The sequence below is a fragment of the Salvelinus fontinalis genome, chromosome 20 (assembly GCF_029448725.1).
Source record: "Salvelinus fontinalis isolate EN_2023a chromosome 20, ASM2944872v1, whole genome shotgun sequence".
NCBI lineage: Eukaryota > Metazoa > Chordata > Actinopteri > Salmoniformes > Salmonidae > Salvelinus > Salvelinus fontinalis.
In genome coordinates this window covers 12700218-12844396 of record NC_074684.1, presented here as the reverse complement: position 1 = coordinate 12844396, position 144179 = coordinate 12700218, and the positions used below count along the sequence as shown (strand labels likewise).

The 144179-nt window shown below is 42.3% G+C and overlaps 5 protein-coding genes and 1 long non-coding RNA gene across 11 annotated transcripts; 3 read left to right on the top strand and 3 right to left on the bottom strand.

Annotated features, from left to right (window-relative positions):
• Positions 1-31263: 31263 nt before the first annotated feature.
• LOC129817103 (protein sel-1 homolog 1-like) lies at positions 31264-34106 on the top strand. Its single transcript, XM_055872053.1, has 5 exons — positions 31264-31276; positions 32961-33133; positions 33216-33344; positions 33603-33850; positions 34070-34106. Exons 1-5 carry the CDS (start codon positions 31264-31266, stop codon positions 34104-34106), a joined length of 600 nt encoding a protein of 199 aa, XP_055728028.1.
• Positions 34107-48157: 14051 nt separating this feature from the next.
• Positions 48158-69392, bottom strand: LOC129817320 (protein sel-1 homolog 1-like). 2 transcript variants are annotated; one of them, XM_055872434.1, is made up of 21 exons: positions 68875-69392; positions 68581-68624; positions 68076-68280; positions 67286-67453; positions 66465-66570; positions 64509-64671; positions 62773-62826; positions 62207-62266; positions 62006-62087; positions 60891-61045; positions 59967-60023; positions 59576-59644; positions 59343-59420; positions 58859-58921; positions 56600-56687; positions 55263-55411; positions 52679-52844; positions 51972-52046; positions 50735-50907; positions 50530-50658; positions 48158-50271 (listed from the first exon to the last, which is right to left on the bottom strand). In XM_055872434.1, the coding sequence occupies exons 1-21, from the start codon at positions 69047-69049 to the stop codon at positions 49972-49974; spliced, it is 2559 nt and encodes an 852-aa protein (XP_055728409.1). In that variant the 5' UTR covers positions 69050-69392; the 3' UTR covers positions 48158-49971. The 2 variants fall into 2 exon arrangements, with proteins under 2 accessions (XP_055728409.1, XP_055728408.1); XM_055872433.1 differs by having other exon boundaries at positions 51972-52049; positions 68875-69391.
• Positions 69393-77256: 7864 nt separating this feature from the next.
• Positions 77257-88413, bottom strand: ahsa1a (AHA1, activator of heat shock protein ATPase homolog 1a). Its single transcript, XM_055872432.1, has 9 exons — positions 87870-88413; positions 82977-83167; positions 81136-81218; positions 80821-80938; positions 80621-80712; positions 79998-80123; positions 78260-78361; positions 78112-78163; positions 77257-77719 (listed from the first exon to the last, which is right to left on the bottom strand). Exons 1-9 carry the CDS (start codon positions 87947-87949, stop codon positions 77547-77549), a joined length of 1017 nt encoding a protein of 338 aa, XP_055728407.1. The 5' UTR covers positions 87950-88413; the 3' UTR covers positions 77257-77546.
• LOC129817319 (uncharacterized) lies at positions 84232-86982 on the bottom strand. 3 transcript variants are annotated; one of them, XR_008753693.1, is made up of 3 exons: positions 85564-86982; positions 85280-85404; positions 84232-85126 (listed from the first exon to the last, which is right to left on the bottom strand). It is a non-coding gene; the product is annotated as an uncharacterized LOC129817319 (long non-coding RNA). The 3 variants fall into 3 exon arrangements; XR_008753695.1 differs by having other exon boundaries at positions 85280-85819; positions 86458-86982; XR_008753694.1 differs by having other exon boundaries at positions 85280-86982.
• Positions 87047-111852, top strand: vipas39 (VPS33B interacting protein, apical-basolateral polarity regulator, spe-39 homolog). 2 transcript variants are annotated; one of them, XM_055872431.1, is made up of 19 exons: positions 87047-87149; positions 95097-95189; positions 99739-99844; positions 100589-100729; positions 101050-101088; positions 101192-101256; positions 101401-101457; positions 101720-101812; positions 103253-103286; positions 103616-103718; positions 105353-105380; positions 105744-105817; positions 106232-106307; positions 106720-106854; positions 107377-107418; positions 107779-107955; positions 108319-108408; positions 108899-109003; positions 111269-111852. In XM_055872431.1, the coding sequence occupies exons 2-19, from the start codon at positions 95097-95099 to the stop codon at positions 111287-111289; spliced, it is 1479 nt and encodes a 492-aa protein (XP_055728406.1). In that variant the 5' UTR covers positions 87047-87149; the 3' UTR covers positions 111290-111852. The 2 variants fall into 2 exon arrangements, with proteins under 2 accessions (XP_055728406.1, XP_055728405.1); XM_055872430.1 differs by lacking the exon at positions 87047-87149 and adding an exon at positions 89005-89113.
• Positions 111853-118746: 6894 nt separating this feature from the next.
• LOC129817316 (probable G-protein coupled receptor 132) lies at positions 118747-141670 on the top strand. 2 transcript variants are annotated; one of them, XM_055872428.1, is made up of 2 exons: positions 118747-118925; positions 138964-141670. In XM_055872428.1, the coding sequence occupies exons 1-2, from the start codon at positions 118883-118885 to the stop codon at positions 140031-140033; spliced, it is 1113 nt and encodes a 370-aa protein (XP_055728403.1). In that variant the 5' UTR covers positions 118747-118882; the 3' UTR covers positions 140034-141670. The 2 variants fall into 2 exon arrangements, with proteins under 2 accessions (XP_055728403.1, XP_055728404.1); XM_055872429.1 differs by lacking the exon at positions 118747-118925 and adding an exon at positions 119140-119256.
• Positions 141671-144179: the final 2509 nt, after the last annotated feature.

Here is a 144179-nt window from a genome sequence, read left to right as displayed (position 1 = left end):
CCAGGACGGAGTGTGCCAGCCTTGCTCTCCAGACCTCCAGTACATCTCTACGGCCCAGGATATCCTGCGCCGGCTCTGCGCACTGTGTCTCCAGTGCGTCTGCACAGCCCAGTGCGACCTGTGCCTGCGCCCCGCATGTGCAGGGCCAAAGTCACCATCCAGCCAAGACGGGTGGTGCAGGCTCTTTGCTCGAGACCTCCAGTGCGCCTCCATGGACCAGTGTATCCGGTGCCTCGGCCAAGGACAAGACCTCCTGCATGTCTCCCCAGCCTGGTGAGTCCTGTGCCTGTGCTAAGCCCTAACCCTCCTGCATGTCTCCCCTGGTGAGTCCTGTGCCTTCTCCCAGAGCCAGGCCTCCAGTGATAATCCATGGCACGAAGCCTCCAGTGATGATCCATGGCACGAAGCCGCCAGTGGAGTTCCATGGCACGAAGCCTCCAGTGATGATCCATGGTAAGAAGCCCCCAGTGATGATCCATGGCACGAAACGTCCAGTGATGATCCATGGCACGAAGCCTCCAGTGATGATCCATGGCACGAAGCCTCTAGTGATGATCCATGGTAAGAAGCCTCCAGTGATGATCCATAGCACGAAGCCACCAGTGATGATCCATGGCACGAAGCCTCCAGTGAGGAGTTATGGCACGATGCCTCAAGCGACGCCCTTCAGTCCGGATCCTCCAGCGACGCCTTCTAGTCCGGAGCCTCCAGCGACGGGCTTCAGTCCGGAGCTGCCAGAGTCTCCCTCCTGTCCGGAGCAGCCAGAGTCTCCCTCGTGTCCGGAGCAGCCAGAGTCACCCTCCTGTCCGGGGCCCGCTGCGAGGGTCCTACAGTTCGGGGTCGGTGGCGAGGGTCCCCGCTCTAGAGGCGCCACTTAAGTGGGCCAAGCCAGAGGTGGAGCGGGGTCTACGTCTCGCACCAGAGCCGCCACCGAGGTGAAATGCCCACCCAGACCCTCCCCTATAGGTTCAGGTTTTGAGGCCGGAGTCTGCACCTTTGGGGGGGGGGTACTGTTACGCCCTGACCTTAGTTCCTTTGTTATGTCTCTATTTTGGTTTGGTCAGGGCGTGAGTTGGGGTGGGCATTCTATGTTTTGTTCTATGTTTTGTTCTAAACAGGACTGTTTCGTGTCATTCACTCTCTTTGTTGTTTTTTGTCATTCAGTGCTCAGTTTTTTTGATTAAATTTACTATGAACACTTACCACGCTGCGTGTTGGTCCGATGATTCCTATTCCTCATCATCAGACGAAGAGGAGGAGCGTTACAACCGGCCCATGTTCTGAATTCTGTCGCTGTACATCTCTGGAGTGTCAGGTAGCCTAGTGGTTAGAGCATTGGGCCAGAAACCGAAAAGTTGCTAGATCGAATCCCTGAGCCGACAAGGTAAAAATCTGTCTTTCTGCCCCTGGTAGGTGTCCCGTTCGTCATAATGATTGGACCAAGGCGCAGCGTGGTATGTTTCCATCCTTTTATTTAGAATAGAAAACTCAAAGGGAAAAAAAACTTTAAAAATGAACAAACGAAACGTGAAGCTAAATATAATGCTCACAGGCAACTATACATAGACAAGATCCCACAAAGCACAATGGGGAAATGGCTACCTAAATACGATCCCCAATCAGAGACAACGATAAACAGCTGCCTCTGATTGGGAACCACACCAGGCCAACATAGACATACAATTCCCCTAGATAACCCACCCTTGATCACACCCCAACCTGACCAACATAGAGAATAAACAGCTTTCTATGGTCAGGGCGTGACAGTAGGCCATCATTGTAAATAAGAATTTGTTCCTAACTGACTTGCCTAGTTAAAAAAAAAAAAAACATGTCAAAAGTGCTGAACAAATAGTATTGTAATACAAGTAATATTGACTACGTCTGTCCTAGCGAGCTCATTAATGTCTTAATCGAAATTACGGATTGCCTCTTATTTGCTTGTCATCCCCTTATGCCATAGTTTGTACATCTCAATTGTCAGTAGAAACCACATTTGTTTAAGTAAGTCATCCATACCAGCTATGTTTTTTTTAAAGGCAGTAAATGAGGCTGAATGAACTGTTTCGCTGCCTGACAAGGCCCCGCTGATAGCCAGGTGTGGCAGTGGTAAGGTGTTGGGACTGCTGTTGGGACTCTGCTGTTGGGACAGCTTTATGTAGGCCCTAACAGTTTGTTTACCCTAGTTTCGTCTCGTTCTCCGCACACGTACACATACAAGATCACGTTTTGTATATGCTTGTACAAGATAGTTTGACTATGTAAGGCTTCTATACTCCTTGTGTCATCGAGCTCTCAGCCTTACACCTCAGAGTGCATGACTGACCAGGTTCATTATTGCAATGAATGATTGTTTTAAGAAATAACAAAGCCTCTCTCACTTGGTCACAGTGGCGACTTTAGCATGTACAGTTGAAGTCGGAAGTTTACATACACCTTAGCCAAATACATTTAAACTCAGTTTTTCACAATTCCTGACATTTAATCCTAGTAAAAATTCCCTGTCTTAGGTCAGTTAGGATCACCACTTTATTTTAAGAATGTGAAATGTCAGAATATGGTAAAGCCTTAACCAGAGCATATGTCTGTGGGACTTATACTATCAACCCCATTTAATGACTTTTTTAGACAACTACATTTTAAGATGTTACCTTAATAAATATCTGTCAAAATGTGTTTTAAGTATACATTGCAGCCTTTTGGCTGACTAAATATTAGGCGATTTAACTTTATATCATTAGTATTATATTAGAACATCATAAAAGAGCATCATAATTATACAAGGAGCTGTTACAACAGCAGCAAAATAGCTTTAAATGCTTTGTCCAAATATGGTAGATACAACCAACAATATAATGGACGATCTGACCTGAGAGGTCCAGGACTTGACAAAAAGTCTGCATTTTCCTAGGGAAAGCTTGATGAGTTGAAAAAAGACTGCAGGAGCATCACAACACGAGAAAATACATCAACACTGTCTGTGAATCGATCAAACACAAGTATCTGGTTTCCCATATTATGTCTTTCGCTAATAAGCTACCTAGGAAATGGCATAAAATAGTCCATATGCAGTTTCAGAAATAAGGTTAATGAAATCAATAACTTGCTAACCTCATATAACATTCATATATTAGCCATCACTGACACTCCCTTAGATAATTAATTTGTCAACACAGCAGTTGCAAATCAGAGATATAACATCGATAGAAGAGACAGAAAGAAATAGGGTAGGTATCGCTGTATATGTTCATATAGGATATCACACCAAAGGTTGTTGAAGTGTTGTGGTTACAGGTTCATGTGCCACATCTAAAGCCTATTCTTTTGGGGGGCTGCTATCGGCCACCAAGTGCTAACTGTTAGCATCTGGATGATATGTGTTGAATGCTTGATAGTGTATGTGATGTTAACAGAGAGGTCTATTTTTTGGGTGACCTAAATATAGACTGATTTTCATCGAGTTTTCTGCTTAAGAAGAAGCTGCTTACTGTAACCGATGCCTGTCATCTGGTTCACGTTATTAATCAAGCTACCAGTGTGTTTACAAACAGTACAGGAACTATATCATCCACGTACATTGATTATCATTTTACAAATGCTGCAGAACTTTGTTCTAAAGATGTATCCCACCCATTGGATGTAGTAACCACAATATAATAGCTGTATCCAGAAAAGCCAAAGTCTCAAAGGCTGGACCTAAAATAGTGTATAAGAGATCACGCAAAACATTTTGTAGTGATTCCTATGCTGAAGATATAAAGAAGATTGATTGGTATAATGTGTGTACTGGGGAGCATACAGATGCTGCACTTCAAGCATTTATGAAATTGCTCCTTACAATTATTGATAAACATGCACCTATTAAGAAACTCACTGTAAGAACTGTTAAGTCTCCATGGATTGATGAAGAACTGAAAAAGGACATGGTGGAAAGATGAAGCAAAAGGAGTGGCTAATAAGTCTGGCTGCACATCTGATTGGCAAACTTACTGTAAATTGAGACATTATGTGATTAAACTAAGCAAAAATAATACGAAACTGTAACTAAGATAAAGCTGTGGAGAACTTTAAATGAAATGATTGGCCGAAAGACTAATGAAGATGCTCCCTCTACCTTGCCTCTGGACTTCCTCTCATCATTATTTGGTCATGAGAGGAAGCCCCTAATGGATTATTCAGGTTGTTCTCCTTGTGCCGCTACAAGTTTAGCAAGAACAACAGAAAACACAACATTTGCGTGTGGCAAAGAGGTACAGTGTTCGCAGCGTTTTGTTCAGAATATCAAATTAGGCATTCCAAATATAGTAATATGCAAAAACATGCTCCAATAGGTTCTTGTTAGGACCTAGGTCCTGCTTAGCACTACCTACCTCCTTGTTTATTCTGCCCACTGTGTGACAGCGATTCCCATTGTAAAAGGCCCATCTTTGCCATCTGCAGTTAGTTATAAGTGTCTTTCCTGGACAACATAGAAATATGTCACATAGAGCAGGACAACATAGAAATATGTCACATAGAGCAGGACAACATAGAAATGTGTCACATAGAACACATAGTTTATAGGACTTTGCATTGTGAATGACGGTTTGTTTGATCCATTCGGTGTACCTAAAATGTAAATGTTCCCGTGTTCGCACAGACTGCAGTCAGTCACGGTAAACACTGCATATGTCGGCTCAATCAGAAATTACCTATACATTTCAATCGCGATATAACGTGGATCTTCCGGGTTACAGATTGAATCTAGCCCATGGTCTGCGAATTTTGCTGGAATAAACTGAAAATAGAATTGACTAGTTATTATATATCTCAATGAACTAGATTCCATTGTCATTGTAGCCTATAATGGACTGATAAAGCAGGCTACTATCTTATTCTGCTATGATATTCAACAATGTTACAGACAGGCCAACCAACGTCAGACAGTAAAAACAAGGACATATAAGTAGTCTACACTATATAGATACAGGATATAATAAAGTGTATCATTTTAATTACACTTCATGGTACATCTAGTGGTCTGTAAAGTGCTAGTACATGAGGGAGAGAGAGTACAAAGATATATGGGGAATGGGTTATTAAAAGTTCTGGGTTTGCACTGCTATATTTTTTAGGCGTGTTGTCCTGATTGTTAGTGCTCTGTAAACATCTTCAGGAGAATACAAGTACCCTTCGTCTGAAGGGAGCTTGTTAAGAATGTGTGAGGATATGCATTTTTGACAGGATCAGACAAAATGAAAGTGACAAAAATTTAAATTTAACGAGTGGCTTGTACCACTGTGTCACATGTTCCATTAAACACATGGGCCATCCAATCCAGGTCATGTTCAGTAGTCTGGTAAAGTAGCACCACCCATAAAGTCGCCTACAAAATAAAATGAATCGGTTAAATCCAAACATATCCACAAAATAAAGTGAGCGTAGTGACTGTTTGCTCAAGGTGGCGTTGGTTCAATAGTGTTTATTACACCCCTGCACTAACTGCATAATCTGGGGAAAGGTTGTGATGAATGAATAGGGTCCAGCAGAGCAGTATCAGGCCATGGCGCTATTGTTGATTTATGGGCACCATAAAGAGGGCATTTGAATTAAGTAGGCCTCTAGTCTTAACCAGAGAGTGGTGAGAGAGAGAATAGGAAGAAGAGAGAAGGGGTAGGCAAAAAGCAAAGGGAATAAAAAGGAGGGACAGACAAACATATTTAATATATGTGCTCTCTGACACCTGGAGTTGCATGGGAAACGGTCCAGGAACAAAGGACAATGCCAAAGGACCAGTCAGTTCGTCCCCCCTCTGATGGGCTAAAATGTATCTCTGCTATAGTATCCAGAGGACTATAGAATGAGTGATAGAATAGTACTATATTATCCATGTCTGGTATCTATCTGAAACTAGGTCACTGAGGATAACTCTGATGCTATCTAAAGGGATGTATGATCTGCCACTCTGACATTGCTCGTACATGTATTTATATATTCTTAATTCCATTCCTTTACTTAGCTTTGTGTGTATTGGGCATGTGTTGTGAAATTGTTAGATATTACTTGTTAGATATTACTGAACTGTCGGAGCTAGAAACACAAGCATTTCGCTACACCCGCAATAGCATCTGCTAAACACGTGTATGTGACCAGTAAAATTTGATTTGATCTCTGTGGTTACTTGTGTCTGTATAGGGTGAACTCTGAATTACTATATGCAAAAAGGTTTTATGGTCCTCTCAGGAATGATGTCTTATTTACTTCGGTCTCATTCCCCAAACAAGCATTTCAATCACAGGAGGTTGGTGGCACCTTAATTGGGGAGAACAGGCTCATAGTAATGGCTGGAGCGGAATTGGTGGAATGGTATCAAATACATCAAACACATCGTTTCCATGTGCTTGATGCCATTCCATTCACTCCGCTCCAGCCATTATTATGAGCCGTCTTCCCCTCAGCAGCCTCCACTGATTTAAATGCTGTGACACCCCGTCGAGATTGGGCCTGGGAGTGTTTAGGATACTGTAAACTTGGTATTGTTTGATTGGTCAATGGTGGTTGGTTTTGGGTTGAAAGGTTATACCTTCATTTGTTATAAATGGAATGAAATGCCTTTGTTCTCTCTCTTATCCTGTATCCAGTCCATGGAGGAAGATCAATTATAATTATAATGATCAATTATCATTTCGTAGACTTCTAGGCCTCTGGCCTAATAAGCATCTCTTTGTTCATGCTTTGTCCTGTAAATTAAATCTATATACTTGAAATAATGCCTTGTAATGCTTGTTAATGCTTGTAACTGAATCTTTATGCATTGTATGTGAACCCATTAATTGTACAATGTTAATTAAATATCGGCCTTTGATATAGACCATTCTCAGAGAAATTCTTGCTAGTCTATATCAACTCATTGTCTAATGCTTGCGTGTATATTTTAATTATCTTTATGGAGTCAGATAAACATTTCAATAGGCTAACTGCTTGGTCTTATTACGAGTCACATGGGAGGTGTATATATAATATCGTATATACTGTATATACACATTTCAAATATTACTGCCAACTACACAGACTGACTCTAAACCCATTATGAGTTTAAATCTTATGTATTTCCTTGGTAAAGAAAAATGTAATAAAAAGTTGGGTCACTATCTGTATTCAGGCATTCTGTCCCACTGAATCTTAAGTCATTTGATTAGTCAAGAGCACACTCTGTTTTGATTATGGAAACATTTGGCATTCACCTCTTGCATCATTGGCCTTTTAAGTACTCTAATGCTCTAACGCACAGATTCATGCCCACCAGCCCATGGTTCAATGAGACAAAAGCTGCATCTCCTCTTTTGTGGACTCTGAAACAGATATCTCTTATTTACCTGGATGAGTTGCTAGGTGATAGGTCCCTGAAACTGAATTATCTTTGCCATGGCAGTGTTTGACAAAGTTTGATCCATTTTGTCAACTTGTGACCTGATTGGAAGGGGGGGGTCGGTGGAGGGGTTAGGGGCAGATTGAAAGGGATTATTTTCCATTTCATAACCCATGAATGGGACTCAAACAATATATGGATATCATGAGTTGGACAGGTAAATATTTGCGTTCCATCTCCATCATTCACAGAATAGGAGTAAATATTACAGTGCATATTATTACGACTATTTACAACGTTTGTGTTCCATCAAATGAGCAGGTGCTTTTAGTAAGCCTATGCTACTTACCGTCACATTGTTACTGAAGGTCTTTGTTTAGACAATGACTAGTTGTCATGTAAAAAAGCAAATTAATAGAAAGACATATAAATGGTAATAAATTATGTAATCTGATGCACCACTACACTTTTTAAAGTCACAATGTTTCACAGCTAAAATGTAATTTAATGGACACAGCTAATGGATAAGACTTACTTGTCCCAGATAGTCTCCTCCCTACATTGATATGAAAAATACTTAATTGAATTACCCTGAGCTTGGGAAAAATAAAATTGCAGTCATATTAGGATGAATAGTGGCTGGAGCGTCAATAGATAATGTTATGAAATGAATATATGACTATAAGTAGAGATCAAGCACAATGATGGAGCATCACAACTTTCACTTCCTCCTTGTGACCTCATCCTTGACTTTCAGATTGAAAGTTATTGCACAATTAAACACTGATTTAGACAGTTACAGAATATCCATTCATAATGAGACGTGGGGCTCTATTCAATCCGCATCACGGAAGTTCAGCTTTACAGTGTGATTGAAATTTAAAGGTGCAATACGCAGAAATCACTCCGCTATTTCCTGGTTGGAAGCATAGAAAGCATAGAAAGCATAGAAGCGTAGAAATAGCACACATATAACATATCTACAGCTTCTTAGACTTGCTGTCAATGAGAATGACAGATCTATAACTCACATTTCTATGTGCATTTGGTGGGGTCGCCCAAAAAGTTACATATTGCAGCTTTAAAGGTCATGTTCCTGCTTTAGCGGAGACTGCATTCACGGTAAACGCTGCATATGTAGGTTCAATCTGAAATTACCTTTACATTTCTGTCCCAGAATCTTTAAACTTCAGCTTTACAGATTGAATAGAGCCCTTACCTTAGATACATGATTCACGAAAGTTGTCTATTTTCAAATGATTGTACATCCAGAGCTCGTCACACTTTAGATTTCGACTGTTTCTCCACAGACTTCTCATTGTGTTATGAGATGGCACTGTCATAGGATTTATATACAACCATTTACATGTTGGTTATTTAGTAGCAGAAACTCTTATCCAGAGCAATTTACAATCAGTAGTCTGTAATACAACACACTGAGTATACTAGATTTACTACAACAATAAACAGGAGGTCAAAGGTCATTCTCCAATCTCCATGGCAAATCATCAAGAATCTGATGCATCCAAATCATCAAGAATGTTTTCATCCTGTTTAGTAAGTATAATCATCTTTTTCTTCGTTACTTAAAGGTACACTTAATTATATTATTTCAATAATGTTCCATATTACAATGGGAGGGGAAGTTGTCAAAAGTCCTTTATGAAGTGACAGCAGCTATTTTCAGAACAATCCCTTTTTATGTATGTATATTTTAATGTATTCTTGATGGCTGCTGTGTTAGGTAGGTACAATACACTATATAATTTGAAGGAAGAACAAAACTGATGAAACAACAACTTTTCTCCCGTCTTCTTTCAATCTTATAATGGATTTTAAATTTGCTTTAATGATTTTTAAAGCAGTTCCTGGCCTTGCACCTAAATATGTGCCTGGTCGATCCGTCAGATCCTCTGGCACTGATCTTTTAAAGGTCAGACTCAAAATGTTTGGTGAGGCTGTATTCAGCCACGATGGTGGTCCTGCCGTAGGACCTGAGGGCCTAGGTAACTGTAGCCATTTTTAAGAAATATCTTAAGATGCACCTTTTTAGCCATGCTTTACTTATGGTGCAATACTAAGTATGTTATGTTTGGTATGGTATGGTAACATCAGACAGATGGTTACATAAGGCAAAATTTAGTTTTTACCAGAAACTACTTTCTGTGCGTGGGACATCAGGCTGAGGCCTGTAATGCATTTTATGTTCTGAAGGAAGTAGATCTACCTAATTTTTTAAATAACTCATCTAACGCCCCCTTCTGGCTCAGCAGCCTGGTCTCAAAGACTAGACGTAGCATAGTAAATGTAAATACGGACACTCAAATTAATATGTTATGTTATGTATGGTATGGTAACATCAGACAGATGGTTACATAAGGCAAAATTGAAAGTAGGTTGGTTGGTCAGGGTGGATGGGTAGGTGTATAATGTAAATGTATAGCAACCCAAAGGTTGTGAGTTCAAATCTCATCACGCACAATTTTAACTAATTAGCAACTTTTCAATGACTTACTACTTTTTAGCTACTTTGCAACTACTTAGCATGTTAGCTAACCCTTACCCTAATCTTAACCCTTTTAGCTAACCCTTCCCCTAACCCTAACCTTAACCCTTTAACCTTACTCCTAAACTTAACCCTAACCCCTAACTCCTAACCCTAACTCCTAGACTTGCTAAAGTTAGCCAACTAGCTAACGTTTGCCACCTAGCAAGAATTTCTAACATATCATACATTTAGCAAATTCATAACATATTGTACGTTTTGCAAATTCGTAACATATAATGCAAATTGTAATTCGTAACATATCATAGGAAATAGGTGATGGACATCCGCAAATGAATACATACCATACGAAAGTAACATATCACACTAAATGGAGTGTCTCGGATCTACATACAGAATAATGCAAAATGCTCTGAGACCAGGTTGGGCTCAGTGGCAGTATTTTTAAGAGTGGAAAGGGGATAATGAAGTGCATTTTATATAGGCCTCCAACATACAGTATGCAAGTCCATACATCAATTACAAATATTTTGTACTATTTCGACCTCTTCACCGTTCCTGCTGCATGACTAAAATCTTTGATGAATTGGGTGCTCAGATTGTGAATCCTGTTACTCTTTCCACCTCTTTCACCAGAAAAGGACAATTTAATGAGACGCGAGAAATAGACGTACGGACATTCAGCAGTGTTTGCAGGCTCAAATTTCCTATTGCACAGCACTCCGAGAGCTCAATCGGAGTGCTTTCTTAGAACTAATAAAGGCAGTTTTGCGTCAGAGGTGGACCTGTGTTTGTCCTGTATCAAATGATTGTAAGGTTGTGTTTGCACAAAAACAGGGTTTACAATGAACACAATAACAAAGTCATTATTAAATCCACTGAAACACTGACACTGATGGCAATGACAGTTACGTAGAACCAACCAAGATAAATTGTCAAAAAGGTCAGTTACAAAGAAGACTATTAGGCCTAATAATCATGGCAAATATGAGACATACATCAACCTTTATTCATTTTACCAAATTAAATGTAGTATTTGTTATACTAATGTTACAGAAATGACCAATAAGACACTTTCCATGAGTTTAATTGCCAAACTGTTTATTGTCCTTTTAAAACAGATACACAAGGTTAAGTTTGAATATGTATGAATATGCCTCAGTCAGGAATTTAAAAAATAGCATTAATTAAATTCACTGTGCACGGTCAAAAGCAGTGACTGCAAACTGTCCTTCTGTAAAAGGCTTTTTGGGGGGGGGGGGACAAAAAGTGTTTCTCAGGTTACCGGTTGAAAAGCCAATTATCTCATGCCTATAGCCTATGGGAGACCTCCCAGTTTACATGTTCACCTAAATATGTTATTTTCAAAGCCAGCCCATTATACTCTCAATACAACTCAATGTTTATTATGCGGTTCTTGCCTTTCTAGTCTCAAGGAAACAGAAAATGCTAAAATAATTAGCCTCAGAGCAAACCCATTGAAACAACATGAGATGAGCTAAATTTAGCCATCACCTGGCCTTTTTGTTTGATGTGGATTGTTATTGTAGAAGGGGTTCACAATTAGATGAATGATGAACAGGCTCTGCCACAGCACAGGGGAAAATCACAATGCCTATTGACAGTCCCATCCCACTCTCAATGATAGATAGATAGATTTCTAAAGCAGCTTGTGTCATTCTGTGTGTAGTGGGCGTCACCAACACGCACATATTGCACTGACATATCGCGTCCACCTCCAATATCAGATTTCCATTGTTGGTCTTTTTGTCTTCTCAGTCACAGCCATAGAGATAGATAGAGAACTCATATTTGTATCTGTGCCATTATAGTGTCTGTGACAGCATGGGCATCTCCATTTTGAAGTAGTCAATTTTCTTCTTCATGATTAGCTGATTCCTCCTGATGACCCGGTTGGACATGACTCCAACAGGGTCACCAGGAGGGATCAGCCAGTTGTCTACATGAAAATGGTAGAAGACCTCAATGGCGCTGCCCATGCTTATAAGGCCTTTTGGCCACTAGAGGCCTCTATCATTCTCTATGGTCACAGAACACAGGGGTTGGTAGAGACCCAGGGTCAGTGGGCCCTCTTGTGTTCAATACTTGACAATGCAGGCATGGCAGCAACAAAGAAAACACCCACAGTCATTACAACTGCAACCGTAATATTGCCTATATTCACCCCACGTAGAGGTTTATTAGAGTATTATAGAGAGTGTTATAGAGAGGCTAAAGCAGTGATGGCCCAGGACAGAATACCAGCCAGGACCACAAGGTGAGACAGAAGAAGGGTTTCCCGCGTTGGAATAGCCGACCTGGGGACAACGGGTATGGTGGACTGGCCTCTTTTGGCAGGTCGGGTGTAGATGTAGGGGTGATCCTAAACATCAAAAACAGCTTTAGTCACGAAAGAAATTGGTCAACAATACATTTGAGGTCACTGATAAACAGCTTCTATCTCCAGGCCATCAGACTGTTAAACATTCATCACTAGCCGGCCTCCTCCCAGTAGCCAGCCCTGAACCTTAGACACTGTCACTAGCCGGCTACCACCCGGTACTCAACTCTGCACCTTACAGACTGCTGCCCTATGTACATATAGTCATTGAACACTTGTCACCTTAAAAATCTTTACATATTATTTTCCTCACTTTATACAGTGCATTCGAAGAGTATTCAAACCCCTTGACTTTTTCCACATTTTGTTGTGTTACAGCCGTATTCTAAAATGTATTAAATATACACAACCGTTCAAAAATGTGGGTTCACTTCGACACTTCCTTGTTTTTGAAAGAGTTGCAAAGAAAAAGCCATATTTCATACTGGCTAATAAAAAGCAAAGATTAAGAGGGGCAAAAGAACATAGTTGTGCACCGGGTCCTCCCACTCCTCTTTCTATTCTGGTTAGAGCCAGTTTGCGCTGTTCTGTGAAGGGAGTAGTACACAGCGTTGTATGAGATCTTCAGTTTCTTGGCAATTCTTCACATGGAATAGCATTCATTTCTCAGAACAAGAATAGATTGACAAGTTTCAGAAGAAAGTCCTTTGTTTTTGGCCATTTTGAGCCTGTAATCGAACACACAAATACTGATGCTCCAGATACTCAACTAGTCTAAAGAAGGCCAGTTTTATTGCTTCTTTAATCAGGACAACAGTTTGCAGCTGTGCGAACATAATTGCAAAAGGGTTTTCTAATGATCAATTAGCCTTTTAAAAATTATAAACTTGGATTAGCTAACACAATGTGCCATTGGAACACAGGAGTGATGGTTGCTGATAATGGGCCTCTGTATGCCTATGCAGATATTCCATTAAAATGCAGCCGTTTCCAGCTACAATAGTCATTTACAACATTAACAATGTCTACACTGTATATCTGATCAATTTGATGTTATTTTAATGTACAAAAAATTTGCTTTTTTTCCAAAAACAAGGACATTTCTAAGTGACCCCAAACTTTTGAACGGTAGTATACATATGTGATGAGTAAAGCAATATGTAAACATTATTAAAGTGGCCGGTGATTCCATGTGTATGTATATAGGGCAGCAGCCTCTAAGGTGCAGTGTTGAGTAACCGGGTGGTAGCCAGCTAGTGATTTGTGGTATAATGTCAGGCGGCAACATCTTTAAAGGGATGTTTCACCCAAATTACAAAAACATATTGGTTTCCTTGCCCTGTAAGCAGTCTATGGATATTAACAATGTCTACACTGTATTTCTGATAAATTGTATGTTATTTTAATGGACAAAAAAATAGCTTTTCTTTCAAAAACAAGTAAAATTCTAAGTGACCCCAATTTTTTTTACGGCAGTGTATATTTTTCTACACACAATACCCCATATGACAAAGCAAAAGTTTTGCAAAAGTATACAAAATAAAAAGCGTATTTATATAAGTGTTCAGATCCTTTGCTATGAGACACGAAATTGAGCTCAGCGCTGTTCTCTTGCAGTCATCTTTGCAGGACGGCCACTCCTAGGGAGAGTAGCAACAGCGCTGAACTTTCTCCATTTATAGACAATTTGTCTTACCGTGGACTGATGAACATCAAGGCTTTTAGAGATACTTTTGTAATCCTTTCCAGCGTTATGCAAGTCAACAATTATTAATCTTAGGTCTTCTGAGGTCTCTTTTGTTTGAGGCATGGTTCACATCAGGCAATGCTTCTTGTGAATAGCAAACTCGAATTTTGTGAGTTTTTTTTTTTATAGGGCAAGGCAGCTCTAACCAACATCTCCAATCTCATCTCATTGATTGGACTCCAGGTTAGCTGACGTCTAGGGCTTCACATACTTTTTCCAATCTACACTGTGAATGTTTAAATTATGTATTCAATATAGACAAGAAAAATACAACACTTTGTGTGTTATTAGTTTAAGCACACCATGTTTGTCTATTGTTGTGACTTAGAGGAAGATCAGATCAAATTTGATAACCAATTTATGCAGAAATCCAGGTAATTCCAAAGGGTTCACATACTTTTTCTTGACACTGTATATTTATATTCTCTGGTCTGGAAGCTAAATCCCTACAATTCTATCAATTTTGCCATGGGGTTTTGTACTGTGTATTTAAACGCTGTATTCTCGACATGTTCCTTCTATTATTTCTACTACTGAACATTTCAGTTACCCTGCTTATACACACTGGATTTGTGTATATACTGTATTCATTTATATACTGGATACCACACTCTAATATATCTACTATTGCACATAGTATATATTGTGTAAATGAATCTGGTGTATATACATATAGATTGCATTTGGCTTACTGTTACAGTGCTAGAGTATTTTGCATTATTATTTGTGTAGTTGTTTGACATTTCACTGCATTTTTAAGAGCTAGTAACATCTGCTAAACTGTGTAAGTGACCAATAAACTTTGATTTGAATTGTATCCTATTCCTACTTCCATTCCCTTATCATAATATAATATATAGTCTGTTATATATATATATATATATATACAGCTGAAGTCGGAAGTTTACATACACTTAGGTTGGAGTCATTAAAACTCGTTTTTCAACCTCTCCACGAATTTCTTGTTAACAAACTATAGTTTTGGCAAGTCGGTTAGGACATCTAATTTGTGCATGACACAAGTAATTTTTCCAACAATTGCTTACAGACAGATTATTTCACTTATAATTTACTGTATCACAATTCCAGTGGGTCAGAAGTTTACATACACTAAGTTGACTGTGCCTTTAAACAGCTTGGAAAATTCCAGAAAATGATATCATGGCTTTAGAAGCTTCTGATATTGACATCATTTGAGTCAATTGGAGGTGTACCTGTGGATGTATTTCAAGGCCTGCCTTCAAACTCAGTGCCTCTTTGCTTGACATCATGGAAAAATCAAAAGAAAACAGCCAAGACCTCAGAATTCTTTTTTGTAGACCTCCACAAGTCTGGTTCATCCTTGGGAGCAATTTCCAAATGCCTGAAGGTACCACGTTCATCTGTACAAACAATAATACGCAAGTATAAACATCATGGGACAACGCAGCCGTCATACCGCTCAGGATGCGTTCTGTCTCCTAGAGATGAACGTACTTTGGTGCGAAAAGTGCAAATCAATCCCAGAACAACAGCAAAGGACCTTGTGAAGATGCTGGAGGAAACAGGTATCTATATCCATAGTAAAACTAGTCCTATATCGACATAACCTGAAAGGCCGCTCAGAAAGGAAGAAGCCACTGCTCCAAAACAGCCAAAAAAAAGCCAGACTACGGTTTGCAACTGCACATGGGGACAAAGATCGTACTTTTTGGAGGAATGTCCTCTGGTCTGATGAAACAAAAATAGAACTGTTTGGCCATAATGACCATCGTTATGTTTGGAGGTTAAAGGGGGACGCTTGCAAGCCGAAGAACACCATCCCAACTGTGAAATACGGGGGTGGCAGCATCATGTTGTGGGGTTGTTTTGCTGCAGGAGGGACTGGTGCACTTCACAAAACTTTGTGGCCTGCTGGAGGTCATTTTGCAGGGCGCTGGCAGTGCACCTCCTTGCACAAAGGCGGAGGTAGCGGTCCTGCTGCTGGGTTGTTGCCCTCCTACGGCCTCCTCCACATCTCTTGATGTACTGGCCTGTCTCCTGGTAGCGCCTCCATGCTCTGGACACTACGCTGACAGACACAGCAAACCTTTTTGCCACAGCTCGCATTGATGTGCCATCCTGGATGAACTGCACTACCTGAGCCACTTGTGTGGGTTGTAGACTCCGTCTCATGCTACCACTAGAGTGAGAGCACCGCCAGCATTCAAAAGTGACCAAAACATCAGCCAGGAAGCATAGGAACTGAGAAGTGGTCTGTGGTCACCACCTGCAGAATCACTCCTTTTTTGGGGGTGTCTTGCTAATTGCCTATAATTTCCACCTTTTGTCTATTCCATTTGCACAACAGCATGTGAAATTTATTGTCAATCAGTGTTGCTTCCTAAGTGGACAGTTTGATTTCACAGAAGTGTGATTGACTTGGAGTTACATTGTGTTGTTTAAGTGTTCCCTTTATTTTTTTGAGCAGTGTATATATATATATATATATATATATATATATATATATATATATATATATATATATATAGTATCAAATACCAACAAAGGACACTCAGTCACAGCTCAGGTCTTACCATGGGTGGGCAGATGAGCTCGATGGGGTCAGAAAAGCTTGACACCATAAACTTCCCTCCCTCTGGCTGGAACTGGGGAAATTAGATAAGAAACATCTGATGGTGACATCGCCAATGTTTCAACTATTGTACCTTTCTGTTATTTCTTGTCATGCTCACTTCCAAATACTCCATGAACAATTACAACATTCCTCACATATGCAGTGTATAGAGTCACAATCAGCATGTATATAAAAGGGTGTTGGGATAATTCTGACCTTTCAAAAGAAAGGCTCACAAATCAACACAATTCAGAATCAGCTACTGTCCCTCTTCTTTGTTGATGTGTCATGGTTTTGGATAGTAGTATGTTTGACAACGGGATCGTGGCATCTTTCATTTTTAGACCTTTCCGGGAATGAAACATCTCGAGTAACCAGCCTTCACTCAGCCAAAGTGACATAATACCAGTCATTAGCAGCAGACTGAATGGAGAAATTGTATGAGCAATGCTCATGACCTTTGACCCTGCTAGCTAGATATTAGCATCTTGTTAGCATCCTGTTAGCATTATGTAGCGCTCACCATATTGTTCCACAGCCCCTTAGCTAGCTCCTCATGGCCCTTTATGGTGAAGTGAAAGCAGTCATGGGTGAAAAAGGTCATGTCGATCTTGCCATTCTGTTTGGGGAGACACAAACATCACAACAGTGACAGGTCATGAAATTATTCCCAACTATTCACACGTAAATGTCTCTGTGAATGTGTTACCATGCATGATTATCTCACATAGTCTTTTATATACAGTATCAGTCAAAAGTTTGGACACACCTACTCATTCCAGGGTTTTTCTTTATTTTGACTATTTTCTACTTGTAGAATAATAGTGAAGACATCAAAACTATGAAATAACATATATGGAAGTAACCAAAAAAGTGTTAAACAAATCAAAATATATTTTATATTTGAGATTCTTCAAAGTAGCCACCCTTTGCCTTGATGACAGCTTTGTACACTCTTGGCTTTCTCTCAACCAGCTTCGTGAGGTTGTCACCTGGAAAGCATTTCAGTTAACAGGTGTGCCTTGTTAAATGTTAATTTGTGGATTTTTTCCCCCTTCTTAATGCATTTGAGCAAATTAGTTGTGTTGTGACAAGGTAGGGGTGGTATACAGAAGATAGCTCTATTTGATAAAAGACCAAGTCCATATTATGGCAAGAACAGCTCAAATGAGCAAAGAGAAATTACAGTCCGTAATTTATTTAAGACATGAAGGTCAGTCAATGCAGAAAACTTCAAGAACTTGAACATTTCTTAAAGTGTAGTCGCAAAATGACAGCTTTGCACAGTTTGTGTCCAAACTATTAACTGATCATGTATATATAAACTATGTGAGATAATCATGCATAGCTTATACACATATATATATTGAAACAGGCTTGAAACAGCAAAAAGATTCCAGGTAAAAGTCAAGAGACTTTACCGGGAGGCGAGGAGGGTCTGCTTGTTTCATGAAGGGCTGGAGAACAACGGCGAAGTCCTCCCTGAAGAAGCTATCGCTGTGGAGGAGCTGCTCCAGCCGTTTCTGGAGAGTTAATGAGGTGTGTGTTAGTGTAGGGCTAGAACAGAAATACGCACACTGCTGTGAGGTCAGACATTGAAAAGACGTATTTTCCAGACTTTGAAAATACGTTTTTTTCCGGACATTCAAAATAAGTATTTTCCGGAAGTTGACATTGATAAAACTACATGTCAATGAAGAAATAATTATTTCACATTCCAAAATGTTAATTCAAATTTAAATAGGACTATGGAGCCAACTGAAGAATGCAGTACGGAATATTTATTATTGCTCCCATCTGTCACATGTATTTATGTTCGCTTTTTCAAAAGCTTAAGAACTGGCAGTGGTCAAGTTTAAAGTTTCCAGACCAACAGAAAGAAACAACAGAAGAACACTTCAACTGCATTAACAATCTCAGTAACGGTTTCAGAAACGTTTTTCAAGTTATGATTGTGATATGTGGTTGTTTATCTACCTTAGTAGAATGTCACTCTGGATAAGAGTGTCTGCTAAATGACAAATGTAAATGCAAAAATGAACACTGGGTATTATTTTAATGAACTCCGCTCTCCAAACAAGACCAGATTTGGTCAGTCCGAACCTTATCTGAAACAATCATAGACGTCTACTTGTCACAAGCTTGGACAGCAGAGCACAGTAGAGTACAGTAGAATGCAGTGTAGTACAGTACAGTAGGGTATAGTTAGGTACAATACTTTACATTATACTGTACTATACTCTACTGTACTGAACCATACTACTTTTCTTTACTGTCTTGTACTCTGCTTTGGTCTACTGTTTTGTACTATAGAATACTGTCCTGTACTATGCAGTCCAAACTTGTTTATGTTTGGACCAAATCTTAAACAACTATAGATGTCTGTTTGGGCCAAATCAAGTCTGGTCCATCCCAGACATCTGTAGATGGTGGAATTAAATTGGATCAGATTTGGTCCAGTCCGAATCGGACCAGAAATGAACGGCTGGGGACGTTGAAAACACATCTGTGAATGGGGTGGAAATCAAGGCCAGGGCAGACTAAGCAAATTTACACTACTTTTCAACTTCCATGGACGTCGGTCAGTGCCCTCGGGCTAGTTTTCAAATACTCAAAAAAATCTGTTAAAATACTTTTAACGAGTCTGCCTGGAGTGCCAGATAGGAGGGTTTTCCGGGTTTGGGTATTTTCTATTAGTTTATTAAGCCAGACAGGTTCAAACAGGCACAGATAAAGTACATTAATAGATTTGTTTTTGTTTTTGAAACCCAGGTCTGCCGACACTGATAGGTTTGTGTGCTGTAGGTGGCGGCATTAACCGCTACGCCACCCACCTGAAACTCTAGGTTGATCTCCACTAGCTCCTTCAGTTCAGGGGAACCAGCCCCGGGCTTGATCAGGCAGGAACAGAATGATCTGGAACAAATGATGGGTCAAGAATCAAGGTCATGTTCAACAGGCCCGAAATGTGGTACCTTCTAAACTTCTACCAATAAGAAACGCTGTGAAACATTTTGCTACGGTGTGTTCTAATGAGGACGACCCTAGGATCCAATTCAGTTACATAACAATTCAGGGCATCCTACGGATCTTTAAAATATTAACGTGGGGTTCCACATAAGCGACATCATCATACACAATAGAGCGAGTTAATCACACCAATATTTAAAATCTGCTACGATTGCCATTATTGGCTTGTCTTAATTTGTTCCCTCCTTAGAGGAACATAAACATTGGGAAGAGACAATAATAGCATCAGAAGTTGCCCTGCCGTAACCTGACAATGCCATATTGAAGAGTCTACCTTTGATGCTTATGGGGAGCCCCTAGAGCCCTCAAACTCAACTCTGGACCTCAAAGCCAGTCCCACTCTATTTATTTTTGTTGTTGCCCTCTAATCAGGGACTGATTTAGACCTGGGACACCAGGTGGGTGCAATTAATTATCAGGTAGAACAGAAAACCAGTAGTCTCCAGACCTCATAAGGAAAGAGTTGAATACCCTTGCCCTAGAAAATATTTTCAAGATGATGTAGGCGCAAGGGAAGAGTGACTGTGTTCATTATGGTTTACATTCCAAGGAGATTTGACAATTGGCTCAAGGAGGGGAGAGGCGAGAGGCTTGAGGGTGCTGAGGGTGTCCTAAATTTATACCGTAGTAGGCTGAGGGTGTCCTAAAATGTACACCGTAGTGCGTAGTGGTTGCATTCTAAGGTCAAAGGTAAAAGCCAGGTCACTCACCGTTGGAGCAGGCAGCCTGGGGTGGGCCTCTGGACCTGCCTCAAGGTTTCCATGGGCAGGATTTGAACTACATTCACAATCATACGGGGAACCTAGACCGCAACCATAGAATTAGAATCATTCTATTTCTATGACCGCAACAAAGAGAAATGCAAATGTTGCCATGTTAACACACACACTATAATTTATTACACAACGGGTGGGTCTAATCCTGAATGCTGAATGCTGGTTAAAACCACATTCCAGCCGGTTACAGAACAAAAAGACTGAACGACTGGGTCGCGTCTCTGGCAACAGAACAAATAGAACGAACGACCAGCCGGCTTGGGTAGCAACCCTAGATTTGTGTCGGCATAATTTCTTGTGGAAGGATGAAATAGTATCAATAAATTAATCGAAATAACGTTTTAAATGAAAATATGTCAATCGTTGTTTGAATATGTTGGTAACCTTTGTATGAAAGTGATAATTCCCTCGAAGCCAGTATTCGGAGGAGATAGTGGCATATATTGGCACGGATGTTGTTTGGCCCAAGACAAAGTCAAGGGCCTGCAAACTGTGCCAATATCTCCTCAAAACACCGACTTCGAGGGCATTATCAGTTATTAATAATTTTTTTGCCCTTTTTCTCCCCAATTTCGTGGTATCCAATTGGTAGTTACAGTCTTGTCCCATTGCTGCAACTCCCGTACGGACTCGGGAGAGGCGAAGGTCGAGAGCCGTGCGTCCTCCGCACCAATGTGTCAGAGGACACACTGTACACCTGGCGATCGTGTCAGCGTGCAATACGACCGGCCCGCCACAGGAGTCACTAGAGCATGATGGGACAAGGACATCTCTGCAGACCAAACCCTGCCCTAACCCGGACGACGCTGGGCCAATTGTGCACCGCCCCATGGGTCTCCCGGTTGCGGCCAGCGACATATTTTCATTAAAAATGTTATATTCTTATCCCTTGCTTGCTAGCTAGCCAACTACGACTTATTTACAGTCGCGTCAATAGTGCAGCCAGAATAACAAAGTAGCTGCATTTGCATTTGTTTAAGCTGTTTTCTAGTGACATTTATTTGGATAAATCCCTAACAATGAGCTAATGAGGCGCAATTGTACCTGGGACAGAAAATGTGCTCACTCATCAGGACACTGTTGTTCAGTGTCCTAGCCAAAAACACACTAACACAATCACTTCAACTGAAGCTGGAAAGACAGCAAATTAGCTGTGTTTCGTTTTTACCTTTTTTCAAATCATTTTTTATTGTATCCATAAAATAATGCCAGCTGATTCATGATTTCGATTGGCTGAGAAAAGCTGCCTGCCTGTCTGTCTCATCCTGACTCCCGACAGATTCATTACTATGGTACAGCAGGAGATGGAATTAGAATATTGTAACAATGTTGCAAATGTCGGAGTGAGATGACCGCAAGGTTTATACAAATCTCCGCTGTTGAAAACAGGGCTGTATCCAGGCACTCCGCGGTTATAGGAAGCTAGGACTGATGGTTTGGTTAGCTAAACTAGCAAGTTTGTTCGTTTAGCTAACAAGGCAACTAATGTAGTTATCTAGGAAACTTGCTAGCTACTTCAGTGGATGTTGAACAAATTTTTACCTGCAAATCAACACATTTCTAGCCGTACATGTGCTAAATTATAGCCATGGTATAAAACGGATAATGTACTTTCCAGAGAACGCATAGCCCCTCGTTGATTATCCCTTACCTATACTCTACCATTATGAGTGTTAAGTGTTGTAAATCATAATTTATAATGTAATAAAACAGTATTCTATGTATTTTCCCTATTTATTCAGGGAAGACCCATTGAGAAGTATACTTTAAAGGGGCAATCTGCAGTTGCTACGTCCAATTAATGATATGTACCCACTTATTCTTGAAGAATATAACTTATAAATGCCTCATGAGCTTGGTTCAACTGTCGTACCCCATCAGAACCCAAATTATGAGCTTGTTTTTCTCCAATGTTTATAAACAAAGTAAATGTAAACAAACACGATAGCCTTAAAACATCGTTAAAACTATCATTTGTATATCATAGATGGTCAGTACTGGCATCCATAGCTCTGTCTATGAATTTGAGAGTGATGGCATTTCTCCACCGTCATCCCTCATTTTTTTTTACCAAAACAGGGGCGGGGATTACGCTTTGTTTGTTGTTTCAACTGCCGATTGCCGCTTTAAGGGATTATAAAAAAAATATTCATAGATAATATTTGTGAGCTCTCCCGATGTTACCTCATTCATTAGCATTTCCAAGGAGTTCGTCATGTAGTGAATGTAATTGTCCACTGAGAAAAGAACCTGGGAAGGAGAGTGTTGAAACAAGCGCCGAAAGTGAACACCTTTGCTCTTTCTTTATGATATGCACATGAAGTTGCATAGCCTGCATATTATAATGACACAGACCTTATCCTTGCAGTAATCACAGATGTCATTCATGCCTATGAGAATGGTCAGTAGCTTCCAGTCCTCATCAAAGTTCAGGCCCTGGGTAAAGAAAGGGATGAAAGAGGGATACAGTAGTCAGTCAGTAGTTAATTTATCACTGTAATAAAATTGCTATTCAAATGAATAAAGAATTATTAGACATTGGTTTGAAAAGAGAGTTGCTGATCTCAAATGCAATCATAATCAAATCCCGGTTGGGTGCCAGTCTGTTTGTCTAGCTGTTTTATTTTGGCAAGATAATGATTCCCCAAAGGTTTGGTTTGGTATTGAAATGTATTTATTACCAATTTCACATGTGTTTATGGTATTTCCAAATGTAGTATTACCATAATCTTCACAACCAAATAGAACACCGATGAGATCGAGTGGTACACACTTCTAAACACCTGATGTCATTTTAGAGTTCTGCTCTTCTTTAGTAGGCTAAAGCAGAAACACACCGTCACCTATGCTACCATTTCTTTCAGTGATAAGGTCTAAATAGCACAAGTTGTTATCAGACGAGTTTGAATATAACAGGGTTTTTATCCTATACAGTATGTTGGAGACGTAGGGGGGTTCTTACCTTATAGTTTCTCAGTGTGTCGATGAGATGTCTGGTCTGCCCTGGTAGATTACTAAGGGACAGTTACGCAACATTACAATACACATCATAACACTGAGGCAAAAAGCACCAGCTACAGTCTGCTATTGGTACATTCATTTTGGGATTTTAAATTGATGAGAGCCATTGATTATTGCGGGAATGTAACTTATAAACACCGATGAGCTTAGTTCAACTGTCTTACCCCATCCGAACACCAAATAGAAGCTTGTTTTAACGTTGTTGTAAGCAAACACTGTATAGTTTCAAAACTAGGTAAACTATCATTTTGAACTCATGGTTGTCTGTCTTGGCATCCATAGCTCCAACTCGAGTTATGAGTATATAGTATATATGAGTTTAAGAGTGGTTACATATCTCCAGCCCCACCCCTCAGCTGTTAACCAAAACAAAGGGCCGAGTGGTCAGTTTGTTGTTGTTTTTTAAATCCCACACTGTAGCTTTAAGCCTGTTAAATGGGAAATATGTCTCCAATAGTATTAATGACGTGAATAAACATTTGCACATTTTATTGAATACCAGAAATACTGAATTTACAAGTGGCTGAATCAGAGAAAATGTGTTTGTTTGTAGAATGTGTTTGTTTTTGTTTTTTTAATTAGCAGCATTTTGATATTTCCTGAGTTGTGCATGCCATAAAAATCATACTGAGTGTGTTTTAAAATCATTTTGATTGTGATATTAGTGAAGGTCAAAACTGTGACACAATGTCCCATCTTAGCATGGAATAGGCAGATAATATTATCAGGAGGAACACTGGGAAATATGAGTCTTTCAGAACATTATCAGAGAAGGGTTAGTCAAGGCTAGTGTCACCATAGAGTTGGATAGAGAGCAACCCTGGACAGTGCCTTAATTCCAGTCACATCAGCAGGAAGGGTCAGCCAATTAATTATACTCCTGAGCAAACATTTCATAACTGCAGGTGGCTGTAAATCACCAACCTTGGCTTTATACCGGTTCAGACAATACACAATCCAGCACAACAGGTGGTGATATGCACCTTTTCAGTTTATTTACAAACTGACAATACACTCTTGTAAGTAGAAAAATAAGCAATTTACTACTTTAAAATGGAGATAGCCATCAATGTCTCTGTCCAAGCCGTCACAGAAGACACCATTGCAAGGATAGGAGGTGTGGCATCTTTCCATATCTAGGATTGTCACATTCATTACTTATTTTCAAAAGTCTAAATAAAAAACTTTAAAACGAACAACCCAAATTTAAGATTATTTTGAGCTGTTACAGAATGAAATAAACAATAAGTACACCGACAGAAATTAGTCATGAAACAAAATAAATGAGTGTAGCACAGGCAGCTACACATAATATCGTTGAAATCGTCAGATTGTGTATGTAACTCTGGCCTCATCGAGAAATGAGGTGTGACAACAACGTGATTTCGAGGTATGGCTACACGAGACTAGTGTAACTCAAATCTGCAGCCACTTAAAAGTTAGTTTAGATATGCTATGAGACATCAGACCACTGTGTTATACAAGCACTGTGCCAGTACCATGGCACAAACTAGCTTTTTAGTGCACGCAACTCTATGCATCACTTTCATTGGTTAAATCTCTGGCAGACAGAAAGTATATTTGCATATTTCACCATAGTGGTTTCTTACAAGGTGTTGTGTCCGGTCACGGCCAGGTTGAATCCTGTTTCGCTGAGGGGGGCTGAGGTTCCATGGACAGTCTTGGCTGGGGCAGCACCAAGCACATTGGGATTGAAAAGCCTTACGATATCTAGAGCACATGCAAAGGAGGGTTCACACAGGGAGAAAAAATCTAATATATATATATATATATATATATATATATATATATATATAAGTGAGTGCTGGCCTTTTTTATTTGATTGATTTTTGGTTCCAAGCACCCTTTCTATTGGGTTACACAAGAGGATTTAGAGCTGAGCACATTCTCTTCCTTTGTCTCCATCTCTGGGGTGAAGTTTCCCCTACATACAGATCTAGGATAAGCTTTCCCTCGCCAATTCTAACCTTAACCATTAGTGGGGGAAATGCAAAACTGACCCCAGATCAGCATCTAGGGGCAACTTCCCCCTACACCTTTACGCTCACACAGGTAGAACATGAAGGATGATAGTCACTGTGCATTCTATCGTCAAGGTAGATGTTGCCTCTAACCATAGATCAAGGATCTGCTATTACTTCAAACCTAACCATAACCAGGCAAAAACAATGCAAGATAAAGCCTGAGTGCCAGCATTGCTGTTCTATTACGCCCACTCCTTGTCACTCATTGCCATCTATGGCTTTACAATTATAGAAATGAAGTTGTCAAGGACACAAACAGATCTGGGACCAGGCTGTCCAAGATCAGTCTGGATAGAATTAATTTGTGCCAATGAATGACTAAAGTTCCTACAAAGCTCAAGGTGCTATTTGAGTCGAAAGGCACTTACTTGCCAGTGTAATGACATCTTGGTATGATCCATGGCCCCCGATGCTGCAAGGCACAAGACATTTTCCACTATAGTGTCATTAAGTTGTCATTCAAAAACAATTGCATTACTTCCAAATTATGACAACAATTGACTGATTATTATTAGACAGAGAACTATCATTCAGAATAACCAAATAACGGACAAGAAAACATACATTACTATGCAAAGTTGTCATCTTGATACAATTCTTATTCTCATCATTCTTGTCATATTCTCATCTAAAGACAATTCATTGGGTACCTCCATGACACGTGACGGAACTCGATAGGAATCCCAAGGACGTTGGTGGCATTGGCACCTATGGCGGTCTGAATAGAGAGGGCAAGACAGTCCATGTAGCAATTCATCAAACAATCAACCACAAGGTGAGTCATATGGTTATACCCATTAATAACACTTTCCTTTCAAGTGAGACAGTAACCACAAAACTGTTAATTGCAAACTACAGTATGTTAATCGAAACAGTAACTTCCAGTATGATACAGCCATGACCGCAATGAATGGTCAAAGATTATTCAACTATGACCTTGACATACAGTGCCTTCGGGAAGTAACCCTTATTCTAAAATGGATTAAGAAAAATCTGAAATCTACACACAATACCCAATAATGACAAAGCAAAAACAGGTTTTCGAATTTTTGGGAATTGCTTTAAAAATAAAAAACAGAAATACGTTATTTGCATAAGTATTCAGACCCTTCGCTATGAGACTCGAAATTGAGCCCAGGTGCATCCTGTTTCCATTGATCATCCTTGAGATGTTTCTACAATTTGATTGGAATCCACTTCTGGTAAATTAAATTGATTGGACATGGTCTGGAAAGGCACACACCTGTCTATATAAGGTCCCACAGTTGACAGTGCATGTCAGAGTAAAAACCAAGCCATGAGGTTGAAGGAATTGTCCGAAGAGCTCTGAGACAGGATTGTGTCGAGGCACAGATCTGGGGAAGGGTACCAAAAAAGGTCTCCAGCATTGAAGGTCCCCAAGAACACAGTGGCCTCCATCATTCTTAAATGGAAGAAGTTTGGAACCACCAAGACTCTTCCAAGAGTTGGCCACCCGGTCAAACTGAGCAATCGGGGGACAAGGGCCTTGGTCAGAGAGGTGACCAAGAACCCGATGGTCACTCTGACAGAGCTCTAGAGTTCCTCTGTGGAGAAGGGAGAACTTTCCAGAAGGACAACCACCAATTAGGCCTTTCTGGTAGAGCAGCACTCCACAAATTAGGCCTTTCTGGTAGAGCGGCCAGACGGAAGCCACTCCTCAGTAAAAGGGACATGACAGCCCGCTTGGAGTTTGCCAAAAGGCACCTTAAGACTCTTTGGCCTGAATGCCAAGCGTCACGTCTGGAGGAAACCTGGCACCATCCCTACGGTAAAGCATGCTGGTGGCAGCATCTTGCTGTGGGGATGTTTTTCAGCGACAGGGACTGGGAGGCTAGTCAGGATGGGGAAAAGATTAAAGGAACAAAGTACAGAGAGATCCTTGATGAAACCCTGCTCCAGAGAGCTCAGGATCTCAGACTGGGGAGAAGGTTCACCTTCCAACCACACAGCAATCCTAAGCACACAGCCAAGACAGTGCAGGAGTGGCTTTGGGACAAGTCTTTGAATATCCTTGAGTGGCCCAGCCAGAGCCCGGACTTAAACCCGATCTAACATCTCTTGAGATACCTGAAAATAGCTGTGCAGCAACACTCCCCATCCAACTTGACAGAGTTTGAGAGGATCTGCAGAGAAGATTGGAAGAAACTCCCCAAAAACGGGTGTGCCAAGCTTGTAGTGTCATACCCAAGAAGACTCGAGGCTGTAATCGCTGCCAAAGGTGCTTCAACAAAGTACTGAGTAAAGGGTCTAAATACTTATGTAAATGTGTTATCGTATTTTTTCATAAATTAGCAACAATTTTTATTTGTGTGTAGATTGAGGAGGGGAAAAAAAGATTAAATACATTTTAGAATAAGGCTGTAACGTAACAAAATGTGGAAAAAGTCAAGGAGTCTGATTATTTCCGAAGGCACTGTACGTGCCAAAGATTAGCAAATTCAGCTATTATGATTAAAGCAATCTGCCTGAACGATTAGAACATTCTGAGTTCAATGTTAATTTTTTTTCTCTCCCTGGCCTGAACAGAATTTCTAATGGCCCTGATCTGCAGTGGTTTAATGGTTTAAATGCATTGAGGTCTTGAGCCCACAACAGCTTTAAATGAATTGGTTAGTTGTATTAGGCCAGTCCAGTAAGTTCAGTTAAACTCATTACAGTAACTACTTTCCATATATTTCCATGCAGCGTTGAGTGAAACTGCTCCAATATGCTAGACATGGATTTCGTTTGCATTTACTAGTTTCAGTTTTGAAAAGGTGACATCAGTTGCTTTGAAGGGGAAATACGGGATTTGAAAAACAACAAAGCAGCCACCCCATCACTTGTTTTGGTAAACAGCTGAGGGATAGGGCTGGAGAAATGTAACCACTCTTAAATTCATAGACTGAGCTGTGGATGTGAGGACTGACCATCCATGATGTCAACATTATAGTTTTAAAGGCCCAGTACAGTCAAAAACGTGATTTGCCTGTATTTCATATACATTTCCAAACTATTAGGTTGGAATAATACTGTGAAATTGTGAAAATGATGATGATGTCCTTCTAGTGTAAGATAAAATAATGGTTTTGTTGAGATGGACTTTTTCTAAACATCTGCCAATAACAGCTAATTTTCAGTTGTCCCTTCCCCACTCAGACCACTCTCAGACAGTCCTAGCAACATTCTTGCTTGAGAAATTGGTCTTTGCTAAAATGTTTATTTTTTTATATATAGAGATTTTTTTATTACATTCAAAACCATCACAGTAGGGTACTGAATTGGTACCCAGAAATGATTTGATATAGAGATAAAAATGTCTGCATTGGACCTTTAACCGTGGTTTGAAGCTATACAACGTTTGTTTATAATTTAATTGTTTACAAAGAATGGAGCAAAATGAGCTTATATTTTGGGTTTTGATGGGGCACAACTGTTAAACTAAGCTCATGAAGCATTTGTAAATTATATTCTTAAAGAATCAATGGCTATTTATCATTAATCGCAAAGTCCAAAATTGGTTATACTAATCACGTCCCCCTTTAAGTAACACCCACAGCCCCAAAAACTCTGGTCAAGAGTCAAGTGTAAAGTGTTTGTGTTAAGACAAACTCAACGTTGAACTCACCGTCAGAGAATCCCCAAGGGCAGCAATGACTTTAATGTCCGCTGCCTTAACCAACTCAACTAAAGAGCAAGAAGAGAGACAAAGTCAAGAGAGAGGACACATTGGTGGATATTGAGAGAGAGAGAGATTTATAATGCTGACATTGCTGACCCAGGTGGCCTCCTACACTGTCTACATATCCTATTAGGTTGTAGAGGGCTAATATAAGAGGTGTGTCACTGTGCTTGCTTCCTTTCTTGTCCCTTACTGGGCTTGGACCGGGGACCATGCTTGACAAGCGGTCACGTCTTTGTTTATTACACTAGAAAAGCTAGCGATACAATAGCGTGATTCGATTTTCAAGCTAGCGATTTATAGGTGGGGAGGGAGGTTACGAATCCAAAACCATTACACTAACAACATTGATCCAATTGTTCAACTCCCACAAGGAAAACATACAACAGGGTTTCCCAACTGGCGGCCCGCGGATGATTTTATTTGGCCCCCCAAGTTTACTGTGCAAAAACAATAATAATAATAATAAATAAATATATTAAAATATTGGTTTACACAAAATACTAAAACTCCAGCAAATAACCTCCAAGTGATTCAAATTTTGGAATCTGTTCCAAAGTATTCCCAAGTATACATGCATAGAAGAGAGATATACAGTGCATTCGGAAAGTATTCAGACCGCTTGAATTTTTTCACATTTTGTTACGTTACAGCCTTATTCTAAAATGTATTAAATTGTTTTTGTCATCTCATCAATCTACACACAATACCCCATAATGACAAAACAAAAACAGTTTTTTATACATTTTTGCAAATGTATAAAAATACAAAGAAATTAAATATCACATTTACATAAGTATTCAGACCCTTTACTCAGTACTTTGTTGAAGCACCTTTGGCAGTGATTACATCCTTGAGTCTTCTTGGCACACCTGTATTTGGTCTGAATACTTTCCAAATGCACTATACGTGATCATATACAAATGCAAGCAAGGTTTGAAATTATTACGTTTTAGTCAAATATAATATCTGTTGGGCGTCTTGCAATCAATTTAGTCTACAAATTATTTGTAATTATGTTTCTGGGCCCCTGACCATCCACTCAATAAAATCTAGTTGATGATCTCTAACATACAGTATTTACTCAGAGAGAAGGCAGTTGAAGATGTCTCTGAGGACTGGTCTAGGATCTGTCCCCAAAACCCTGTTCCCGGGGCTGGACATTATGGTGCTGTATCCTAGCCTTGCAAAGCTGCCTGATTCCACAAGCTTACATTAATACCATGTCCGGGAAACCACACCTTTGAGTTAGAGAATAAGACTGGCCTGGGATCAGTTCACATATTGACTTTCTAAATCAACTCTAAAGGATGGTTCCATCTTACCTGATGAGGGGACAGTGGGCGAGCGACTCATGTCAGGACATTGGAAAGGAGAATGTGTGAAGTTCACCGGTCTGGTTTTCTCTGGAAACTCCTGAAACAAGAATGAGAGTGAAGGAGAGAAAAGAATAGATACACAGATAGAAGGTAGAACGCAGTAAATATGTCTGTACATATTTCTGATTATAATGGGGGAAACGATGGTCCCCTGGTACCAATACGAGTTGCAAGGGAACAAGAATCCACATCAGACCAGAAAGATGTTCCAACCTCTAAGATACAACTGTGTGTGTGTGCGTGTGCGTCAATTGCTATCAATACCGAACAAACAACTACAAACATTCAGATAACCTGACATGACACTGAATACTAACTTGAATAACAAACAACCAAGGTCATGTAGTCATAGCAGAATCAGTCAGTCATGTCATTAAAGAGATAGTTCACCCAAATTACAAAATTGGTTTCCCTAACCTGTAAGCAGTTTATTTACAAGTTATGACAGCAATCCATGCTTTGGTGTAGTTTCCCTGGCAGTGGCTGGCACTGTTTCCAAATGCTAATGTTTTAGCATGTGGCAAAATCCCATTCAAGTCATGGGACCAAAATGAGCATTTTTCACACATCATGTTCAAATCATGCTAATATCAGTCCCATGACTTAAATGGGATTTGTGGCACAAATGCTAAAATGTAAGCATGTGGAAACAGTGTCAAGGAAACAAACCAAAGCATGGATTGCTGTCATACCTTGTCCATTGACCATTTATAGGGCAAGGAAACCAATACGTCATTTTGTAATTTGGGTGAACTATCCCTTCAACTGTAGCATGATGAACTACACATACCAATGTGTAAGGGATGTACACACAGACCAATGAAGTATATCCTCAGGTAATTCAAGTCAGGTAACAAATGCTTAATAACATACTGTAGATCAATATCTAGCATAGGTCTCCTTGATGTGAGATGACATAACACCTTTATAAGCACTAAATAACCATTCAATCAAAATGCCATTGGTGAAAGAGAATTTAAACTTGTCACATTCATTGCTATGAATGTGTTATGACGGCCTTTACATTACCAAAGGATACGGAAGGCGTATACTGAAAATAAAAGCTCTGGGGTGAAGTTTCCCTGAGGTACAAATCTAGGATCAGCTTCCCCGCCCCCAATCCTAACCTTAACCATTAGTTACGTAAATGTAAAACTGCTCCAACATCAGCGTCTAGGGTCAACTTCACCCTACACCAAGCCTACACCAAGATGATAAAAGGGTCAAAGGGGATAGTACCTTGTGGAGAGCCTCCTGGCTGTAGTGTCGTATGCCTTCCTCATACTGCCACCACCACTTGTTGCCTTAGAAAGAGACAGTATCCATGAAGGGGTGTCTTCCCAGCAGGCAAAACTGGTTGGAATGATGTCATTACAACAACCAGAAACTGGTTGAAATGACATCATTATGATGTCATTACAACCAGTTTTGCCTGCTGAGTTTGTCCTGGTGCTTACATAACGCAGCCAATACAAAAGACCAAGAGAAACTGAAGTCAGGTTATGCGGAAAGCATATTTTTTCTGTTGTGATTACGATCTACTTCTGTAGTCTTCATTATCATCACTGCGAGCTGCCAAACTTTTATGTCTAACTTTTGAAACCAAAAATCCCTGATGTTCCTTTTTGAACAAGTCCTCCATTATCTAAACCAACATCGACCTACCCAAGCCAGGCCCCTCTTTCAGAAAAAACTGCTCGCCCCAACAATGTGGCCACAGTAACTGACATGTGTGTGGAATGTGTGTGGAATGTGTGTGTGTGTGTGTGTGTGTGTGTGTAAAATGTGAAATATGCACAGATAGGGACTCTTTGCAGGCCGTTCTCCTGCTGGTTCCAGCACTTACCTTTGGCAGAGGAGGCTAGCGCACAGGTTGCCACGGCAATCAAAAGCCACCCCATAGTGGCGTGTGGTGTGCGGGGACAGCACAATGTGATGCACGGCCAGAGTGCACGGCCATTATATGAGGCCAACCTTATCTCCCCCACCCAAAACAGCTGAGTGACAAAGTCCGGGCCCAGTTATACAGAAAGCATAAAGGATCGGTCATAGAGCTAGTAGCACAAGGGAACTGACCTCCACACACAGCCAATTAGCCATTATTATAGACAGGACCGGCTTTAGTCTTTTGGAGGCCCTTAGCGCAATTTGGTTGCGAGGCCCCCCCACCAAGTGGATACATTTTTTTTGTTGTACATTTCCTGCAATTCTACACATTTTTGCCATGGGGTGTAGAGAAAATGTTGCACTGTTAAAGCAAGCTTTCTGCAGTTCTACGCATTTTGCCATCGGGCGGAGAGACAATTTTGGAATTTTTTAACAAATGTCATGCAATTCTACTCATTTTGCCATGGGGCACAGAGACATTGTTGCAGTTTTAAAGCAAATGTCGTGCAATTCTACACATTTTCCAACATATCCCATTATATGCTACAACAAAGATCATGTTATATGATCCCATGACATTTGGTTTGAAAAACTGGGCCCAGGTTATACAGTGGCTAGGATAAAGCTGGGGGACTACCACTTCTATGGGTACGGTACTGACGTGGACTACGAGACCGCTGTCATCCACTATAGGCTGGCCTCGGAGCAGCAGCACAGCGCTCAGGCCATGTTTAACCTGGGTTACATGCATGAGAAAGGCCTGGGCATCAAACAGGTTGGCACACGCACATAAACAAACTCATTCATACACACATGCAACCCTATAAGTCTAACCCCTTACTTTCCCCCTCCTGTAGGATATCCACCTGGCCAAGCGTTTCTACGACATGGCTGCCGAGGCTAGTCTCGAAGCCCAGGTGCTCGTCTTCCTGGCTCTGTGTAAACTGCGCCTGGTCTACACCCTGCAATACCTGCACGACCTCAACGTGAGTGTACAGTACAGAGCACTTCCTGGATCCGGTGCCTCTGGGAGTTTCATTTCCCTGGTTGTTTCCATTTCAACTCATGGGGGCCAGGCTCAATGTTTGAGGCTAACTTAATTTATTACATTTGTACAGGATTCATGGGATTGTACTAAGTTTGTTCAATGTAGTCAATGCTCTCTCTCTCTCTTTCTGCTCCCTCTGACCTCCCCTCTCTTTCTCCCCTCCCACCCTGTATCATCCTCCCTCCACCTCCACCAGATGAGTGAGGTGGTCAGTCAGGTGGACCTGGACCAGCTCCTGGGCCCTGAGTGGGACCTCTACCTAATGACGGTAATCGCCCTGCTGCTAGGCACCGTCATCGCCTACCGCCAGAGACAACACCAGGCAATGCCCTCTCCTCCCCCAGCCAGGCCTCCTCAGGCGCAGGCCCAACCTGAGGCCCAGGCCCAAACTGAGGCCCAGGCCCAACCTGAGGCCCAGCCGCAGCAGTGGGAGATAGAGATGGAGTGGGAAGAGAGAAAGGGAAGGCGATATCCTGACCCATACCCTCTACCTCTTCTCTGGGGGGGGGGGGGGGGGTTGGTGGGGTGGGTAAAGGAAGACTAACGTCCCATCTTGGGCACCACCTTTTCCCTCATGACTCCGGCATGTTGACCACAGACTGTAGGCTACTGAACAGGCCAGACTCGCCCTACTTAACTCTCCGTCTCTGTCAATGCTCTCAGACCTCCCAAGTTGAAGAATGAAGAAAGGAATCTGTGAGGGGGGGAGTGGAGTGGAGCAGGTTGATGGACAAGGCCATGGAACAGAGGCTGTAGAAAAGACAATATAAACTCGAAACCTCTTAGTGTGTGACTCAGGGTACCGGCAGCATAATCACTTCTCAGAACTAGCCACGTGGAGCGATCGAGGCATCTTCTTAATTATCATCCAATCTGGGAATGAAACTGTCTTGTTTTGTGCACTCTAGTACACAAGGTACGATATAATAGGTTACACACTATTTCCTTGTCTGCAATGAAACATTGGCCCAGGTCGTCGAAAGACTACATTTGGCTAATGGGGATCCTAATAAATACCAAAACTCTTCACTGTACACTGAGTGTACAAAACATTAAGAACACCTACTCTTTCCATGACAGACTGACCAGGTTAAAGCTCTGATGCTTTATTGATGTCACTTGTTAAATCCACTTCAATCAGTGTAGATGACGGGGAGGAGACAGGTTAAAGAAGGTTTTTTGAGCCTTGAGACAACTGAGACAAGGATTGCGTATAATGTGCCATTCAGAGGGTAAATGGGCAAGACAAAAGATTTAAGTGCCATTCAACGGGGTATGGCAGTAGGTGCCAGGCGCACCGGTTTGTGTCAAGAAATGCAGCGCTGTTGGGTTTTTCACGCTCACAGTTTCCCGTGTGTATCAAGAATGGTCTACCACCAAAAGGACATCCAGCCAACTTGACACAACTCTGTGAAGCATTGTAGTCAACATGGGCCAGTATCCCTGTTGAACGCTTTCGACACCTTGTAGAGTCCATGTCCTGACGAATTTAAGCTGTTCGGAGGGCAAAGGGGGGAGTGCAACTCAATATTAGGAAGGTGTTCTTAATTATGTTTTGTACACTCAGTGTATGTTATGGTTATAGTGACTCTTAACTTGACTTTTCTGTCTTGGCTGACGTAGCACTATCATAATAATGACACTACAGGTTATAAACACTTTGGGAAGTTGATGACAACTGACTATACAGCTGTTACAGAAACCAATTTAGGAAAATGTGTTTGCTTTTGGTATTCTTTGGCCATCTGCTTAAGTGTAATGTCCAGGGCATTGGGTAATTATTTTTCAACAAGGAGTTTTCTATTCCTGATTTAAATTCCAATCCACTCCCTGAATTGAAAGAAGTGAAATAAATTGAGCCCCCAACCCTAGTAAGGACAATGGTAAAGTCAGCTGTTGCTCATGCTCATGATATTGCGGGGTAGACCTGAGGACATTGGTGTCAGGTAACTTATGTTTGGACAGTGTATAAGGAAGTTATTTACTTCCTTTCATATCAATAATATTTGAATTTAGTATACATTTTTGTTTCGGGTTAAACAGTTGGAAATGAAATTGACATACTGTACTTCTTAAACGTATGGACTGAACAATGATTCAACCCCCCAGACATATGTACATTACTTTATAATCAGGCATAAGTGGTCACGTAGGGCCCCTGGCCGCTATGGGCCCCCGACTGCAAGTTCAAAATTTGGTTGTGCATCAGCAGCTTTTCTCTTCTTTTGTCAGTCAGACAGTCACTCAACTAGCCATGTCAGCTAACAATTTTTAGATTGATAATTCAGTCAGGCCAGTTATCATGACCATGCACTTGCCTTGAATTTTGGAGATCATTAGGGTACAAGGAGGTAACTGCCCCTCCCCCCTATAATTCACCACAAGATGTCACCCAATTATTTCCCCAACATTTCCCTAGCTGCCACTGCTCTTGCTAAAAAAAAGTCCTCTGTTGTCACGATCGTTATATGGTGGAAGAGAGGAGGACCAAAGCGCAGCGTGGTTTGAATACATCTTCTATTTTTAATGAAGACAAAAACAAAGAACACTTTACAAACTACAAAAAACAACAAAAGTGACGCTATAATTCAAAATAGTGCTGACACTAAACACTACACATAGACATTGACAATAACCCACGAACTACCCAATGAATATGGCTGCCTAAATATGTTTCCCAATCAGAGACAACGATAGACAGCTGTCTCTAATTGAGAACCAATCTAAGCAACCATAGACATACATACACCTAGACTAGACACTGCCCCATAAACATACAAAAAACCCTATACAATACAAAACACATACATCCCCCATGTCACACCTGACCTAACTAAAATAATAAAGAAAACAAAGATAACTAAGGCCAGGGCGTGACATCTGTGTCATCACAACTTTTGGAGATATTTCAACAAAACGATTTTGTAGATATATTCCAATGAAGTTAGATCTATACAAGTAGAAAAGCCAAAATAAATAATCCACTTGTTAAGAGAGAGAGAAAAATATATACTTTTTTTGTAAAGTAGTAATATGTTGGATGAGTGTGTTGGGGGCAATATTTACACAATGACTAGCCCGGTTAGCGCTAGTTTATGCTAACTTTCTAGCTAACAACTTTACTAGCAGTAAATGCTAGCCAGCTAGCTAGTTAGCATAAGCTACCAGATCTTCTCAGGTAAAATACATGAAAAAAGATAACGTAACTTAATTGCACTTGCAAATGTTTCCACTAGTGACTGATAGCTTTACAGTTAATGCTACTTTATAGCCTTTTAGCTATTTTACACAGAATTTATGTTATATAGCTAGATAGCGAGCTACGTTTTTGAGTTTGAGCTTATTTACATTTTTGCAGGGACAGTGCACATTAATCAACGTTTCAATAGTGACGGATTTATCCAGCTTGGTAAAGTTCTACCGCAGTTCCTAGGCATGTTTTAAGAGAGAGTTTTTCAATTGGCATCTCTCCCCCTGTTTTCAGTCACAGGTGGGGACTGTATTAGGTGTGAGCTGTGTAGGAGGTGGGCTCATGAGTTGTGCTCCAATTTTACTGGGGATAGTTTTATTTGTGACCTATTTACAAATTAGATTTGTGCAATAACAGAGCACAAGAGTTGCCACAATGTTACACTGAATTAATTAGTTAAGTTATTGTCACGTTCCTGACCTATTTATGTTAGTTTGTTATGTGTGTTAGTTGGTCAGGACGTGAGGTTGGGTGGGCATTCTATGTTTTCTGTTTCTGTGTTGGTTTTGGGTTGCCTGGTATGGCTCTTAATTAGAGGCAGGTGTTTGGCGTTCCTCTAATTAAGAGTCATATTTAGGTAGGCGTTGTCACAGTGTTCGTTGTGGGTGATTGTCTTCCGTGTCTGTGTAATTGTTTGCACCATAAGGGACTGTTACGGTTTGTTCGGTTTGTGTAGTCTAATTGTCCTATTCGTGAGTTCTTCTTGTTTTATGTAAGTTCTTCGTATAGGTCTGTCTACACCGTTTTGTTGTTTTGTTAGTTTATACAAGTTCGTGTCTTTGTTAAATAAATATGTGTTCAAACTTCGCTGCGCCTTGGTTCCCTCAATACTCCTCCTCTTCCGAAGATGGAGAGGAGGAGGACCCCCGTTACAGAATCACCCACCAAATCTCCACAACCAAGCAGCGGAGTAAACGGAGTAAGGGACAGGAAAAGAAGGAGGAATGGACTTGGGACGATATATTGGACGGGAAAGGTTGCTACACATGGGAGATCCTGGCTGGTAGGGATCGCCTCCCATGGGAACAGCTGGAGGCACTGAGGAGAGCAGAGGCTACCGGAGAGAGGAACCGGAGTTATGAGGGAATGCGTCTTGCACGGAAGCCCAAAAAGCCCGTGAGTAACACCCAAAAATTTCTTGGGGGGGGGGTTAAGAGGTAGTGGGCCAAGGGCAGGTAGGAGACCTGCGCCCACTTCCCAGGCTTACCGTGGAGAGCGGGAGTACGGGCAGGCGCTGTGTTACGCAGTAGAGCACACGGTCTCTCCTGTACGAGTGCATAGCCCAGTGCGGGTTATTCCACCTCCCCGCACTGGTAGGGCTAGATTGGGCATTGAGCCAGGTGTCATGAGGCCGGCTCAACGCGTCTGGTCTCCAGTGCGTCTCCTGAGCCCTGTTCCTCCTCCTCGCACTCTCCCTGTAGTGCGTGTATCCAGTTCGGTGCCTCCAGTTCCGGCACCACGCACTAAGCCTCCTGTGCGTCTCCAGAGCCCTGTACACACTGTTTCTTCTCCCCCTACTAATCCTGATGTGCTTGTCCTCAGCCCGGTGTCACCAGTGCCGGTACCACGCACCAGGTATAGAGTGGGCTTTGAGAGTACAGTGTGCCCTGTCCCTGCTCCCCGCACTAGTATGAAGGTGCGTGTCCTTAGCCCGGTGCCTCCGGTTCCGGCACCACGCACCAGGTCTACAGTGCGCCTTATCCGGCCAGAGCCATCCGTCTCCCCAGCGCCATCTGAGCCATCCGTCTCCCCAGCGCCATCTGAGCCATCCGTCTCCCCAGCGCCATCTGAGCCATCCGTCTCCCCAGCGCCATCTGAGCCATCCGTCTCCCCAGCGCCATCTGAGCCATCCGTCTCCCCAGCGCCATCTGAGCCATCCGTCTCCCCAGCGCCGTCTGAGCCATCCGTCTCCCCAGCGCCGTCTGAGCCATCCGTCTCCCCAGCGCCGTCTGAGCCATCCGTCTCCCCAGCGCCATCTGAGCCATCCGTCTCCCCAGCGCCATCTGAGCCATCCGTCTCCCCAGCGCCGTCTGAGCCATCCGTCTCCCCAGCGCCGTCTGAGCCATCCGTCTCCCCAGCGCCGTCTGAGCCATCCGTCTCCCCAGCGCCGTCTGAGCCATCCGTCTCCCCAGCGCCGTCTGAGCCATCCGTCTCCCCAGCGCCGTCTGAGCCATCCGTCTGCAATGAGCCTGCAAAGCCGCCCGTCTGCCATGAGCCTGCAGAGCCGTCCGCCAGACAGGAGCCGCTAGAGCCGTCCGCCAGACAGGAGCCGCTAGAGCCGTCCGCCAGACAGGAGCCGCTAGAGCCGTCCGCCAGACAGGAGCCGCTAGAGCCGCCCGCCAGACAGGAGCCGCTAGAGCCGCCCGCCAGACAGGAGCCGCTAGAGCCGCCAGAGCCGCCCGCCAGACAGGATCCGCCAGAGCCGCCCGCCAGACAGGATCCGCCAGAGCCGCCCGCCAGACAGGATCCGCCAGAGCCGCCCGCCAGACAGGATCCGCCAGAGCCGCCCGCCAGACAGGATCCGCCAGAGCCGCCCGCCAGACAGGATCCGCCAGAGCCGCCCGCCAGACAGGATCCGCCAGAGCCGCCCGCCAGACAGGATCCGCCAGAGCCGCCCGCCAGACAGGATCCGCCAGAGCCGCCCGCCAGACAGGATCCGCCAGAGCCGCCCGCCAGACAGGATCCGCCAGAGCCGCCCGCCAGACAGGATCCGCCAGAGCCGCCCGCCAGACAGGATCCGCCAGAGCCGCCCGCCAGACAGGATCCGCCAGAGCCGCCCGCCAGACAGGATCCGCCAGAGCCGCCAACCAGACAGGATCTGCCAGAGCCGCCAACCAGACAGGATCTGCCAGAGCCGCCAACCAGACAGGATCGGCCAGAGCCGCCAACCAGACAGGATCGGCCAGAGCCGCCAGCGAGCCATGAGCGGCCAGAGCCGCCAGCGAGCCATGAGCGGCCAGAGCCGCCAGCGAGCCATGAGCGTCGAGAGCCGTCAGCCAGCCATGAGCGTCGAGAGCCGCCAGCGAGCCATGAGCGTCGAGAGCCGTCAGCCAGCCATGAGCGTCGAGAGCCGTCAGCCAGCCATGAGCGTCGTGAGCCGTCAGCCAGCCATGAGCGTCGAGAGCCGTCAGCCAGCCATGAGCGTCGAGAGCCGTCAGCCAGCCATGAGCGTCGAGAGCCGTCAGCCAGCCATGAGCGTCGAGAGCCGTCAGCCAGCCATGAGCGTCGAGAGCCGTCAGCCAGCCATGAGCGTCGAGAGCCGTCAGCCAGCCATGAGCGTCGAGAGCCGTCAGCCAGCCATGAGCGTCGAGAGCCGTCAGCCAGCCATGAGCGTCGAGAGCCGTCAGCCTGCCATGAGCGTCCAGATTTGTCAGTCAGCCAGGAGCTGCCCTTCAGCCAGAAATGGCTATATACCCAGAACTGCCCCTCAGTCCGGAGCTGTCTCTCTGTCCGGAGCTGCCTTTCAGTCCGGAGTTGCCCCTCTATTATGATCTCCCTCTCTATCTTGATCTACCTCTTTATTCTTATCTATCCCTCTGTCTTGATTTATCCCTCTGTCCCGGTGCTGTCCCTGTCATGGATGTTACAAAGAGGATTTTGTGGGGGTAAGATATGGGTGGACATTTTTAGGGGTAGATGGAGGTTGGGATTGACTATGGTGGGGTGGGGACCTCGCCCGGAGCCTGAGCCACCACCGTGGTCAGATGCCCACCCAGACCCTCCCCTAGACTTTGTGCTGGTGCGCCCGGAGTTCGCACCTTATGGGGGGGGTTATGTCACATTCCTGACCTATTTATGTTAGTTTGTTATGTGTGTTAGTTGGTCAGGACGTGAGGTTGGGTGGGCATTCTATGTTTTCTGTGTTGGTTTTGGGTTGCCTGGTATGGCTCTTAATTAGAGGCAGGTGTTTGGCGTTCCTCTAATTAAGAGTCATATTTAGGTAGGCGTTGTCACAGTGTTCGTTGTGGGTGATTGTCTTCCGTGTCTGTGTAATTGTTTGCACCATACGGGACTGTTACGGTTTGTTCGGTTTGTGTAGTCTAATTGTCCTATTCGTGCGTTCTTCTTGTTTTATGTAAGTTCGTCGTATAGGTCTGTCTACACCGTTTTGTTAGTTTATACAAGTTTGTGTCTTTGTTAAATAAATATGTGTTCAAACTTCGCTGCGCCTTGGTTCCCTCAATACTCCTCCTCTTCCGAAGATGGAGAGGAGGAGGACCGCCGTTACAGTTATGTGTTATAATTATTAAATGTTATATTCCAATGTCATTTAATGTTATCAGTTATATCACATTCCAATTAATATTATTTTATGAATTAAAAACAACTATCGAAAAGAAAGAACAAAGAAAATGAATGTGCAGGTGAGTTAAGAGGGACTTAAAAAGAGGGACACATCAAATCTCCCCATAGTGCAGATATTAATTGTGACATGTGCAACACCATTGCCCTCCCATATTTTATTGAAATAATTACAATTGCCCCAGTACTTTTTAAACACACTCCTTTTCTAAAAACAACATTTCATGAAACACCTATAAAAGTGTAAACTGTAGCCCTTTATTTCCATTTATAGTTTATTCGCCTAAGCATGACCTTCTATCCAAATACAATTATTTTCCCAAATGTTGCTTTTTTTGTGTCAGCAATTATATTTCACACTTAGATTGGAAATGTTGTTATATTCAAGTTTTGCCGCTCAATAAAATATTATTTACTCCTATGTCAAATCCGAAATTCTGCAACTGCAGCATACCTGTCAGATGTGTTGTTGCCTACCCTTACCACCTGGGGACGGCCCGTCAGGAAGTTCAGGATCCAGTTGCAGAGGGAGCTGTTTAGTCCCAGGGTCGTTAGCTTAGTGATGAGCTTTGTGGGCATTATGTTGTTGAATGGTGAGCTGTAGTCAATGAACAGCATTCTCACATAGGTGTTCATTTTGTCCAGGTGGGCAAGAGCAGTGTGGAGTGTGCTTGAGATTGCGTCATCTGTGGATCTGTTGGGGCGGTATGCGAATTGGAGTGGGTCTAGGGTTTCTGGCATGATGGTGCTGATGTGAGCCATGACCAGCCTTTCAAGTATTTCATGGCTACAGATGTGAGTGCTACGGAGGTGATAGTCATTTAGACAGGTAACCTTTGTGTTCTTGGGCACAGAGACTATGGTAGTCTGCTTGAAACATGTAGGTGTTACAGACTGGGAGAGGTTGAAAATGAAAACACTTGCCAGCTGGTCAGCACATGCTCTGAGTACACGTCCTGGTAATCCGGCTGGCATTCGACCTTGTGAAGGTTAACCTGTTTAAAGGTCTTACTCACATTGGCTACGAAGTGCGTGATCACACAGTGTTGCTTGCCTCAAAGCAAGCATAGAGGACATTTAGCTTGTCTGGTAGGCTCGCGTCACAGGGCAGCTTGCGGCTGGGTTTCCATTTGTAATCCGTGGTAGTTTGCAAACCCTGCCACATCCGACGAGCATCAGAGCTGGTATAGTAGGATTTGATTTTAGTCCTGTATTGACACTATGCCTGTCTGATGTTTTGTCAGAGGGCTTAGCGTGATTTCTTATAAGCGTCCGGATTAGTGTCCCGCTCATTTTGAGTGCTTTTGCCGGGACTAAGGTAATGGCCAGCAAGATGTTCTCCCTCCAGTTCCAATTTTTAAACAACATCTTGAGGAGCACGAAGGAGGGGAGCATAGCTCGAAATGGACTGACCCAAGCCTGCACTATATATGTGTTGTGGTCAGGGGAGGAAGTAGAGGTGAGTGAATGACACTTTCCATCATGTGTTTTCCATCCAGAGGTCATGTTATTAACACAAACCTGTACTGTTGTCGTATGTGTTTCATGAAATTAGTGCATCTACTATGTCAGCTCCATCCCACAGACACTCTACAGCCCGCAGCATATCTCACTCAACGCGCAGTCGCTCTCCCCCTGCCAGTAGGCCCTCTCCTCCAGCACCCAGTCGCCGTCCCCCTGAGGAAGAGTATGTTTTGGGGGGAATTTCTGTTACATTTAAATACAATACTAGGTTGGTCAGATGATAAATCACATTTACAATGTAGCATGTATTTTTGTGCCCTCTTTAGCGAGTTTAAAAATAGCATTTAACAGTCAGTTAGTCCTTGCATCCAGAGCTACGTAAATGGATTTGAGTGATACAATTTCTCAAAACCCAAGTTTTAGTACTATGTATGACGGGACTGGAGTTATTTAAAGTGATGATTAAGGATTGTTACTTTATAAATATACAAAACCAGTCATCTTGTTGACACAACTGTGATGCTTCTGTTTCAGACCAGACCTGAAGGATTGGCTGGTGGCCCTGAGGTCAAAAGTAGATTTCAACAAACCTGTCGGCAATGTTGTCAATGTGGTCAGGGCAATGGTGCTGGAAAGTGCTAAACGGACTTTCAACTGAAGATAAATGTTATTCTTGTGGACACGTGTGGAAAAGGCGAAGAAGCAATGGAGGCTGGTGGGCCGTCCCGTGAATTCGTCAGGCTTCTTATTAAAGTCATTCTGAATCCAATTTTTTTGTTGTACGAGAGGACCAGAAAAGCCTGGCACTTGACTCCATAGGTATGGTCATCATTTATTTTCATTTATACCCTGAAGACAGCTTGTCTGTCGAAATGTTGGACATAAATATTTTTGCATCTGAGCTCCTAGAGTGTGCGGCTCTCCTTTATTTTTTTAGGGGTGGGGCCATGTGCCTTCTCCGATCGACTCTTCTGCTAGTTATCAGGGAAGCTGACCCCACTGCGCACACTGGCAGAGGTGGATGATGAGGAGCTGCGTGGAATCTGTATGGGTATGTACGACGGTGCCCACTGCTGTTTGAAGTGTTGTACTAAAACACGCTCTTCATTTGGCAGCCTCTAACTCTATTGATGATGCATTGTGTGACAGCTGCCAAGCCCAGAAACGGCACCTTCAAGCTTAGCGTCAGTTTCATGTCAACATGGCCCAAGCAGTGGTGGGGCAGCAATGTTTGTATTCTGTTGATTTTGGATAGCAATTGGCTGTCAGTGGAGCACAATAAAATGACATTGCTGTCCTTGTATTGTAAAATGTCACACTTAACAGTGATTCTGCTTTGTTAACATGCAATATGATTGAGGTGACTAAGTTCCATTCAGAATCACATTTTGAATAACAAATTCCTAATTGTACTTCTCAATCACAGCTAAAACTGACTAAATGACTCAGTGGTGGATCATAGTGTAATCTCAGGTATTTGTGGAGAAATGTATTCTGCAATTTGTTTGTCATCTATGCTAATGATCACATTTGCTCTTTTAAAAAGGTTTAAAGAGGGTCTAATGACCCTTGGTGTCCTCGACACATTACAGTCCAGCACCGCCGCAATGAGAACTGAATGGTGGCTTTAAAACAGCCTTGTTTAAGACATGTATAGGCATTCATCTAGGTTGTTTAGTTGGAGCATTTAAAAGTAAAAATGGCTTAATTTATTATTTTTTATTTCTTAGGGAGAGATGCATTCATCAAGCCAGAGGAGGAGGGGGGAGAAACTATCCCTCTAACTCTTGAAGATGTACTGGTTTTTGCCACTGAGGCATCAAAGATCCCACCGTTTGGTTTTGATGACAAGTCAACCATCGAGTTCCTACACTCAACAGTGTTGCAGGAACAAAAAATGATCTTCCCAGAGGCCAACACATGTGCGTTAAAGTTGTGGCTCCCTGTGCATGCCACTTAGGAGGACTTTATGAAGTGGATGACCTACCTCCGGTATCCAACAGTCACCAACCTTTGGAAAGGCCTGAAAGAGGCACAGACAATCTGGGGAGTAGTTGCTGTGTGTCTTTCAATATCTGGACATGTTGTTCCAGAAACAGACAGCAGAGGGAGTTATTTGCTTGTATGTACATCTGTTGTTTTGTTGATAGGAAAAATAGTAGAGTGAATAATATGTGAACGCTTGGTCGAATAGAAACGTGAAGAAAAATGCCCTAAGGAACATAATATACACTGTGTACAAAACAAGGACACCTTCCTAATATTGAGTTGCACACCCCTTTGCCCTCAGAACAGCCAAAACAGCAACATCACAGACAGCAGAAGTCTTAGCATCGACCATTCAGTAATCACGCACCGAGAAGACACTTGTTTTCCTTATCTGTCTTGAAGATATGTTGTATCATGTGATTACGCTTTAACTGATTTGTGCCATTCTCAATGTCATTGTTGTGTCACTAAGATATCCTGGCATTTCCAACCAGTAGTGTGTGATCTTCTTTGAAATCTTAAAAAGAAACAGGATATAAAAAATGTATTTGTTATTCCACAAAGCAATATGGGGTATGTTCAACCCGGTATGTTCAACCCATCATTTTTCAATATTGAAGGAGTTCAGCACTGATTATGTCAGTGTGGTTATGTTGACCCATATACCTACACTGCAGACAATAATGTTTTTGCTTGGTCATTTGTCTGCTTGGAGGGGAATAGAGATGTCTGCCAAGTGAATGTTGTTAAAGTAAGAAATATTGATGCCGTTTATCTTTAAGGAAGGGAGTCGATCAGTTTATCACCAGCCTCCTGTCCCTACACCCTTTACAGAACTGTTATGTAACGGTCTTAAATTGTTGTGTTTAGTCCTTGTTATTGCTAGAAGGGATACATTTGAAGTTTACTGAGTTAGATCAAATGGTACAACGTTTATAATGTAAGTAAACCGCTTAGGAATTTATGTATGTCCACAGAAGTGATATTTCCTTTTGCCATAGCTCTTTGCCTTGGCTTTGTTGTTAAGCAGGACCATTTTTTTTTAGCTCTGTTGTATCTGTAAATATAGTACAGATACAAGTTGTGTTTGAGGAGTTATCAAAATTTGCAAAAGCTCAAAAGTTAGAACAAACATTGAAGTATTATTACAAAAGGTAACACATGTATGCAGTAAGATGTTTCCTTTGGTTTTTGTTCATACCACAAGTCACTTTTACAGGTGTAATTTTGTAAACATTATACTGTAATACAGTCCTTGTATTTGTACAGAAATACTCAAATTGCATGTTTTACAAGGGACATATAGTTGTGCTTGGAAGCCCTGTGAACAACCATGTAATGCCAGCATACTCAAAGTATTTCAACTAAAGTATGTCCGACCTCAGTTCTTATAAGCATAAGTATTCAAACATAAAGAGGGACGTTACAACAGTGAGGAATGATATTCAATGCACAAATGTGAACAGAGCTACATTTCTAGAACATAGCTGAGGAAAGCCAATTCTTTGTCAGATTGGTGCCAGAGCTGACATGTCCACTAATCCCAAACCAGGATCAATCTAATCCCAGAGAATGAGTTCACGCCATTGACAGAGCACTAAACACACTGACCCTCCTGAATTGTCACAGTACTGAACAAGGATGCTGTACTGTTATCTTTCCACTGTTTCTGCCCCCTGACCTCTAGTTACATTCTCTTCCTTCAGATTCCTTGTAGAGAGGAGGGAGGGAGAGGCAGCAGCTGGCAAATGTAATCCATTCCCATGTAATAAAGTGACCTTGGGGTCAGCGGTGCACTGAGGGTAGCTACGTGTTCTACTGAATGAATCACCCTCTACCCAGGTCACCACAACATTATCCACTGTATTGTGTTTTGTCACTTTACCTTTTTCACTTTGACAATCTATTGTATCTCTTTCACTCCAACTGATGTCTGATGAATTCCATGGCTCAAAATGGCATTACATATTACCCAGGTTGGCGCTACGCATTGGTGGTGAATGCGGAGAGTTTATGCTGCATGCGATGTAAAAGCCCTTTGAGCACCTGGTGAAAGACCACTATGTAAATCCAATCCATTATTGACTGAATGTTTAGGAAGTGTAACTCCAAGATGCACTACAACACCACCACTTGGCCTACCAGTATGTTGAGCTAAATTACAGAAAAGCATTTATTTGAATAATTCAGTTTTATTTAGTGGCTGTTATTAGAGCATGCTTCTTGAATGTTTTTTTTTACAGAAAATTGCTTCTTAGAGGAAACACTGTCTCAACCTTTTACTGATGATAACATTTCAAAATTGTGGATGTAGGCCTGTGTGACTGTCAGATTATTTAGGGCAGGGGTACTCAAGTATTTGACCCCGTTCTGGGTCCACGTGCAGTACTGACCTCGTTCTGGGTCCGCGCACCGTATTGACCCCGTTCTGGGTCCGGACCACGGTCCGCCAGTTGAGTATGGGGGTGATTTATGGTAGATCTTATTTAGTTTAGATGATTCAATTATTTTACTTATATTAAGGCCGTAAAATGCTCCGAGGCCCATTCATTGCCCTCTTTCACACATCCGAGTAATGCGCGAATGTAAAAAATGATGTAATCCAATACAAATGGATCTACTCCCTTCACAGCACAAATAAGTGCCTCATTGAATTATTTTCCAAACAAGGATAGACTGATTCCTCATCTCATAGAGCACCATTATTTTAATAGGAGCCTTGCTGGGGAGAGATAGTGGTGGAGTAGTTATTGTGATGGCCAAATACCGACCGGACACGTGCTATGATTACAACTTTTAATAACTGGCTAGAACAATTTAGCAAAATAAAAATTGTTAGCTGACATGGGTAATTGAGTGACTGACAAAATAAACTGCTGCTGCACAACCACATTTCGAACTTGCACCTCGTGTACTATTCTAACTTAACAGTAAGTTTGACATAACAGAATTCTCATGTCCAACAGCTGACTTTACCATTGTCCTTAAGAGGGTTTGGGTGGATTGGAACTCAATCAGGAATCTAAAAATCCTTGTTGGAAAAAAATGTATCTCACCAAATCTGGTCATGGTCATTACACTTAAGCAGATGGCTAAGGAATACCAAAAAACAAACATGTTCCTAAATTGGTTTCTGTAACAGCTGTATAGTCAGTTATCAACTGCCCAATGTGTTTATAACACGCTATGTCATTATGAAAGAAACGTCAAGAGTCACTATAACCATAACATACACTGAGTGTACAAAACATTAAGAACACCTTAATATTGACTTGCATTCCCCCTTTTGCCCTCAGAACAGCCTCAATTCGCTTGGACTACAAGGTGTCGAATGCATGCCACAGGGATGCTGGCTCATGTTGACAACAATGCTTCACAGAGTTGTGTCAAGTTGGCCGGATGTCTTTTCGGTGGTGGACCATTCTTGATACACACGGGAAACTGTTGAGCATCAAAAACCCAGCACCGTGACAGTTCTTGACACAAACCAGTATCTTGCCCATTCAACCTCTGAATAGCACAAATTCACAATCTGGCCGGTACTGGCAATCCTTCCGAGAACTGAGAAATATGTGTAAAACTTATTTGAAAATATAATAAATCAGATTTCACTTAACACTGTAGCTGACTACTGGAAATCCATAGAAATACTGGAAGAATTAAATCATTAAAGGGTTGTACTTCCTCTACTCTCCCCTTACAAATGAATGTAGAGTCTGGCCTTATTACTGATAACATTGATAGAATTAATTGAATCACCATTTTATTTCGGCAGGTTCTCTGTCTCTCACTGTGACAATGTACTGGATGTTAATGGGGGAATTTTACAGAATCATTTTGAAAAACGTCAGTCAGGGTTTTTCCTTTCGGCAATTGACAGACAATGAAGTCCTTGATGTGTTGTTGACATTAGACATGAAGAAATATACAAGGGCCCACTGTTTGGACCCAGGTCTGCTCAAGTGTGCAGCGTCCCCTCATTGTTGGCTCAATAACCCACATCTTTAATTTAACACTTATCAGGAAATCTTCCTAGTGTGGAAATCCGCTTATGTGACGCCACTACATAAGGGAGGTGATGGCTGTGATCTTGACAACTTAAAGCCTGAACCGAGGGAAGCAGAAGCTGGAGAAGCAACGACCTGCTCTATTGGTGAGGGGGTGAGGCCTATAGTCACACCCTGAGTGGAACCACGTATAACAAAGTCAAATAGTCGGAAAAAGTCACTGCTTTCTTCTAATGAGTCTGAACAAAAAGGCCTCCAACTCTCTTCCTGATTCAGTTCAACAAATCAAACAGTTAAAAAATGATAAAAAATTTAACACGATTCCACAAACTAAATTACTAGTAGATGTAACATATCTCAAGGATATTATCCGTATTAGGCTATATGGATAAAATATCAAGAATCAAACCTGAGACACAGAATCATGCGCTGCAATGAGGAAGGAAATGGGGTAGCTAGTGAAGGGGTAGCAAAGGATTCTCTATCCTTCATTCTGATGCTTGACCATAGCATAGCAGAGCTGAAATGACTGACAATAATATATTTCATGACTTGGTCCACTCAAACAAGTAAGTTGACCAAAGTTCAGCTACGTAGTGAAAGGTTTTGAACTGGACGTCAAATAAATGAGCAGGTTTATGTTTACTTCATTAGTTCAACACACGTGCTAACAAAGCATATTCGCTAACAAAATAAGATCCTGAAGAAAACGTCTGCATTGAAAGACAAACAATGCATGTTTGCTAAAGAAATATTTGCACACAAAAAGCTTTAACGCTTGCCAATCAAGCAAATGTGCTGACAAAAGCATGCTTGAAAAAGCTAGCTTGATAAAGAATCAATGTTTATGAACAGAACATGCTTACAAAATGTGTTCTTAACAAAACTTATTTGGGAAAACATTTTGCTAAAGACAAGGAGATGAAGATGACTTCACGTGCCCAGTTCTGATTGCTGCCACCTGACGAATATGTTGGTATTGCAAGGTTTGTGTAGCCATCTGGAATCTTATTTTGTAACCTTAAACTCATACGTAAAATCTGAAAAGGAAAATCTGAAAAAAATCTGGCCATTGTTTCCAAAGCTTAATCTCTACTAGAGTGCCCAAAACAAGACAGTTTCATTCCCAGATCGGACGATAATTAAGAAGATGCCTCGATTGCCCCGTGTGGCTAGTTCTGAGAAGTGATTCTGCTGCCGGTACCCTGAGTCACACACTAAGAGGTTGAGTCTATATTGTCTTTTCTACAGCCTCTGTTCCACGGCCTTGTCCATCAACCTGCTCCACTCTCCCTCTCACCGATTCCTTTCTTCATTCTTCAACTTGGGAGGTCTGAGAGCATTGACAGAGACGGAGAGTTAAGTAGGGCGAGTCTGGCCTGTTCAGTAGCCTACAGTCTGTGGTCAACATGCCGGAGTCAGGAGGGAAAAGGTGGTGCCCAAGATGGGAGCAAGTTAGTCTGCCTTTACCCACCAACCCTCCAGAGAAGAGGTAGAGGGTATGGGTCAGGATATCGCCTTCCCTTTCTCTCTTCCCACTCCATCTCTATCTCTCACTGCTGCGCCTCTTCGGCCTGGGGCTGGGCCTGGGCCTCAGGTTGGGCCTGGGCCTCAGGTTGGACCTGGGCCTCAGGTTGGACCTGGGCCTCAGGTTGGACCTGGGCCTCAGGTTGGACCTGCTCCTGAGCAGGCCTGGCTGGGGGAGGAGGGGGCTGCGGGGGCATTGCCTGGTGTTGTCTCTGGCGGTAGGCGATGACGGTGCCTAGCAGCAGGGCGATTACCGTCATTAGGTAGAGGTCCCACTCAGGGCCCAGGAGCTGGTCCAGGTCCACCTGACTGACCACCTCACTCATCTGGTGGAGGGGGAGGGAGGATGATACAGGGAGGGAGGGGAGAAAGAGAGGGGAGGTCAGAGGGAGCAGAAAGAGAGAGAGAGAGCATTGACTACATTGAACAAACATAGTACAATCCCATGAATCCTGTACAAATGTAATAAATTAAGTTAGCCTCAAACATTGAGCCTGGCCCCCATGAGTTGAAATGGAAACAACCAGGGAAATTAAACTCCCAGAGGCACCGGGTCCAGGAAGTGCTCTGTACTGTACACTCACGTTGAGGTCGTGCAGGTATTGCAGGGTGTAGACCAGGCCCAGTTTACACAGAGCCAGGAAGACGGGCACCTGGGCTTCGGGACTAGCCTCGGCAGCCATGTCGTAGAAACGCTTGGCCAGGTGGATATCCTACAGGAGGGGGAAAGTAAGGGGTTAGACTTATAGGGTTGCATGTGTGTATGAATGAGTTTGTTTATGTGCCCACCTGTTTGATGCCCAGGCCTTTCTCATGCATGTAACCCAAGTTAAACATGGCCTGAGCGCTGTGCTGCTGCTCCGAGGCCAGCCTATAGTGGATGACAGCGGTCTCGTAGTCCACGTCAGTACCGTACCCATAGAAGTGGTAGTCCCCCAGCTTTATCCTAGCCACTGTATAACCTGGGTAACAAAGTTGAACATACAGCACACACACAAGTCAGTACGGGAACTGTACACACATTAAGTACTTTAAAGTATTTTTACTTAGTACCAGTGGTGTAAAGTACTACTTAAGTAGTTTTTTGGGGTATGTGTACTATTTATATTTTTTGACAACTTTTACTGTACTACATTCCCAAAGAAAATATTGTACTTTTTACTCCATAAATTTCCCCTGACAACCCAAAGTACTCATTACATTTTGAATGCTTAGCAGAACAGGAAAATTGTGAAATTCACACACTTATCAAGAGAACACATGGTCATCCCTACTGCTTATGTTCTGGCAGACTCACTAAACACAAATGCATATTTTGTGAATCATGTCTGAGAGTTGGAGTGTGCACATGGCTATCCTTACATTTTTTTAAAGAAGAAAAGGGCACTCTCTATATTAAACCCTTTGCTTAATATAAGGAATTTGAAATTATTTATAATTTTACATTTGATACTGAAGCATATTTTACCAATTACATTTACTTTTGATACTTAAGTATATTTAAAACCAAATACCTTTAGACTTTTACTCAAGTAGTATTTTGGGTGACTGTCACTTGAGTAACTTTCTATTAAAAAGTTATCAATACTTTTACGCAAGTATGGCAATTGGGTACTTTTTCCACCACTGGTTAGTTAGTACCATAACCGTAGAAGTGCTAGTCCCCAAGCTTTATCCTAGCCACTGTATAAACCGGGCCCAGTTTTTCAAACCAAATATCATGGGCTCATATACCATGATCTTTGTTTTAGCATATAATGGGATCCTTCCTTTTTGTCTTAAAAATGCATCTAAATATGAGGGACCACATCTGAAGGGGAAGCAGAATTTAACACAACTCAGGATCATTTTGATCTGGATGAAATGTTTTGAAAAGCTTGGCCCTGGGCAACACAGTTGAAGATACAGTGTCCCCCAGCATCATCCAACTATCCTCCCCTACAATTACTGAAGGGTACAAAGACAAGATGGCTGCTCAGTACAGCAAAAATATGGAAGGGTGATTTATGAAGGAGGCTCAACCAACCCTGTGCTGCTGCTCTGGTCCAATGGAGGAGGGCTCGAGGGTATGTCTCGTTCTCGTTGAAGATCTGCGCCTCCTCTACTTAAAACGAAACACGCACGCACACGGTTCAAATAGAAAATGCTACCAAATGGTTTAATATCATCGTAAGTGCTTCTTAAACGCATTCACAAAGGTCATGTCTGTAAATAGATATCAGAAGAGCTGCACAAAGAAATGGATTGTTTTGGCATGGTGTAGCAATTTCTTCATATCTAAACAACCACAGGGGATTCATTGCCTTCCAGTGATTAGCGTTCGGAACACATTACAACAGATGGCGGGCCACAGACCGTCCCCAGGCCATATGCTTGGTTCACATGTTATAGGGTCACAGTGCTCTCTGGTGACAGAGGTTAAGTGGAAGCATTGGTGTCTTACCAATGTACATAGAAACACATTTTCTCCCGAAGCGTGTAGTTGTTCCCCTCCCTTCATTCATTCATTTAAAAAGGAAGGATCATGGCTCCCTTTTGCCCATGCTTACCGCAATCCAAATGCTTTTGAAGCCTTGCGGGGGAGTGAACTAGTGCACACTTCAGGGAGAAGGGGGAGAAACAGAACTGGGCTGAGGTTCCGAGATGGTTGCTGCTAAACAGTACGGAACTCAAAACAGTTCCCGTCAGCTATCTAGTGGACTCTTATGACAAATACTGTGTATTTGTTCTTACGCTGGTCCAGGATGAAGGCCACGTTGCTCTGCGCCACCTCGTAGCCCTGCTCGGCCAGCAGCAGGTACTGCACCAGCGCCCCGTCTATGTCGCCGTCCTTGAAGTTGCCGTAGGCTGCCATCAGCCTGTCCGACCAGCGCCCACGCTCACACACATTCTTGAAGAGCTGCCCGCAGACACAAATATGAAGACACAGACACATGCAGTTAGAAACACAGAGAGACAAGAACAAAAGGGGCTGTTAAGGCAATTCGAGGTAGAAATTGCCCATAATCACAGATCTAGGATCTGATTACACAACTCCTGATTTGAACTTTTACCATTGGGAGGATAAAAATGTACCCGAACCTGGTTGTGGATCAATGGCTAAGGAATGTGTAAGTAGGTTTTGGCTAGACAATGACACCGAGTAGTAAATGGCTAAATAATTAACTAATGGATGGCTGAATGGCGGCTAATGGAGGACAATAAATTGCTAAACAGGTGGCTAATTGGTTCATGCCTAGCTAGAAGACGGCTAACTGGTGATTAATGCATTGATCTAATGGATAAAGGTTAATAGATGGCTTATTTAAGCAATAAGGCCCGAGGGGGTGTGGTATATGGTCAATATACCACGGCTAAGGGCTGTTCTTAGGGACAATGCGGAGTGCCTGGATACAGCCCTTAGCTGTGGTATATTGGCAATATACCACAAACCCTGGGATGCCTTATTGCTATTATAAACTGGTTACCAATGTATTTAGAGCAGTAAAAACAATTGTTTTGTCATACCCATGGTATATGGTCTGATATACCATGGCTATCAGCATTCAGGGCTCGAAACACACAGTTTATAATGACGATTAATGCACAGCTAACAAAAAGCTAATAAACTGTGAAAGGCTAGCTAACGGCTAGCTCCAAGGTGGCTAGTGTAGCAGGGTTGCTTGATAATTAAAGGCTAATTAACTGAAGCGCTGGGCCTCTGAACTAGCTAGCTAATTGCTAATCCTACAGCTTTCCAATTATAGAGCGCTATCTAAATGACTAGTTAATGGCTAATGCTGTAGCTAGCCAATTACAGTGCATTCGGGAAGGATTCAGACCCCTTGACTTTTTCCACATTTTGTGGTTACAGCCTTATTCTAAAATTGATCAAATATTTTTTTCCTCAGTGTACAAATGTATTAAAAATAAAAAACAGAAATACCTTCTTTACATAAGTATTCAGACCCTTTCCTATAACACTCGAAATTGAGCTCAGGTGCATCCTGTTTCCATTGATCATCCTTGAGATGTTTCTACAACTTGATTGGAGTCCACCTGTGGCAAATTCAATTGATTGGACATGATTTGGAAAGGCACACACCTGTCTATATAAGGTCCAACGGTTGGCAGTGCGTGTCAGAGCAAAAACCAAGCCATGAGGTCGAAGGAATTGCCCGTAGAGCGCCGAGACAGGATTGTGTTGAGGCACAGATCTAGGGATGGGTACCAAAAAAATGTCTCCGGCATTTGGAGTGGCCTCCATCATTCTTAAATGGAAGAAGTTTGGAACCACCAAGACTCTTCCTACAGCTGGCCGCCTGGCCAAACTGAGCAATCGGGGGAGAAGGGCCTCGGTCAGGGAGGTGACAAAAAAACCTGATGGCCACTCTTACAGAGCTCGAGAGTTCCTCTGTGGAGATGGGAGAACCTTCCAGGAAAACAACCATCTCTGCAGCACTCTACCAATCAGGCCTTTATGGTGACGGAAGCCACTCCTCAGTAAAAGGCACATGACAGCCCCCTTGGAGTTTGCCAAAAGTCACCTAAACACTCTCAGACCGTGAGAAACAAGATTGAATGCCAAGCGTCACGTCTGGAGGAAACCTGGCACCATCCCTACGGTGAAGCATGGTGGTGGCAGCGTGGGGATATAAAAAAAATCAAATAAAAAGTTCAGCGGCAGGGACTGGGAGACTAGTCAGGATCAAGGAAACGATGAACGGAGCAAAGTACAGAGAGATCCTTGATGAAAAACTGCTCCAGAATGCTCAGGACCTCAGACTGGAGCGAAGGTTCACCTTCCAACAGGACAACAACCCTAAGCACACAGCCAAGACAATGCAGAAGTGGCTTCAGGACATGTCTCTGAATGTCCTTGAGTGGCCCACCCAGAGTCCATACTTGAAACCGATCTAACATCTCTGGAAGACCTGAAAATACCTGTACAGCAACGCTCCCCATCCAACCTGACAGAGCTTGAGAGGATCTGCAGAGAAGAATGGGAGAAACTCCCCAAATACAGTGGTGACAAGCTTAGTGTCATACCCAAGAAGAATCAAGGCTGTAATTGGTACCAAAGGTGCTTCAACAAAGTACTGAGTAACGAGTCTGAATACTTTTGTAAATGAAATATTTCTGTTTATCAAATTTGCCAAAATCTAAAGTCTAAAAAAATATTTTTGCTTTGTCATTATGGGGTATTGTAGCTTGATTAGGGGGGGAAAAACGATGTAAACAATTTTAGAATAAGGCAGTAATGTAAAAAGTCAAGGGGTCTGAATACTTTCTGAATGCACTGTATGTACAGCAGCTAGCTAATGGTTAGCTAGCTCACCTCCACGGCGGTGTGGCAGGAACGCAGCACGCCGGTGCCTGTGGCGTGCATCTGGGCCAGGTTGTAGAATGCCAGAATGTGCCCTGCCTGTGAGGCCAGATTGAAGAACTTGAAGGCCTGCTTGTAGTCACGCTTCACCCCGATGCCATCTGGGGAAGAAGAGGAATGGAGACAAAAGTGAGTGAGATACCCAACAAAGAAAAATGGTGTGCAAGAGAATAAAAATAGCATTTCTATAAAAAACATTATGGGGTGGCCAAGGGGGGACCAAAACCAGTCATGGGTGGCCATGAGAAATCAGCAAATTCTATCACAAATAGCATTGAAAATTGGCTTAAACTACGATGTATTTTATTTAATGGTCTAGGTGCCTACTTTGTTTCATGTTTAACAAAAGGCCGCCCACCAAATTTAAGCTCACAAATCAAATACAGGGCAAAATAAAACATGTCAAATGGGGGTATGTACTGGTTAAAAAAATGAAAGACTTTTAGCTGTTTAATGTTGTTACTGTATGTCTCAACTCTCATTAGAAAGGGAATGACACCCTGCTGACACAGGAGCAAGCGGTGAACAGTGGTATTGACGAGAAAGACACCCGTTTCAGTAGTCCCGTGTAGCTCAGTTGGTAGAGCATGGCACTTGCAGCGCCACGGTTGTGGGTTCGTTTCCCACGGGGGACTAGTATAAAAATGTATGCACTCACTACTACTGTAAGTCGCTCTGGATAAGAGCGTCTGCTAAATGACGTAAATGTAAATGTAGTGCGAGTTGCGGCTCATAATGGAGAATGCAGTCTTTCTTTTAGAAAATGACCTCGCAACTCAAGTAGACAATTGACAATGACTGCATATCAACAGCAATAATTTCTGTAATCAGCTGTTAACGATGACGTGCGGAGCACTTTATATCCGTAGAAAATCATTTGAAAAGGTGCATATCCCTTCTTACTAACTTTACAACATTGTTGCGTTAGATAGGTGTATTTGTTCAAATGTTTCCCCTTTATGATGATGATCAGGACCTGTTAGTGGTAGTTTTGTGGAGAGAAAAACAAGACATCATTTTCCAGTGAGGGAATTTGTTCTGAACCAGATTGACAGCGCTCTGACCCAATGAGAATGGGGTGTCACAAAGGGTGGCCAATCATATTTCTTGAGTGGCCGTTGACACCCCGCTGATAACACCCCTGCTGCGGAGAGTGCAGAGTTGGGAGCAGAATGTTGGTGGGCAACTAACATTGCACTTCCAGGAAACCTAGAGTGACAAGGCTGCTTTACACTATACAACAACAGAAAAAAAAAGACACACACACAGTCCCACATGCACGCACTCACTGTAGTACATGGTGCCCAGCTGAAGCTGTCCATCCACCCAGCCCTGCTCCGCTGCTTTCTGGAAGTACTTCAGTGCCAACTCGTAATTCTGGAGGATGGAGACACACACACAAAATTGTGTAAATCACACAGGAAATACCGACATACGGTGCATTCTGACCCCTTCACTTTTTCCACATTTTGTTACGTTACAGCCTTATTCGAAAATTGATTAAAATTGTACCCCCCTCAATCTATACACAACACCCCATAATGACAAAGCAAAAACAGGTTCAGAAATTTTAGCAAATGTATTAAAAAGAGGAAATATCACATTTACATAAGTACTCAGACCATTTACTCAGTACTTTGTTGAAGCACCTTTAGCAGCGATTACAGCCGAGTCTTCTTGGGTATGACGCTACAAGCTTGGCACACCTGTATTTGGGGATTTCTCCCATTCTTCTCTGCAGATCCTCTCAAGCTCTGTCAGGTTGGATGGGGAGCGTCGTTGCACAGCTATTTTCAGGTCTCTCCAGAGATGTTCGATCGGTTTCAAGTACGAGCTCTGGCTGTAGCCACTCCAGCGCTGTCTTGGCTGTGTGCTTACGGTCGTTGTCCTGTTGGAAGGTGAACCCTCACCTCAGTCTGAGGTCCTGGAACAGGTTTTCATCAAGGAGCTCGCTGTACTTTGCTCATCTTTTCCTCGATCCTGACTAGTCTCCCAGTGCCTGAAGAACATTCCCACAGCATGATGCTGCCACCACGCTTCGCCGTAGGGATGGTATTGGCCAGGTGATGAGCGGTGCCTGGTTTCTTCCAGACGTAACGCTTGGCATTTAGGCCAAAGAGTTCAATCTTGGTTTCATCAGCCCAGATAATCTTTTTTCTCTGGGCTAAAGGTCAGAGTCCTTTAGGTGCCTTTTCACAAACATGTGCCTCTTACTGAGGAGTGGCTTCCGTCTGGCCACTCTCCCATAAAGGCCTGATTGGTGGAGTGCTGCAGAGATGCTTGTCCTTCTGGAAGGTTCTCCCATCTCCACAGAGGAACTCTGGAGCTCTGTCAGTGCCCATTGGGTTCTTGGTCACCTTCCTGACCAAGGCCCTTCGCCACCAATTGCTCAGTTTGGCTGAGCGGCCAGCTCTAGGAAGAGTCTTGGTGGTTCCAAACGTCTTCCATGTAAGAATGATTGAGGCCAGTGTGTTCTTGTGGACCATCAATGCTGCAGATATCCCGTCTTGGCGCTCTACAAAAATTCCTTTGACCTCATGGCTTGGTTTTTGCTCTGACATTCACTGTCAACTGTGGGACCTTTTATAGACAGGCGTGTGCCTTTCCAAATCATGTCCAATTAATTGAATTTACCAGAAGTGGATTCCAATCAAGTTGTAGAAACATCTCAAGGATGATAAATGGAAACAGGATGCACCTGAGCTAAAATTTAAGTCTCATAGCAAAGAGTCTGAATACGTAGGTAAATAAGGTACGTTTTTTTTATACATTTGTAAAAAAATAAATAAAATAAAAAACGTTTCTGTTCTGTCATTATGGGGTAGTGTGTGTTAAAAAATGACATTTAATCCTTGTTAGAATAAGGCTGTAAGGTAACAAAATGTGGAAAAAGTGAAGGGGTCTGAATACTTTCCGAATGCACTGTAAACCTACAGTACAGGGCTGCTGGATTCTATTGCTTATGCCAATGTCTACAAAAGCTGAATTTAGGAATGTAACCACAGTGCAAAGCAGGGATAGGCAACTGGCGGATCGATCAATTCCACCATTATTGTATTCTATCCATGCTGGCTTTCGCAGGTTACCTGAGACATGAAAGATCGGTGGGAGGGCACACAGGCAGTCGCCAATTTATTAATACGCAATTTGACTAAATGGGCAAACCCTTCAACTACTCCATTTTATTTGTTTTTGGGTGTGACGTTATTACGTCCAGTTGTTTTTATCAACACAAGATAGTTAAATGGAAACGCACCCTAGCAGGCAATTGTCGCCTGGTCTAAATGTCTACAACAACAAAAACTAAAAATAATATTGTCCAAGTTCATGGAAACATAGCTACTGACAGCTAATATTTTTTTAAATTGGTTAAGTTAGTCTAGCGGCCAGCTCTCTAAACTTGAAGTAATCATAGTCGAATTACCAACCGGGGGCCCCGATTAATGTTGTTAGTCACTCTCACGCAGATAGCATATTAAAAACTGCAAACATTTGTCTCCACCCCATAGCAAAGTGTGTAGAATTGCAGAGGGAGAGCGGTCACTCACCACCGGCACACCTCTCCCGTACAGGTACGCCATGCCCAGCCCACTCTGCCCAACAGGGTTACCCTAGGGGACAAGAACAGCGAGTAACGACATCAAAGAGACAGAAACCATCCAAGACACAACAATAAGTATTGAAAATAATAGTGCACTCTTTAAAGAACCACATATATAAACCTGTTAAAATGTTACTATTAATATAACAGATTGATCCTGAAATAGCATGTGCATTGAAAATATATGTACAGTATAGGAATGTTTCTGTCCAACAGTTTGACCACTATAAGCAGTGGATTGTTATATTGGTAATTGTTACATTCAGTACAGGCACTGTGGGCTTTGTGCAAGATATCCATATGAGTGAATGGTTTGATAATAGTAAAAAGGAACCAAACAGAGCTATATAGAGATTATTATGGATGCCTAACAATCCATGGTTGGACCACAGATATAGAATGTCCATTCTAGTCAAGGTTTGGTTACTCACCAGGTCAGAGGCCTTCTTGAAGTACTGCAGGGCCGTCTCATTGTTCTGAGACAAGTACTCACTGCCCTCCGAGTACATCTGAAAGATAGTGAGAGAAAAAGAGAGTGAAGAGAACAAATGAAAACAGTGTAAGAGAAACCACTGAAAGGTAGCACAGCCACAGAGTAAGGGTAGAGTTACTTGTTTATTTCTCCACAGTGCTACAGGCCTATAAGATCATGTAATAATCTTACCTTCCCAAGGAAGGCCATGGCGTGCGTGTTCCCAGCATTCGCGGCCTGGTTGAAGTAATCGTAGGCCCGCTGTCGACAAAAAAAACATCTCCACACTAAATACAGGAGTGAGCATGACAGATGTAGGATCTTAATTTGAGCCAGTTTGCTACAGCATGAAAATAATCATGCAGCCACAGGAAATGTGAATTATAACTGTTTTTTAGGGTTGATACATTTTTTGTAAGGGAAAATCAAGTCTGAAATGTCTAAGTGGATATGACAAACTTCCGAAGTCTTTTTAAACTTCAAATACACTACAAGTTTTACATTTCCTGCACAGGGTGATCAAATTAAGATCCTACACCTGTAGTGTTTGAACAAGGTTGAAAATGGGTCAGGGAAAGGTTACCTGGTGGTTCTGCTCTACCCCCCGACCACCGTGCAGATGCAGCTGGCCCAGTCCCACCTGTTGGGAGCAAAGCATGGGGTCATAGCACGAAACGCCACGTCGGAATACCAAATGGCCCCCTAATCCCTACATAGTGTATCACTTTTGACCAGGGCCCAGCTTTTCAATCATTACCCGCTTACTCATTATCATGCTATATTCATGCAAGCACCAGAGAAACTTTAAAATTAGATAATTAGAATATTTCCATTAACTCCCACGAGGAACGGTATAATGCCTTGCTGCCAAATATACTCCTGGACTCATCATTTACGGAATTTTCCATTCTCCCTGACTGTCTAGCTCACATGTCAGACACAAGGCCCGCGGGCCATCTTGCTAGTGACATTTATATCATTGCGCAGTCTGGATTTGGGTTGTCAATTCATTTTGTCCCACTTCCATACAGCCCCCAGCACACTGTACTACAAGTCCCAGCAAGCTCTGCCAACATCCTGCGCACCAAATGGCAGTGCATTGCCACATACCACTCCTCCCAGACCCACCCACCTACAAGCCAGCCAGTACACGTTCATACTGTACGTTCATAAGTGGACATTATGAGGAACCATTTAAATGATTTTTTTAAAGGATGTCCAGTTTGGGTGGCATTTATATGCATGTTGTTTTTTCCCCAATATGGCCCGTGCTGCGATTGAATTCGACACCTCTGGCCTTTATTTTATATAGTTAGATCTTAAATATCACATTATAAAAAAATATATATATATTAGGTCCATTATCTTTTTCTACATACTTTATACTTAGTTTTAGTCATTCAAGTTGATCTGGAATGCCTTTTCCATCACAAAGAATCCTAAAGAATTTCCTATGCAGAAAAATAAAAAACCTCGTAAGAGCAGTGTGCCCCATCTGAACCCTAACCTGGGCCTGTACATCTCCCTTCTCAGCCAGGAACTGGTAGTACTGGATCAGGTCTTCCTCCAGCATGCCGCTGGTAGAGCCCGGGTTCTCCACCTCGTCCAGCAGACGCACCCTCTGCACCGCACTGCCCCCAGTCAGGGACACGTCACTGGCCACTGGAGGTAAAGGAGAGAAAGAATGAAAAACTCACTGCTCTTTGCGTAACACCTAAGGAAAGCCTCAGGACTCAAATCTTGCTCTCTGAATCAAAAAGTGACTTTTTTGAATGCAGCCTTTCCTTTTCGTTAGTCAGTTTGCAGCACCTACAATTTAGGGCTTTTCAAATGCAGGTCTTCTCAATTCAAAACACTAACCAGGTTTCCATCCAACCTTTTTATGCGAGTCAAGTACATGTCGGATAAAACATTTCACAACAGGCCTGATGGAAACAGCAAATTTGTCGACAAACTCTCCAAATGTTGACAGAATGCTTTAGACAAGATGGGATCTTTTTTGTGTCTGTAAAATGTATTATGCTAAGTAAACTTGGAGTCATGCGATGATATGCTGCGTGGTCCTCCCACTACGACTCTGGAAAGCATGTAGTTTATTAGTCTACAGAGGAAATAAAATTACGAGAAAGTCACAGGGTGGTGAAAGTGCACCGTGATGAGCTTGATGCTCCCAGACAATAAATAGGTTATTATTCTGGTGACATGATGATCAATGCTTGCCTGCCATTTGACAAAAATAATCTTGCTCTTTTTTTTATAATCTCATCATCTGCACTGTATCCATGAGCTGTTGGCTAGAGCACACGTGCCAAGACCATAGTGAGCACATTTGTTAAATTACACAACACTTTTGGTGGCAGAACCATCAGTAGAGTTGAAAATGCGATGGAAACCCATTGAACTTGTATTTGGTACATGGGAATTTAACCGCAACAGTATTTTTTTTAATGCACTACGTTTTATCCGCAACAAGGTTATATGATGAAAACAAACTGTTTTTATGCCGAATTTAGAATATTCACATGAAAGTCTGTCACCTATTGTATAGAAACCTAGCTACTGAGACAAACTCATCTGAGACAGTGAAAGACGTTCATTGGTTGAGAGGGGGTGGCCTCCTACCGTGATTGGCCACCAGTCTGTAATGCGTCAGTGCTGATTCGCAGCTCTGGGGTACGCCCACACCACCCCAGTATCGGTATCCCTAAAGAGAGAACAATAGCAAAGGACGGAAAGGTAAATCATTATTCAGTATATCCAGGAAGAACAAGAGACATTATAAGGCTTCTCTACTCAAAGGTACAAAGAGCAGAAGTAGCTCACCAGAATCATATGAGCCACCAGGTTCCCGCCCAAAGCCCCAAAGGTGTAGTAAACCAGCGCCTGAAACAGAGTTGGGGGGTTATGCTTTACATTCCAGGCTTAGCAGCCAACTTTGACATCATCTAGGAAATAGAGCTGGGACGATAAACCAAACATAATCAACACCAACCAAACTGACAACTTATCGTGGACTTTTTGCTGATATCGTTCATTACGATAAATAACCTATAGGGCCCTACTAGAGTAATGTGAAGTTTGAAATCAAGTAAGTTTGCTAATATCAGTGATTGTTAAACTGGACAATTGATAGCTAAAACATTTAAAGTAGTAATAGTTAAGGGTAATATTTTTATTTATTAAATAACTGTGGTGCACTGTAATGTTATAAACTCATGCTTCTACTTATTATAATTTAGTCAATTTATCGTAATATGGATGCGTGTCCATGTCGCCCTGCTCTACTACAAAAGCTACCTCTGAACAAACAGAGCTTTTGATCAGTATATAGGATACATAGAAAAAGGAGAGGTTTGGGGAGAGAAAGTGGAGAGGCTGGGTGTTGGTACCTTCGCTTGACTGGAGTTCACTCCTAACCCGGCAGCGTACAAGAAGCCAAGTGCCTATAGGATGTAAAAGGTGGAGCGTTAGGCTACCTACAACCACACAGAGATGCATGAACACGGATGAAATCTTATATGCTTTCAACAATTGTCCGTCAAAAGTTAAATTCAAGTCTGTCAACTTCTTTTAAGTGAGTTGCATACGTAAAAAGACTGTCATTGGGCTTTTTTTGACGGACAATCAACTCTGTTATTCATCATCCATCAACGAATGACTCCAATTGAAAAACAAGGTCAATCATATATTTTAACACAAAATCTACATGGCTGTAGCATTAATAAGCAGCTACAGAGGATGTGTAAATGTCCCAATAGAACTACAGTTGTAGGGATAGTGCGAAATTTGGGCAATTAAATGGTAGGAAGCATGAGATTTTACTCACCAAAGCAACAGTGTGGTCAAAGACTAAGTAACTTAGTTGTAGTCACAATCTGGTTACCTATAACTTTTTTATTTGTGTGTGTATATAACTTACTTCCAGATACGTTTAAACTACCCACAATGCACTAGTTCTCAACGTCATATGGTGAATCTACTCTGCATTAGCTAGCCATGCAGACCAATTGTTGGCAGTGGTGAGATACAATCGACCAAATCATGTGGTGGTGTGATGTAAACAACCAATCACACGTGCGGGCCGCAATGATCTAGCGTTACGCCATCTTATCCCGTAGACTTCCAGTCATTGTGCCAATGCTACTTAGCAATCGCCTGGAGACAACCTGAAACACCATTGTCTCAATGACCACGTTTACATGCAGACCAATATCCTGTTATTATTGTGATGTTTCCATTTTGTCAAACAAATCACTTTTTTTTTTTTAAGTAGGCTCCTTGCACAGTTCGATCCACCATAATTCCATAATATATTTTTCTCAGGCGCCGTACAGCCTACTTTCACCCTAATTTAGACACCTTATGATTTCCGACATTTGGTAGGCCATATTATATTTTCTGACATTTGTTAAGGCCATTTGTTTGTCAACTATAGTTAGATACCTGCAGCTTCTCTTCTGTCATAACTTGTTGCCCTAGAAGACTAAATAAAGTAGTGCTAACCAGAATGTCTTACATTGATAGAATGAATGCATTAGTAACCTATTTAACACAGCTAAACTTGCCTTTTTCTATTTAGGGACCAGGGAGAAAATACAATAACTCCAAAACAATGGAAAGCTGGGTTCTGTGCAAAATGTCCAAATGTCATCAGTTGACAGTTAAGGAAATGAAAAGCTGAGAAAACAATGAAACACGTTTCTGATAAGACTTCAGTTCATCTTGGGCGCAAATACTGTCTGCTTGCATAACAGTGTCAAAGAAAACACATTACACAGGCATTTCTCAAGTGATGCTGAATGGGAAGAAGGAAAAAAATTACATTTATCTTCTGTTGTATCATTTTACTGCAAGAAATGAATAATTCTGCAGGAGTTAATATTATATAACGCTACATGTGAGAGGTTATAGACCTAGTCAGTGTCCATATTTCAGTAACTATTCCCATTTAACCCATATGAACGTCAATTAGGAATATTCTGTTTATTCATGGATACTTGAACAGCTTATTCCAAATAAGACATTAAGCGGGACATGAGCTACAACCCGGAATATGATGCACATGTAAACGTGGTCAATGAGACTACCCTGGATCCATTAAGTTTAAATAGGAATGTACCATTACCATCTGAGCTTTGGGGGAGCCCTCCAGGGCCAGCTTCTCAAACAGCTCCTTGGCCTTGGGGATGTTCTGGGCCATGTAGTCCCCAAACAGCATGGCATAGGCCACCTTCTCCATGGCCTTGTGGTGGCCCTTGCCGGCAACCTTCAATAGCTTCTCATACAACCTGGTGAGGAATAAGATGAAGAATAGGAGGAAGGTTGAGTAAATAAAAAGGTGCTGTGGATGTACAGAGCCTTCAGAAAGTATTCACACCCCTTGACCTTTTCCACATTTTGTTGTATTACAGTCTGAAATTAAAATATATTAAATTGGCATTGTGTCACTGGACAGATAGACACAACAGCCCATAATGTTAAAAGAGGAATTATGTTTTTAGACATTAAAAATGAAAAGCTGAAATGTCAAGAGTCAATAACTATTCAACCCGTTTATGGCAATCCTAAATATATTGAACAAAGATATAAACTAAACATGTAAAAGGTTGGTCCCATGTTTCATTAGCTGAAGTAAGAAATCCCAGAAATGTTTCACATGCACAAAGGCATCAATTTGTTTACATCCCTGTTAGTGAGCATTTGTCCTTTTTCAAGATAAATCCATCCACCTGACATGTGTGGGATATCAAGAAGCTGATTAAACAGCATGATCATTACACAGGTGCACCTTGTGCTAGGGACAATAAAAGGACACTAAAATGTGCAGTTGTCACAACACAATGGCCATAGATGTCTCAAGTTTGGGGAGCGTGCAATTGGCATGCTGACTGCAGGGATGTCCACCAGAGCTGTTACCAGAGAAATTAATGTTCATTTCTCTATCATAAGCCGCCTCCATCGTCATTTTGGAGTATTTGGCAGTATGTCCAACCGGCCTCACAACCGCAGACCATGTGTTACCACGCTAGCCCAGGATCTCCAGATTCGGTTTCTTCACCATGCGGGATTGATGAAACTGGGTTTGCACAACTGAAGAGTTTCTGCAAAAACTGTCAGAAACCATCTCGGGGAAGGTCATCTGCACGCTTGTTGTCCTCACCAGGGTCTTGACCTGACTGCAGTTTGGCATTGTAACAACTTCCCCTTCAATGGCCACTGGCAAGCTGGAGAAGTGTACTCTTCACGGATTAATCCTTACTTCAACTGTGCCGGGTAGACAGCGTGTATGGTGTCGTGAGGGCGCGCTGTTTGCTGATGTCAACGTTGTAAACAGAGTGTACCATGGTGGCAGTGGGGTTATGGTATGGGCAGGCATAAGCTATGGACAACAAACACAGTTGCATTTTATTGATGGGAATTTGAATGCAAAGAGATACCGTGACGAAATCCTGAGGCCCATTGTCGTGCCATTCATCTGCCGCCATCACCTCATGTTTCAGCATGATAATGCACGGCCCCATTGTCGCTACGATCTGTACACAATTCCTGGAAGCTGAAAGTGTCCCAGTTCTTCCATGGCCTGCATACTCACCAGACATGTCACCCATTGAGCATGTTTGGGATGCTCTGGATTAACGTGTACGACAGCATGTTCCAGTTCCCGCCAATATCCAGAAACTTCGCATAGCCACTAAAGTGGGACAACATTCCCACAGGCCACAACCAACAGCCTGATCAACTCTTTGCGAAGGAGATGTGTCCTGTTGCATGAGGAAAATGGAGGTCACACCAGATGGTTCTGATCAACGGCCCCTACCTTTTAAATATTTTTTTTAGACAGATGCATATCTGTATTTGCAGTCACGTGAAATCCATAGATTAGGACCTAATGAAGACACTAACCTGCTACAAAAAAGTCATAGCTGTATTGAAGTGGGGTGTTTTTAGGGAATCTCTTAAGCAAGAGGAAGAACGATAAGAATGTGAGATTTCTAGAGTGTTCTTGCTGTCAGCAAGCGCACTTATGAACATTAAGGTGAACACTGTAGATGAGAGAATAAAGAGGAGAAGGAGAGCTCACTCTTTCTTCTGGCTCTTCCGGTTGGTTCCGTTGATCATGCGGAGGGCTGTCTGGTACTCCTTTTCGGTCTCCTCCGCTAGATGCCTCTGCTCCACCTGCTCCTCCGCTACAATATACAACACAACTAGAGTTGCAAAGGGAGGGTATATTTCTGGTAAGTTCCTAAGTTTACCAGTAAACTACCAGAATTTTGTGTAACTTTCAAGGTTTTTGGGGGAATTTTATCAAATGGAATCTAGTGGCCTTTTTGGGTACTTCAGATTATCACAAGTATCTTATTTCTGGCCCTCTGTGTGGTCTTATCACATGTAAAATATATAATAAAATTATTCTTAAAACAAATAGAATGGCAAAGCTGTAAAACATCCTAAATATACCATTGGTGTTGAATATAAGGGTTTCATTAAGAAATATCCCTTATATTTACACACTTATTTTACTATGTCAAAATGTCTTTGTAAATGTTTTGGCAACAAACTGGTGGCAGTTATGAAAAATGACAATAGCTGGAAGAGTTGCTTAATTGAATAGTGAATTGAAAATAATTATTATAATTATTAGTCATTTCCACTAGAAACTCAGACAATATGGACAGATATAAAAAAAAATGAACACACATGAATGCATTATTTTAAAAGTTATTCAACTATAAATCACCAAAGATTCTAGTAACTTTGGTAAATTGCAGGTAGTTTTGCAACCCTAAACACAAAGCAACTTTATTCATACGCCAAGGACAATTTGTTTCAGCCACATAAGTGGTGTGTCCATGTAATAATAATATCGTTTTTTAACACGTGTATGCTTTAAGGGAGACTTACTCTCACAGAAGCCCCATCTCTTGTCCCTGTCGTAGTCGTAGGTGGTGGCGCACCACAGGCGGTCGTCCCCCCGTCCATCGGTAGTACAGTCCATATACTCCTTCCCCAGGAAGAGGAAGGGGAAGAGACATGGCTTCCCGTTGGCTGTGCCGCCATTCACCACAGGAACTGCATCAACCAAAAATCACAGGTGGTAGGGGCAGGGTGGTATGTTTAAGCAAAAACATTAACAGGAAGCAGATGGATGGTGATTAACATGTATGTGGAAAACATCAACAAATTGAAGCTCAAATCTGTTTTAAGTTAAGCTAAAGATTGAACCATTCTGGTTAAATTATGAAATAAACCCTACAGTAGTGGCCAAATGGTGCATATACCCTTCACCAGAGTACTTTCAGAGATGTCACAGGTGCAAGCGTCTTTTAATTTCCCACGAGGGCCAACGGTTTCACTGAGCACAAGTTCAAAAAGACATTGCATTGGTGCCATGCTCAAGGCCAGGTGTCAGCATAGCTTAGTTTGTCCCAATTTCTCAATATTCTCAGTCAAGATATTGTCACTACAAACATGTTCCCAGTTCTAGAGGTATAAATGTGGGGTAGCTGAAATCTATGGAGTGAAACTTTCAGTGGATTGCAGACAGATCTCATAATTAATTATTACATAGATATGACACTTCATGTAACATTCCGCAATTATTTTATTAGTCAAGACAGACAGGTCATAGAAATCAAACTGCAATGGCCACTAGTGACACCTGGCCAATAAAGGCTATCTTACGGATCCTTACCCTCTTTAGGCCTTTCCTCGACGGGAGGAGGTTGAGTGGGCAAGTCCTCCTTCTCTTCCCCCTCCAGCTCACCTTCCTGGACCCCACCATCGAGTCTTCTCTCCCCCTCGGCCTGCGAGGCCTCCCTGGGGGAAGTCACCATTCCTGCTACAATCCTGGCGCCTACTGGGACCTCATCATCCTCAGAGTTGGGCTCATGGTAAGACTAGAAGGGGAAAACAAGCAATATGAGGGGATGGAGGGGTTACATGATGTAATAACTTCACTTATTATATTGTCATTAGCTGGAAGGTTAATGAATTTGAGTGAGATCAAGGCTATACACGTGTTTTCTTATGGTTGGTTCTTTGCAAAGCAAATCTGCTTTTGCCATTTATGATGCTAACCTATATTTTTGCTTGCATGATACCAAACAGCTTCTTATATAAACTTGGAAAACGATAGGTAGGCCTACTTCCACGTCTAAATGCAATAGAAATGGGGACAGCAGATTACAGCTAGCTACCTTCAATTCAGGAGCATGATCATTATTCCCCTCTGGCTCTTCATCTGCAGAAAGACAACACAGAAAATAGTAATTGATTAGGTATTGCGCATCAGCTGACAAACAATATTCATCCAAAGAACACGACTCCGTAGAATAAAGCACTTTCCTGTTGACAGTAATGATAACTAACGTTAGTGCCTCAGAAAATGACAAGCTTGCTAGCTAATGCTAGCCAGCACTTGCGTTACACAATCTGTCAAATAGTTTCAACGTTGACATCTACCTGGCTGACTTTTTTTGTTTTTTACTTACCAGCTGTTGTTCCGTGTGAGAAAACTATTAGGAGAATCACCATAGGCAAAATCATCCTCGTAGTATTTAATGACCCTTTAGATAACAAGCTAACGATTGCTAGCCAGCTAATTAACAAAATTAGCTCCGTGGCTAATGTTAAACATTCAAGTACAGGATTACTCTTCTCGTGCATACGCTGCTAACTAACTAACATTAGGACAAAATCCACGAAATGAGGACATAGCCCACTAAATAAATAATAATTGAAAGGAAGGTGCAGCTTTAAAAAAAAAACGAATGCTTTCTAACAGCTAGAGTTAACATGCTAGCTAAACAAAAGCTATAACGTTAACGCCGGTAGGCTTCGCTAAGCTTTGATATAAATATTTCGTCAGGTAGTTATAGGTACGTGTTCCTGGTCTTTGAAGCTTGTTAATAAATACCAACGATCAGCTGTACTTAGCTAATATCGTTCGCAGTTTAAGACAACAGCTAGCAACCCCTGACCCTTGAACACCACTTCCTAATCCCTCTGATAGACCAATCCTAGACCACGATGACTAACATTGACCAATCGTTGATGGTAGAGGACATGTCATCCAATCGGCTGTGCACACACACGTTTCTTGCTTGTACTGTAGACAGGTTCGTCCACGACAGCCGAAACGCCTTCTGACACATATCGGGATCTTCTCTAATGTAAATTTGTGTGGCAAGCAATACAATGTATTTGGGAGCCCCCAAATAGCAAATTTGAAGTACTACTAGCAAATAAGCACATTTTAGCATAATGGGTATAGTAAGCTACTGTTAACTGCCAAAATTAAGGAAACACTTAAGTAAATGAGGGATACAAAGTATATTGAAAGCAGGTGCTTTAATCCACAAAGGCGTGGTTCCTGGGTTAATTAAGCAATAAACATCCCATCATGCTTAGTGCCATTGCTGTACAACAGGATCTTGTTGCCATCTGATGCACATTCAGATGGCATAAATCAGCACTGCAGACCTCTCCCTGTCCTATGCCCTGCCTTGATTGTATTACTGTTGATGATATCTGGAAATGTGCATGTACACATTTGATAACACTAGAAGATTATTACCTAAAATGGATGAATTGAAAGTGTGGGTTCACAGCTCCAATCCAGATGTGTTGGTCATTACTGAGACATGGTTAAGGAAGAGTATTTTGAATACTGATGTTAACCTTTCTGGTTATAACCTTTTCGGGAAGACAGATCTTCCAAAGGTAGGGGAGTGGCAATCTTTAACAAGCAACACCTTCAGTGCTCGGTTGTCTCCACCAAGTTTGTCCCCAAACTATTTCATTTGCTGGTTTTAAGTATTAAACTTTCAAATAGCTATTTGTTGCCTGTTGCTAGGTGCTATCGTCCTCCATCAGGACCGGCCTGTACCCTACCTGCCCTAAGCTCTCTTCTGGCCCCTTACACTAAATCTGAATTTGTCCTGCTAGGTGACCTAAACTGGGACATGCTTAAACCACCTGACCAAGTCTTAAAGCAATGGGACTCCCTGAATCTTTCTCAGATTATTACCAATCCCACAAGGTATGACTCCGAACACCCAGAAAAGGCTACTCTTCTTGATGTTATCCTCTCAAATAATCCTGATAGGAATCGGTCTGGTGTTTTCTGTAATGACCTTAGTGATCACTGTTTCACAGCCTGTGTTCGTAATGGCTGTTCAGTAAAACGACCTGTCTTGATTTGTCATAGACGCTTGCTAAAAAAACTTTAATGAGCAAGCCTTCCTTCATGAACAGGCCTCTGTAAAATGGTATAGAATCAGCTTGATCCCCTCTGTCGGAGACGATTGGACCTTTTATGATATTTTCAGTGGTATTGCTAACAAACATGCCTCCATAAAGAAAATGAGAATTAAAAACAGATTCAGCCCCTGGTTCTACCAGGGTCTTGCAGAGTTACTCCACCTCAATAATTGCATTTGGCGAAAGGCTCGGCACACGCATACTCAGACTGACTGGCTCTCGTTCAGGCAAATGAGAAATAAGTGCACCCAGGCTATCCGGAAGGCCACATTTAGTTACTTTAAGGAGCAGTTCTTTCTCTGTGGTTCTAACCCAAAGAAGTTCTGGAAAACAGTTAAAGACCTGGGTAATAAACTCTCCTCCTCACAGCTGCCCATGTCCCTTAATGTTGATGATGTGGTTGTTACTGACAAGTAGCACGTGGCTGAACTTTTTATTCACCACTTCATTAAGTCAGGATTCTTATTTTTACTCAGCCATGCCTCCTTGCCCGTCCAACATTTCCTCAAATCCCACCCTTTCTAATGCGACTATCCCTAATGCTTCTCCCTCTTTTTCCCCTGCCCCGCTACAAAGTTTCTCTGAGTCCGAGTCAGAGGCCGAGGTGATGAAGGAGCTCCTGAAACTTGACCCCCAAAAAACATCTGGGTCAGATGTTTTAGACCCTTTCTTCTTTAAGGTTGCTGCCCCTATCATCGCCAAGCCTATCTCTTTAACCTGTCTCTCCTCTCTGGGGTGGTTCCAATTGCTTTGAAGGTAGCCACCGTTCGTCCTTTAGTTAAAGGGGGAGGTCAAGCTGATCCTAACTGTTATAGGCTTGCAAGCCTCCCCCTTTTTCTTCCAAACATAACGATGATGATTATGGCCAAACAGTTCCATTTTTGTTTCATCAGACCAGAGGACATTTCTCCAAAAAGTATGATCTTTGTCCCCATGTGCAGGTACAAACCGTAGTCTGACTTTTTTATGGCCGTTTTGGAGCAGTGACTTCTTCCTTGCTGAGCGGCCTTTCAGGTTATGTCAATATAGGACTCATTTTACTGTGGATATAGATACTTTTGTACCGGTTTCCTCCAACATTTTCACAAGGTCCTTTGCTGTTGTTCTGGGATTGATTTGCACTTTTTGCACCAAAGTACGTTCATCTCTAGGAGACAGAACGCTTCTCCTTCCTGAGTGGTATGACGGCTGAATGGCCCCATGGTGTTTATACTTGCATACTATTGTTTGTACAGAGGAACGTGGTACCTTCTGGCGTTTGGAAATTGCTTCCAAGAATGAACCAGACTTGTGGAGGTCTATAATTGTTTTTGAGGTCATGGCTGATTTTCTTTTGAGTTTCCCATGATGTCAAGCAAAGAAGCACTGAGTTTGAAGGTAGGCCTTGAGATACATCCACAGGTACACCTCCAATTGACTCAAATGATGTCAATTATCCTATCAGAAGCTTCTAAAGCCATGACATAATTTTCTGGAATTTTTCCAAGCTGTTTAAAGGCACAGTCAACTTAGTGTTTGTTAACTTCTGACTCACTGGAATTGTGATACAGTGAATTATAAGTTAAATAATCTGTCTGGGAAAAACTGTTGGAAAATGACTTGTGTCATGCACAAAGTAGATGTCCTAAGCGACTTGCCAAGACTATAGTTTGTTAACAAGACATTTGTTGTGAGGTTGAAAAACAAGTTTTAATGACTCCAACCTAAGTGTATGTAAACTTGCGACTTCAACTGTATAAAGTCAGAAAATCTGCTGTCTCCACCACTGTCTGTCACCAAGGGAGTATCCCAAGGCTCAATCCTAGGCCCCACTCTCTTCTCAATTTACATCAACAACAAAGCTCAGACAGTAGGAAGCTCTCTCATCCATTTATATGCAGATACGACTCCATTTTGTTGCTTCCAGCCTACAAACAGAAACTAAAACAGCAGGCTCCCGCGCTCAGGTCTGTTCAACGCTGGTCCGACCAATCTGACTCCATGCTTCAAGACTGCTTCGATCACGTGGATTGGGATATGTTCCGCATTGCGTCCAACAACAACATTGACAAATACGCTGATTCGGTGAGCGAGTTCATTAGAAAATGCATTGACGATGTCGTACCCACAGCAATGATTAAAACATTCCCAAACCAGAAACCGTGGATTGATGGCAGCCTTCGCGTGAAACTGAAAGCGCGAACCACTGCTTTTAACCAGGGCAAGGTGACCGGAAACATGACCGAATACAAACAGTGTAGCTATTCCTTCCGCAAGGCAATCAAACAAGCTAAGTGCCAGTATAGAGACAAAGTAGAGTCGCAATTCAACAGCTCAGACACAAGAGGTATGTGGCAGGGTCTACAGTCAATCACGGATTACAAAAAGAAAACCAGCCCTGTCGCGGACCAGGATGTCTTGCTCCCAGACAGACTAAATAACTTTTTTGCTCGCTTTGAGGACAATACAGTGCCACTGACACAGCCCGCTACCAAAACCTGCGGGCTCTCCTTCACTGCAGCCGAGGTGAGTAAAACATTTAAACGTGTTAACCCTCGCAAGGCTGCAGGCCCAGACGGCATTCCCAGCCGCGTCCTCAGAGCATGCGCAGACCAGCTGGCTGGTGTGTTTAAGGACATATTCAATCAATCCTTATCCCAGTCTGCTGTTCCCACATGCTTCCTGTTCCCAAGAAAGCTAAGGTAACTGAGCTAAACGACTACCGCCCCGTAGCACTCATTTCCGTCATCATGAAGTGCTTTGAGAGACTAGTCAAGGACCATATCACCTCCACCCTACCTGACACCCTAGACCCACTCCAATTTGCTTACCGACCCAATACGACGCAATCGCAACCACACTGCACACTGCCCTAACCCATCTGGACAAGAGGAATACCTATGTGAGAATGCTGTTCATCGACTACAGCTCAGCATTTAACACCATAGTACCCTCCAAACTCGTCATCAAGCTCAAGACCCTGGGTCTCGACCCCGCCCTGTGCAACTGGGTCCTGGACTTTCTGACGGGCCGCCCCCAGGTGGTGAGGGTAGGTAACAACATCTCCACCCCGCTGATCCTCAACACTGGGGCCCAACAAGGGTGCGTTCTGAGCCCTCTCCTGTACTCCCTGTTCACCCACGACTGCGTGGCCATGCACGCCTCCAACTCAATCATCAAGTTTGCGGACGACACTACAGTGGTAGGCTTGATTACCAACAACGACGAGACGGCCTACAGGGAGGAGGTGAGGGCCCTCGGAGTGTGGTGTCAGGAAAATAACCTCACACTCAAACGTCAACAAAACAAAGGAGATGATTGTGGACTTCAGGAAACAGCAGAGGGAGCACCCCCCTTTCCACATCGACGGGACAGTAGTGGAGAAGGTGGAAAGTTTTAAGTTCCTCGGTGTACACATCACGGACAAACTGAATTGGTCCACCCACACAGACAGCGTTGTGAAGAAGGCGCAGCAGCGCCTCTTCAACCTCAGGAGGCTGAAGAAATTCGGCTTGTCACCGAAAGCACTCACAAACTTCTACAGATGCACAATCGAGAGCATCCTGTCGGGCTGTATCACCGCCTGGTACGGCAACTGCTCCGCCCACAACCATAAGGCTCTCCAGAGGGTAGTGAGGTCTGCACAACGCATCACCGGGGGCAAACTACCTACCCTCCAGAACACCTACACCACCCGATGTCACAGGAAGGCCATAAAGATCATCAAGGACAACAACCACCCGAGCCACTGCCTGTTCACCCCGCTATCATCCAGAAGGCGAGGTCAGTACAGGTGCATCAAAGCAGGGACCGAGAGACTGAAAAACAGCTTCTATCTCAAGGCCATCAGACTGTTAAACAGCCACCACTAACATTTAGTGGCCGCTGCCAACATACTGACTCAACTCCAGCCACTTTAATAATGGAATATTGATGGAAATTATGTAGAAATGTATCACTAGCCACTTTAAACAATGCCACTTAAATATGTTTACATACCCTACATTACTCATCTCAAATGTATATGTATATACTGTACTCTATATCATCTACTGCATCTTGCCATCTTTATGTAATACATGTATGACTAGCCACTTAAAACTATGCCACTTTATGTTTATATACCCTACATTACTCATCTCTTATGTATATACTGTACTCTATACCATCTACTGCATCTTGCCTATGCCGTTCTGTACCATCACTCATTCATATATCTTTATGTACATATTCTTTATCCCTTTACACTTGTGTGTATAAGGTAGTAGTTGTGTAATTGTTAGGTTAGATTACTTGTTGGTTATTACTGCATTGTCGGAACTAGAAGCACAAGCATTTCGCTACACTCACATTAACAACTGCTAACCATGTGTATGTGACAAATAAAATTTGATTTGATTTGAGATAAGTCTCATACTCAGCTGGCCCGTACCCGGATTTTGTTTTAAAATGCTCTACAACAAAGCTTTCTTAGTGTCCAACAAGCTTTCTCTGCCCTTAACCTTGTTCTGAACACCTCCAAAACAAAGATCATGTGGTTTGGAAAGAAGAATGCCCCTCTTCCCACAGGTGTTATTGCTACCTTTGAGGGTTTAGAGCTTGAGGTAGTCACCTCATACAAGTACTTGGGAGTATGGCTAGATGGTGCACTGTCCTTCTCTCAGCACATATCAAAGCTGCAGGCTAAAGTTAAATCTACACTTGGTTTCATCTATCTAATCGCTCCTCTTTCACCCCAGCTGCCAACTAATCCTGATTCCGATGACCGTCCTACCCATGCTAGATTACGGAGACGTAATTTATAGATCGGCAGGTAAGGGTGCTCTTGAGCGGCCAGATGTTCTTTACCATTCGGCCATCAAATTTGCCACCAATGCTCCTTATAGGACACATCACTGCACTCTATCCTCCTCTGTAAACTGGTTATCTCTGTATATCCGTCGCAAGACCCACTGGATGATGCTTATTTATAAAACCCTCTTAGGCCTCACTCCCCCTATCTGAGATATCTACTGCAGCCCTCATCCTCCACATACAACAGCTGTTCTGCCTGTCACATTGTGTTAAAGGTCCCCGAAGCGCACAAATCCATGTCGCTCATCTTTTCAGTTCGCTGCAGCTAGCAACTGGAACGAGCTGCAACTAACACTCAAATTAGACAATTTTATCAATCTCTTCATTCAAAGAATCAATCATGGACAGTTGTGGCTGCATTGTTGTCTACCTTCTTGGCCTTTGTACTGTTGTCTGTGCCCTATAATGTTTGTACCATGCTGTGTTCTCATGTGTTGCTGCCTTGCTATGCTGTCGTCATATGTAGAGCTGTCTCTCGTCGTGATGTGTGTTTGGGCCTATATTTATATATTTTTTTATTTTTAATCCCAGCAGGAGGCCATTGTTTTGGTAGGCCAGCGTTTTGGTAGGCCATTGTTTTGGTAGGCCATTGTTTTGGTAGGCCAGCGTTTTCCACCACCATCGACAAAACATCAAATTATAGAATTTCTCATGGAAGAATGGTGTCGCATCCCTCCAATAGAGTTCCAGACACTTGTAGAATCTACGCCAAGACCAATTGAAGCTGTTCTGGGTCGTGGTGACCCAACACCCTATTAAGACGCTTTATGTTGGAGTTTCCTTTATTTTGTCAGTTACTTGTATATCCAGTGCAATAATATATCCCCATCTAAATCTTGTATGATCGTATCCAAAGGACTTTGTTAGGATTTATATTTATGCACTATAGCCGGGTAGCATATAGGTTGAAGATGAATATTGTTTTGTTACACACACAATACAGAGGGGGGTGTGTGTGTAGGTGTGTAAGGACTGACCACCACAGGCCATAAAAGCTGTAGACAGTCTGGAGAGGGGAGGGGTGCATCACTCTGGGCCAACCAGGGTGGTGAAGAGACTGTTCAGTACCATATTAGGAATTGTTTGAGTGAAGAATCGAGGGGGACACAGGACGGAGCTGCTCTACCCAACAACCAGATGTGGACGAAGGAAAACGCCAAGGGGCTTGGACAAGTTCGGGGGCCCACAAAGGAGGAGCAAGAGTATTAACCATGCTAAACCTCTACTATGATAGGCCAACTGGACAAGTTGAGAATAAAATTGTCATAGTATAAAAACTACTATTTGAGTACATTCCACAGTTCTCTGATCTACCCTGCGCGGAGATACAGTGAACCCGTATATACGAAAATTGCATTTACTATTTATCGTTTGAGTTTAATTAAAATACTTAAAATATATTCTGTGACTATGAATCACATTTTGTCCTGATGCCAGATTTGAACTGACGCAAATCTCTTTCAACTTTCTTCTGGATGTGTTAGCTGAACTATATTATTGATGCCAAAACCTTTTGTAATTAAATGTACATGTATCCCTTGCTGTCCATATTTCATGAGTTCTGCAATTTGTTTGACGTCTTCATTGATTAAATATGCATGCTTTCTATTTATTCAGACTAATATCACAAAGAATATCAGGCTTGAGCAACCGTTTCCATACCATTTTTTCCAGAGTAACATCACGTGACATAGGGTAGCCATTGCGCAACAATATTAACAAGCATTCTTTTGATCATTCATCTTGCAGTTAGTTGTCATTAAACCCACAAAACATAATTCAGTAAAAATGTAATTTATTTCAGCAAGAATGCTAATAGTTAATTCCAAATATACTGTCGTTCGAGTAATTGTTTCTACATCTCATTTTGCTTATAGACTCAGTAAGTTAAGCACAGACATCAAAGAAAGCCTTGAACCAATGACCCTTACACGGACTGCCAGTCTTCCAAGTGGAAAAGGCACCGTTTGTCTACGCACGATGTAGGGCTGGTGCTACAAGAGAGACTGTGCTAAAGAGAGTATTCATCCACATTAAATAATCTTTTATTTTTATTTTTTAACATTATTCAGTAGAGTCGGGCCCCGAATCCAAAAGTCTGTTTGATGGCTTCAAAGTAGTGTCTCTTCCAACCCTCCTTTGTCCGATCCTCCTCTACCGTCGGGACTCCTTTACATTCTACCTTCAGCTCAGTCTCATTGCCTCGATCCTTCATGTTCAGGGTAATAGTTGCATAGTGCTCTGGAAAAGAGAAATCAGAGACAGTTTTAGAATCATTTGTTGCTAAAACAATAATATATCCAAGCCAGTTATGTTACTATCCAAGGTTTCTCAAGTCCAGTTGTGGGCACCCAACAGGGTATGCACGTTATTGTTCCTGCCCAGTATCAACACACTGGATCCAACTAATCATCATGCCTGTAATTAGTTTAATCAGGTGTGTTCGCTGTAGGATGGACCAAACCCTGTACACCCTGTGGGTGCCCAGGAGCAGAGTTGAGAAAGCAGTTAAGAATTGTAGAAATTACCCGTATAAAAAAAATACCTAAGTAGAGAAATGCTGAAATTGACAGTGAAAGTTGCCAAGGAACACACAAATCAAGAGCACCACTGGGCAAGTTGGGGAAACCTACCACAGGGCCAGGTCTTGAACCTCCATTTCATAACTATCTTTTCATCTGGGACCTAAGAAGTGGAAACCAAAACCAGTTAAATTTGGTATTTCTCCACCAATGGGTCATGATCAACAGAACATGATCTCAAGCAGATGCGTGTCCTCACCAGCTCCAGAAACTCTCCGTTGACGCTTCCCTCTAGCAGCTGAAACTTCCCTCCTTTGTCTCCGTCAACCACTGCTGCAGTATGGGTGAACGCCTGGACCATCTGCATTACGAGAGAGGAGACCATAGATTAGTCAAATCAGCACTGATTCAAAAGAGTTATGGGACAACAATTTAAAAATTAGGTTGGTGTTATATTATAATAGGCAACATTTTTAAAGCGGAAGTAATCCACAGAGAGTTAAAGTCTAGTCTATTGAGGTTGCTCTTCGTTCCCTATTAAAAGCAACAGATGCAGTAAAATCCAACATAAGGGTATTTGTGTGAAAGAAAAAAAACATTTGCACTGATAAAATGATTTGCAGTGGTGAAATTAATTTCAGTAGTGAAGTGCAGGAGAAAAACAATCGCAAATCAAAATTCAATCAAAACCTTGGTAGAACACTTTCTATTGAAGGCAAACACATGCACTCATATATACTTACTGGTTTTCTGTACATAGTGTATTTATGCAAATTGTGTCATAATTCAGCTTTGTTGCTATTGATACTTTGTAATGTCAAATTTGTGAAATAAACCATTCTCTACTTCCTCAGTGACTGGGGAAAGTACTGGGGTGTATTCATTAGTGCACACTGTAGAAAATCGTTTTGCAAAGAAAACCAAGTTAAGAGTTTATTTCCAAAATGCTATTAAACTTGTTTTTCATCAGAAATGACTGCCTATGGGTACCTTCATGTGTGTTAAATACTATGCTTCTCATTTATAGATTTTAGATATAAATTAAACAATTGTTTTCGCAAAACGCTGTATCATTGTTAGCTGGAATGGAATGTTTGTATCCTGTATATTTGACTCTGATATGTGGTTGTCTCACCTAGCTATTTTAAGATGAATGCACTAAGCTAAGTCGCTTTGGATAAGAGCATCTGCTAAATGACTAAAATGTGAAATGTAAATGTTTTAAATACAGATCTCATATGACAGTATTCATCATTTTTTATGTCACAAATGAATCATTTGTACATCTGTATGTGTTATGTTTGACTGTAAAACCTGAGGCAGATATACAGCGTTTTGCTAAAAATCATGATTTGTCTCTCTGAAATGAAAACATCAAGTGATAGATTTTAAACAAATATATGTCTGTCATTACACAACCCAATGCATTTACATTTTAGTCATTTAGCAGACGCTCTTATCCAGAGCGACTTACAGTAGAGTGCATACATTTTACATATTGAGACAAGGATATCCCTACCGGCCAAACCCTCCCTAACCCGGACGACGCTATGCCAATTGTGCGTCGCCCCACGGACCTCCCGGTTGCGGCCGGCTGCGACAGAGCCTGGGCGCGAACCCAGAGACTCTGGTGGCGCAGCTAGCACTGCGATGCAGTGCCCTAGACCACTGCGCCACCCGGGAGGAGCAATCAATGCCATGATTAGATTGTGAAAAAACTTTTTCAGAAATTCTTTAAACAATAAATGTTAATTTACCAACATTTCTGAAAATGGATATATTGCTTTTTGGATATAAACTCTTCAAGTGTTTATCGGACAAGTTCAGGTTAGTCCCTCCAGTTTCTGCCCTTACACGTTCGTTTGGTTCCTAGTGAATTCACCCCTGGATTGGTTTCCAAGCATATTACTTCAGCCTGTCATGTCTGGCCCAATCAGTGATGTTGGAGGAAAGGACACAAGGAAGGGAAGCTAGTATTTGACTACTTTACTACTCACGTCCTGGTTGATGAAGGTTCTGTACAGCTCGTCAGGTGAGGTGAGGAAGGTCTCCTTGAGACTAAACTTGCAGGTGGGGATCTTGACCCCTGTGCTAGGAGAGGGGGCTGATACGCAGGAGCCAATCTGGGGACGTAGACAAGCGTGATCATCCTGTTATTCATAAATTCTATGATTATGTACATTAAGTGAAGCTCACGTGATGCTCAATAAGATTGAATACTTAAAATCCAGAACGTGGGAAATTCACTTTACATCAATAAGGTGGATGGGGAAATCACTTAATTCACTACCTATGTTGGAATGCTACTTGAACGGAAACTTATCAGTTGAATTCTTGCCAATAAAAAAAAGCATTCTCTAATTTATTTTATCTTGAACATACAACATGTACAGACACGGTCTGTTATTGCTAGTAAGGTTTTAATCATGCTCACTAGCCCCTTGATACAATGGTTCTTTGATTGTGTCTCAATTCTTCCCCCTTCTCCTTTTGTGTGTATTGGATTGACGTAAATATTAGCTGGAGAGTTTCCACCATTGTTAAATCCATGACGGAAGTGAAATAGAAAGGAGAAAGGTAGATAATGGAGACGTAAGGTAAGAAGGCAACTGCCACCCACCTGGGTTTTGTCCACTTTGACCTTTGTCTGCGTCGGCTGTGGCTTGCTCGCCACCCCATTCGCCGTTGGGAGGATCATGCCCTGAGTGAACTCTGCAGTCATCGGAAAAGTTCAATTTCAATCAGTATCAAGCTGAACTATTAATATCTGTATAAAACAGGCACGAGGGCTAAATTGACTTTAATAAATAAAGGCCTCACCAGATTTGAGGTGGTCCACATAGCTCCCCAGGGCAGCGCGCACTTTCTTCGCTCCCTCCTTCTTCATGAGTTCGGTGAGGGTTGTGTTTGGTTCATCTTTGCAAAGTGACACACTGATCTGTGCCCGGGAGGGGGGGGGGGGGGGGGGGGGGGGAGATTATACCCAATGTCATGTTAAGTGTGGTCTTGTTCTTTTTACCATACAAAATGGTAAAATAAAAGAAATAACATTACAACCAATAACCATCAGCGGTCGATGTGCAAATTAGCCTGACCAAACATGATCCTTAATGGCATTCTGTCATAACAACCTACATCTAGGTCGTCCATGTCATTTTCATCGGAGAGGTTGGGAACTTCGATGTTCCCTTTGTACTTGATTCCGGTTTTTGATGTTCCTGGGACAGAGCGAGAGAGAAAGAGATGTCATGAAGCGTACTTTGAAGAGACACTTTGACAACCCACCCACTTCTCACTGAACCCCTGGGGCGTTGTGTGCTGGAGAATATAATTACAGTCTCATTGCCATGGAAACAAGGGCTATGCTGCTCTTTAGTAGGCAAAACCCTCTTCTTCAGACAAAATGTAGGATACATTTGGATGAAAATACACTGGCAAAAACCTAACATATCTTACCGTATGTTCAACATGAGTTCCATATAGAGTAATGTGTGTGTCTGCTAGTGGTCACGATACCAACATTTTACTAATGATACAATACTAGGCCAAGTATCACAATACCGAGTAGTATCAAGATACCACGGTGGGAAAAAAATTCAGAGTAGCCTAGCCATCCTGTTCGCCCTGTCCCCCGGACGCTTTTCTAAATCTTCTGAGCATGTGCTACGCAAAAATCTGTAAATTAAATTCAGACTTCTACTCAATACAATTCACACTTCTACTTGTATAGAATACAGCATAGAATGGTGCTTCTACACCTGCATTGCTTGCTGTTTGGGGTTTTAGGCTGGGTTTCTGTACAGCACTTTGAGATTTCAGCTGATGTAAGAAGGGCTATATAAATAAATTTGATTTGAATGGCTGATTCTCTCATATTTGCAAAGACCTACCTTTGGCTGCAGCAGGAATATACGTGCATGAGCTGCATGTCATTGTGGTAGGCTTCAGTTAACACACCTCCCTCCTTCACACTGTCTCCCTCAAACACACACACCAGTCTCTCTCCCACAAACACTGCTCCCAACTTTCAAAACACTAAGCACCAAACAGAACTTAAGGAGCACCAGAAAGATCGGGTTTTGAAATATTTCAGGCTTCCATTAGGCCTATATGAATCACATCTCATGAGTAGCAGAGCCTTTTCCTTTCTTCCTGTGCCAATCAAATTTGCCTAAATCTACTGTCAAGCTGCCAGGTTGTTAGCTAGCTAGGTAACATGACTGAACATTGTTATCAAACCAATAATTAGCGACCCCGGATTGGTTAAAAACGGCCTGCGACATGGTTTGTGAAATGATATCAAATGCGCGCGAATCCCGAAAAAGATTAAAAGGCATCTCTGGTAATATGGGTCTTATTTCTTTTAGCCGTTTAGGCTAGAGACAAGACGTTTTCTTTGCTGTAAAGCTGCAAGCATGCTTGTCAATTTACCCTCTCTGGCACTCAGAGGCTGCGTGACAGCGAACTTGCAGTCTACTCAGACTGGCCTGTGCTTATGGCTTATAACAGCCGACTAAATGAAACAATGTATCAAATCTTGCGCACTTCTCCAATCTAACAAATGTACAACTATAACAGAAGACTTATCAGGGTCTGTGCATCCCCACCACGTCTAAATTATATTTAAAAAACTGATGGAGGAATAGATGTGCATGAAGAGCGAACGGAGAGAAGCGGTGAGTGAGGGCTGGAATAGGATGTGGCTGGCTGATTACAGCTACCACAAGTGATATGCGCATACAAGTGAAGTGGATATTATTGGACTGGAGCTTACTAGTGGCTGTTGCTTAAATTCCACTGAATTTATTAACAAAACTTGGCACCAGCAGGTTCATTTGATCGGTAAGGCCGAAACATTCAGTAGTATTATATGAAACGGTACTACGGTATTCTAAAATGTTGGCATCATCAGTATCATGACGTTTTAGTGCCGTGATACCGGTATACCGTTCAACACTAGTCTCTGCTGCACTCACCAGTCCACGTCGCCTTGACGTTCCACTCGTAGAAGTAGATGAGCTTCCCCTTGCGGTTGTTGATGGATGCCTCACCGTCCAGCTTGGGGACGTCGGTGACCTCGCAGCTCCCCTCTGGGCCCTCCACGCGCAGCCCCAATAGGAGCTCCTTCAGCTTGTCTGTCGACCAGCCTGTCACATCTCGTTCGGTCCTGTAGGGACACATAACGAATATATTCAACTGGGTTGTGTTCATTGGGAAAGAGTCACTGTAACAAAGCATTCTGTAACAGAAACAAGCATTTGTTATTGGAGGATTTCCCCATTTCAAAGGCTTTTTCTAGAGGGACTCAAAAGGCAAGCTCTTTTAATAACATTCTTACGCAAGTGAATTGTTTCCTGTAGGAATATAGTTCAGTTGTAGTTAAGGGGATTCATTGACAGCGTTTCTTAGCTCGCACCATGATCACAGCGAGGCAGACCATAATGAAATTTCCCCCGAATAAAAGTAATGATCATGTAGAGAAAACATTTCGCTCTTTTCGGTTCAGAGGGTTGTGATCATTGCTACCGTTCGGTGTCAAGTGTTATAAATATCCCCCATCTGCACCACAGTTGTACCCTGTCCCTGGTGCTCCAGAAATAGCTTTGCTTAAAACCCTTCAGTCAGTGCCACCAACTAGAACATTCCAGAGGCTTCTGGACAGACCATGGGAGAAAAGGGGGGGGAACAAACACTTGGGAGCCTAACACTCAGAAAACATTTTGATAACCGTGTGAATCTCTCCGACAAGGTGACTTATCAATATAGTCTGCTCTATTTACTCAGATTTGAAAAAGCTAATTACCATCAAAGTAGCTATCATGCAAGACTGCAAGTCCCCGCACATCATCTCTAGCTAACAAGTTTGCTGTCAACTCACTAGCTACCTTGATCCAAAATGAAAATATATATTTTTAAAGTGTATTTACTGTTCCATATCTTATTTAACTAATATTTGTTTATGCATTTGGTCTTGTATAGAACACTATCCTAGTAGCAGTCTAATATTTATAACATGCCATGAATACTAAGCTGCTCTGCAAAAAGAACTAGCCATCTGGCTGATATTAGCCTCAACCTTACTTCAGCCAGTGTCAGTCTTTCTTAACTATACGAAATCTATTTCAATTCATGGTGTCAGAATGCACTGCTGTACTAAAAACAATTCAGAACTAACTTGTTGACATGTTCTGTTGCAGATTCAAACCCAGATTAAACTCATTGCAGAATGTATCCATTATGAATAAGTGTATTTATTTGACAATGTACCTAGTCACCCATCAAATCACATCACACCTGAACTCCAACAATTACATTGTTTAAGAAATCAAAATAGTAAACAATGCATAACATATAAACCTCTGAATTTAAGCCAACATTTAAATGATTTAATCATCAACGTCACAAACCTGGAACGTCGAAGAGCACCATATGAACTATATTATTATCTGAGAGCGCACAGATTCTGCTTTTCCATTTTAGGAATTAGACTAGTACAAATAACAGTGTAAAACAGAATATTGTGATTTTGGTAGTATAATATAAACAAATTGAAATAGTATTTTATATAAAACCTAGCTAACTCCTGGAGAATGAGAAACACACATACTCAAAACAAGGAAGCCATGCCTAAACGCAGCTATATCAACACCCTTCTTATCAATTTAACAGGTCCATGTTGCTGCTGTCAATTATGAGCAGAATATTTACCACTGCATTCAGTCTGAACCCCAGAATAAGCAGCAGGACAACAGTACACAGGTGAAAAAAAAAGGTAGCAAGATCAGTACACCACAACACTTTTAAACATGTTACTGAGTCTAGATGTTATCAAATCAGGAGAAGAACAAGTGAAGGAAGCAGCATAGGGAAAATGTGTGAAGGTAGGGTGGGTTTATAGAGATAAGATTGAAACTCTCGAAGTGTTGAAAGTTGAGGGACCATAAAAAGGTATAGTCTGGAGTAATGGTTAACTAGAGCTGGTTGACCATGGAATAAACATAAAATGGGGTGCTTGTGTGCTTCTGCAGCCCTTTTAGGCCCATGTCCAGTCATACTCGGGGTCTCCATGTGTGTCCCATGACGTCATTCCGTCTGTTGCAGCATTCAATTTGTGGTCATCGTGCGTCTATGAATTACAACATTAAAGATAATGAGTGATCACAGCATTTCCACAAATTGAGCCATAGACAATACAACTTAAGCATTGAGGACAGCATTTTGTTGACAACATGGTGGTTTACACTATGCCTACTGTGTGTGAATGATGGAAGAATCTTACACTCAAAATGGACCTACAGCTGGTGTATGTGCGTCCTTAGGCCTGCACATCAACCAGTACTGGGAACACTGGAGACTTGGAATGCTTGCTCTCAAAGTGCTGCTTGAACGTCTTCGGGTCTGAATCTATAAACATCAAGTACAAAATGGAGGAAGTTCATCTGTGGCTTAGATTGAATTCAAAACTTGGCAAATTATGAACTAAGCAATACAAAAAACAACTAACCATATGAAAGACCGTACCACACACATGGAGAGGAAACTAAAGGCACATACAGTACTAACCAATACTACTCAACCGACAGACAGGGCAGGTGTGGACCAGGGCTGCAGTCTTCTGGTTCGCAGCTGCTGCCTTCTTAGCAGCCGCCATGGTATCAGTCAACAAGTTCAACTTGAGTGGAGCATGCCTTATACATCAATAAACCCATGCAACGTCTTCCTGCAATGTCTTAAACAGACCAAAGCAGGAGAATAGTGTTTCAGGTTGAAACCGCTTACTTAGTTGAGAGGTGGCAAGACTCAGGCACACCCACTGGTTCTGGAATAGAGAAGGTGCAAATAAGGTTCGCAATTTGGCATCAATAACATAACAGTAATTCTACCTAATAAATAAATGTGCGAGTACCAATTAATTTAAAACCCACCATAGTAGGTAGGACTAAATAAGGTTACATAACATTGCATACTAGCTATACTAATGATCTGTTCAGGCGATAACAGCAAACAATGTTTTCCCACAGTAAATTAAGCACACTTGACTCAAGAGGATGCTAATCAGTCCATCTCTGAAACCTCCCAAAAAGACAGACTAACATAATACAGCTAGCTTGGGTAGCTATAAGTCAAGTAGGCTACCCACCCCTCACCCACAAACACACATAAAGAATGCCTAGCCCTAGCTTCACCATCTAAGTTAAGTAGCAAGCTAGACTTCGTTTATAAAAAGCCAAAGACATCTAAACTTGTTTTAATTAATTTCTCATGCATTTAAATGGCTAGAGAAACAAACGGTTAATGTAGCCATCTAGCCAGGCTAATGTTGATAACTAGATAACAGGCAATTTCAATTTAAAACTTGCCCAAGACAGTTAACATAAGTCAATTTAAAACAACTTTAGCCAATTTATGATTTACTAAATGAGGCTAACATTAGATAGTTAATCCAGAGAGTCTTACCTTTACCTCGACTTGGCAGTATCGTCCAGATCTTCATGGCCCTGGTGAGTGTTGTTAAGCTTGAGACAGGCATTTGTAGTTCTAGATGATGGCCGCATTAGCAGCTAATTAGCATTTCATTTTTGGAGGGGAGGGTTTACATAGTTATCAAAACGTCCCGGCAGGGTAAACCTACATGAAAACACAGCCCTTACACTCCTCTAGGATAGGGGGCAGATTTTTCACTTATGGAAAAATAGCATGCCCAATTTCAACTTCGTTCTACTCATCCCCAGAATATAAGATATGCATATTATTAGTAGATTTGGATAGAAAACACTCTGAAGTTTCTAAAACTGTTTGAATCATATCTGTAAGTATAACAGAACTTATATAGCAGTCAAAACCCTGAGGACTAACCTTTTTTTTTTTTTTTTTTAAGTCACTGTCTGTTCCATGAGTTATTATGGGCAGGCCAGAATTCTAAAAACTATACTAGCAGTTCCTACTGCTTCCACTGGATGTCGCCAGTGTATGGAAAAAGATTGAGGTTATTCATTTGAACAATGAGAAAGAAAAACACCAGGGAGTAATTGAAGCGTTTCTAAAATCCACAATGGATCAAACGAATGATGGACACACGATTGGAACCATTTCTGTGTTTGACCGCTATGTTTTATGTGTATTACGACTAATACTGTCGTAGACTGTAGGTAAGTGGGTCGTCCACCAAATTCACACAGAAATATGAGTTACAGATCTTTCACTCTAATTGAAAGCAAGTCTAAGAAACAGTAGATATATTCTATGTGCACTATTTCTATTGCTTCCATTCCGTAGGTTTCGTTTTTGCATATTTTACTTTTGGTATTGTACACCAGCTTCAAACAGCTGAAAATACAATATTTTTGGTTATGGGAAATATTTCATAGCGGTTTAGATAGTACAATGATTCTCTACACTATACTTGCTTGTTTTGTCAGTGTAACTGAAATGAGGTTAACTATTAGAATTTTAGCAACCAAGAAATGGCGGCGCTGTTTCTGCATAGTGCATCTTTAAAACGCAGAAATAGTCTAGGGTAGAGAGCGACGGAACGCTCAACTCCGATCTCATAAAAAAAAAAACATAGTTGAACGTTTCGTTCTCATAAGAAAACGTAGTTGAGCGTTCCTCGGCTAGGGTGGATATGGACAGTACAGCTCAGATGCTGCTGTAGCCTCTCTCAACACCTCACTTGATAACGATCTGCCGATAATCACCCTCACAAGAACAGAAATGAAGATAAACGGAGGTGCAGGTTATGCAATGTATACAACAGCATAATCGAATCCCACAAAATATGCGATATTTGAAAAAGGCCTTTTGCCGAGGTCTTCTCAACTGGATCTGAGACAGCCCATCTAGCTGAAGAAAGTACAAACGTTACTCACCAGTGCCAGTTATTGACGTTTGTTGCATCGGCTCTCTCCTCCACGATCCAGCGTGGATCCCCTTCTCCCCATTTCGCCATGATGACAGCGGTGTCTAGTTACTGTTTTAGCTACAGTAGCTAATCTTATTTGCTAGTTACTACCAAAAAACTGTTCAAATTATTTCCTAAAGCTGGCTAACTAAATTAATTACAAATGCCAATAACCAAAAAGGATGAAATGTGACGACGAGCTACTTTAGCTACACAGCTAGCCACAGGCTAACGTTGGTAATATAAACCTAGATGGCAAAGTGTAGCTACTGTGTATGTATTTTTAATTGACAAATAATTCAATTAAATCGCTAACCAAAACATTAACTTTAGCTAAACCGACTGTAAATCATTTGTATTTAATCTATCTAAAACTGCGTTATGGCCGTAGAAATGTACCTGAGCGCCGGTGTGCTTGGTTTTAGGACCCTGGTTTTTCTCGAAAACTCGTTTTGAAATGCAAGGAGCTTGCGCACTCGCCGTAGAAATTACTAGAAACGGACTAGAAATTACTGCAAGGGGAAAAGAAGCGGATGTAGCTACATGCGGAAGTTCCTGTCAAAAGAAAATGTTCGTCACTAGTTCCCAAAGCCACACAGTCATACACCTCGCCTATTTCTACCATTTATCTTACTTAACATTATGCCTTACCTTCAATTAAGACAAAATCATATATATATATTTTTTTTCCATTAATTATTACGACATAGCGTCTTTGTGGCTGTGGTAACTAGTGGAAACCAAATAAAAGCACCGATATTTATTCTTACATTTAAAACAAATAAAGTCTATATTACAGTACTAACAGTATTTGATATCAAGACACATCCTAATACTAAACATATTGCTTTGTTTGGAAAATGTGTGACAGGAAGGTGATTCCTGTCTCTCTACGATCCATTGGTTCCACAATTGCCCCTATTTGGACGTTTTAATTTAAATTAGTTATTATTGTGAGTTATTAAAATGACAATCACGTTGGCAGTAAAAACAATATTACTCGTGAATAAAAACAACCAATTCAGGGGACACGGAAGTAAAACAATTGAGGATACATGAAGATATTACGTTTGTAGTCTTTTTGTGGTTATCCTTAATTCTTTGAAGCATACGGTAAATCACAAGCGCACTACATTTCCCATCAAAGGGTAGGGCAGATCGACCAAGAGACGTCTACTGCTACCAACCAGCTGTATAGCTACATTTCTGAAGGTAATTATTCGTTTATGAGCTTTTAGAGCCATCATTTACTAATTATCCTTCACTCTTCCACAGCCCTGAAATATGTCGATATTTCCTGAGATAGTCATGATAGAACATTTTCCTTTCCCTCTCTGCCTCCCTCAAAAATACCTGCCATCAATCACCACAATCATAGCCTAGCTACAGGCTCACAAGAAGAATACTTACCTGTTGTCTAGCAATCGAAAAACCCTAATCTCCATAGTGTTTTAGCGGTTAGCTTTCACACAGCTGGCCATGTGAACTACAATTCTAAACCGACGCTGTGTTACAAAAATCAATAATAATCACTTGTGAAACGGTTTTTAGAAACATGTGGCCCTTGTCTTCCATATCAGCGAGAAATAATCTTTCCAAAAAAAACTACACACTTACTATAACTTTACCAGATTTGCACAGATCCATACGCTGTGTGTGTGCCACCAGATGACAAACTACACTTCATCCCCAGTTAAGTTTACAGGAAACATACACACAGGTGTTCGACGATACCTAATTAGAACAGGTGGTCATCTGTCTTCCGTAAACAAGCACTGTAACATGGAGACATGGCTGTTTGGGAACACTAACCCTAAAAAGGTGTGTAGTAATTTAACTTTTGTTTTTATTATTTCTAGCTGATATGAAAGATAAGTTCCATATTTCCAAAACCATTCCACAAACAACGCGGTTTAACGTTCAGAGAAGCTTCGGGACTGTTAACAAAACTTCCCGGCCAGAATATACTATCATCAATAGGCGCTTAAGGTAGTTAGTGTCTATTTTATTTTTTTACCATGTTTGTCATGAGTGTGCAAATCTAACAATAGTGTCAGAAGCAAAAGTAGCAGGGGAAACATATCCCAATATATTAGACCTCTGATTATTTAATGAATTAATAAGACAAGGTCTAAGGGAAATCCATAGTGATTGCGGTGGAGATAACTAATGGTCCAATGACTGTACCTGCTAGCAGCATGTGTCCAAAGCTACATACATAATATATAGACGGTTCTGATTGTTTTTAGATGCACCCCCACCCACCCAAATCAAAATCTACACAGAAGAAAAATATTAACGCAACATGTAAAGTGTTGGTCCCATGTTTCATGAGCTGAAATGAAAGATTGCAGAAATTTTCCATATGCACAAAAATATTATTTATTTCATATTTTGTGCACACATTTGTTTACATCCCTGTTAGTGAGCATTTCTCCTTTGCCAAGATAATCCATCCACCTGACAAGTGTGGAATATCAAGAAGCTGATTATACAGCATGGCCATTACACAGGTGCACCTTATGCTGTAGAAAATAAAAGGCCACTCTAAAATGTGCAGATTTGTCATACAACACAATGACACAGATGTCTCAAGTTTTGAGGGAGTGTGCAATTGGTATGCTGACTGCAGGAATGTCCACCAGAGCTGTTGCCAAAGGATTTAATGTTAATTTCTCTACCATAAGCTGTCTCAAACATCGTTTTAGAGAATTTGGCAGTACGTCCAACCGGCCTCACAACCGCAGACCATATGTATTGTGTCGTGTGGGCGAGCAGTTTGCTGATGCCAACGTTGTAAACCGAGTGCCCCATGGTGACAGTGGGTTTATGGTATGGGCAGGTATAAGCTATGGACAACGAACACAATTGCATTTTATTGATGGCAATAAAGAGACCTACGGTCATGCCATTAATTCATCGCTATCACCTCATGTTTCAGCATGATAATGCACAGCATAATGACACAAGGATCTGTACACAATTCCTGGAAACTGAAAATGTCCCAGTTCTTCCTTGGCCTGCATACTCAGACATGTCACCCATTGAGCATGTTTGGGATGCTTTGGATCAACGTGTACGACAGCGTGTTCCAGTTCCCACCAATATCCAGCAACTTCACACAGCCATTGAAGAGGTGTGGGACAACATTCCACAGGCCACAATGAACAGCCTGATCAACTCTATGCGACGGAGATTTGTCGAGCTGTATGAGGCAAATGGTGGTGACACCAGATACTGACTGGTTTTCTGGTCCACTCCTCTACCTTTTTTAAGGTATCTGTGACCAACAAATTCATATTTGTATTCCCAGTCATGTGAAATCCATAGATTAGGGCCTAATTTATTTATTTCAATTGACTGATTTCCTTATATTAACTGTAACTCAGTAAAATCTTTCATTGTTGCATTTATATTAATTTTTTGTTTAGTACAATATGGATGCCAATGTTTTGTTTTTGCTTTGTGCGCACACCTGACTGGTTGACACCTGTTTCTTGATAGCTAATGAGTCCCGCAAAACAGGCAGGTGCTGCCCCAGAAGGGTAGTAAAGGAAACGTGTGTGCATTGGTATTCATATTTGATTTTGATTTGGGGAAGGGGGTATCATCTAAAAACTGGATTTAAGTTTCTTGTTCACTGCTCGGCACCGTAAACAGCGATTCTCCAATCAGAACCATCTACCAATTATGGATGTGGCTTCAGATGCGGGACACAAGCAGCTAACAAGTAGTCATTGGACCAATGATAACATTTTATGGAATTCTATAATGTGAATGGAATTCTACAGTTTTTCAATTAAATGTTTATAGGACAAAGTTACATGTATTTAAGTATGTTTTTGTTGTAGTGGGGACAGTAACGTACATTTTTTTGTTTTTACTTTAAAGTAAATATATTTTTATGTTTAGCTCACATAATATAATTTCAAAGTATGCATTAAGGTGTCTATAATGTAATACATTTGCCAAAAACAAATATAGACATTCATAAATGCATTTCTATAGCTTTTTTACAATGGTAGGGGAGTGCCAAGATGGAGGTACAGTGGCTTCAAAACCGTGTCCCCTGGTAGTCATCTAGTGTACATATAAATCATTGCATTAGACCATGAGTTATCTGGAACGCAGTCGCTATGGAATGCCCTTAGACCTTGTCTCATTAATTAATGAAATAATTAATCAGAGCTCTAATATATTGGGCTAGTGGAAACAAAGTGCACAGTACATGCTGACACTGACCAAGTGTGTCAGCTACAATCTCAAGAAGCATTTCAGTTAGGCCTCCAGCAGGGGTAGGCAACCCTGTTCCTGGAGTGCTGTAGGTACTGCCGGATTTTGTTCCAACTAGGCACTACACTTGACCAACTGAGCTTTTGATCAGTTCATTGATTGTCTAAGTTCAACACACCTGGTCTTCCAGGTTGGTAAAATCAAAAACACGAAGTGCCTATGGCACTCCAGGACCAGGGCTGTCTACCCCTGACCTACAGGCTAGTGAAAAGACTATATTTGAATATTCTATGACATTTTGGATACAGTAGCGAATTCTGGAGGAAGCCCGGTTGGGACTTGAACCAGCAAGCCTAGCTTTTTTCTGTCCTTATAGAACATAGTCATCGACATGGCCACAGTGGAGAAAGTCGAATGCTTCAAGTTCCTGAAATGGTCCCTTCACACCAACATTGTGGCGAATAAGGAGCAACAGCGCCTCTTCAAACTCAGAAGGCTGAAGAAATTCGGCTTGGCCCCTAAGACCTTCACAAACTTCTACAGATGCACCATTGAGCATTCTGTCGGGCTGTATCATCTCATGCAACTTCACTGCACACAACCGCAGGGCTCTTCAGAGGGTGGTGGGGTCATCTCAACGCATCCCCGGGGGTCCAGGACATCTACAGCACCTTGTGTCACAGGAAGTCCAAGAAGATAATCAAGGACCTCAGCCACTCGAGCCATGACCTGTTCATCTGGCTATCATCTAGCAGGCAAACACAGTACAGGTTCATCAAAGCTGGGACCGAGAGACTGAAAAACAGCTTCTATGTCCATCACTAGCCGACATCCGCCCAGTACACTGCCCTGCACCTTAGACACTGTCACTAGCCAGCTACCACCCGTTACCCTACCCTGTACCTTAGAGACTGCTGCCCTATGTACATAGTCATTTACTATTTTAGTAATGTTTACATAATGTTTATTGTTCTGAAATCATTTCTGTAGTTAGAAACAGATAAGATTAGCATTCCTGCAACATTATTTTGTTGAAATTTTTATTTGATCTCTGAGAAATTACGCTAAATGTTTACTCATTTTATATATACATACTGTATTCTCGACATACAGTAGCTCATCCTATATAACTACTGCTGGGCATACCTTTTCCTACTTATACAGTGCATTCGGAAAGTATTCAGAACCCTTGACTTTTTCCACATTTTGTTAAGTTACTGCCTTATTCTAAAATGTATATATATTTAAAAAAATACTCACCAATCTACACACAATACCACATAATGACAAAGTGAAAACAGGTTTTTAGAAATGTTTGTACTTATGGAAATACCTTATTTCAAGCCATGAGGTCGAAGGAATTGTCTGTAGAGCTCCGAGACAGGATTGTGTCGAGGCACAGATCTGGGGAAGGGTACCAAAACATTTCTGCAGCATTGAAGGACCCCAAGAACACAGTGGCCGCCACAGTGGCCGCCAAGAAGTTTGGAACCACGAAGACTCTTCCTAGAGCTGGCCGCCTGGCCACACTGAGCAATCGGGGGAGAAGGGCCTTGGTCAGGGAGGTGACCAAGAACCCAATGGTCACTCTGACAGAGCTCCAGAGTTCCTCTGTGGATATGGGAGAACCGTCCTGAAGGACAACCATCTCTGCAGCACTCCACCAATCAGGCCTTTATGGTAGAGTGGCCAGACGGAAACCACTCCTCAGTAAAAGGCACATGACAGCCCGCTTGGAGTTTGCCAAAAGGCACCTAAAGACTCTGACCATGAGAAACAAGATTCTCTTGTCTGATGAAACCAAGAGTGAACTCTTTGGCCTGAATGCCAAGAGGAGGAAACCTGGCACCATCCCTATGGTGAAGCGTGGTGGGGATGCTTTTCAGTGGCAGGGACTGGGAGACTAGTCAGGATCGAGGGAAAGATGAACGGAGCAAAGTACAGCGAGATCCTTGATGAAAACCTGCTCCTTCCACCTTCCACCTGCTCCTTTCACCTCACCTTTCAACAGGACAACGACCTTAAGCACACAGCCAAGACAATGCAGGAGTGGATTTGAGACAAGTCTCTGAATGTCCTTGAGTGGCCCAGCAGGAGCCTGGTCTTGAACCCTATCGAACATCTCTGGAGAGACCTAAAAATAGCTGTGCAGTGATGCTCCCTATCCAACCTGACAAAGTTTGAGAGGATCTGCAGAGAAGAATGGGAGGAACTCCCCAAATACAGGTGTGCCAAGCTTGTAGCATCATACCCAAGAAGACTCGAGGCTGTAATCGCTGTCAAAGGTGCTTCAACAAAGTACTGAGTAAAGGGTCTGAATACTTATGTTAATGTCTAAACCTCTTTTTGCTTTGTCATTATGGGGTATTGTGTGTAGATTGAAGGGGAAAAAACTATTTAATCAATTTTAGAATAAGGCTGTAACGTAACAAAATGTGGAAAGTCAAGGGGTCTGAATACTTTCCGAATGCACTGTATGTTGTCCATACTGTCCGTACACAGTATTGTACTGTTAGACACTTACTGCACTGCTGAAGCTAGAAACATAAGCATTTCGCTGCACCTGCTTTAACATCTGCTTATCTGTTTTAATGTGACAAATGAACTTTGATTTTTTTTGCCATTAGGCTATGCCAAGAAGTCTCAACTTTCTGATAACATTCCTGGTGTTGTAAAAGACACCTCCCCCTTCTGAAGCACGCCTCTATGTTTAACTACCTCATGTCTCCCATGGATCCAAGGGATGTTTCCGCTGATCTCACTGTAGCACCATCCCACTTCTGAGACTAATGTAGCACATTTTGGAGGACTCAAACCTGCTGCCTTATGTCTGAAACCGCTTGATATGGTTGCTGTTGTTGTACTAAGGACGCATCCGCAATGGTTGTATAAACAATAGAGATATGATATATCCTTCTGTGGTATAAACAATGTGCAGTAAATGTAACTTACTCTGTTCCAGATGACAAGGGGTAAACCAGATGAGGAGGAATACTGGAACAATTCGAAGTTCAAAGCTTTCACATTTGATGATGAAGATGATGACTTTACCAAGGTAAATAACTTGAAAGTCTTAGGGGTGTCCCAAATGGCACCCTATTCCATATATAATGCCCTGCAAGGTTTTTATAGTAAACTGAAACTAAAACCCATGAAATAAATAATATACCAACCGGTTTGAACTGGGGGTAGCTGACTTGATTTTTCTTACATACTAAAGTTAACAATCGACCACCGCGGGGCCAATGTGTACAGCTGTCCCAACGCTCTGTCTAACTGTTAATAATCATTGTGTGCAATACAGTTATGGAACCTCAGAAATTCTACTTTTATATCACCCCAAATAGATTTTACAAATACAAAAGATACATGTACTCTGGGGAAATCTCTGGTAAAACCGCTAACAGTAAGTTTATCTTTTGTATTCGTCAAGTCATTTTTGTATGATAATTAAGTTGTGTTCAAGGTTTCCAATGGCAATCAAAGATCAATTGTTTCTTGATAGAGTGTTTGTTTCACACTTTACCAAATCACCTCAGCTAATCAAAAGGGACGTGGAATTAGTCATGAGAAGGGCTTACCTAACCTATGACCTGATCCACTGTTAAGGCAATATGTATTGATGAGGAATTGGTAAACTGTATGGTTGAAAGGAGTGCCTAAAAAGTCTGGCTGCACATCTTACTGGCTGATTTACTGCAAATTGAGAAATGATGTGACTAAACAGTAAGAAGAAGAAACTGTATTATGAATCCAAGATCTATGATATAAAGAACTTTGGAGTACTTTAAATTAAATTATGGGCAGAAAGACAAATGCAACTTCCATCTTTCATGGAATAAAAATTGCATTAGTCACATGCGCCGAATACTCAGGTGAAATGCTTACTTACAAGCCCCTTGTAATTAAAGAGTAGCAGTAGAATAACAATAGCGAGATTATATACAGGGGGTACCGGTACAGAGTCAATGTGTGGGGGCACCGGTTAGTTGAGGTAATATGTACATTTAGGTAGAGTTATTAAAGTGACTATGCATAGATAATAACAGAGACTAGCAACGGCGTAAAGGGGGGGATGCAAATAGTCTGGGTAGCCATTTGATTAGATGTTCAGGAGTCTTATAGCTTGGGGGTAGAAGCTGTTTAGAAGCCGCTTGGACCTTGGCGCTCCGGAACCACTTGCCGTGCGGTAGCAGAAAGAACAGACTATTACTAGGATGGCTAGAGTCTTTGACATTTTTTAAGGCCTTCCTCTGACACCGCCTGGTCTATAGGTCCTGGATGGCAGGAAGCTTGGCCCCAGTGATGTACTGGGCCGTTCGCACTACCCTCTGTAGTACCTTGCGGTCGGAGGCCGAGCAGTTGCCATAACAGGCAGTGATGCAACCAGTCAGGATGCTCTCGATGGTGCAGCTGTAGAACCTTTTGAGGATCTGAGGACCCATGCCAAATCTTTTCAGTTTCCTGAGGGGGAATAGGTTTTGTCGTGCCCTCTTCACAACTGTCTTGGTGTGCTTGGACCAGGTTAGTTTGCTGGGGATGTGGACACCAAGGAACTTGAAGCTCTCAACCTGCTCCACTACAGCCCCGTCAATGAGAATGGGTGTGTGCTCGGTCCTCCTTGTCCTGTAGTCTACAATCATCCTTTGTTTTGATCATGTTGAGGGAGAGGTTGTTGTCCTGGCACCACATGGCCAGGTCTCTGACCACCTCCCTATAGGCTGTCTCGTTGTTGTTGGTGATCAGGCCTACCAGTGCTGTGTCATCGGCAAACTTAATGATGGTGTTGAAGTCGTGCCTGGCCGTGCAGTCATGAGTGAAGAGGGAGTACAGGAGGGGACTGAGCATGCACCCCTGAGGGGCCCTGTGTTGAGGATCAGCGGTGCGGATGTGTTGTTACCTACCCTTACCACCTGGGGGCGGCCCGTCAGGAAGTCCAGGATCCAGTCGCAGAGGGAGGTGTTTAGTCCCAGGGTCCTTAGCTTATTGATAAGCTTTGAGGGCACTATGGTGTTGAACACTGAGCTGTAGTCAATGAATAGCATTCTCACATAGGTGTTCCTTTTGTCCAGGTGGAAAAGGGCAGTGTGGAGTGCAATAGAGATTGCATCATCTGTGGATCTGATAGGGCGGTATGCAAATTGGAGTGGGTCTAGGGTTTCTGGGATAATGGTGTTGATGTGAGCCATGACCAGCGTTTCAAAGCACTTCATGGCTACAAACGTGAGTGCTATGGGTTGGTAGTCATTTAGGCAGGTTACCTTCGAGTTCTTGGGCACAGTGACAATGGTGGTCTGCTTGAAACATGTTGGTATTACAGACTCGGACAGGGAGAGGTTGAAATTATCAGTGAAGACACTTGCCAGTTGGTCAGTGCATGCTCTGAGTGCACGTCCTGGTAATCCGTCTGGCCCTAAATGTTTACCTCTTTAAAGGTCTTACTCACATTGGTTGCAGAGAGCGTGATCACATAGTCGTTCGGAACAGCTGGTGCTCTCATGCATGTTTCAGTGTTATTTTCCTCGAAGAGAGCATAGAAGTAGTTTAGCTCATCTGGTAGGGTCGTGTCACTGGGCAGCTCTCGGCTGTGCTTCCCTTTGTAGTCTGTAATAGTTTGCAAGCCCTGCCACATCCGATGAGTGTCGGAGCCGGTGTTGTACGATTCGATCTTTGTCCTGTATTGATGCTTTGCCTGTTTGATGGTTTGTCGAAGGGCATAGCGGGATTTCTTATAAGCTTCTGGGTTAGAGTCCCACTTCTTGAAAGCGGCAGCTCCAGCCTTTAGCTCAGTGTGGATGTTGCCTGTAATTTCCCTGCATTAAAGTCCCCGGCCACTAGGAGTGGCTCCTCTGGGTGAGCGTTTTCCTGTTTTCTTATGGCGGAATACAGCTCATTGAGTGCTGTCTTAGTGCCAGCCTCGGTCTGTGGTGTTATGTAGACAGCTACGAAAAATACAGATGAGAACTCTCTAGGTGGATGGTGTGGTCTACAGCTTATCATGAGATACTCTACCTCAAGCGAGCAAAACCTCAAGACTTCCTTAGATATCGTGCACCAGCTGTTGTTTCCAAATATAGATAGTCCGCCACCCCTTGTCTTACCAGACTCTGCTGTTCTATCCTGCCGATACAGTGTATAACCAGCTTATGTTGATGTCGTCGTTCAGCCACGACTCCGTGAAGCATAAGATATTACTGTTTTTAATGTCCCGTTGGTAGTTTAATCTTCCTCGTAGGTCATCAATTTTATTTTCCAATGATTGCAAGTTAGCTAGTAGATCGGAAGGCAGTGGGGGTTTATTCGATCGCCTACAAATTCTCAGAAGGCAGCCCAACCTCCGCCCTCTTTTGCTCCGTCTTTTCTTCACACAAATGACGGGGATTTGGGCCTGTTCCCGGGAAAGCAGTATGTCCTTCTCGTCGGACTCATTAAAGGAAAAAAAAGCTTCTAGCAGTTCGTGGTGAGTAATCGCTGTTCTGATGTCCAGAAGTTATTTTTGGTCATAAGAGACGATAGCAGCAACATTATGTTACAAATAATGCAAAAAAACACAGTAAAATGTCAGCCATCTTCTCGGGGCACCATGATATATCATCACAAAACCATTTGATGTTACCAATTATTTTAATGATTACTTCATTGGCAAAGTGGGCAAACTTAGGCAGGAAATGCCAACAATGAACAGTGAGCCATCGTACTCTGCATAAAAAAAACTAATAATGAAAGAAAAGCGTTGTAGTAAGTTTGAATTTTGTCAAGTTAGTGTGGGAGAGGTGAAAAAGTAATTGTTATAGATCAATAATGACAAACCTCCAAGTATTGACAACTTAGATGGAAAGCTACTGAGGATGGTAGCTGACTATAGCCACTCCTATCTGTCATATCTTTAATCTGAGCCTAGAGGAAAGTCTTTGTCCTCAGGCCTGGAGGGAAGCCAAAGTCATTCTGCTACCCAAGATTAGCAAAGAGGCCTTTACTGGTTCTAACAGCAGACCTATCAGCTTGCTGCCAGCTCTTAGCAAACTGTTGGAAAAAATGTATTGACCAAATACAATGCTATTTCTCTGTAAACAAATTAATAACAGACTTTCAGTATGCTTCTAGAGAAGGGCACTCAACATGTACTGCACTGACACAAATGACTGACTGGTTGAAAGAAATTGGATTTCAGAAATTAGATTTCAGTGCAGCCTTTGATATTATTGATCATAACCTGTTGTTGAGAACAATCCTCTTCCTGTTAAACTACTGAGTATGCAGGCTTTTGCTCCAGCACACTTGATTCTATTAATCAGCTGCACATCAAACCGGTGTGTTTGAGCAGGGCTTGAGCAGAAGCCTACAAATCCTAAAGATCTTCAAGAGGAGGGTTAGCCACCTCTTATGTATGTTACATTTGGATACTTTAACTAGCTTACCCTATCACACAAGGGTAGGACACCAAAGAAAGACAATTGTGGAAACTTTTAGCAAATGTAAACATGGCCAGCGGCTGGGTATGTGGCATCTGAAGTTTGGAAACATACTTGCTCACATTGGACTGTCAAGGTACAGAAATGTAGTGTGAACATAAACATGTTTTTTCTATTTCTAATGTATTTAAGCTAAAGGAATCCAAGCGGGCTGTGAACAGTATCCGCAGCCTGGTAGAGGAAGAGGATGAAGAAGATGATGTGGAGAAGGTCAGCTGGAGTGGAGAGCCTGTTGGAAGTAAGAGAACTGTCCATCATCAGTTTTTTCTCTGTACTGAAAGTGCACTATATTGAAAACTTGACTGCTGAGTGACATACATTTTGGGTGATTGTATTAACCGTAGACTAATGAACAAAATATTAAAAGCTTTTTAAGTGAACTATTCTTTTAAAAAGGTGCAGTCTGTATGTTCTCTTTCCTGTAAAAAAAAAAAAGGTGGCGTGCTGACAATTAATGGGTCTTTGCAAGTGCCAAGATGAGGTTGGTGCAGTCATTGGTGTAAACCGAACAATGAAAAGTGCTACAATAGAATTATACATTGAATGTATACAAAACATTATGAACACCTGCTCTTTCCATTATATAGACTGACCAGGTGAATCCAGGTGAAATCTATGATCCATTATTAATCCACTTCAATCAGTGTAAATGAAGGGGAGGAGACACGTTAAATAAGAATTTTTAATCCTTGAGACAATTGAGACATGGATTGTGTATTAAACTCAATATTTAGAAGGTGTTCTTAATGTTTTGAACTCAATGTAATTTCCTAAATAAAGCAACAGACACTATGTGTGTTTATAATTTAGGTTGATTCTTTGTAATTTGGTTCGTTGCCACAAGGGAAACAGAAAACGAATGGACTGTGCCTTTTTAAGTTTTGTGATAAGTTCACTTAGGACCAGTACGTTTGCTAGTAACTTGAATGGTTCTGGGCCTAAATGTTGTAAGTTGTGGCCCTAAATGTTGGTGTTCCTTCAGGTATCTCGTGGTCGGTCAAGGAGACAGAATCCAGCAATCGCTCCACAGGAGAGGTGCGGGACCAGAGCTTCCCCAAAATCCACACTGCCCCTTCGTTGCCCAAGAATAGTTCTGGCTACTCCTTAAGCTCCTTATTCAAAGGTACAACTCAGTCCACCTCTTGACAGGTTTTTAAGGCCATTCTCGTTGGGTGTATTTAGATTGGAAGTGTTGTGTTGTGGGTCGATTTTTGAGTTTGGGATAACCGATTTTGTGACCGTTGCATTCGACCCAATCAAAATGGGTTCGCTTCATTCTGTCAAACAGATTTGCCCTCGGTACAGTTTTGAATCTATAAGAAACACCAATGAGCTCTAGCTATACACTAACCATTGTCCCTAGTTTTGCACATTCTCAATGCGAATACTAATGTCAACATAAGTATTTACTTATAAATTAACACACACTCTCTCATTTTTTAGGAAAGGCCAAAACTGGGAGCTTCCAGTCCTTCTCTGAGTGTGGGTAACATTTTAGCAAGAGTTGTTACTCGATTTTTGCCATATGTTTGTGAAAAATGCTATTTTGAAAAGCGTGGTTCTCAACTTTTCTAGTATTTTATAGCTTTCGGTGATCCATCCATCCGAAATTACGCCCCGGAACTTCGGAAACCAAAATCTGAATACAAGGTAAGATATGTTTTATGTTACACATAATCAGTATATTTCAGAGCACTCTGAAAAGTTGTTCCACAAACTAAACTAACATCACTAATACTGTATTTACTGGACTGTCGTTGGTCTATTAATGATGACGTCATCTTGTTGTGGCAGGACTACGTCAGTGACTGGACCCCTGAGGAGACTGTGAAGAGGATGCAGCAGGGAAAGGTAGGATCAATGGTGTAAAATCAACATTTATTTGTCTTCAAACTGACTGTAAATTGTAAGCTGACTGTTGTTATGCCTACTGTTAGTCACTTTGGATAAAAGTGTCTGCTAAATGGCATACAGTTTATTAGGTTGTTATTATCATCGGTTTTATAATGCTCCAGCAAATACTCTGCTTTATGTATTTAACAATTCTATGGACTGTGATATAATATTAATATTGTATTATTCTAACTCAGTCCATGATTGTATTTTCTCATAGGTCTACTCTTTGGAGAAGTTCCGCTCCTTACAGGACAAACTGCTGCTATTGGACGAGGCTGTGAATGCACATGATGGAAACGTCATCACTGCGGTACGATTTGATTTGACTCTAGTTGAAAGAAAACATCATTTTTATTACAATGAACAAAAATATAAACGCAACATGCAACAATTTCAAAGATTTTACCGACTTACAGTTCATTTAAGGAAATCAGTCAATAGAAATAAATAAATTAGGCCCTAATCTATGGATATCACATGACTGGGAACACAGATATGTATCTGTTGGTCACAGATACTTTTTTTAAAGTTATGGGCGTTGATCAGAAAACCAGTCAGTATCTGGAGTGACCACCTTTTGCCTCATGCAGCGCGACACATCTCCTTCACATAGAGTTGATCAGGCTGTTGATTGTGGCCTGTGAAATGTTGTCCCACTCCTCTTCAATGCCTGTGTAAAGTTGCTGGAACTAGAACACGCTGTTGTACACGTCGATCCAGAGCATCCCAAACATGCTCAATGGGTGACATGTCTGGTGAGTATGCAGGCCATGGAAGAACTGGGACATTTTCAGCTTCAAGGAATTGTGTACAGATCCTTTCGACATGGGTCTGTGCATAATCATGCTGAAACATGAGGTGATGGCGGCAGATGAATGGCACGACAATGGGCCTCAGGATCTTTTCACGGTATCTCTGTGCATTCAAATTGCCATTGATAAAATGCAATTGGGTTTGTTGTCCGTAGCTTATGCCTGCCCATACCATAACCCCACCGCCACCGTGGGGCACTCTGTTCACAACGTTGACATCAGCAAACTGAACTCCCACACGACACCATATACTCTGTCTGCCATCTGCCCGATACAGTTGAAACCGGGATTCATCTGTGAAGAGCACACTTCTCCAGCGTGCTAGTGGCCATCGACGGTGAGCATCTGCCCACTGAAGTCGGTTACGACGCTGAAATGCAGTCAGGTCAAGACCCTGGTGAGGATGATAAGCATGCAGATGAGCTTCCCTGAGACTGTTTCGGACAATTGTGAGGCCAGTTGGACGTACTGCCATATTCTCTAAAATTATGTTGGAGATGGCTTATGGTAGAGGAATGAATATTCAATTCTCTGGCAACAGTTCTGATTGACTGGAGTCAGCATGCCAATTGCAAGCTCCCTCAACTTGAGACATATGTGGCATTGTGTTGTGTGATAAAACTGCACATTTTAGAGTGGCCTTTTATTGTACCCAGCACAAGGTGCACCTGTGTAATGATCATGCTGTTTAATCAGCTTCACGATATGCCACACCTGTCAGGTGGATTGATTATTTTGGCAAAAGAGAAATGCTCACTATCAGGGATGTAAACAAATTGGTGCACCACATTTTAGAGAAATAAGCTTTTTGTGCGCTTTTTGTGGAACATTTCTGGGATCTTTTATTTCAGCTCATGAAACATGGGACCAACACTTTACATGTTGTGTTTATATTTTTGTTCAGTATACTTATACTGTTCTGTAACCTCTCATTGCAGGTTTTAATATATTTAAAGAAGTCATTAAGTAAAGGTAAGGTTTTTAATCCGTTTTTTTTTTTTCATTAGATTGAACTTTTTTTTTTACCTCACTCTATTCTGGTTGAGTTACCAGGAATTTACACCAGTGCAAATTTTGCACCTTTTATTTTTCTATTTTCTTCGTCTTCTACATTTAGTTCTACCTTTTTTATTTATTATTCCCAGGTGTTGAAAATGTACTCATGCTGACAAAAGCATCTGCTAAATGGCATATATTATTCCTTAAGAACAATAACAGTTGCAAACTTTGGATGTTGCAAAAGTTAAGTGCACATGGCAAATATTCTGCAAATAATGACAGTTCACCTTGTTTCTGTGCAGAGATTCTCTTCCGGGAGTTGATAACAAGAGAAATAGCTCTTAGTCATTATATCCACTACCTGAAGGAAATAGGAGAACAGAAGCTTTTGGTGGAGCTTTTCAAGTGAGTAACAATTCTCTAAAATACAGTGCATTCGGAAAGTCGTAAGAACCCTTTACTTTTTCCACATTTTGTTATGTTACAGCCTTATTCTAAAATGGATTCATTATTTTTTCTCATCAATATACACACAATACCCCATAAGGAGAAAGTGAAAACAAGTTTTTGGACATTTTTGCAAATGTATTAAAAGAAAAAACAGAAATAACGAGACAGGATTGTGTCGAGGCACAGATCTGGGGAAGGGTACCAAAAAATGTCTCCAACATTGAAGGTCCCCAAGAATACAGTGGCTACCATCATTCTTAAATTGAAGAATTTTGGAACCACCAAGACTCTACCTACAGCTGGCCGCCCGGCCAAGATGAGCAATTGGGGGAGAAGGGCCTTGGTCCGGGAGGTGACCAAGAACCTGATGGTCAGTCTGACGGAAGCCACTCTTCAGTAAAAGGCACATGACAGCCCGCTTGGAGTTTGCCAAAAGGTACCTAAAGACTTTCGGACCATAAGAAACAAGATTCTCTGGTCTGATGAAACCAAGATTGATCTCTTTGGCCTGAATGCCAAGCGTCATGTCTGGAGGAAACCTGGCACCATCCCTATGGTGAAGCATGGGGGTGGCAGCATCATGCTGTGGGGATGTATTTCAGCGGCAGGGACAGGGAAACTAGTCAGGATCAAGGCAAAGATGAACGGAGCAAAGTACAGAGAGATCCTTGATGAAAACCCTGCTCCAGAGCGCCCCAAACTGTGGTGAAGGTTCACCTTCAACAGGACAACGACCTTAAGCACACAGCCAAGACAACGCAGGAGTGGCTTCGGGACAAGTCTCTGAATGTCCTTGAGTGGCCCATCCAAAGCCTGGATTTAAACCCGATCGAACATCTCTGGAGAGACCTGAAAATAGCTGTGCAGTGACGCTCCCCATCCAACCTGACAGAGCTTGGGAGGATCTGCAGAGAAGAATGGGAGAATCTCCCCAAATACAGTTGTGCCAAGTTTGTAGCGTCATATCCAAGACTCGAGGCTGTAATCGCTGCCAAAGGTGCTTCAACAAAGTACTGAGTAAAGGGTCTGAATACTTATGTAAATGTAATATTGAAAAAAAAAATATATATATATATATATATATATATATATATATATATATATATATATATATATATATAAATTTGCAAACATTTCTAAAAACCAAAAGGCAGTTTTTGCTTTGTCATTATGGGGTGTTGTGTGTAGATTGATGAGTGGGGGGAAAAAAACAATTGTAATCAATTTTAGAATAAGGCTGTAATGGTAACAAAATGTGGAAAAAGTCAAGGGGTCTGAATACTTTCCGAATGCACTGTATCCTTTAAGCCATAAGATTGTATCAATGTAGTTGTCATGTAACCTTGTTGGACTGGTTTTTCCCGCTCCTGTTCAAGGAGTGTAGCATCTGAGTTGTGTTTATAAGGCACCAAAGGAAATAAAACAGACTGAAACAGGGAGGGACTGTCAGGATTTGTCCATTTTAAGAATTATTTTGCAAAAGATTTTAAATATTTTCCATTGTGTACCCAAATCATGGTACTGTGTGGTCAACTTGCTACTTGTATGCAGGCATTCTGATCAGTCCTCTTTTCTCTCGTGTCATCAAGGTCCCTGGACAGAACAGAAGACATGGCGGTATGTACTTCCCATGAACTGCCAAGCCACTCTGGGGGGGACAGTTACCTCAAAAGTCTAATTCAGTTACATTTCAGTCCATCCTAAAATGTGTCAAACAAGTGCAGGGGCAGCACATTTGAGTTGAAATAACCTAACATAGCAGGTGTAAAATAAATGCATGAGCAGGGTCTCCACATCCGGTTTTCAGGGGAAAAGGAAGCTCAGTTGAAGATATTGTATCCCTGAAAACTGTCTGTGACACCGCTGACGGTGGAGTTGAAATGAACAATACAGATTGTGCCTTTTAATGCTCTGCACTCAATGGTTGTTGATGGTTTTAAATCTCAATGCACCTTCCTCTGTTTCCATCTCCATATTCAGCTCATGCAGTACAGAGATCACCTCAACATCAGAGACGAGAACAAGAGGAGGGACTTTCTGAAGAACTGCCTCAGGTAAAGATCCACTCCACATTACCTCACGTCTCAGGGTCGTGTTCATTAGGCACAAAACGGAAGAATTCGTACAGACACAGGAAGGCACTACATGACCGCGTCCAAAAAAGAAGTGCTGATTTTCGTTTTCTGTTGCAAAATGTTTTCCGTTGCGTACCCTAAGGAACAGAACCAAGGTAAAGAATCCAAACTTTTCTCTCATGAACAGCATCTTTTTCTTTTCCCATTTTCTGCCACATTTTGATATTGTTGACTGGGGTGTTTTTAAATCATACAAGGTCGTACAAACCTTTTCCTGAAGTAAGGTCATTTAACACATTTGAATGTTACCTACTCCTGGAGTCAGAGATACTACACAGCAGGATTAGCTTTGGAGAACAGCGTTACTAACTAGCACCATGGACTTTGTTGCAGTCTCCCCTTCTCACCAGACGATGCCACTCACGTTCAAGACCACTACACACTCCTGGAAAGGCAGATTATCATCGAGGTGAGAAACCGCTGCTATTTTTTAAACATACTCGACTGAAGAACACCAATGGCTGAATCTTGCTCATGGTACAGTAGTAACATTTTATTTTGCGCTTTAAATAAAATCTTGTTTGAAATCTGTTAAAAAGCATGGCGCACTAATATGGTCGCCATAAGGTTTCAATGTGTAATTTGGGAGAACAGTTTCGCCACAGATACCTACGCTTTGACATATTTTGTCATAAGCTCGATCATTGCATAATATGTCAAATCCTATGTCATGTTTGACATGTTTATGTAGGCTTTAAAACCGAACATTCCAAACCTTCCCTTTTCTGTTTCTCCAGGCTAACCATACGTCATATCAAACCATGCTTATGACAGCTTTATGTAGGTTTTAAAACCAAAACTTCCATGTGTTCCCCGTTCAGGCAAACGACAAACAGGTGGAGAGTAGCGGCCAGGCGGACATCTTTAAGAAATACCCGCGGAAAGCCTCCATCCTCAACATGCCCATCATCACTACTCTCTACTACTCCTGCTTCTACCATTATGGGGAGTCTGATGTGAGTTCTGGAACTGAAGTGGCCCTCAAACCTGGTCCTGGAGAACCACAGGGTGTGCAGGCTTTTGTTCCAGTACGAGCAAGTGCTCCAGATTTGGCATGATGATAAGTTGATCAGGTGAATGTGGTGTTAGTCCTGTTAGGGCTGGACTGGAGCCAGAGCCGGCACACCCTGTAGCGGTCAGGCTTGATGACCACTGTGCTACGGAGTCAGTTTTTTTCTGACTGTAATTCTCTATTGCGACCACAAGATGGAGACAGAGATTGTCAGTTACCTGGCTGTAGTAGGGAACCTAGTGTTAATCAGTGTTGATGTAAAAATGCATTAATCTGTGCATTAATCTATCAATCTTTTATATTATAAATATTGCCATTATATCCAAACATTTAATAATTGGTCTTGTTGTTAATTGAAATAACATTATGGTTGGAGTTGATTAAGGTCTGTTTGTGCGTGTGTGCCTGGGTCTGTATCTGTGTCTGTGTGCACAACATCAACTAACTAGCCCAGTCTCTCCCACAGGGCACGTTCAGCAGTCCAGCCAACATACGGAAGACGTTCAGGGTAAGAGAGAGAGAGAGAAACTCGGACTACACATGAGTATTTGTCTGTCCATTTTGTTTTTGAATTAACTGGGCCTTGTCTTTATTACTAGGTAAATGTGTCTGGCTTGAGTCACTGTTGTGAATCTTTTCGTTCAACAATATTCTGGCTCCGTTTGCAATGAGACCATATGTACATTTTTGTTATTCATGCCAATCCATCTGTCCAACTATTTTAAGACCTTCATTGAGCTGAAGTTGTCAAGAAAGACATCGATTTGCCTTCAACCCTATTCCCCAACAGAGTTAAGGGAGAATGTTTGTTTCCAGGTTTAACAACATTCAATGATTGTAATAACTCCCAAGTTTTGTCATCATCCAGATTTCAGATAAACAGTTTCTCCTCACATGTCTGGGTGCGAGGGCGAAGCTGAAAGCCTGGTTCGATGTGGACGCTCTGTTCACCACCAAGAACTGGCTGGGCTACACCAAGAAGAGGTCTCCCATTGGCTTCCATAGAATAGTGGACATCCTTCAGAAAAACAACGCACCAGTACAGGTAGGTAGGACAACTACAGCTGCACTTCCCCAGTCTGAACACCAGGTGGTACTGTGTTTTTAAAATCACCTGAAATAAGCACTGGTCTCTATTTCCATTGTTTTCAGTATTCTGCAGATATATTGGGTGTGGCACATTACATGCAATGCAGTTGAATTGGACAATTCAAAATGCCATACGCATAATAGCTCAAATTAAACCAGAAAATGGCACTAAATAGAATTTAATTCATAGCTAGATGCTGTGTGTTTTCGTTTTTAGGGATTACACTGATTGTTATGCCACATCATGCAGATGTGTTGCCACATTTCTTTTAGTCGCTCATCCGTCTCTTTCTGTCCCTCTTCTCCTTTCTACTCCTAGGTGTTGCAGGATTACGTAAACCTGGTTGAAGACGCGGAGCAGAAGATCAGTTTGGCGCAGAAGTATAAGTGTCACGACGTCATCATCAATGTGAGACATCTGACAGACACACATGTTATAGCTCGATGTAGGAATCACCCCTAACCACAGATCTAGGATCACATTATGCAATCCCATATCCTAACCTTAACCCTTAGAGTCATAGAAAAATGGGCTGACCCTGGATCAGTGGTTAGAGGTAACTTCTACCAACTTCCATGTTTTAAAGCACTATAATGAGTATTGATTATCTATTTATTTTTTATTTCAACCTTTTTTTAACCAGGCAAGTCAAATATTTATGTAGAACTACATCATATGTCTCTAGCACTACTGTTACAGTATTTTGACATAACTTACATTGGTAACAGTACTGCAGTTTAATACTATGCCTACAATGCCTAGTGCGCAAGAACTCAAACAATTGTGGCAAATGATATCATTGACAGTACGGATAACATTTAATCTCTTATACTGGCATCACATGCTATTTATCATTATGTGGCATGATGATTGATTGGCGGTTCTTTTGCCCAATCAGACGTACAGGGACCTGAAGGACCGGCAGCAGTTGATTGTGTACCGGGGGAAGGTGGAGAGAGGCTCATCGGAGTACAGGAAGATCGAGGAAATCCTCAGCAACTCGGTAAAATAGGCTCTGGGGTGAAGTTTCCCCTAGGTACAGATCTAGGATCTGCTTCCCCTCCTCCAATCTTACCCTTAACCATTAGTGTGGGAAATGCACCCTACACTGTAAGATAGGGGACATCACCACAAGTCGGCTTCAGTCACATAATCTGAGAGCTTTTCTGTTACGCCAGCGGTCACTAACCCTGGCCCTGGAGAGCTAAAGTGTGTGCAGGCTTTTGCTCCAGCCCATCACTAACACACTTGAGTTTACAAATATGTTACTCAAAAAAACTCAATGAGGTCAATCAGTGGTATAAGTATCCGAGTTGAAAGAAAAAGCCATACACCCTTTAGGTCTCCAGGGTCAGAGTCAATGACCAATGAGTTACCCTGTACACTGGAGGGCAGACGTGTACCAGCTTTTGTTCCAGCCCTGCACTAACACCCCCGATTCGGCTAATTAAAATCTTGATTAGCAGTTCGTATCAGGTGGTATAGGGTGAAGCTGGAAAGTACAGCCTATACCTATAGTGACCCTCCCAGGTCCAGAAGTGAAGAACACTTATAGGCGTTATTACGACACAAATACAACCCAATTTGGCCCTAAGGAGACAGAAAATCAACAATTAAAGTTGCTTTGATTGTAAAGCGCGAGGACATTAAGCAAAATGACTTCTTTCAACACCCAACAATACAAGACTCCTTTGCATCAAAGGGTTTCTTGAGAACAGTATTGTGCAGTAGATTGCCTAACTATGTGCAACATCCTGCATTTCCCATGTGAATTGGGTCATTTTCATTGTGGCTCACAACTGAAACGTTTTTTTAAACGTTTTGCAATACAAAAATATCCAGGTAGCCCCTCCCTGTTTCAGTCTGTTTTTCTTCAATTTGGTGCCTAATGAAAACAAACCTGTCTGAAAGTGTCACGTCTCTAGCAAGACGGGAAGTCTGCTTGTGTAAGGAAGTGGTGAGGATCAGATAAGGTGCAAATTTAGTCTCTCGTCTGTTCCTCTTGTAATGATAAATATGACAATCATAAGAGGATGGCTCATAATAAGACAGTGTGATGATGTGTCTACTTCAACTGAAGTGGCTGGTCATTGTCAGTTTTAAGTGGAAGGCTAAAATTGACAGCCCTATTTCCTTATGGGGCATCCACTGTTGTGTAACACAATCTGTTTTCTCCTTCTGGTTGTGTTTTTATGGAAAGACAGTAGTTCCTCTTCAACCTTGGTTCCTTTCTGTGTTGATACTCATGGCCAGACAATGTATTTAACCTTCTAAAACACTTCCACTTCTCTTTTGTACATCTCCACAGAACTACACTTGTGCATGGTCAAATCTGAGTTATGTAATCAGATTAGTCATGTTGAAGGGACATTTTCACACACCCATATTCTCCAGCCTATTCTAAACTGCATTATAGTCAAGACTAATGATAATTTGGTATTGGGACATGATCACTTGAATTGTGGGCTGGGTGGTCTTGCCAAGGGTTTCCCAAACTTTAGACAGGCAGCCCAATTCTGATCTGTTTCCACTAATTGGTATTTTGACCAATCACATCAGATCTTTTCACATCAGATCTTTTGCAGAGATGTATGTATGTACGTATGTATTACGTAGTAGTAAAGTAACTATCTTCGAAGTGTTTCTCATTTCTCAATGATAAAACCGATATGGATGAAAATACCCTCAAATAAAAGGTGACATTCTGTTCTGTCGCCTCATATAAAAATGTTGATCTCAAATCCAAATGTTGGAGTATAGAGCCAAATTAAAAGTTTAAGCATCACTGTCCAAATAAATATGTTGGGGAGTGTATATATTTAAAAATATATAATAATAAGTTTGAGTCACAGAGTGACTTCCAGGGATGCAATGGCGGACTAGTTTGTCACTCCGATGCACTCTGTGTGAACTTTTTGCATTTATTTGTCAAATTATCCTATAAAACTGTGTTATCCACTTCAAAAAGTGAACTAAATCCTTGGTCTGAGCAAACTGGTCTGAGCGTGGCAGGCAAGCTTTGAAAACAAAATAAGTTAGAGTCACAGTATTTAGTCCCAGCTCTAGTCCAGAAGAATTCATCCAATGGTAATCAAGTTTGATGAAATCACATTTTTAGTTGTCCATTAAATAATTAGATCTGCCTCTGGATTTATTCAATCAGAATCTGTGAAACAATTAGATAGTTGTTTTATATCAAATCATAATTCAACATGGTTAAAGTCAGAGTTTTATCATCACTAACAGGACTTTGGCTCTTTTCTTGCAGCAAATCCGATGGAAAAACTGACATCCGTTGCTAGAAGACTATGACAACACTGCTTCAAATGGACATTTAAAACTATTTGTTTCAGATGAGACATGATGTGTGGGACAAATTATTTTAATGTAACGGCTCCTGGAGTGAAGATGCAGTTGACGGTTTGACTGCAAGACGAAGTTCACCTTCCATACTTTGTTAGCTCTGGTCCATGGCATTAGTTTGCATTCCTCCACTAACCGTTAGTAGAGGAACACACACTAACGCCCTGGACCATGGCTAACTTTAAGTGTGACAGCCTAGGAGAGAGCAGGTGGCCATACGAATGAATGAGCCAAAACCTTCAATTTTCATGACTTTTTTTTTGGTTTGCAGTCTTGTGTAATGCTTGCTCGACGTGCGTATCCATCTTTTTGCCAACCCTGTTAGCTGTGCTCTTTACACAAGCCGAAGCAGAAGGTGCAACAGCGGTAGTAAAAGTCTGAACAACAGTATATAGATATGTATTCCTCTGACCCCCTGATCTAATTTATGTTTTTATAAACATGAAAATAAAACTTTAAGAACGGATGAAACACGTTCTTGACTTGCAACTGTGGTGGTACCTACATTTTAGAGCTCATTTACCTTTTTGGTGTACCATTTATTTATTTATTTAATCTAATTCGTTGTTTTTTTTCAACAGAAGGTTACTCAATTATTTACAAAATGGTGGGTTGCAGTCAGTTTGTTACAGTCAACATCAAATTCATAATCTCCAGCTCGACTGCTACAGTATGTCAACATGTGTGAAAATGACAGGTTTCTAATATTGTAGTAAAAAAGCTAGAAGATGAGGGACAGTTGGAAATGTACTGGGGTGGGGGGGTTGTCTAACTTTAATTTTTTTTCTTTGGAGAGGGTAGTGTTTTTTTTTTTTACTGCTTTACTTTTACCCTTTTGCAGGTTTTACTATATTATTTATTCCATCCTAGCCACATTTCCTCAGCTGCTTGCATGGGCACCCCTATATCAAGGTGTTTTGGTACTTCCCTTATGCACTACGCTTTGCCGCACGCTAACTATACCACAGGTCAATATAGTCTACCTGTCTGTATATCCTGCCCTCTATCCACCATTCATAGTGACAATATAGTGATAGGTGGATCATTTGTCCAGATCTGCAATAGGCTAACTAGCAATCATACCGCACATAAAATCATTCAAAGCTGCACCAATTTTCTATATAAGCGGAGGGGCCAGGTGCATCATTGTGCATGAAAGAACAGTGAAGACATGAGACACAGCTCAAAAGCTCCCCTATTGATCTTGTTCAGGGACAATACAATTATCCTACCTAGGCTAGCCTACAACACCAGCATGCAATCAATAATTAATTGACACCGGCGACGATGAGCCTACAGGGTGGAGGTCAGTGACCTGGCAGTGTGGTGTCGAGACAGCAACCTCTGCCTCAATGTCAGTGAGACCAAGGAGCTTATCATGGACTACAGAAAATGGGGAGGGGGGGGGCGAGTATGCCCCTATCCACATCAACGGGGCTACAGTGGAGCGGGTCGAGAGCTTCCTTGGTGTCCAAATCACTAAGGACTGAAAATGTTCCACTCACGCCCACAGTCATGAAGAAGGCACGACGGTGCCTCTTCCCCCTCGGGAAGTTGGAAAGGTTTGGCATGGTCCTTCAAATCCTCAAAGTTATAAAGCTACACGATTAAGAGCATCTTGACTGGCTGCATCACTGCTTGGTATGGATCACATGGCGCGACAGAGTGTGGTATGGACAGCCCAGTACATCACTGGGGCCATGCTCCCTGCCATCCAGGACCTCTATATCATCCCGCAAAACACCAGTCTCAACGTCAACAGTGAAGCGGTGACTCCGGGATGCTGGCCTTCTAGGCATTGTTCCTCTGTCCAGTGTCTGTGTTCTTTTGCCCATCTTAATCTTTCCTTTTTATTGGCCAGTCTGAGATATGGCTTTTTCTTTGCAACTCTGCCGAGAAGGCCAGCATCCCAGAGTCACCTCTTCACTGTTGCGACTGGTGTTTTGCGGGTACTATTTAATGAAGCTGCCAGGTAAGGACTTGTGAGGCGTCTGTTTCTCAAACTAGACACTAATGTACTTGTCCTCTTGCTCAGTTGTGCACCACAGCCTCCCACTCCTCTTCATATTCTGGTTAAAGCCAGTTTGCTCTGTACTGTGAAGGGAGTAGTATACAGCATTGTACGAGATCTTCAGTTTCTTGGTAACTTCTCGCATGGCAAAACATTCATTTCTCAGAACAAGAATAGAGTGACGAGTTTCAGAAGAAAGTCCTTCGTTTCTGGCCATTTTGAGCTTGTAATCGAACCCACAAATGCTGATGCTCCAGATACTCAACTAGTCTAAAGAACAACAGTTTTATTGCTTCTTTAATCAGGACAACAGTTTGCAGCTGTGCCACAAACAATTGTTGGAGAAAATTACTCGTGTCATGCACAAAGTAGATGTCCTAACCGACTTGCCAAAACAAAACTTAACAATAAATTTGTGGAGTGGTTGAAAAAATATTTTTAATGACTCCAACCTAAGTGTATGTAAGCTTCTGACTTCAACTGTACAATTATCTGTAAGATCCCTCAGTCAAGAAGTGAATTTCAAACACAGATTCAACCACAAAGACCAGGGAGGTTATCCAATGCCCCGCAAAGAAGGGCATCTATTGGTAGATGGGTACAATTTTAAAAAGCAGACATTGAATATCCCTTTGAGCATGGTGAAGTTATTAATTACACTTTGGATCAATACACCCAGTCACTACAAAGATAAAGTTGTCTTTCCTAACTCAGTTGCCAGAGAGGAAGGAAACCACTCAGGGATTTCACCATGAGGCCAATGGTGACTTTAAAACAGTTACAGAGTTTAATAGCTGTGATAGGAGAATACTGAGGTTGGATCAATAACATTGTAGTCACCCCACAATACTAACCTAATTGGCAGAGTGAAAAGAAGGGAACCTGTACAGTATAAAAATGATTCCAAAACATGCATCCTGTTTGCAACAAGGCACAAAAGTAATACTCCAAAGTAATTAACTTTTTGTCCTGAATACAAAGTGTTATGTTTGGGGCAAATCTATTACTGGATACTACTGTCCATATTTTCAAGCATAGTGGTGGCTGCATCATGTTATGGGTATGCTTGTAATCGTTAAGGACTGTTTTTTCAGGATAAAAACATAACTGAAGGGAGCTAAGCACAAGCAAAATCCTCAAGGAAAACCTGGTTCAGTTTGTTTCCACCAGACACTAGGATCTGAATTCACCTTTCAGCAGGACAATAACCTAAAACCCAAGGCCAAATCTACATTGGAGTTTCCTACCAAGAAGACAGTGAATGGCAGATACTTTTTTTTTTTTACTTAAATCTGCTTGAAAATATATGGCAAGATTTAAATGGTTGTCCAGCAATGATCAACAACCAACTTTGACAGAGCTTGAATCATTTTGAGAAGAATAATGGGCAAATATTGTACAATCCAGATGTGCAAAGCTCTTAGAGGCTTACTCAGAAAGACTCACAGCTGTAATATCTGCCATAGGTGATTCTAATATGTATTGACTCGGTGGTGTTAATACTTATGTAAATGAAATATCTGCATTTCAAAAATGTCTAAAAACATGTTTTCACTTTTTCATTATAGGGTATTGTGTGTAGATGGGTGAGAGAGAATTTTTTTTAATCCATTTTGAATTTGGGCCGTAGCATAACAAAATGTGGAATAAGTTTAAGGGTATGAATCTGGTGCCCGACGACACTATCAATGACATGGCATTGGTTGATGCATGCAACGCTTCGGAACACAACCACTGATGACGTCTAGTGTGCATCATGTGATTTTAAACAAAAAAGCTAATTTTAAACAAATCACATGATGCACACCAGATGATGTCATCAGAAACTTTTCTTCTTCCCTTTAATGTTTACATTACATTTACATTTAAGTCATTTAGCAGACGCTCTTATCCAGAGCGACTTACAAATTGGTGCATTCACCTTATGATATCCAGTGGAACAACCACTTTACAATAGTGCATCTAACTCTTTTAAGGGGGGGGGGGGGGTTAGAAGGATTACTTTATCCTATCCTAGGTATTCCTTAAAGAGGTGGGGTTTCAGGTGTCTCCGGAAGGTGTTGATTGACTCCGCTGACCTGGCGTCGCAAGGGAGTTTGTTCCACCATTGGGGTGCCAGAGCAGCGAACAGTTTTGACTGGGCTGAGCGGGAACTGTACTTCCTCAGAGGTAGGGAGGCGAGCAGGCCAGAGGTGGATGAACGCAGTGCCCTTGTTTGGGTGTAGGGCCTGATCAGAGCCTGAAGGTACGGAGGTGCCGTTCCCCTCACAGCTCCGTAGGCAAGCACCATGGTCTTGTAGCGGATGCGAGCTTCAACTGGAAGCCAGTGGAGAGAGCGGAGGAGCGGGGTGACGTGAGAGAACTTGGGAAAGTTGAACACCAGACGGGCTGCGGCGTTCTGGATGAGTTGTAGGGGTTTAATGGCACAGGCAGGGAGCCCAGCCAACAGCGAGTTGCAGTAATCCAGACGGGAGATGACAAGTGCCTGGATTAGGACCTGCGCCGCTTCCTGCGTGAGGCAGGGTCGTACTCTGCGAATGTTGTAGAGCATGAACCTACAGGAACGGGTCACCGCCTTGATGTTAGTTGAGAACGACAGGGTGTTGTCCAGGATCACGCCAAGGTTCTTAGCACTCTGGGAGGAGGACACAATGGAGTTGTCAACCGTGATGGCGAGATCATGAAACGGGCAGTCCTTCCCCGGGAGGAAGAGCAGCTCCGTCTTGCCGAGGTTCAGCTTGAGGTGGTGATCCGTCATCCACACTGATATGTCTGCCAGACATGCAGAGATGCGATTCACCACCTGGTTATCAGAGGGGGGAAAGGAGAAGATTAATTGTGTGTCGTCTGCATAGCAATGATAGGAGAGACCATGTGAGGATATGACAGATCCAAGTGACTTGGTGTATAGCGAGAATAGGAGAGGGCCTAGAACAGAGCCCTGGGGGACACCAGTGGTGAGAGCACGTGGTGCGGAGACAGATTCTCGCCACGCCACCTGGTAGGAGCGACCTGTCAGGTAGGACGCAATCCAAGCGTGGGCCGCGCCGGAGATGCCCAGCTCGGAGAGGGTGGAGAGGAGGATCTGATGGTTCACAGTATCAAAGGCAGCCGATAGGTCTAGAAGGATGAGAGCAGAGGAGAGAGAGTTAGCTTTAGCAGTGCGGAGCGCCTCCGTGACACAGAGAAGAGCAGTCTCAGTTGAATGACTAGTCTTGAAACCTGACTGATTTGGATCAAGAAGGTCATTCTGAGAGAGATAGCAGGAGAGCTGGCCAAGGACGGCACGTTCAAGAGTTTTGGAGAGAATGCTAGTGACGTGGTTTTGTTTATCTGATACTGTAGCTCAGGGCTTCCCAAACTCGGTCCACAGCTGATTCAAATGTAAATGTTTTAAATATTAACCTTTTATTTAACTAGGCAAGTCAGTTAAGAACAAATTCTTATTTACAATGACAGCCTACCGGGGAACAGTGGGTTAACTGCCTTGTTCAGGGGCAGAACAAAATATTTTTACCTTGTCAGCTCAGGGATTCGATCCAGCAACCTTTCGGTTACTGGCCCAATGCTCTAACCATTAGGATACCTGCCGCCCCATAATTAAAGCTTGATGATGAGTTGATTATTTGAATCATCTGTGTCTAGGGCAAAAAACTAAACGTGCACCCAGCGCCGAGTTTGGGACACTGCTGTAGGTCACCAGAAAATTCTGAAGTAACAACAGGTTTGAAACCACTGATGTACAGCCCTGTCAAGAACCCTTAGGCTCACCGCTTTCCCCTAGGCAATTGTGTTCAACTGAAAGAATTTGATAGGTATAGATAGGCAATTGCAATTTAGTACTAGCTCCATCTTTTCCCCAAATTGGTTAGAATTTGGTCATAGTTCTTCACATCTATCCAGTTATCTCAGATCTACAAAATTTCCCAGGGAAGTTCCACACCCACGGTTTCGGGTCAACAAGGGCAAAGGGAAGCTGGGTCGTGTTCAGTAGGGCATGCAACAAAAACCTTTTTCAAACTTTTTGAAACGTAAAAAGTAAACAAGTGTTTTGAAGCCCACCCTGAGATTCCTGACATCCTGTCCCTGGGTCGTATTTATTAGTGATCACCGTAGCAAAACATTTTGCAATGAAAATTAGCTTATTTTTGGACAAGTTTAGGCAGTCCCTCCCCAGTTTGGTCAGTTTATTTCTAGTGAATACAACCCAGGTCTCCCCTGTCCAGAGGGAAGATGAGAGAGAAGAAAACTATGGTTCTAAAATATGACTACTACACCCCTGAAACTATCACCTCGCCTGAAGTCCCCCTTTTTTTAGGGGGATTTGGATTCCGATATCCTCATGATTATATTGATATTAATGAAGTTTTAATATTTTTTTTATTTAACTAGGCAAGTCAGTTAAGAACAAATTCTTATTTACAATGACGGCCTACCAAAAGGCAAAAGGCCTCCTGTGGGGACGGAGGCCTGGGATGAAAAAATTATAATAAATACAATATAAATATAGGACTAAACACACATCACAACAAGAGAGACAACACTACATAAAGAGAGACCTAAGATAACAACATAGCAACAAATTCACTTAGTGTAAGGGGCCAGGAGAGAGCTTAGGGCAGGTAGGGTACAGGCAGGTGCTGATGGAGGACGATAGCATTGAGCAACAGTCAACAAAGAGCTATTTGAAAGTTTAACGCTTACCAGAAAATCGAATTGTTTGGGGATAGACTTGGTGGAGACAACCGAGCACTGAAGGTGATCCTTGGTAAAGATTGCCACCCCCAACTTTGGAAGGTCTGTCTTGCCGAAAAAGGTTATGACCAGAAAGGTTAACGCCAGTATTCAAAACACTCTTCCTAAACCACATCTCAGTAATGACCAACACAGAAGTCTTTCTTTCGCCTTTTATTCTTTCAGTTTCTCTAGAGTTTAGGTTTTGAAAACATGGCTCAGGGTGGTCTTGTTTTGGCCACGTTTTGTGCAATTTTAGGTGGCTTTTGGCTGGGAGTGGAGTAAATTCAGAACATCCCTAGCAGCTTTCCCACTAATCATTGCTATAGCATAAAGGCTATGGAATTACTCAATGTCATGGCCTTGGCTAAATGTTAGCATTGTTGAAAATTATGACCGTGCTGGCTTACTCATTGCATTCCCTTCTGTTTTTACACAGAATACTTAGTAAATGAATCATCAACAGATTACATTTTTTTAAAGTATTTTTATATATATAAAAAAAACTATCTCGTGCTCATGTGTGTCTTTTTCAAGAAGTCAGTGCAATATATTTTTTAAGGTGGTAAGAGTACACTGGAGCAATACATCAATGATTTGTCACTTGTGGGATTACTATATTCAAACCACGTGACATTTCAGAGCGCCGGGATCTTCCCCTGCGCACGTACTACTATCGTAGCGGATGTTTAAACAGCACTTTAACAGTATGCTTATGAATGTAGAATGTATGACAAAGGTGGAAGAAGCATGCTCTCTTTCAGGCAGTACTGAATGAAGACTGTTTACGGATTTCGAGAGATGTTACAGCAAAACGGTGAGTTTCTCTGACAAATGTTGAAATGTGTGATTGAGATAATTGTAACTTTTAAGAAATTATTGATTTCGGTAGCATTTAGCTCTGGTCCAGGTCCTTAATGCGCCTAACTCTGTAGTGAAAGGATACGCGCTAACCGCCCTGATCCAGAGCTATCATGCAGCGTGCACTTCTGGATATTACGTTCTTTTTTTTTCTCTCTAAAAATGTTTTTTTTTTTTTGTCTTCAAGGATCATGCGGGGAAATGTAGATACATTTATAGGTCACCTCAGTTACTGGTAGTTTGCTGTTATTGTAGCCTACATTTGCGTAAGGACATGAAAGAAAATTGTGAGTTTATTGTTGGTTATTTGTTATTTATATTTTATTATAATAATATTTCAAAGCAACTGTGATTAATCATTCCAGACGGCTATGCGTTATTAAGTGTTCAATAAGCAAAGCATAGCTGTTCACCTTGCCACCTTGTTCGACTCAGTGGGTAGTTAAATGTTGTATCCATTTTTTTTGAAAACAACGAAATGATCAATATTTAATGAATAGTTTAAATGGTAAAATATTTTAAATCAGTCAGGTTGGTGTAGGAACCTTGCAGTGCATGTTGTTTATGTCAATTCATGTGATTAAATCTGTCGCACGAGCGCTCACGCACGCTCAGCCGGTTATATCTCAACCTTATTCTCAGAATATTGTGTGTGCCATCAGGTAGGCTACGCTAGCCTAGACATAATAATAAGATAGTGTAGCACAACACGACCCACTTAGGTCTCCCATACAAACTGTCAAGTGAGTTGAAAGAAGCGCCTCCTCAAAAATCCCCGGAGCACCGAGATTAACGGGGGCGAAATGAGTGTGCGCTACCGTCACTAATGGCAGGCGACACATAGAGCAAAGGTTTTATTTTATCCTAAAGTCATCGTGTTCATCCTTAACATAAATGTGTGTCAGGAAAGAGGGCATGTGACACAATGAAGACAAAGCCTTACAGCAGGCGGAGGAGCCAGCCCCTCTTTCAATATCGATCAAAAGTGTCTAGTCGGGTGGTAGATTTCCTTTCAGCACACAAACTCAGTTTCAGAGAAAATGATCCAGTATATATATGTAGGCTATGCACTTAGTGAACCAGTGTGCTGGCCCATGGTTCTGTAGAAGCTACAGCTTCTGGGCTATGATTTATACATTCTGAATCGTAAATGCCATGCTAAATGCGTAGGTTACTTGTATTACTATGCATTAATGATTCAAATGTGCATTTGTTTTATATAGCCGATCTCCTAGTCTCGTTTGTCAGGCAGCAGTTCCCTGATGCCTATTTTCCCAACCTGGTTTCATAGACTAGACGAACATAGTAGACGTAACATAGTAAATGTAAATCCGAGATACTCAATTTAGGGAGTTTCGAGTTCCAATCTCATCACTGACAATTTTAGCAACTTTTCAACTACTTACTATTTTTTGGCTATTTTGCAACTACTTAGCATGTTAGCTAACCCTTCTCCTAACCCTAATTTGTAACACTATAGTACAGCATTTAATTGTAACATATCATACCAAATGGGTGATGGACATCCAAAAATTAATACATACCATACGAAACATAACATATCATATTAAATGGAGTGTCACAGATTTACGTACAGAATAATACGGAATGCTCTGAGACCAGGTTGATTTTCCCAGTGCTCTAGTGATCCATTCATTCACCCCTCTCATCATAAATGTGACCGACCAGCTTGATTCGGTCTTATGTAGCAAAATTTGAAATTTACATTGGATAAAAGTAGAGACTCAGAGCTAGACAATTGTATATCATACACTACAGTTAAGGAACAATGGGAAAGTAATTATGCCTTGAAAGTTGATGAACTTGTAACCCCACTTTTGATAAAATGGCCCTTGAATATTTTGGTGCACCTACTGGAGAGCTCTTCTTTGTCTACACACATTCAAATCAAAATCGAATCAAATTTTATTGGTCACATGCGCCGAATACAACAGGTGTAGTAGACCTTACAGTGAAATGCTTACTTACGAGCCCCTAACCAACAATGCAGTTTCAAAAAGTATGGATAAGAATAAGAAATAAAAGTAGCAAGTAATTAAAGAGCAGTAGTAAAATAACAATAGCGAGACTATATACATGGGGGGTACCGGTACGTAGTCAATGTGCGTGGCACTGGTTAGTTGAGGTAATATGTACATGAAGGTAGAGTTATTAAAGTGACTATGCATAGATAATAACAACAGAGAGTAGCAGCGATGTAAAAGAGGGGGAGAGTGTGGGGGGGGGGGCAACGCAAATATTCTGGGTAGCCATTTGATTAGGTGTTCAGGAGTCTTATGGCTTGGGGGTAGAAGCTGTTTAGAAGCCGCTTGGACCTAGACTTGGTGCTCCAGTACCGCTTGCCGTGCGGTAGCAGTGAGAACAGTCTATAACTAGGGTTGGCTGAAGTCTTTGACAATTTTTAGGGCCTTCCTCTGACACCGCCTGGTATAGAGGTCCTGGATGGCAGGAAGCTTGGCCCCAGTGATGTACTGGGCCGTTCACACTACCCTCTGCAGTGCCTTGCGGTCGGAGGCCGAGCAGTTGCCATACCAGGCAGTGATGTAACCAGTCAGGATGCTCTCGATGGTACAGCTGTAGAACCTTTTGAGGATCTGGGGACCCATGCCAAATCTTTTCAGTCTCCTGAGAGGTAATAGGTTTTGTCGTGCCCTCATCACGACTGTCTTGGTGTGCTTGGACCATGTTAGTTTGTTGGTGATGTGGACACCAAGGAACTTGAAGCTCTCAACCTGCTCCACTGCAGCCCCATCGATGAGAATGTGGGCGTGCTCGGTCCTATTTTTCCTGTAGTCCACCATCATCTCCTTTGTTTTGATCACTTTGAGGAAGAGGTTGTTGTCCTGGCACCACACGGCCAGGTCTGTGACCTCCTCCCTATAGGCTGCCTCGTCGTTGTCGATGATCAGGCCTACCACTGTTGTGTCATCGGCAAACTTAATGATGGTGTTGGAGTCGTGCCTGGCCGTGGAGTCATGAGTGAACAATACAAGAGGGGACTGAGCACGCACCCCTGAGGGGCCCCAGTGTTGAGGATCAGCGCTGCGGATGTGTTGTTACCTACCCTTACCACCTGGGCGGCCCGTCAGGAAGTCCAGGATCCAGTCACAGAGGGAGATGTTTAGTCCCAGGGACCTTAACTTATTGATGAGCTTTGAGGGCACTATGATGTTGAACGCTGAGATGTAGTCAATGAACAGCATTCTCACATAGGTGTTCCTTTTGTCCAGGTGGGAAAGGGCAGTGTGGAGTGCAATAGAGATTGCATCATCTGTGGATCTGTTGGGGCGTTATGCAAATTGGAGTGGGTCTAGGGTTTCTGGGATAATGGTGTTGATGTGAGCCATGACCAGCCTTTCAAAGCACTTCATGACTACAGACGTGAGTGCTACGGGTCGGTAGTCATTTAGGCAGGTTAACTTCGTGTTCTTGGGCACAGGCACTATGGTGGTCTGCTTGAAACATGTTGGTATTACAGACTCGGACGGGGAGAGGTTGAAAATGTCAGTGACGACACTTGCCAGTTGGTCAGCGCATGCTCGCAGTACACGTTCTGGTAATCCGTCTGGACCTGAGGCTTTGTGAATGTTGAGGTTTTCCTCACATCGGCTGCGAGGAGCGTGATCACACAGGACTTCCGGAACAGCTGGTCTTCTCATGCATGTTTCAGTGTTATTTGCATCGAAGCGAGCATAGAAGTAGTTTAGCTCGTCTGGTAGGCTCGTGTCACTGGGCAGCTCTCGGCAATGCTTCCCTTTGTAGTCTGTAATGGTTTGCAAGCCCTGCCACATCCGACGAGCGTCTGAGCCGGTGTAATACGATTTGATACGAATACGATTTGCTACCCCAGGAAATCTTAAGTCTTATTACATACAGCCGGGAAGAACTATTGGATATAAGAGCAAAGTCAACTTACCAACATTACGACCAGGAATACGACTTTCCCGAAGTGGTCAGGCTCCGTAGACGGGCTCATCACTCACCACTCCCAAGTATACTACTTGCCAATATCCAGTCTCTTGACAACAAGGTAGACGACATTCGAGCAAGGGTTGCCTTCCAGAGAGACATCAGAGATTAACATTCTCTGTTTCACAGAAACATGGCTCACTCCGGATATGTTATCAGAGTCGGTACACCCACCCTGTTTCTTCACGCATCGCGGCGACAGAAACAAACATCTCTCTGCTAAAAAGACGGGCGAGGGAGTATGCCTTATGATTAACGAGTCGTGGTGTGATCATAACAACATACAGGATCTCAAGTCCTTTTGTTCACCTGACCTAGAATTCTTTACAATCAAATGCCGACCACATTATCTACCAAGAGAATTATCTTCGATTATAATCATAGCCGTGTATATCCCCCACCCCAAGCAGACACCTCGACCACCCTGAAAGAACTTCATTGGACTCTATGTAAACTGGAAACCATATATCCTGAGGCTGCTTTTATTGTAGCTGGGGATTTTAACAAAGCTAATCTGAAAACAAGGCTCCCTAAATTTTATCAGCATATCGAATGTGCGACACGGGCTGGCAACATTCTGGATCGTTGCTACTCTAACTTCAGCGACGCATACAAAGCCCTCCCTCACCCTCCTTTCGGCAAATCTGACCACGACTCCATTTTGTTACTCCCAGCATATAGACAGAAACTAAAACAGGAAACGCCCGTTCTCAGGTCTGTTCAACGCTGGTTCGACCAATCGGATTCCACACTTCAAGATTGCTTTGATCCCGTGGACTGGGATATGTTCCGGATAGCCTCAGACAACAACATTGATGTATATGCTGATTCAGTGAGCGAGTTTATTAGCGAGTGCATCGGTGATGTTGTACCCACGGTGACTATTAAAACCTTCCCCAACCAGAAACCGTGGATTGACGGCAGCAATCGCGCAAAACTGAAGCGCGAACCACTGCTTTTAATTATGACAAGGCAACCGGAAACATGACTGAATACAAACAGTGTAGCTATTCCCTTCGCAAGGCAATCAAACAGCTAAGCGTCAGTATAGAGACAAAGTAGAGGTGCGCAATTCAATGGCTCAGTCACGAGACGTATGTGGCAGGGTCTACAGTCAATCACGGATTACAGATAGAAAACCAGCCCCTATCGTGGACACCGTCTTGCTCCCAGACAAATTAAACAACTTCTTTGCTCGCTTTGAGGACAATACAGTGCCACTGACACGGCCCGCTACCAAAACCTGCAGGCTCTCCTTCACCGCGGCCAACATGAGTAAAACATGTAACCGTGTTAACCCTCGGAAGGCTGCCGGCCCGGACGGCATCCCTAGCCGCGTCCTCAGAGCATGCACAGACCAGCTGGCTGGTGTGTTTACGGACATATTCAATCAATCCCTATCCCAGTCTGCTGTTCCCACATGCTTCAAGAGGGCCAACAACATCTCCACCCCACTGATCCTCAACACTGGGGCCCTACAAGGGTGTGTTCTCAGCCCTATCCAGTACTCCCTGTTCACCCATGACTGCGTGGCCATGCACACCTCCAACTCAATCATCAAGTTTTCAGACGACACTACAGTGGTAGGCTTGATTACCAACAACGACGAGACGGCCTACAGGGAGGAGGTGAGGGAGCTCGGAGTGTGGTGTCAGGAAAATAACCTCACACTCAATGTCAACAAAACAAAGGAAATTATCGTGGACTTCAGGAAACAGCAGAGGGAGCACCCCCCTTTCCACATTGACGGGACAGTAGTAGAAGGTGTAAAGTTTTAAGTTCTTTGGCGTACACATTACGGACAAACTGAAATGGTCCACCCACACAGACAGCGTGGTGAAGAAGGCGCAACAGCGCCTCTTCAACCTCAGGAGGCTGAGGATATTTGGCTTGTCACCGAAAACACTCACAAACTTTTACAGATGCACAATCGAGAGCATCCTGTCGGGCTGTATCACCGCCTGGTACAGGAACTGCTTTGGCCACAACCGTAAGGCTCTCCAGAGGGTAGTGAGGTCTGCACATCGCATCACCGGGGGCAAACTACCTGCCCTCCAGGACACCTACACCAGCCGATGTCACAAGAAGGCCAAAAAGATCATCAAGGACAACAACCACCTGAGCCACTACCTGTTCACCCCACTATCATCCAGAAGGCGAAGTCAGTACAGGTGCATCAAAGCTGGGACCGAGACTGAAAAACAGCTTCTATCTCAAGGCCATCTATCTCAAGGCCATCATGACTGTTAAACAGCCATCACTAACATTGAGTGGCTGCTGCCAACATACGGACTCAAATCTCTAGCCACTTTAATAATTTAAAATTGGATGTAATAAATGTATCACTAGTCACTTTAAACAATGCCACTTTATATAATGTTTACATTCCCTACATTACTCATCTTATATGTATATACTGTACTCTATACCATCTACTGCATCTTGCCTATGCCGCACAGCCATCGCTCATCCATATATTTATATGTACATATTCTTATTCATTCATTTACACTTGTGTGTATAAGGTAGTTGTTGTGAAATTGCTTGATTACTTGTTAGATATTACTGCACGGTTGGAACTAGAAGCACAAGCATTTCGCTACACTCGCATTAACATCTGCTAACCATGTGTATGTGACCAATACAATTTGATTTGATTTAGTCCTGTATTGACGCTTTGCCTGTTTGATGGTTCGTCAGAGGGCATAGCAGGATTTCTTATAAGCTTCCGGGTTAGAGTCCCACTTCTTGAAAGCGGCAGCTCTAGCCTTTAGCTCGGTGCGGATGTTTCCTGTAATCCATGGCTTTTGGTTGGGGTATGTACGTACGGTCACTGTGGGGACGACGTCATCGATGCACTTATTGATGAAGCCAAAGACTGATGTGGTGCACTCGTCAATGCCATCGGAGGAATCCCGGAACATACTTTTTTTATTGATCTAGTAACTGATGCTTCCTGCTTTAATTTTGGCTTGTAAGCAGGAATCAGGAGAATAGAATTATGATCAGATTTGCCAAATGGAGGGCGAGGGAGAGCTTTGTCTGCGTCTCTGTGTGTGGAGTAAAGGTGGCCCAGAGGTTATTTTTCCTCTGGTTGCACATGTAACATGCTGATAGAAATTTGGTGAAACGGATTTAAGTTTCCCTGAATTAAAGTCCCCGGCTACTAGAAGCGCCGCCTCTGGGTGAGTGTTTTCTTGTTTGCTTATGGCGGAATACAGCTCATTCAATGCTGTCTTAGTGCCAGCCTCTTTCTGTGGTGGTATTTAAACAGCTACAAAAAAATACAGATAAACTCTCTAGGTAGATGGTGTGGTCTACAGCTTATCATGAGATACTCTACCTCAGGCGAGCAAAACCGCGAGACTTCCTTAGATATCGTGCACTAGCTGTTATTTACAAAAATACATTGTCCGCCGCCCCTTGTCTTACCAGACGCCGCTGTTCTATCCTGTCGGTACAGGGTATAACCAGCCAGCTGTATGTTGATAGTGTCGTTGTTCAGCCACGGCTCCATGAAGCATAAAATATTACAGTTCCGCGTAGGTCGTCTATTTTATTGTCCAAAGATTGCACGTTTGCTAGCAGAATGGAAGGAAGTCAGGGTTTATTCGATCGCCTATGAATTCTCAGAAGGCAGCCCAACCTTTTCTCCGCCTTTTCTTCACACAAATGACGGGAGCCTTTTGTTAAGACATGTAGGTAGGTAGCTAGATAGCTATTCCAACTCATAACGTTACTACCATGGATGAATCTGCAGGTAGCTAAAGCTAACCAACCAGGTTCAATGTTAGCTAGCTGGCTAACATTAGGCTATAACTAGCAATGCAAATGGCTTTCTGAGATACAAATAATATTACCAACTTTAGCTAGCTAGCTAGCTAACAGTATTCTTTGACTTGCAATGTAAACGTCTTTCTGACAAAATTAGAAATGATAATATCTGAAAATGTATGTAACTAGACTCTCTTACCTGTGTGTATAGAAAGTGAACACCCCCTTTAAAAATGTTTTGTTGCCTTACAGCCTGAAATGAAAACACATAAAATCAGACTTTATTTACACACGGATAACCTACAATATCCAAGTGAAAAACATTTTCAAAAAACTCACTAATAAACAGTAAAATACCCTATTTGGATAGGTGAACACCCCCCAGAGTTAATACTTGGTGGAACCACCTATTGCTTGAATTACAGCCATGAGTCTCTTTGAATACGTCTCTACTAACTTTGCAGACCTAGACTGTGCAATATTTGCCCATTCTTCTTTGCAGAATTGTTTAAGCTCAGTCAAATTGCATGGTGACCACTCATGGACTGCACTCCTCAAGTTCTTCCACAGATTCTAAATAGGATTTAGGTCAGGGCTCTGACTAGGCCACTCAAGGACTTTCACCTTAATTTCCTTCAGCCACTGTACGGTTGCTTTGGCAGTGTGCTTTGTTTCATTGTCATGTTGAAACGTGAACCATCTTCCCATTTTTTACTTCCTGTCAGAGGGCTGCAGGTTCTCCTCAAGAATCTGTCGGTATTTTGCACTGTTTATTTTCCTTTCTATCCTGACAAGTGTTCCAGTCCCTGCTGAAGAGAAACACTGCCACAACAGGATGCTGCCACCGCCGTGCTGTACTGTTGGCATGGTGTTCTTTGAGTGGGAAGACTTATTGGGTTTTTGCCAGACATATCGTTTTGCTTTCAGGCCAAAAAGTTCAATTTTGGTCTCATCTGACCACAGCACCTTTTGCCACTTAGCCTTGGAATCTACAATGTGCTTTTTGGCAAAGCTCAAACGAGACTTGATGTGGCTTTTTTTGAGGACTGTTTTGTTTCTTGCAACCCTCCCATAGAGGCCAGATTTGTGGAGCGCTTGTGATATTGTGGTCACATACACACGTTGACCAGTCTTTGCCATAAAGGCCTGAAGCTCCTTCAAAGTCTCTATTGGCTTCTTGGTAGCCTCTGTGATCAGTCTCCTCCTTGCCCGGTCATCCAGTTTGGAGGGACGGCCTGATCTATTTAGGGTCTGGGTGGTGCCATACGCCTTCCACTTCTTAAAAATGGTCTTAACAGTGCTCCGAGGGATAGACAAAGCCTTTTAAATCGTTTTATATCCATCCCCTGACTTGTGCCTTTCCACAACTTTATCTCGCAGATCTTTTGAAAGTACCTTTCCGCCCGTAGTGGATTCTTTGCTTTGAATTGCACCACTAAGCAGTGGAGTCCTCTATGAACAACTGCTTTTATTCTGAACTAATCAAAGTCACTACAATTGATCACAGATGGAAGTAAATTAGCTTGATTTGTGATCTGGAAAGTGTTTGGTTATACCTCAGAAAGTTTGAAATTGCAATTCTAATTCTTATTCAAGTAGGGTATTTTACTGTTTTACTTTTAATACATTTAAAGATATTTTTTTCTCCACTTGGATATTGTGGGTTACTGTGTGTAAATAAATCCTGAAAATGTCAAATGTTGTGTTTTCATTTCAGGCTCTAAGGCAACAAAAGGTGAACATTTTGAAAGGGGGTGGTGACTTTCTATACCCACTGTACATGGATGAACGCTTCTCCCTCTCTGTCACGGATGCCATGGTTGTCCTTAGTTTGACGATGTAATCCGGAGACAGGTGTTTTATACAACAGCCTTCTGTGTGTTCTATTTTCAACTCCCTCTGCATATTTGCAATCAAACGGCAGCTTCCATCGGGCAGAGCTAGCAGGAAGGTTCTTGTCTTTTTAGGTAGTTAAACCAATAAGGCTCGTAATTTAACAAATTGTATTCGTATTTACAGATGGCAATACAAGTTTGTTATTAAGGCACATGAAAGTTCAAGTCAAGGCATTTCTGCCAAAAAACACATCTTGATAAAAATAAAAGTATGTTAAAGTCAAATGCCTGTCCTGTGAAGTAGTGACGTGCGACATACACCTAATTTCCTGAAACGAGTCACAAATGTAACTGGGAAATAAACAATTTAGTATTTAAGCATCCATCTTGAACAGCCATAGGGTAAAAAGTCTGCTCTGCCACACAGGAGAGTGTTGCTTTAGTGTTGCTCTTGTAAAAATGTAAGTGGTTTAACAATGCTTCTTGACCCACACTCATTTCAGAAGTATTTTTTGGTCAAGTAAAGACTGGGCTGGTCCAATTTGTTAATTTCTCCTCTGCACATCACAGGGACTGAGTCAACTGTGTAGCTGCAGGGTTAAATCTTTTTCAGTTCAAAAGACAAAAGCAAGATGTAACACACTCTTTGGCTGAGTCTTTGCCTTAGAGTGCAGTTTAACTGCTTAGAGTGCAGTTTAATTATCTAACTGCTTTGACACAAGTCACTCAACAATTATACTGTATAGAATTACACAAGTCACTCTCTAATATTAAGGAAGTCTTGGTTCTGCTCACCTGAGTTAGAATACCCCATGATAAGCTGTAGACCACACTATTTACCAAGATCATTTTAATGTATATTTTTTGTAGTATTTAGTATTTACCACCACAAACTGATGCTGGCACTAAGACCGCACTCAACGAGCTGAATAGGGCCATAAGCAAAAACTAAATAAATGCTCACCAAGAGGCGACGCTCCTAGTGGCCGGTGACTTTATGTGGTCTGATGAAGCGGATGCTAAACTACACAACTGTTTCGCTAGACCAGACAGGAAAATGTTCTGAGATTCATCCGATGGCATTGAAGAGTTTAGCACATCAGTCACTGGTTTCATTAATAAGTGCATCGACGACGTTGTCCCCACATTGACCAAACGTACATATCCCAACCAGAAGCCATGGATTACAGACAACATCCGCACTGAGCTAAAGGCTAACGCTGCCGCTTTCAATGAGCGGGACACTAATCCAGACCCTTATAAGAAATCCTGCTACGCCCTCCAACGAACCGTCAATACAAGACCAAGATCGAATCCTACTACACTGGCTCTGATGCTCGTCGGATGTGACAGGGTTTGCAAACTATCACGGATTACAAAAGGAAAACCAGCCGCGAGCTATCCAATGGCATGAGCCTACCAGACAAGCAAAATACGTGTACCTTCTAAGTACGCTTCGAGGCTAGCAACACAGAACTATGCATGAGAGCACCAACTGTTCCGGACGACTGTGTGATCACGCTCTCCGTAGCCGATGTAAATAAGACTTTTAAACAGGTTAACATTCACAAGGAAGCAGGGCCAGACGGATTACCAGAACACATACTCAGAGCATACGCTGACCAGTTGGCAAGTGTCTTCACTGACATTTTCAACCTCTCCCTGACCCAGTCTGTAATACTTATATGTTTTAAGCAGACCACCATAGTCCCTGTGCCCATGAACGCAAGGGTAACCTATCTAAATGACTATCGCCCCGTAGCAATCATAGCCATGAAATGTTTGAAAGTCTGGTCATGGCTCACATCAACACCATCATCCAAGACACCCTGGACCCACTCCAATTCGCATACCGCCCCAACAGATCCACAGATAACGCAATCTCTACTGCACTCCACACTGCCCTTTCCCACCTGGACAATAGGATCACCTATGTAAGAATGCTGTTCATTGACTACAGCTCAGCGTTCAACACCATTGTGCCCTCCAAGCTCATCATTGAGCTAAGGACCCTGCGATTAAACACCTCCCTCTACATCTGTATCCTGGACTTCCTGACGGGCCGACACCAGGTGGTGAAGGTAGCCACGCTGACCCTCAACACGGAGGCCCCTCAGGGGTGCATGCTTAGTCCCCTCCTGTACTCCCTGTTCACCCACGTCTGAATGGCTGCGAATGACTCCAACACAACATTAAGTTTGCAGATGACAAAACGGTGGTAGGCCTGATCACCAACAATGATGAGACAGCCTATAGGGAGGAGGTCAGAGACCTGGCAGTGTGGTGCCAGGACAACAACCTCTCCCTCATATTCAGCTGTAACGGCGGTCCTCCTCCTCTTCATTTTCGGAAGAGGAGGAGTATTGAGGGAACCAAGGCGCAGCGTAGTGAAATGACATTTTATTAACGAAAAAAACACGAACTTGAATAAACAAACAAAAATAACAAACGGTGTAGACAGACCTATACGACGAACTCACATAAAACAAGAAGAACGCACGAATAGGACAATTAGACTACACAAACCGAACAAACCGTAACAGTCCCGTATGGTGCAAACAATTACACAGACACGGAAGACAATCACCCACCACGAACACTGTGACAACGCCTACCTAAATATGACTCTTAATTAGAGGAACGCCAAACACCTGCCTCTAATTAAGAGCCATACCAGGCAACCCAAAACCAACACAGAAACAGAAAACATAGAATGCCCACCCAACCTCACGTCCTGACCAACTAACACACATAACAAACTAAGATAAATAGGTCAGGAACGTGACATCAGCAAGACAAAGGACAAAGCTGATTGTGGACTACAGGTTTTCGGGTCTGTTCCCTGTACTGGTTTTAACCCCTGATCTAATCAAATATATTTGATGAGTTTTTAGGCAACAACACAACAGGCACAATTTTACAGTTCACAGAATAGCCTACTGTAACCTACCTCACATGCATGTGTAGCCTAGTTTAAAGACAACCAATGAAAACATAGGAATACAACCTAGTAGTCTTACAGCATTTATCTCTCAATATCAAAACAAAAATAAAGAATGACACCCTGTGTTCATGGAGGGAGTCTGTACGAGGCCTAGCAGGGAATTATAAAAGTAGTTTGCGACGTCGTCACAGGAATCTTCTCCTTAGGATGGCTAATTAAATGTTCATTAACAGTGTCATTTCTTATCCTTGCATATGTAACATCAATCAACTAATTAAGTCCACGACTTTAGATGTCCTCTTCTTTCAGGACATTAATAACAGAAAGTCCAATTACTTCCACAGGAAACTTTTGTAAGTCACTTCAGCTCTCTTTTGATGTTGGTAACAACTGTTTGATCACTCCAGCGTGTAGCTAGCTAGCATCACTCTGGCTGGTAGCCAGCTTGTTCGATTGAACTTCGCGGCAATCCCAATGGCGAAATGACAGTCAGTATGTGTGTGAGGTAGAACTTCCAGAATAAGAAAGTCTGTGGTTTTAATGACGCCTATATCCCATTAGAAAGACAAGGCAACCTCCAGAGTATTCCAAACAGGACTTTATTGCCATATTATAGATGGGAATGGTCTAAAACGGAATAGAAACATGGAATGAAGATATGATAATACAATAACTACAATATAATGTAAGAAGACAATAGCAGCAGGTGTAACAGTATAACTTTAAACCGTCCCCTCGCCCCGACACGGGCGCGAACCAGGGACCCTCAGCACACATCAACAACGGTCGCCCACCGCTCCACAAAGGCCACGGCCCTTGCAGAGCAAGGGGCAACACTACATCTAGGTTTCAGAGCAAGTGACGTAACTGATTGAAACGCAACTAGCGCGTACCCGCTGACTAGCTAGCCATTTCACATCCGTTACACTCACCCCCCTTTCAACCTCCTCCGCAGCAACCAGTGATCCAGGTCACGGCACCAATGTAACAGTATAACTTTAAACCGTCCCCTCGCCCCGACACTGGCGCGAACCAGGGACCCTCTGCACACATCAACAACGGTCGCCCACGAAGCATCTTTACCCATCGCTCCACAAAGGCCACGGCCCTTGCAGAGCAAGGGGCAACACTACTAATAGGTTTCAGAGCAAGTGACGTAACTGATTGAAACGCTACTAGCGCGTACCCGCTAACTAGCTAGCCATTTCACATCCGTTACACAGGCAGTAACAATAACAAGGAGAGCAAAGGGACTGAATAAATACACTGCAACAGTGAATGGCAGGCTATTACATAGTAACAGGCAATAACAAAGGACTGTATGAAATGAATAACAAATAGATAATAGGAAATACTGGCTAATTGCTACTGACAATAATATAAGTAATAACACAATAGTAATAAGATGGAGAAACTAAGCATCACCAACTATACTAGTACACAATGCAACAGCAATAAGAACAAATAACAAACTTACATTCTTTCACACACCCCAAAGCCATCAATCCAACCACGCTCTCTCACAAGGAATTTACACTTGGAAGGAAAAAGGGATTTACTTATACCCTTGTGAGAGCTTAGGGTGGGCTGGCTGTGCAATCACAATCCCAAAGGATGGGTGAGATCTAGACAACTCGGCACCAGCCAAGTGAGGGAATATTCTTTACAATGAGGTATGAAACAATCCTCTTCCAGAACAAGCATGTCCCCTTTTTCCAAAGATACTCCGAATTAGGTTACCTTCTGAATTCGGCTACTCTCCAGTCTTTGCCGCTCTCTCACTCTTTCCTCTTGTTGCTTTCACACACACCTGCGCACTCACTCGAGCCCTCTCTCTTTGGTCCTCGCACCGGAGCTGTGACGTCACTGCTAATAGTTGACTCGGACAGTCCGAGAGTAATAGTGAGTCACATCTCTCAACTCCACCACATTACCCTCTGCAAAACCCTGCCAAGTCTGAGTACCTAGGCAATGTACCCCTAGAGCTCCTCTGAGACCGCCGGGGACCCTCCCAATGTCGTCTCTTTATACCTGGAGCCTTTCCCCTCCGGAATAGTTGCCTTTTCCCCCCAACCTCAACAGATTTGTCTACTGCAGCTTGCAGCACTCTTGCTGGGCCATCCCGTTGACTGTCCGACTGCAAGACCCACATGGAATCGTGAGGGTCGACCAATTTTTTTTTTTGTGCTCGATCTTCTCACTCTACAGAGGGACGGTGATCTTCCTTCTTCCCACGACCTTTGTTGGAACCACATAACTGGTCTGCCTCCCAATGTTCGCCCTGACACGCTTCAGCGGGGCTTCCTCTCCAGAGTCGGTGGCGGTCCCACTTTGTCACAACTTACTGGTTGGTGAAGAGTTGTCCTTGAAGGTCCCACATGACATTCATTCCCACGATGCCGGGCACTTCTTGTGGTTCCCTACTCTCTGACAGAGGATGCTTCAAGAAGAAGACACACTTCCCATGTAGTTTTCTTCCCATGCACTTCATGTCTGTCTCCAGACAGCCAAAAACAGGAATATCCAGCCCTTTGGTGGCTGTAAAACGCACCCACCTTGCACACGACAGTTCTAGATCACCAGATAGCTAGATCAACTCCAAAGTGCTTTTTAAAAGTGTGTCTTGGCAATGGTGGTGACCTCTGACCCAGTATCAAGCAAACATCTAGTCTTAACTCCAGCAATTTTCACCTCCACTATCAGGCAGCTACCAAAAGCTTTCAAGGTCTTTCACAGTCTGACTGCAGATGGTTGATACGTTCCTTCCACCCTGGCTATCAGTGTCTATTAGTTGGACCAAGACTGGCATGGTTATACCAGTAGACCCCCCTTGAAACCCCTGCACCATGTGCAGTAACGGCTAGTATGCCCCGGCTGTCCGCACGTGTACCAAATACAGTGCATTCGGAAAGTATTCAGACCCTTTGACTTTTCCCACATTTTGTTACGTTACAGTCTTATTCTAAAATGGATTAAATAATTTGTTCCCTCATCAATCTACACACAATACCCCATAATGACAAAGCAAAAACAGGTTTTTAGAAATCTTTGCAAATGTATTAAAAATAAAAACTGAAATATCACATTTACACAAGTATTCAGACCCTTTACTCAGTACTTTGTTAATGCACCTTTGGCAGCTATTACAGCCTCGATTCTTCTTTGGTATGATGCTAGAAGCTTGGAACACCTGTATTTGGGGAGTTTCTCCCATTCTTCTCTGCAGATCCTCTCAAGCTCTGTCAGGTTGGATGGGGAGTGACGCTGCACAGCTATTTTCAGGTCTTCCAGAGATGTTTGATCTGGTTCAAGTCTGGGCTCTGGTTGGGGCACTCAATGACTTGTCCCGAAGCCACTCCCACGTTGTCTTGGCTGTGTGCTTAGGGTCGTTGTACTGTTGAAGGTGAATCTTCGCCCCACTCTGAGTTCCTGAGCGGTCTGGAGCAGATTTTAATCAAGGATCTCTCTGTACTTTGCTCCGTTCATCTTTCCCTCGATCCTGACTAGTCTCCCAGTCCCCGCCACTGAAAAACATCCCCACAGCATGATTCTGCCACCACCATGCGTCACCGTAGGGATGGTGCCAGGTTTCCTCCAGACGTGACGCTTGGCATTCAGGCCCAAGAGTTCGATCTTGGTTTCATCAGACCAGTGAATCTTGTTTCTGTGGGACCTTATATAGACAGGTATGTGCCTTTCCAAATAATGTCCAATCAATTGAATTTACCACAAGTGGACTCCAATCAAGTTGTAGAAACATCTCAAGGATGATCAATGGAAACAGGATTCACCTGAGCTCAATTTCGAGTCTCATAGCAAAGGGTCTGAATACTTATCTAAATACGGTATTTTCTTTTCTTTTTTTTAAATCTAAAAACCTGTTTTCGCTTTGTCATTATGGGGTATTGTGTGTAGATTGATGAGGGGAAAAAAATATTTTATCAATTTTAAAATAAGGCTGTAACTTAAGAAAATGTGGAAAAAGTCAAGGGGTCTGAATGCTTTCCGAATGCACTGTGAATCGTTCATCGTTGTCCATCAATGGAGGACTGGTGTTCCTCCTCCCTGGGGCCTATTCCTCTTGGGGGGTTCGGTCTCTCCTGGCCTGGCAAATTTCCTGAACCAGTTCTTCCTGCTAAGGAAGCTATCTTCTGATTTGTGTCTTGGAGGCCCTCTAAAGCTACAGAAGATGACGGCGTAGCCGCCGCAGCCTCACTCACCGTGCCTCGTGATTTGTTGCTGTTCTTGGCTGGGGTTGTTTTTTTTTTTCCTCCTCTTACCAGGTGATAGCAACATTAATCATATCAATGAAGGGCAATTTCTTCTCCTTTAGGACCATCTTCATCTCCCGACGAAAGCCATCCTCACTGAATTCCAAAATCAGCTGTTTCTTGAGTATTTCTTCCGGCTCTGTAACACAGTTGGGATCTTTTTTTAGCACTCTGTCCAACGTTGTCTACAGGTCATATACATAGGCCCGAATGGTCTCATCAGCCTTGCGTCTTCCCATACAACTCCTTAAACAAGATCCCCAGACGAACCTTACCCCCGTACATGTCCAAAAGTACCGCATAGATGCAGGCAACATCCTCTTCATCCTCTAACATCAGCTTCACCGTTTCACTGGCCTCTCCTATCAGGTGCTGCCTGATTAGCTCTGCCCAATCACTTACCGGCACACAGGAGACCCGTAAGCTCAACTTCACCAGGGCTAGCCATTCCTCAACCGTCTGCTCCCAAGAGGCCCCACTGAAGTCTGATAGTTTTCGGTCACGAGGAATATACACAGTTGGTGCCACAGTTAGGCTTGGGCGGTATCCAGATTGTCATACCTTCATACCGACCTTGTGCCATACCAAGATATTCAATAAAACCGACACTGAACACAAGGGGCTTATGAAGTGTGTGCAGCCTGTGCAAGAAACAAATCAGAGCTCATGCTTTTCATGCAACTTTTTTCAAATCATCATAAGTCACATCATGCAGCATTAGAATTAATTAAAAATCAAAACATATAGCCCAACGTTTGTATCACAACTAAAGTTACATAAATAACTCTAAATTAAGCATATAGGAGGGCCTGTTTCTTTGTTAACCGCTTAACACAGAATAGCTGCATGTGCGCAATCCGTCAGAAATCATTTGGAGAAAATATCCGTTCTATTTAATTCAGCTTTGTTCAGTTGTATTTTTAATAATATAAAATAATTGTATATCTTACCTTTATTTAACTAGGCAAGTCAGTTAAGAACAAATTCTTATTTACAATGACGGCCTACCCTCGCAAATTGTGCACCACCCTATGGGACTCCCAATCACGACCAGATGTGATGCAGCCTGGATTCGAACCAGTAATGTCTCTTGCACTGAGATGCAATGCCTTAGACCACTGTGCCACCCGGGTGCCCAATAATAATAATAATCATGCCATGGAATTCTCCGAAAATCTTGTCTGCTAAATTAGTTAGCATAGCCCACAGCCATGTGGCATAGCCAGATCAGGGCCTAACATAAGGAGAACTCAGAGTATGCTATTCTGTTCTTCTGAAATAGACTACATTTTCTTCATATCATGTTTCTTTAGACCTTTCTAAAATAAACAATGGATTTATTGTGATGGTGCAGGCTATATTAAATTGATTTATTATAATTCTTAAAATGCAGATGTTCGAAAGGTCTACATCAGTGGCTTGCAGGCTATGTGTGGAAGCCAGGAGATGCTAAATGTGTTTATGTTAATTAACGGTCAATTATCATGACACCGGCAGTTATTTGCTTGACAATCACTGGCTGACAAAATTTCATGACAGCCACATCATCCATCTCCAACTTAGACTGGGACCCCTTTTAGTTTGGTTTATCTAAAATGGGTGACAGAATAGTTCACAAAATAGCATACTGTAACCTACCTCACGTGCACGTGTAGCCTAGTTCAAAGCCAACCAATGAAAACATACCAATACAACCTAGAAGTCTTAGAGCATTTGTATCAGATAGCTCAATATCAAAACGAACAAGTAATAGGGAAAGCCACATCTCTCAACTCCGCCACACATATCTATAGACGCCTTTACAGGGTGGGTTCCAACGTGTTTTCCCATTGAGAGACTTCAGAGTTGTTGCAGGTAAATTATATTCATTACTCACAAAGAATTGTCTGGGTTGTCACACAGTTCCAGGCTGATAAATGGAAGAGCAAACAATATAGTCCGGCTGTTCTAACAGGTTCCAAGATGGTAATGATGTCAAAAAAAAGGTAAAGCCATGAATGTAAAAAAAACAATGCAAGAAAAATGAAATGGTTTACACGGTTGAACGCTGTTTCTCTTTGGCATCTTCCATACAGGCCTCCTACACTTCTTCCAATTATACTGAGGCCATCTTTACCCATAATCCCTTTATGCTGTCCAACAGGCCATTAGGTGTCACAATAGTCATAAAGTTGGGTTTCTGTACATACAATAAACAGTTGTCATACAATTCTATATTCAATAACAAATCAACCAAAAATATATTTTATACTGTACATTTTCTTTATGTACCAAAATGGGTCTAACAATGACCATCAAGGTTGATGACTAGATGAGTCATCAAGGTAGGTCAACAGAAAGTCGTTTTCAGTTGAGATACACCAACTAGGAGTTGTGGTATTACTTGTCTATCATGTGGTTTTTGGTTGCTTGCTAATTGATTCTCAGCAATGAAGCGCTTTAACATGCAAATGACTCAACATGCTAAGGGCCTTGACAAATCAGATGTACATTTCCATAAAGCCGAGGGCTGACTTTAAACCATGTTGCCGCTTTTGGACAGTCGCACATAGTCATGTATGCACTATGCACATAACTCAGATGCACATAACCACTATGCACATAACTACTATGCACATAACTACTATGCACATAACTACTATGCACATAACTCAGCTTCTGTGTCCTTCGAGCAACTCACTCACTCATTCTTCCTTTAGTGGCCCCTAAGGGGTTTTCTGTGAATACAGAGTAATTATGTTTCTGTCTCTGTATGTGTGTGTAAGTAAGGTAAAGTCTATCACATTAGACTACAGTGGCTGTAGAGTAGACAAACCACGAGAAGGAATGGATGTGGCTTACATATTAGGGGCATACTGTAGATCTAGAATTTTATATAACAGAAAGCTGTGAAACAAGCCAGAAAAACGCCTTTTGCGATCAAAATTAAAAAGCCCTTGTTAGTTTGCTTACTAGGCCAATAGGCCATCTTCAAGCATGATTTGTTCCGGAGATATCCAACCAATATGAATGACATGTAAACGTCTGTGGGAAAATGCTCTGCAAATAGAGTGAATCTTGTGATTTCCTCATTTGTGTTTGCATACATTCAAAGGTTTAATATATCACACAACCTGCATACCAAAATAGGAAATGTGACCTCGCTTTTTCTCTCTTTCCCTCTCTCTCTCTACCCTCCAGACACTATGTATGAGACGACCATGACTCAGATCAGCGTGGCAGCCACCAACTGCAACCTGACCTACTTTGAGGACCGCGTGCCCCTGGTTGTGCTTTACAGTGTGGTACTGATTATTGGGCTGCCCGCCAATATCATTACTGTCTACCTGACCTTCCTCCAAGTGCGCCGCAAAAACGTCCTGGGCATCTATCTGATGAGCCTGTCCGTGTGCGACCTCATCTACCTCTGCACCCTGCCCATGTGGGCCGACTACGCGAACATGGGCCACCAGTGGCGCTGGAGCTCAATGGCTTGCAAGGTGACGGGCTACTTCTTCTTCAACAACATGTACATTAGCATCTTCCTGCTGTGCTGTGTCTCCAGCGACCGATATGTGGCTGTGGTCTACGCCGTGGAGTCGCGCGGCCTTCGCCAGCAGAGGCTGGCAGTTGCGGTTACCTTGGTAATCGTCTTGGTGGTGTTCGTGGGCCACGTGCCAGTTTTTACCATGATGGAAGGCAACGCGGTAGAGAAGAAATGCTTTGAGCCGGGCCAGAGCACGCTCACAGTGACGGGTTTCAACTACGCACGCTTCATCATTGGCTTCTTGGCCCCACTGGTCGTGCTGGTGGTCACCAACCGTGCCATCCTGGCCAGCGTGCAGGCCAGCACGGGGCTGCGGCCGTGCCAGAAGGAGCGGGTGCGATACTTGGCGATTGCCGTGGTTATCCTCTTCCTGGTGTGCTTCGCGCCGTACCACATCATCCTGCTGCTGCGCGCAGTCACCTTCCACATCCCCAAGCTGCAGAAGACATGCAACTTCGAGGAAAGCATATACACCCCTTACACTATCTCTTTGGGCCTGTCCACCTTAAACAGCGCCATCAACCCCATCCTCTACGTGCTCTCCAGCGACAACATTCGCAAGGAGCTGCGTCGCGGCCTGAAATACCTTCGGGGGCGGGCCACCCTGCAGCCGCGTTCCACCGACAGCAGCCAGCACAAGATGCACAACTCCAAGAACTCGTCAGAAGTGGCAGCCGCCATACTGGATGTGGCAAAGGATGGCAGAGGAAGGGTAGAGGTTTGATATGGGAGCCAGAGGGGTATGCAGATATGACTGCTGAAGGAACTCTGGGATGGTGACTTGCAGGTACTCTGGAATATTAAACAAACTCAGCATAGAGCCAGGTGGAACCCCAAACATAGCAAGAGCAATGGGAGACACTGTATTCCAGCCATCCCAGAAACTGACTGGAATGTATATGATTGAAATGTGTCAAGCAGGACTTCAACTCCGCTTTAAGTTAATTTCTGCCTAATTTTTTGCTGTTCGTCTCCGGTTGAAGAAATTGGGTTATTCCTGCTATGCGGTACCTTTAGGACCTCATAACTTTTGTATTCTATTTTTTTGTATTCTAGCTTACTATCAGAAAAAGGGAAACATATTGGTCAAACTCAGGAACTTACATTTTTTTAGGTGCATAATCATAACAGGGTGGAACATAACAGGGTGGAACATAACAAGGTGGAAATGTGGAGCCTATATTAGCCATAGCGCTGGGAGTGAGCAAGATTGAGCTAGCATAATGGTGAACACTTGAACAGGATTTTAAATTCTCTTATCAAACATATTTTAACATTTGTAAATGTTTTGACTTGCTCTAATTTAGCCTAACAGGGTGGAAATGTATGAGTGGGACATGCAGACTATTAATATTTATTTAGCCGTGCACCATTGTTTTCCCACCAAAGAAATTATGACTCTTCCTAAATATGGTGTCATTGTAGGAAGGGGTTGTTTTCTTAAGTGGAGAATTACGACAAACTAACAGGATGGAAAGTGATATCAGGGACACACAGAAATAAATAAAATGATAATAAATAAAGTAATCATGATAAAAATGTTATTCATGAGAGATAATTTAACTAGGACTATAAAATAATGAAAACATATTTTAAATAGTGTATTTTATGGCTAATATTTCTCATGGAAGTTGATGAATAACAACCGGGGACAAAAAATGCCTACATCTACTGAAGAAAAGTGTTCAAAATGCATAGAATTCCCTTTAATATCCATATTTTTAAGGTAAAGGACATCTGACTTTATATTTAAAGCCTTTTAGAATCCACATTTTACACTGAATAAGAAGTAATATACTGAATCCTGGGTGACAGAAAAGGCGCCACATAGTTGTAGGAATGACCCAATTGTCAATGTTTGCCAAATTCAGCATTCATTTGTGTCCATGTGAAAGAAAAGTTTGAAACTTGACTGCTCTGGTGCTAATGTAGGAGTGAGAAACAGATTTTCTATTAATGGAAAAATTGTGTTTGCCTTTGGACAAACAGTATTTGTTAAAGAAATTGTGCAAAATGTGATACGCTGCAATACATATTATATATATATTGTGTTTGTCTCTAGAAACAAAGGTGATTTCACAGTAGATGATACATAGATCAACAGCATGCTCTTACAGTTTATTTTATTTTGAAAACGAAACTGTTTAGTGTTCGTCATGTTTTTGGTGTTGTGTTTTGCAACATGAAGATATAATCTTCGTATAACCTTTAATATACATTTAGTGTTTTTCGTCCTATGTTGCAGACCTTTTTAAAAGTTTGTAAAAAGCAAAGGCGTGTTCTTTTTATTGAAACATTTCATCTCGATGAACATTATTTATACTGTTTCTGTACATTTGTAAATAAACATTTGAATTAAAATGTGACATTTCAGTTTCATTTTTGAAGTGGAAGTCTGTCCAGATTTATCTTGCTCCTACGGGTGAAACGTGAGTTTCACACTATAACAGGAACAAACAAAGAGTGAGAATGCATAGGCACTTCAAGGTACTGACACAAAAAATAGCATAATAAAAGCTTTATTCCACTAATGCACTGTCAGGCTTTTTAGTTTGCATGCATAGCCTATATTACGTGTGGTTTCAGTGTTGTGACAGAAAAAACCCAGCGTTTGATGTTAAAAGAATATGAACATGCAGATGAAGGTGTGTTTAGGAGCTGTCTCAATAGAAAGAGCATCCGGTAAGCTTGTGGTTTGGAACATTGTTTTTTCACGGCCAAAAACATGCATAAAAATGTCACGTCTAGCTGTTCTTGGGCATTCATTTTGGTTGACACGGTCATGGATGAAAAGTGCATGAGGTGGAGAGATTGCGCAGAAACATGAGAGATGTGGGCCATAAAGTTGCAGCAATTCTTACCATTCTTAACCCATTGAATGGTTTCTCTTGTACAGCTCTATGTGTATGAACACGGTTGCTATTTGACATGCGGGTGTGGCGATACCTGCAAAAACATCTGCTAAATATGTGTATGTGACCAATACAATTTGATTTGATTTAGTTCATCAAAGGCAAATGCACACAAAGTGGTGACTACCATTGAAGAAATCCCAGCATAGATGGTTCCACAAGTAGTCTAACCTAGAGCAAGTTATTATCAATCAATCACATGTATTTATAAAGCCCTTTTTACATCAGTCGATGTCACAAAGTGCTGTACAAAAACCCAGCCTAAAACCCCAAACGGCAAGCTATGCAGATGTAGAAGCACAGTGGCTTGGAAAAACTCCCTAGAAAGGCCGGATCTTAAGAAGAAACCTAGAGAGGAACCAGGCTCTGAGGGGTGGCCAGTCCTCTTCTGGCTGTGCCGGGTGGAGATTATAACAGAACATGGCCAAGATCTTCAAATGTTCATAGATGACCAGCAGGGTCCGATAATAATAATCAGAGTGGTTGTAGAGGGTGCAACAGGTCAGTACCTCAGGAGTAAATGTCAGTTGGCTTTTCATAGCCGATCATTCAGTTAGAGACAACAGGTGCGGTAGAGAGAGAGTTCAAAACCGCAGGTCCGGGACAAGGTAGCACGTCCAGTGAACAGGTCAGGGTTCCATAGCCACAGGCAGAACAGTTGAAACTGGAGCAGCAGCATGATCAGGTGGACTGGGGACAGCAAGGAGTCATCAGGCCAGGTAGTCCTATTACAGCTTTGTATATCAATCAATTTCTTTTTTACCTTGATGTGTATAGGGACATGAAAGGTGTTATGAAAACAGACTGCTATATTCAAATTCAAACAGACACAGGATGTAGGTGTCTGATGGTGCTGTATACTGTGGCTCTATATAGTCTGTTGCAAATACAAAAAAGTAATTTGCTAATGTTTTTTTTATACAAAAACAATTTAATAGAGTAATATAATATAGAGTAATATAATAGTCAGAACAGTTAACAGGGTCTGTTTCCTGTACTACTAAGACATGCCAGGGTAAGATTTTATGTCACACGAGTTCACACTTTGCTGACGTGGAAGAGACAAGCTCGGTGAATACATGGTATGTGTGTAACTAGAGCTTGTAGTCTCAGTTTTTACAAGTAGCTGTCTTGCATAGCAGACACAAATTCCTGACATCTAAAGTTTTTTTTCTAAAGTCTTAAATAAATTTGGGAGGAACTTCAAATTAAAAAATGTTAGGCTACTTTACATGAAATATCGAGAGAGAAAAAAATACATCTACAGAGGAAATCTACCAAGATTTCCCTGCAACTGCATTTCTCATGGGAAACATGTCTATATTAAATAATGGCTAAATAAACTTCCATTGTGAAAGAAAACTATGCACAATGGCAGCTCTGTGTACTATCCTCCAAAAAGGATGAGCACACGCATCAAAATGAATTAAATATATCTGTTTAAGAGAAATCTTTCTCACTTGCCAATCATCCTTGTGCCCTGCTTGTGTTGTTGAGCATACATAACACAAGTGCAGTCACTCTGTGAGATTTCAGACCCTCGCCACGTCAGTAAAACATGCTACACATCTTTCACTAGCATAACACCCGTTTATACCAGTTATAGCTCAGCCCTGTATATATAACAGCCAATCAATCCAGGCTAAAAATACATAATTTGTGTATGATATGATTTTGACTGACGTTTTTTCTTTGGTTTGCTGATGTTATTTTATGACCGACAGTTTATTTATTAGACTGTGTCACGCCCTGGCCTTAGTATTATTTGTTTTATTTATTATTTTAGTTAGGTCAGGGTGTGACATGGGGTATGTGTGTATTTTGGGGTATTATATGGTAGAGGGGGTGTTTGTTGTAGTTTATGGTTTTGTGTTGAGTGTATGTGTCTAGCTGTGTCTATGTTGGGTGTAGTTCTAGGAAAGTCTATGGTGGCCGGAATGGGTTCTCAATTAGAGACA

What these genes read in the sequence shown, in the direction of transcription:
- LOC129817316 (XM_055872428.1), top strand. Translation starts at nt 118,883, where the DNA reads ATGAAGACTGTTTACGGATTTCGAGAGATGTTACAGCAAAACG. An exon ending in AGAGATGTTACAGCAAAACG is followed by an intron (nt 118,926 to 138,963) that starts GTGAGTTTCTCT and finishes TCTACCCTCCAG; the next exon opens with ACACTATGTATGAGACGACC.
- LOC129817103 (XM_055872053.1), top strand. An exon ending in AAGGCCTGGGCATCAAACAG is followed by an intron (nt 33,134 to 33,215) that starts GTTGGCACACGC and finishes CCCCTCCTGTAG; the next exon opens with GATATCCACCTGGCCAAGCG. An exon ending in AATACCTGCACGACCTCAAC is followed by an intron (nt 33,345 to 33,602) that starts GTGAGTGTACAG and finishes CACCTCCACCAG; the next exon opens with ATGAGTGAGGTGGTCAGTCA.
- ahsa1a (XM_055872432.1), bottom strand. Translation starts at nt 87,949, where the DNA reads ATGGCGAAATGGGGAGAAGGGGATCCACGCTGGATCGTGGAGGAGAGA. An exon ending in AACGTCAATAACTGGCACTG is followed by an intron (nt 83,168 to 87,869) that starts GTGAGTAACGTT and finishes GTGTCCCTACAG; the next exon opens with GACCGAACGAGATGTGACAG. An exon ending in GAACCTTCATCAACCAGGAC is followed by an intron (nt 78,362 to 79,997) that starts GTGAGTAGTAAA and finishes CTCGTAATGCAG; the next exon opens with ATGGTCCAGGCGTTCACCCA.
- LOC129817320 (XM_055872433.1), bottom strand. Translation starts at nt 69,049, where the DNA reads ATGCACGAGAAGAGTAATCCTGTACTTGAATGTTTAACATTAGCCACG. An exon ending in GAGATGGGGCTTCTGTGAGA is followed by an intron (nt 66,571 to 67,285) that starts GTAAGTCTCCCT and finishes TGTATATTGTAG; the next exon opens with CGGAGGAGCAGGTGGAGCAG. An exon ending in GGCCTTCATCCTGGACCAGC is followed by an intron (nt 52,050 to 52,678) that starts GTAAGAACAAAT and finishes TTTCGTTTTAAG; the next exon opens with TAGAGGAGGCGCAGATCTTC.
- vipas39 (XM_055872431.1), top strand. Translation starts at nt 95,097, where the DNA reads ATGACAAGGGGTAAACCAGATGAGGAGGAATACTGGAACAATTCGAAG. An exon ending in AAAGGCAGATTATCATCGAG is followed by an intron (nt 106,308 to 106,719) that starts GTGAGAAACCGC and finishes TTCCCCGTTCAG; the next exon opens with GCAAACGACAAACAGGTGGA. An exon ending in GTCACGACGTCATCATCAAT is followed by an intron (nt 108,409 to 108,898) that starts GTGAGACATCTG and finishes TTGCCCAATCAG; the next exon opens with ACGTACAGGGACCTGAAGGA.